Source organism: Cucurbita pepo, chromosome 19 (genome assembly GCF_057944985.1).
Source record: "Cucurbita pepo subsp. pepo isolate OVF chromosome 19, ASM5794498v1, whole genome shotgun sequence".
Lineage (NCBI taxonomy): Eukaryota > Viridiplantae > Streptophyta > Magnoliopsida > Cucurbitales > Cucurbitaceae > Cucurbita > Cucurbita pepo.
In genome coordinates this window covers 1280682-1388197 of record NC_141816.1, presented here as the reverse complement: position 1 = coordinate 1388197, position 107516 = coordinate 1280682, and the positions used below count along the sequence as shown (strand labels likewise).

Below are 107516 nucleotides of genomic sequence, written 5' to 3'. Positions count from 1 at the left end.
GAACGTTAAGGCTGTGATAAGAAATGATATGACCCCAAAGTGTTAACGATATGATATAATTATGATACGACATGTGAATGACGAATATATAGATATATATATATATATATATATATATATATATATATATATATATATATATATATATATATATATATATATATATATATAAAAGATATGTGATATGAAATATATATATATATTTCCTATAATATGAAATATGTTATGGTACAAGATATGTGATAAATTAACATATGATATGATATATTGTAATGCAATATGTTATGGTATGATATTCAAGTCACGTGCTACCTCTATTTTAAGTCAGGTTAAGGCAAAGCATTTTTGTACGACTGATAATGGCATCACAACTCGAAACCATGGCACATGCTTAGGATCTACTAATCATTCAATACAAAATAACTTCAACAGAAAATGGATTCATACTTAGCTGTTGTTAACATCAACGATTAAGCAAAACCCATAACTACAAAATGGTCTATAATAAGCTAACCATGATATAATAATAACACACAATAGATAAAACTGGAATATGTATATTACCTCAAAGACACTGTTGTAGCACTTCTTGTTCTTGCTGTTGCTGCTCGCCTTGCCAGGTCCATACAATATCCTTCAGAGCAGGTCTGATATCCTCTTTCATGATCTTATGATATTCCACAGTATCTCCGTTCGATTTCTTCATTTCGACTACATGGAATGATGGGGCAACCTCAAAAATCTCGGCGTCGATGCATACGGGTCCTTTTCGACCTTCCTTACACCCTTCGATCTTCAATACGCCTCTGTCTTTCTTCATTATTTTCACTTTCATGCACTTTGCGAGATCTTGCAGTTTTGAGATGATGGTGGACGCAGGCTTGTTTGATGTGAATCTTACTTCTTTCTTTTGATCAGTAGTCTCCTCGAACAAACCTGTCAAATCAAAACCTGCTGACAAGGAGATAATGTCAAAGGCATTCAAATTCGATGGCTTTTCCACTAATTGCTTCAGCTCTCTAACAGAATCTCTATCGTCCGTTGAAGACCCGAAAACTGCATCGACTTCTGAAGGATCGACTTCTTTCACTTCTTCTGCATTAATTCGGGGTTTCACATCCAACCCCCTCCTTGACCAAGAACTTCCCATTATTTTGGCAATAGATATCCTAGTATTTGGGTTAGGATCCAAAATCTTCGACAATAGCCTGCGCGCCTCTGGTGTAAACCAGTTGGGGAATTTAAATTCTCCTTTTCCGATCTTCTTATACATTTCCATTAGATTTGAATCATGAAATGGGAGATAACCAGCCAGTAGAACGAATAAGATCACTCCGCATGACCAAATATCAGCTTTGCATCCATCATAACCTCTCCTGTTAATGACTTCTGGAGCAACGTAAGCAGGTGTTCCACAGGTAGTATGGAGCAACCCATCTTGGCATTTAGATTCAACAAGAGCACTCAACCCAAAATCGGAAACCTTCAGATTACCATGTTCATCCAGTAGTAAATTTTCTGGTTTCAAATCTCGATGCCATACGCCTCTACTGTGGCAATAATCGATAGCACTGATCAGCTGCCAAAAGAATTTCCGTGCAGCACCTTCTTTAAGCTTCCCTTTGGATACCTTATTGAATAGCTCACCGCCTTTGACATATTCCATGACAAAGTAAATTTTAGTTTTGCTTGCCATAACCTCATAAAGTTCAACTACGTTCGGATGCTTAACTATTCTCATGACAGAGATCTCCCTCTTGATTTGATCAATCATCCCAACCTTCGAGATCTTCTCTTTGTCAATAACTTTAATAGCCACACACAAGCCAGTTTTAATGTCTCTGGCATAGTAAACCTTGGCAAAGGTTCCCTGCCCCAACAGCCTTCCTAATTCATAACGTTGCATCAAGATAGCCCCTTTCTTCTCCATGACAAATCTACTACCGCAGAAAAAAAATAGTCACAGCAACGGCCGCTGGACGGAATAATGAACTGCTAATATTTAAACACAAAACTCAACCATCTTCATTATCACTGTGCTTCGAGTATATATGTTCTTTTGCATTGCAAGCTGCAGTGGGTATTGGGCATCCCAATCTGTATGGTTGACGAATTAAATAACCAATTTCATGAAGTACGCAACAGGGCATCCTCGATGGATAAATGACCCCATCAACCTCAGAGAAGAAAGCCTTGACTTGCATGCACATGTTTCAGCATTCCCAGGTTCCTTTAATCAAACTACAGAACATGAAGCAAGTCAGAAAGAATTCCCCTTACAGGCTAAAATTAAAAAATGAGAATAGCAGACACTTCATTGAACATTTTAAGGATTATATTAGATATCTAATCGACATGGATATAACTGATCGCAAAGTTCAAGATAATCATGTAGAGTAAGACTGAAGAAGTCATCCAATTCCATATATTACAGTTAGTACATCTAAAGAACAGAGAGAAGCTTCTTAGAGTTCAATAATTGTAAGATAAAAGCTTTTTACTTTCACTCGCAATAGTTGCAAATATCACGGCTCATGACACAAACTAAACAATAAAGCCAACTCTTAGCAATTAGAGCGAAATACAGAAAAAAAAAATTGTGATTAGAAGCAAGCCGATGATGATATTAACCTAAAAAAATCTCGTCATTCAGAATTGAAGCTACACGGTCAATTTTTTTTTTCTCCAACTAATGATGGACAAAAAAAATGGACAAATTTCGGTAGAAACGAATCTCGGTAACAAAACAGGAATAGAAACATACACGACAAGAACAAGAAATATAAATGCCGATTCATAACTTCATCGTTACACACCGTTAATCAGAGTTTATCGTGTAGAAACAAAATTGACAGGGAGTAAACCGACAACGAAATCATATAATTACAGTGGTTCAAAAAATAAAAGAGGAAAAGGAAAAGGAAATTTCAATCGCTTACCAAGAAATTAAAGAGTCTCACTTCCTCCCTCACTCGATTAATCTCACAGAGTTACTTAAACAAATCTCTCTTCTACCTCTCTAGAGACCAATCGAGATCGAGACACAGAGAGGCAAATCAAGAAAATACAAAGCCTCTCATTCTACTAAACCAAACAGAATCGAACACAAACAAGAAATAGAAGTATCGATTCATAACCTCATCGTAACAAACCACAAATCAGAGTTAAATGCCTAGAAACAAAATTCACAAAGAGAAAATGGACAATAAAATCATCTAAGAGCGTAAAAAGAAATGAACATGAATTTTCAATGGCTTACCAGGAACCTGAAGAGGAATTGCGAAGAAACTGATGAAATTAGCTGTCAAAGAGCAAGAAGACTGAGAATGTACGCACGCTTCGATTTGGCCGCCTGATTTCCCCATTTTAATGAAAGATACCATAACGGCCGTATATCATTACGAAAATACCAAAATACCCTCCGACCTTCTTCAAATTACATATTCTGCTATGTCGTTCATTATTTGAATTGTGAGGCGGTGATATTAAGAAATAATAATATTCATAATTAAAAAATAATAATAAATAAGCTAAATTATATATTATTTGAATAAAAATAAAAATTACTGACATAAATCTTCTTTTTTATACTAGAGGAAAAGTCGTAGTTTTTTTTCTATATTTTAATAATTCAATAAAATATTAATTGAAGCATCTAAACACTCAAAAAATTATAATAAAATAATTTTAAACTTTTTTTAAAAAAATCAAAATGAAAAATATAGCATTTGTAAAAGCTTTAATTATTAAATATATTAAAAATAAATAATTGTATATTAAATAGTTAGTATTCTATCTTTTTCATCTAATTAAAGACGTACAATCACGTGGCCAACATTTTTTACAATTTATTTCTTAAAAATAAAAATAAATAAACTTGTTTTTCTTTTTTTTATTCACAAAATGAATTAAGACTTGGGGTGAAGCAAGCGGGGGGGGGGGGGGGGGGGAGGACACGTGTTTCGATTTTAACGGTGAATTGTACTCGCTTGAACAATCACTGTCTGTGACCTAATTATCTGACCTGCACCAATCAGCGAATGACAAGTAGGACTGTTGAGCATTCGGTAACAGACACTGCCACAGTTCCATTCCAGCCACACACGTTCTCTCTGGTTTCGGATTTCTCTGCGTTCAATCCCTTGGATTCTACTCTGTTTTTCTTTTGTCGTTTTGTATTACTGAATTTACTTAAATAGCCTTTGTGGGAAGGCCGCTTGGTTTGTTTACCCAATGAATGCGTGGACCAAATTATACTTTTTCTTTATATAGCTGATTAAACTGAAAAAAAATAAAAATAATTGTTGTTATTAGTGCTATGTTTGTTGTCATTAGTATTATGGGAGTAAAAACTCGTATGATGCTATTGGCACTTGCTAGATTAGTATTACGAATTTCTCTTTAGTAGACATGTTTCAAAATCGTGAGGCTAACGGCTATACGTAACAGGATAAAACAGACAATATCTACTAACGGTGGGTCAAAGTTATTACAAATAGTATCAGAATCAAGTTATCGGAGGACAGTGCGAGGCACTGGTCGGAGTAGGGCTATACCCTCCCTACAGTAGACGCGTTTAAAACCGTGAGGCTAACAATGATACGTAACGAACCAAAATGGACAATATCTACTAGCAATGAGATTTGGCTGTTACAAATCATTGACCTTCGAGAGGGTAACGAGATTAGGACTCTTCAGAACTCGAGGACTTGAGGTTAAAAGCAAAAGAACATAAGCGCCAATTCAAGCAAAGCATCATCAACAATTCAAATTGAATAGATACAGCAGACTGAAATGGACAATTCCAAGTTCCTTAATACTAACAATCGGCTCGAAATAGCAATAGCCAATGACATATATATCCACATATCAATGTAAATCATGTACATTACACAGACCATCCACGGACAAGGATTGTTATCATATTAGATTCATAAACAGACAGAGAAAGGCAAGGAAGATGTAATTTTCTTACCCATTTTCATTCAGACACGACGTGTAGATCCCTCCGTCGTGATTGTGTGCGCATTCAAGCGTAGGCGAGCGAAGACACAGTTCCAACAGATGATGTGGTGTTGTCACCACCAGCTACTGCTGGACAAGCATGTATAGCTTTGCAAATATTTGTTTGTTCTAGAACTTTCTCCGAATTGGCAAGGATCAGAGGCCCATATTCAAACACTAATTTCTTGCACTGCTCATGATGGAAAATGTCACGATATCAGAATAACATATTGAACACCGCCCAAAAGATTACTGAGGGCGGTCATTAACTTAATGTAAGGCGCTAGTCTAAAGCAACATAAGAGAAGAAGTTGGCAGAAAACAGTCACCCAAGACTGGATATTATAGAAAGGATAGATCACTTGGTCAACCTCAGCTAGTTACATTTTGGATATATTAAGGTGAAAGAGAGACTAATTGTTTTAGACAGACTTCAGGAATTGAAAGAAATAAAGATGGAAGAATCGACACGAGGACATGAATCATATTTTCTTTTCGCTATTCACGAACAACGAAATCAGAAAATATGTGGACAGGTAACTAAAAGCATTGATATCCAAGTTTTTTCGTACCTGTTTCACACGATACCCCAAGGAGTCACACATATTCAGAAGCGTCTGGAGTATCTCTATCTGATACACACAAAGAAAATAAGCCATATGCTCAGAAGGAAGGTTCAATACACGTCCACATTAAATGATAAAGTTTATTTCATATTCAAGAGAATGCGATAAGTTCACGAACATAAGAATTTTCTATGAAACTACCATCCTCGAGACCTCGAGAGAGATATACGTGTTTCTTAACAACTATAGAATTTGTGGTAAGTTTTGACACTATCAAAAAATACATATACGTATTCCTGCGACCTTCCAATCAACAGATATTCACAAAATAGTCATCCTGACAAAAGATCTGGCTGATGGCAAAGGATTGCACCAAAATTATCCTGTTTCACCATTCTCGAACTCTTAATCATTCCATTTCATACTGACCATACTATATTTCTTATGATATCATCTCATGCATCTTAGTTTTCAGATTTCTCCTACTTGCACGAATTTTGTTAATTCACCCACCCTAATCCATATTACAATTATTATTTACAATTTGCAGATCATCTCCATCTATATAGCTTTTCCCTATCTATGTAAATTTTATTTCCTCAATATAATTGTTCCATAGTTAGAAATTCCTGATAAGCATAACTAGCAGAGTGTGTAATATGAACCTGTGTGTCGGGATCTTTCAACTTATCCAATATTTTTGAAATAGTCTCTTGACAGAATCCACAGCTATTATCCTGAATCTGCGAGGAGATTATAGTAACTTGCTCACAGATGCGGGCTGATTGGCAGATGCTAGAAGGCTCAATTGAGGAAATCTCTGAGAAGAAGAGAGGAACATAGTTGTCCACCAAACTGACGCACTGAAAGTTGAAACAAAGATAAACATAATATTAACAACAGCAAGGTCTATAGTTATTTTCCTTCATTTCAGACAGTTACATATTGTTTCAAAAGCACACTCCTACAGATTCATGAAATAAAAAAGTTGTATAGGGACACTTAAGCTGTCATACCTCCTCCTTGAACACGCCCAATACAGCGCACGTTTGCTGGAGAATACCAGTGATCTCATTTTGGGTATTGTTATCTGCAAGGTATTCAACTGCCTGACTGACCAAGCTCTCACAAAGTTTACATATCTTGGGATTGCTGGAAGCTTCAGATGAAGCCTCCACGTCCTTCTCTAGCTTCAGGTAGCTTAACTCGTGATCTGAGAAGGCAGAAATTGTAACTTCTCTGATGAGATAAAATATCATTCAAATCAGAAGATTGAATGCCTTTTCAAAAATAAATAAAAATCATCTTCACACAACACTTGTATTTGTTGGAAGATTTAAAGACAAGTAATAGGGAAAGGACCGAAAATCAGGATACATAATCAGAACCATTGAATCTCTAACTTTTCAACCATTTTTCAATTTCATCTTTAATGTATTTATTTTTCTTCAATCAAATAGGGTTACGATCCATCAGACATCGTAACAAAAATATCCTTCATTTTCCTTATGTTGCACAACAATTTTCTTTTAAGAATTAGTGACGATGAGGACTTGATGCGATGAAATTGAAGTTTCTAAAAGATTAGAGCCGAAACTGAAGCAAGACACTTACGTCAATTCTAAACAACAACCAGAAACGTTGAACAAATTGCAAATTTGGTAGGAAGAAGGTAAGCAATAAAGAATTACCAGATGATGCCAATTTTCTAGCATCACAATCCCAAGCAGCACACACTACAAGAAGGAAAACAAGTCCAAATCTCAAATCCATTGCACCTGATGCCTGTAAAAGACAACGAAAAATCAACCGAGAAATGGAAGGGGGAAACGTATTATAACTACACGGCGATCTTTTTTAAGTCAACGTTTATCGATTCACTTAAGAATTTTAATCCAACCACAGCATGGACTCAATCAACGAACAACGAGGATAAAAACTACAAGATATTTGCGTATTACAGACGTCATTGAAATAAGAACAGATCACAAATAGAACAAACAACAGAGGAAAAATTGAAGAGAAGCAAAGAAGGTAAGGATCGAAAAGAACCCTAGAACATCAATTTGGCAACGAAGAAAACGAAGGAAAAAGATAACGATTCTCGGAAAATTGAACCATGGATGATCGTTAATTCTTCTTCCCGCGGTTTCTCAGCACGCAGGATTAAGAATTGAGGATTGGAAACAGAATCGAATTCAGATTGCAGAGAAATACAGACCTTCGATGAGAGGCTCAGACAGCCAGGCTCTGGTTCCGTTCTTCGGAGGGCGTACGAAAGAGAAGATGGAACTTGTTCGTGTCCTATTGGGTTGGAACTTAAATATTAATTAAATGGAATTTTTTCAATGCTTATCCATAAATTTTGGAGTTATTAATTATTATCAATTTTCACCTTAATTTTCCTCCACTAATTTTGGTTAAAACTTTTAATAATCCACAAATTAATTAGGGAATTATTTTAATAAAAACTCTCAAATTATAACAATTTTTTAATATTAATTTCATTTTTTTTCTTTAAAATCTTATCAGTTATTTATAATTTATAAAGTAATTTTATCAATTTTGTTTTAATTTTTAACTTTTTAAAATTATTTTATGATGGATGAATTTATGAAAATGTTTGAATTCTCACCCAAATTTCAAAAACAAAAGTGAAGTATTATTTATAATCTTAATTTGAAAAAATGATTATTTTAATTAAATTTAGTGAATTAAATATATTCGGAATATTCGTTAAGAAATTTTGGTTTTTAAAAACTAAAAAATTAAAGAGATTTGATGAAATATTAATAAATATAATATTTCATGTTACACGCTCATCTCATTTTTCTTTATGTATAATTTAAAAAAATTAAGGATATACGAAAAGATTGATATATTTTTTTAAGGTTCAATCATAATTTCTTATCTTAGACGGTGCAAATATGGAAGTGGGTATTCACGTCATTCCTCAACGATAGATATATTTAATTCTTTAACCAATTGAACTTTGTTCATACGAGCAATAATGTAAAGACATATACCTTCGACCTAATTTAAGGTTCAAATTCTCGATCGTCCCATGTTCTTGAATCTCTCAAAAATAGAAAATAAAACTTTACTTTTGCATATTTGGTTCGAGATGTCCCTCTCCATTTAAAACTGACACGAGTCAGCAAAGCCTTTCATTTGTTGAGAGCAAGTTATGTCTTTTACTCTACTCAACACAATCTAATGCTATTTGAGGCAATTGATGGTTGCCACAATGGAGAAACCTTCCACAATAACTCCTTCAAATGAAAGGATAAGCCTTAGGGGCATCAAAGATTCTATTTTTTGAGATGATAATCATTTTTTCTCCGCTTGTATAATGTTCGTAAACCTAAATTCAATCTTAACATAGTTAAAAGGGTTAGAACTATAAAGGCTAGAAACGGTTACGAGTTGGAGCAAGGACGGAGAAGATTTGTCCATCTCTGTCTCCGCCTCTTATTTCAAACTCATCCTTACAAGATTCTCCATTTATTTTTAAGGCGATCAAAGTCGAAATTTTCCACAGAAAATTCATGAGGATTAGGCTCTGAGTTATTATATATGTGAGGCGAGACGAGCCAAGACAGGGCAGGTATCCCCATCCCTGGCCCATTTAACTTACCGGAAAAAAAAAACCCTCTTGAATCCTTCCTCATCCTCTGTTTAAACAGAGTTTTGCACTCTATTCGAGGCATAGTTTGAATCCTGCGAATTAAATAGACATCTCGTCATTGCAGATGCGCGCAGACAAAATGTATAAGGCAAAGCTAATCTAGAAACTACGAACATCGTCCTAAAGTAAAGATTCTAACAAGGGGAGGGAAGATACAAAAGAAAGCACTAAGAAGCCAGCCTATAATATGAATGATAAAGAGATCAAAGTTAAAGCTAAGCTAACAGTAACAGGTTATTTCCTAAACACTGCAGGTTTCTTCTTCTTCTTCTTGTTTCGTTTCGCCAACAGCAGAGTAAACCGAGCGAATCCCGACTTCTTTCTTCTTCCAAAAGTCAGCTTCTGGCTACCATCTTTTTCAGCCATCTTTATAAAGGATACCTCATCATTTTGTTTGCTGAGCATCTGACCAAGTGACATCTTTCTTCCAACCGAGCTTTTCTCCGGTAGCGTGACCGATTCAAATTGTTCCGGAGGTAGTAGCTTCCTGCTTAGTATCTGCCCTATCGAAAGGGTTGGCTTCAAAACAGGCGTTGGTCCATCACTGACCATATTCACTCCATTTATGTCAAGTAGCCGAGAATCCTTTTTATAGTGAGAAGTGCAAGGATTCTTAAACTTGGTAGAGCTTTGAATGGTACGCCTGTTACGGTCGTGCTCCGACCTCCATTTGCAAAGCGCTTCTTCGACTGCTAGCTTTCCCTGATTTGCAGCATCCACCCTGCTCAGAGCTGCTTCCAATGCCCGTTTACTTGTTTCGAGTTCTTCAGAAGCATTCTCTGCCTGATTCAAGATCTCCATTTTTAACGTGTTTGCAGCATCAACTTGTTGCATGATGTCGATAACTCTCTTCGTACATCGTTCTTTAGCTTCACAAGCTTTACGAGTAAGAGTAGAATATTCCTCCGACGAAAGTGTTACACTTTCACTGCCATGAATTTGTGAAACATCACTAGATGCATTCTTATGCTTTGTCAAAATCATGATCTCAGATAGAGCAATAGCTTCTGCTGCTCGAGCAGCTACCTTCATTTTTCTGGCAGCAACCAATTTGACTTGAGCTGTTCTTAGCACGGCCTTGTTCTGTTCAATCTCGGATTCTCTTCTTGAAACTTCCAGTCCAATCGCTTCCCTCGTTTTCTTGAACTTTTCTGCCTCATAACTTAATTGTTGCAGCTCCTTGGACATCTCTAAAGGGTTATCTGGAAAACCTTTGGCCTCAGCATCTTTTACCATTTGTAACTTCAGTTTTGTTTGGTTTAGCTCTTCCTCGAGCGCCGATATATTAGACGAATTCTGGGCTAACCTCTCTCGAGTTTTCTCAAGTCCAGTTCTTTCTTTCTCTAGTTTCCTGTTAAAAGATTCAACAGAAGCTCGTATATCAGCAATATCGCTCGTGGTCCTGGTAAGATTTAACTTCGCCTGTTCCAGTTCCTTAAGAATTACACCAGGTGCTGGAGGGGAGATTTGCACATTCCGACCTCGGCTGTCGAGATTCATGTGGTTTTCCTTATCTGCTTCTTTAGGAGAAGCTGCATTCATATCATCTCTCTTCGTTTCCCGAATCATGCTGACTTCAGCTGTTTCTTTCTGCAGCTTAAATTTCAAATCTTCTACATTCCTCCTGTTTGCTTCCAGTTCTTTTAAGACCTCCAGGATCTTCCTTTCCTTGACAATCAATTCACTCTCCATGTCCATTGCCTTCTTTTCAAGTATTGCAACGTCAACCTCGATCGCGTTCTTATCATGCTAATGATGAGGAAAAGATTAAAAAAAGAAAGGACATAAGAGGTCAGAGGACATGGCACAAACTTAATTCTCAAATTAGTCTGCACTGGATGTCGAGGTAGGGCTACCTTGAAAATTTTCAAAGCCTCTCCCCAATAGTTTTGAAAAAAGTAGAGAGAATATAAACCAATTTGACATTAGTTATTTTCAGGAAAGAGAGTCACTAATGAATATCCAAAATTTCTGATCGTTTACTATATTAGCTGCTATTCTACAAGGTCACAATCGCACTCTTGTGGCAACGGGACATCAATGGTGTGACACTTGTTCTAACCCGGCAAACAAGTCAGCCATATGGAAACCGTAAGTCATGGACAATTCAGACATACGATCAAGTCTCTAAAACCAAATAAAATAACCACAACCTTGATAGTATATAACCCAGGTAGGAAGGATTAACGGCTAGTCACTGTTGAGGATTGTTGGGAAGGAGTCCCACATTTGCTAATTTAGAGGATGATCATGGGTTTATAAGCAAGGAACACTATCTCCATTGGTATGAGGCCTTTTGGGAAAACCAAAAGCAAAACCATGAGAGCTTAGGTTCAAAGTGGACAATATCGTACCGTTCTGGAGGTCGTGATTCCTAACAGTCACATCTCCTAAAGTATATTTTGGGGCATTTCTGTCCTGGTGGGTGTAAACATGATTTTGGTGAATAGTCATACACCCCGTATCGAGTACAGGAATGGTTAAAGACCTAAGTATACATGAAATCAAGTAAAAGAGGTTTGGAATGAGCATGCGGCCATGGACACCACGTCCTAGACAAACATGACCAAAGGATTTGACATGTAGCCACAGGCAACACGCCTCAGATAGACTATGATACAAAGCATGTCAAGAGCCAATGACAAATTGACTATATCTCGATCATTTGAAATGGAAAACAACTAAAACTTGAAATCAGACCTCTAGTTTTATCTTATCTACAAACTGGCCAATATGCATCTAAACATCTCAGATTAGTACCTCCAAAAGACAATAAAAACAAACCAACTACAAGAAAACAAGAACATTCCTTACGTATAAGGACACCAAAATCTGCAGAGATAATTATAAAACAATCTGCAATTATCGAAATCGTCCATTTAACTAGAATCTGAAAATTCTAAAATAAACAATCCACATTCAACAAAAGAGAGCGAGAGAAAGAGAGAAGGGTGGGCGGAAAGAACCTCAGGTTCAGATAGATGGCTGTGACTGTGACCATTACTGTTGGAGAGTTTCCAAAAGCCGCTTCCGCCAAACCTACTGACAGCCTCTTTCACCGACTCGAACGGCGCCGAAGTATCAATCTCCGCCCTGACGCCACCGCGCTTCTCCATATAAAGAAATTAGCAGCCGCTAACGAAAACTATTCGGTATTCTTTGAAAGGCTCCTAAAGGCCGCCTCCACCGGCTGTCCTCATTTCACTCACCGAACCGACAACCTCACGGCTCTCAAATCTCCATCACCAAATGAAACTCGGACTCCGAGTTTTTTCTCGTTGCATAAACTACCAGAACGGAAACATGCGACATTTTAGGGATTAAGTAAAAAATTTAAAAAAACGAACAAGAACTTACGAAGGAAAATTGAAACTCCATTAAAAGCAGACCTCGAAACTCTTCTTTCTTTGAGAAAAATTAGAGGAATCAATGGAGGTTGATGAATGGCAGAGGAACAACAATGGTGTCTAGTCTGGGTTTTTGGAGAAGATGGAAGCGAGAGCAGGAACAGAAGAAGGTACAGGGAAGAAAGCTCTTCGGTGCAGCGAGAGAGGGAAAATGAAATGGTCGATCTTTTTTGTAATTACAAATTTGGTCCAATAAATAGAATTTAGGGTATCTGATTTAATTATAATTAATTCCGAGATTTTTTCATAAATTCCAACCTTTTTATTTATTTATTTTAGGTTAAAATAATAAAACACATTTATTATTCATAAATTTTTAAAAATTCCAATAATAATTTTAATTTTTAAAAAAAAATTACAAATATTTTTACCATTAAATTTAATTTCCATTTCCGGACATTAATTCAGATTTTTATTTCTTGTTGTCGGGTAAATCATTCATTTCCATTGTTGATTACATACGAACATACGAATATATGTATCTATATGCCCTAAAGCCTTAACCCGTGAGCGTTGGACAATCAACGTTAAATTTACAGAGAAAAAATGGTTCAATGAAGTTGTGTCATTACCTACCGAAATTTTATGAAACAATTTCAAAATATTCCAGCTTCTTGCTAAATTAGCTCGGTTTGAAGCGTCTCATACAACTCTTTTGATTATCTTCAATCTCGAGTTTTATCGTGAATTAACAAATTTTCATATATACCCAAATATAAAATAATTTTAAAATATTGGTCAATTTCATAAAAACCATATTGCCACACCAATTTTAAAAATATTTATAAAAATATTTTTTACATTTTTTAAAAATGTAAAATTGAGTTTCCATTGTGATCCATTCAGAGCCCAATATGGCCCAGTTTATATCATGGAAGCTAGTGGGCCTATAGAAAAAAACTACTCGGCCCACTTTCAAAATATCTAGATTCCTTTAGATCTTGTCGGGAATTTTTTCCTCCATAATTCATAAAATCAGTATTTTTAAAAAATAAATATTAATTAAAGAATATATGTATTAAATAGTTATGAAACTAATTCTAAAAAATAGGGTCATAATAGACCACCATTTAGCTACATTGTGGCCCGTGTACACGAGTACCTGATTGGGGTACTACCTTAAAAAACACTCGATTCATATCAATGATTGGGTTCATATCGTCTATCGAGCACCCCTGAATCATTGGTCTTATAAAAGTTAGCTCATCTTAACTTATCACATTGATTGAGTTCATCTAGGTTCAGATAATCCACCTATATGAACTCAATCACAACTCTCTAGTAGTTCTCGATAGTCATAGTCATTTGGGATTGACCCTTATGTCTTCTAACTATCTTGATATTATGTGATATGTAACAGCCCAAGTCCATCGCTGGCAGATATTGTCATCTTTGGACCTTCCATTTCAAACTTCCCCTCAAAGTTTTTAAAAATTGTCTTCCCTCTCTAACCTGTGGGATCTCACAACCCACCTCCCTTGAGGACCAGCGTCCTCGCCGGCACACCGCTCTGTGTCTGCCTCTGATGCCATTTGTAACCATCCAAGTCCACCACTAGTAGATATTGTTCTTTTTAGGCTTTCCCTTTTCAAATTACCCCACAAGATTTTTAAAATGCATCTACTAGGGAGAGATTTTCACACTCTTATAAAGAATGTTTCATTCCCCTCTCCAACCGATGTGAGATCTCACAATTCACCTCCCTTGGGGGCACAAAGTCCTCGCTGGCACACTACCCAGTGTCTGACTCTGGTACCATTTGTAATACCTCAAGCCCACTGCTAACATATATGGTTCTCTATGGGCTTTTCCTTTCAAGCTTCCCCTAAAAGTTTTCAAAACAAATCTTGTAACGGCCAAGATTCGTCGCTAGTAGATATTGTCTTTTTTGGACTTTATCTTTCGGGCTTCCCCTCAACGTGGAATTGTGATGTCCCACATTGGTTGGGGAGGAGGAACAAACCACCATTTATCTCCTAGCTGTGGAGAAGCCCAAAGAGGACAATATCTCCTGTCATCTCCAGACAGTTGGGAATCTTCAAAAAAAAACTTTTATCCCCTTTTAAAAATGAATTAAAATATTTTAACGAACATGAACATAATTCAATTAATTTAAATATATAGATGTAAGATTTTCTATCCCATAATAAAATAATAATCCTAATGATTAATATTACACTAATAATTTTCAAATATTAAGAATAATCCAATAAATAAATAAATAAATAAAGCCCATAATTTACAGCCTAAAATTATTCAAATTATAATTATTTATTTAAAGTAATCCAAAAAAGAAAAAACCCTTTTTCCAAGGGGGGACAAAGGCCGTGCAGAGGCGCATTTATGAACAGTTTCAGGGACCCTAATCAATGGCCTTCGCACAGAGAGAGAGAGAGAGAGAGAGAGAGAGAGAGAGAGAGAGATTCGACGAACAATCAGAGATCGCAAATTCAGAGATTCCGTGTTCAGAAACTTACAATTATGCTCTGCGAAACCTCCGATAATCTCCACCAATCGCTTCAGATCAAGCACAACGACAAATTCTTCTCCAAGCTTCTAACCAGAGAAAGTTCCAGAGCCGATTACTCTTCCAGAGTCTACTATGCCGGATTGGCCGGCGCTGTTCCCTTCGGTTGGGAGTCTCAGCCAGGTACGCCTATTCACCGATTTTCCGATGACCTAACTCCTCCTCTCACTCCTCCTCCCTCTTACTTTTCCGATTCTGTTAAGAAACCGCCGAAGAAGCGATCCAAATCGCTCTCGCTTTTCCACATCTTCTTTAATCCGAAGAGGAAAATCGACGATCTGTTGTCGCCGCCATTTTCCAAATCGGCGTCATTGCCGTCTTCCGGATCGATGTTCGACTCGTCCGCCGGACGCCGTTTGGCGCGACGGTTACCGAGCGGAATCTCGCATTCGAAGGAGAAAGCGGCGGCGGCTGCGGCGGCCACCGGTTCGGTACTTTGTTTCGGCATCGGCAGATAATTGGCCGCTGTGGCTGTGAGATTGATAATCTTCATAGTTTCTGAATCGGAATCGGAATCGGAGAAGAAAGCTTTAGAATCATGGTTCTGTTCATTTGAAATAATTAAATTTGTAAAAAAAATTAATAATAATAATTAAACCTAAAGCATGTTTATGCTAGTTTAGCTATGCAATTTAATACATCTATATTCCTTGTCGCATTAAAACTCTTTTTTAGGAATAATTACCATTTTTTTTTTCATTGTTTCTATAAATCTAATTTTACCATTATAATTATATATAATATAAATAAAGCTTTTAATTTTTTATCTATTAATTTCCTAAATTTAAAAAACCATTTAAAAAATTAAAATCTATTAAACACAAAATTTAAAATTTTATTGGATATAAATTTAAAAGTTTAGCATTAAAAATTTATTAGTTATTAGTTAGGAGGATGTAATAGTCTCTGATACAAAAACATTAATTATCATTTCAAAGTATGTTTTGTAATTATTGAACTTTTTTTTTTTTTTTTATCTCAAATTGATTTATCAAAAGTATTACAAAAACCGAACATCAAAAATAAAAATTTAGGGACAAAAACACCCTCTAGATTGGGCTACTGATCAAGAGCACGGGTGTGAAAATATAAGGTTAAATTCTATAAGATAAGGTGATTATTGATAAATCTCAATTATAAATATACGAATTAACAATAAATTCTTGAAAACTTTGATTTATTTAAAAACTAAAATAAAATTTATTAAGAGGTAAGGGTCGAAGAATATAATTGAAATCTATCGTAAAATTTGGTCGTGTAGTTGACATGTAATAATTGAGTCGGGTCAATTTGATAGATATAAAACCGGGAAAAGGAAACAAACTTGTGATGTAGTAAGATTTTAGTACCCATTTGGTGCCCAACTAAACATTTGCACCCACAGGAAAGGAATGATTCTAATCATAAGAAAGAACAAGAATTTTATCCTTTGCATTTTACTAATATTATTACACAAATAGGTATCTGTTACCATCAACCTATTTAATTTTTCAATTCTGAATTTCCAAATTTTTAAGTATCAAATATTTCACTTTAATACTAACGGTCCAAGTACACGTACACTGATAGTAATTTTGATCTACTTTGACCAATTACATATCGTTGTCGGCTTTATGGGAGGTTTCCACACCCTTATAACAAATGTTTTGTTCTCCTCTCTAATTCATGTGGGATCTTACAATCCAATGTCCTTGTTGACACACCGCTTGATGTCTGACTCTAATACCATTTGTAACAACTCAATCCCATTGCTAGCAGATATTGTCTACTATTGCCCGTTACGTGTCGTCGTCAACCTCACGATTTTAAAATGCGTATACTAAGGATGTTTCCACACTCTCATAAGGAATATTTTGTTCACATCTCCAGACAATGTGAGATCTTACCTAGATTCTATTTCATAAGCTTATAACCATTATGTTGGTGGAAAAAAAGGAAGAGGCTAATATTTTAACTATCGTTCAATTAATTAAAACATAAATCATCGACCAGCCAATCAAAGATGCAAATTTAATGCAGCCTAATATAAAGTTTTAGAGGTACCTCACACGTCCATCCCTGTTCATATGTACCACCAAAATCTCTAGCCAGCAGTTCAATCTGCTCACAGTTTAAACCAGAATAGCAAACCATTCCGACCTGCATCTGTCACAATCTGTTGTTAGGATCGCACAACAACGAACATGCTCGATCTAGATGAACACAAAGAATGGGATAGAGAAAGTGCAAGGAGAACTCTGGCTAAAAGGATTTTTTCTTTATTGATGACTTCAGGTATGTATAGTAAGAGAGAATTACAGAGAATAGAAAGTTCATCTCAAAGCTCTACCGGACGGGATATATATATAGTTCAATTTACTATAGCTTTACCAGATTTAATCATCTACTATATATAGCTATTTACTATATATAGCTTTACCCGATTTAACCACTATATATAGCTATATTTACTTACCCGATTTAACCACTATATATAGCTATTTATCATATATAGCTTTACCGGATATAGCTTTACCAAATATAGTTTTACCATATTTACCGGATATAGCTTTACCAAATATAGTTTTACCATATTTAACCACTATATAGCTATTTACCTTTACCGGATATAGCTTTACCAAATATAGTTTTACCAGATATAACCGTTGACCAAGCTATAAATAAGCATCCGGCTCTATAACCTAACACATCAGCCTCACGATTTTAAAACACGTCTACTGGAGAGATTTCCATACCTTTATAAGAAATGTTTTGTTCTCTTCTCTAACTCATGTGGGATCTCACAATCCACTCCCCTTGGGGGCCCAGCGTCCTCACCCAGCGTCCTCATTGGGCACACCGTCCGTTGTCTGGCTCCGATATCATTTGTAACAACCTAAGCCCACCACTAACAAATATTGTTTGCTTTGACTCGTTACGTATCGTCGTCAGCCATAACCGTCCGTTGTCTGGCTCCGATATCATTTGTAACAACCTAAGCCCACCACTAACAAATATTGTTTGCTTTGACTCGTTACGTATCGTCGTCAGCCTCATGGTTATAAAACACGTCTACTAGGGAGTGGTTTCCAAATGTTTTATTCCCCTCTCCAACTAATATGGGATCTCACAATCCACCCCCTTGGGGGCCAGCATCCTCACTGGTGTCACAATTGCACTTTTAATGACAACGGATTTGCGATTGTGCGGCACTCACTTTCCAACGACAAGTGAGCTAAGCCAATTCGTTATTGCGTCGCCTACGGCCAAGCGACATATGCTCGAGCCTCTAGCCTCGATTTTTAAGAGAAAGTTTTAGAAAGCGAGGGCAGAGAGAGATTTTCGAAAGAGAGATTTTTTTTTAAAGAGACGTTATATAAGCAAGCAAGAGAGAAACAACAACGGCTTACAGTATATAACCTTGGGTAGGGAGAAGTTGACAACTAGTCGTATCCCCCTATAGTACATTCTGAGGCATTTCATGTCTGACAGGCCTAGACATGATATTTCTGAAACGTCATACTTCCTAGAAATATGAAAGTAAAACACTAGAATATGAAAAGACATAAAGGGTTGGGCTTGTCATGGGCATGCAGCCATGGGCAACACGCCTTGAACGAGCATGACCGTGACAACTGGCACACTGTCCGATGTTTGGCTCTGATACTATTTGTAACAGCCCAAGCTCACCACTAACAAATATTATCCGCTTTGACCCATTACGTATCGCCATCAGCCTCACGATTTTAAAACGCATCTACTAGGAATAGGTTTCCACACCATTATAAGGAATGCTTCGTTCCTCTCTCCAACTGATGTGGGATCTCACAATCCATCCTCCTTGAAGGCCAGCAGCGTACTCACTCTCACACTGTCTGGTGTCTAGTTTTGATACCATTTGTAACAGCTCAAACTCACTGTTAGCAGATATTGTCTGTTTTGACTCGTTACGTATTGCCGTCAGTCTCACAATTTTAAAACACGTCTATTAGGGCCACACTCTTATAAGGAATGCTTTGTTCCCCTCTCCAACTGACGTGGGATCTCACAATCTATATCCTCCAAGAAATCAAGAAGAGACTTTACAAAATATTCATCCATTACCTTCAGTTCTTCAATCCATTCAGGCTTCAGACGAATGGGAGGGCTGCTATACATTGCCCTGGCCAGTCACTGAAGCTGAGATCTTACTATCATGGCTTGCTGTTGATCTTTGCCAAGAACACTAGAAAATGGGGGAAAAGTTGAACAAATGGATGTAATGTCAGAATACAAGGCAGGCAAGAGGCCGAGATCAAGATTTAAAGTACTGCAACACAATCATAAAGTAAGAAAAATAAGACCATGCTGACCCCTGTCTAGTAACTAAGAAACCCAATTAAGATTTGAAGTACTGCAACACTTCGATTAAACGCAAGACAATTACTTCGCACTACACAATATTTCCCTATTGATAGCAATCTAGAGTTCAGCTAATAGATACTGACCTTAGACAACCAACCCTGTGTCCATATAAACCCATATTCTTCGCATATGATTGAGCACAACCTACCATATATCCATCTTCAAGAAACAGCCATATAACTTTGGCATCCCTTCAAGATCTCCACTCGCAAACCCTTGATACGCCATGTCAAACAAAGGGAAAGTGATGTTTCACCTGGAAGGAAAAGTTGGAGTTAAGTCACATCATTCTCTCCATAATCATGCAATGTTAATGTGTTGCATCAAATTATTTGAAACTACCATTAATTGATTCGAACTTTCTCGCCATTTTTCATGTGTCAGGTTGTGAACACAAGGATGGAGCAGAAAGAAAAAACATTCTGGGGAATTTTAAATCAAATAAGGACTAACGGTCGAAGATTGTTGGGAGCGAGTCCCACGTTGGCTAATTAAAAGAATGATCACGAGTTTATAAGTAAGAAACACATCTCCATTGGTATGAGCCATTTTGGGAAAACCAAAAGTAAAGCCATTAAATCTTATACTCAAAGTGAACAATCATCATACCATTATAGAGGTTCGTGGTTCCTATACTAGTATCAGAACAGAAAGTTTCACTAGCCATTGTAGGAAAAAACATTTATCAAGATCATATCCTTAGAACATTCTAAGAGGTTCGTGGTTCTTTGTCATTGATTTTAACAAATTATTTATAACAGTGATCTAAACTAGGTATGCGTTTTCTTTGTTACCCGAGTGTATGTTTACAAAAATACTTAAAGCAAGTGGAAACTTACTTAGACCAAGTTGGTTCGGGCAAGAACATTGGAACATCAGGATGGAGATCGCTCTGAAATTCAGCAACCAGTCGGCATGTTCCAGTCCCAGAAAGTGCCTGAACTCCAGAAAATCTCCTTTCCTTCGCAACATTTGAATCCTTTCCATAAATCAACTTAACACACTCATCCACAAATATTGAACTCACCGCAGCAGAAATTCACTCTCTAAAATTCGAAAGCATGGAATGCAAGACTCAGCAGGAAACTAAGCATTGGAACTTACAAGAACTCACTACCAGCAATCTTCGATTCAGCATCTCCAAGACATCGAAGCACAACCGGTTTCCCCTAATCGATCCGATAAGCTCCCTTCCAGAGTAATTAATTCAAAAACCAAAAACACGAAAACTTTCCACGAATTCAAAAGAAAGCAATAAAAAAAAAACAGAGTTTAATCATTACCACTCCAAGGTTGATTTTGTTCGTGCATGGATCGGCCATGAAAGCCTCCGTCGCACCGAAGATCGGATCCTTAGGAGCCGGTTTCACATGATCAAAACCATCCGTAACTCGAAGCCCTCGAAGTTGAAGTTTAAATTCATTGTTGGGCCGGTCTTTTGGACCGATCTAGTGGTTGCCGAATATTGAAGATATAATAAAATTAAATAAAAAACACTTTTTTTTTTTTTTTTAAGTTATGAAATTAATAATTTATTAACTAAATTTTTACTAATTCTTAAGGTATCGAACCTACTCTTATAACCTAAAAATGCATTTACTCTAATTAATTAATTTATTTATATATCTAAAAGAAAATTTATTAAATATCAATAATACTTTTACAATAAATATTAAAATTCAATAACTAAAATTAATACATACTAGAATTAAAATATTATAAACAATAATTTAAATACTTTTATATATATATATATATATATATATATATATATATATATATATATATATATTATAATCGATGGTATATTATTATTGAGCTATGCTCACATTAACGTCTATAAAGTAGTTTTGTATGTGACTTTAGAGACAATTACGTAATTAAGAACGATTATTTTTTAGTTAAACCCTAAACCCAAAAAAAATCATCGTGGATTGAAATCAATAATCGACTGCTCGAATGGCTTTCTTTAATACTTTTGGGTTTATGCTCTACTTTGAATCAACTTTGATCATTATGGACTAGCTTCAAGATCTGACCCTAGAAGGCAGACTTAATTTTAACAACGAGTATGGTAACAATGAAAACAACTCCTTCTTCGGGAAGATTATACGAACAAATATTTGAACTAAAATATTGTACAAATAAGATAATACTTACACTCAGAGAAAAAAAAATACTGGTAAGAAAATTGACATTTCGAGTGCGAATACATGAATAATTTGAACAATATTTCTTGACAAAATCTTACGTTTTTTAGTTACGTACGTTATGATATGTATATCATCGATTAGAGATCGTGCTTAGTAAAAACACAAACTCCGAATCGCGTCTAGAAGAAACACGAACTACGAGTAAAGTATACGTGAGTCATGTCTGCGCATTACTTTCACTCCATTCCTTGATTGCTTGCTTTACTGCTTTTTTCACCACTTGGGGCTTTACGATTTTTGTGTCTTCGTTCTGCCCAACAAAAAAAAGCGAATTTGAAGTTTTAATTGTTGGGTTATGTTCGTGTTAGTGAGCTTAAAATATGGAACTTGAACCTCTTCCCCGACTGCTTGAAGTTGGAAACAATCGGAACAAGACACGTTAGCATCGAGGACTTCGAGTCCCAATTTTTCGAAGGCTTCTAGAATCCGAACTAACAATCCGGGCGAATTCTTTTCCAAATATACGTTTATGAGGAATCCTCTCGCTAAACTCTCGACATTCACCACCTGCACGTTCGACAGAGTCAATCCGCCGATAGGTACAACCGAGCGTGGCGCTCGGGAAAAATAGTTGAAAATCTCGAGTAAAAAAAGCATCAAATTCAAAGGTAAAAGCTGAGTTATGAGAAAAGTACAGCACTAGAGCTTGTGGATGCATCAAATTCTGTGGGCTTCTCATGATTCATTGAGGAAGATGCTGCTGCTTTCTTTCGCTCTCTCGAACCCATTTCAGAGCCGCCGTCCGCCGTGTCTCCTCCACTCGCCGGCCACGCGCCACCAGAGGCTTTTGCTTTCTTTCTCTTGCAAAAAAAATGCAGACCACGAGTTCCTCCTCATTTATATTTGCATTTTCTATTTATTTTTATATATAAATTTTATTTTATTTTATTTTATTTCCTTTTGCACGAGTGTTTCTGTTTCACTTGGTAAATTCAATTTTTGTACTTACTTTGAAGATATTTACGTGATTGCCCTTTCTTTCGCTTTCCCAATCTAATTTCCCCCTCTAATTATTATTTTTTTTCTACTATTTTTTACTTTTTTAAAAAAAAAAAAAAAAAATCTTTGGGTTTAGTTGAATTTTTGGAAAATTGAAAATTCGTAGTCCACTAGTTAACAATTTTTTAGTTGGGTCAACCTGATCAACTAGACCAACTCGAAAATAATATTACAATTCACCTCAACCATACTCAAATTTTAAAATTATTATGAAGATTAAGAATATTTGGAGTTTGTTACTGTTGCTAGTGACTTGTGAAGATGTGATATTCCGGTTTTATAAGATTTTAGTTATTAATATAATGTAGGATGGATAAATATAATTTTTTTTAAATAATTATAAAAAAAATAACTCGAAAATATTATTATTATTATTATTATTATTATTATTATGGAAGTAATTTCAATAAAAATAAATTTATTAGACTAATTTTAAGATTTATTGAAAACATAAAATTAAAATTAAAATATTTTAAAAAATATTAATTTAACAAATTTTAAAATGATAAGGTGATTTGGAAGAATAGAGAGAGAAAATAGAAGAGAGAGAGGATTTTTGGTCAGTTTGGGCAGGGAGAGGTCGGGGGATTGACAGCTAAATACCATTTGAACAAACAAACGCCAAACTCCTCGTCACGTGCAGATTCCTCCACTGAACACCTTTCGCTTTGGCCCAAAATTCCAACTCTCCTCTAGCACGTGCCAATTTTCGTTAGAATTGCACTTTTCTTGTAAGCAGACTTTACGATTATACTTCACTCACTTCTAATATCGAGTGAATCAAGCTAATTTAGATTTGCTTGCCTACTATCAGTCAACTTATGCTCAAGCCTTTGAACTCATTTTGAGAAGAAAGTTTAAGAAAACAATGACATGTGGTCATAGGCAACACGCTCTATACGAGCATGACCATAATTCCCTTCACAGACGAGAAATTTGAAAATAACCATTTTCAAGTAATTTATAATGCTTTAACTATTGAGATATATTCATATTGTATCGACCCATAAGATCATGTTAAGGCTTCAAGGTGAGTTAGATATCCAATAGCATTTTCGTCAGTTGTTCTTCCACTGTCTGTATGTAGGGAGAGACGTTGAGATGAATCGGTCGTAGTCATTGCAGGGAATGAGCTAACTTCAGCTTCAGACGATTCTGACGATCCCCTTTGAGATGATCACACTATCTACTCCTCTCTTTTAAAAGTGAAGACTATCTCCACAGACCAACACGGTTCTTCCAGCATGTTTTGTCCTCACTCACATGCATCCTGAGAATATAGGTCACCCAACATACAATTGCTCCCAGCAAAGCACGTTTAGCTATAAAGTTCCTATGATTGAGCTACTCGAAAAAGGAAAAGAAAAAAAAAAATTACACCTTATTGGTATATGTACTAACTTTCTGTTCTTTTTAGGTATTTCTTAGTCATCCTATCCTTAGGATCGCCCTCATTTAGACGTAATCTCAGTTCATTCACGTATCATTATTTTACTCGAGTGTCACATCTGATGATTTTAATCGATATATTGTCGAACGTTTTTGGTAATTTTTAAAAAAATAAGAAATAATAAAATAACTCCAAACCCAGCTGTCTTGATAGCACACAAACAAACCGCATATGTACCCACCTATTCACGTGTAGTGTACCCATTAATCATCACAACCAAACAATTTCCCATCCCAAAACAAAATTTTGACTTACTCCCAAACTTATTTCTTTTTCCCTCCTCTCTATACACTCCCATACCCTACAACAAACCCCTACATCCTACTACTCTTAACCAATGGACTCTTTTGTCCCTCCACCTCAAAAATACATTCCGTCGGGTCCGGTCCTGTTGGATTGATTGTGAGAGATCAACGTATCGACTCGATTCCCTGATCCATATTCATCAACTGTGAATTGAATCCAAATAAATGAAAATGACGACCTTCAAGTAAGTCGATTAAATTCGTCATTTTGACTTCTTTCTAGCCATGTTCGACGAACCAAGGACACAGAAGTCTTTTCCGTCTCTATCCCCGTTACCCATTTCAATTTTCATCTTCGTAAATTTTTTTCCTTTTTTATATATTTGATAAAAAGTACTCATTTTTAATCGATAATTTCACACATAAAGCTTGGTATGGTGGGGACAGGGACAGACAATATAATCTACGTTCTCGGCCCCGCTTGAAATCTCTCCCTAGTCCTTCCTCTCCCGGTTAAATAGAGATTCTCTGTCAAGTTTAGAACAGGTGTCTTTGAGGGCTCTACCTCACAATTAAAAAGATATTTCTACGAGTTGATAGTCTTATTTTAACCTTTTTCTCTTCTTACCTTCCTCAAAATATATAATCTTCTATTCAACATAAGAATTAATTTGAATCAAAATTGAATAGTATAAGGGGCCAGGAAATAAATTAATATATTAACATTCTATTATATAATTAAAAGATTGAAACTATATAATAAAAATTGATAGCCATATAATATATAGTACAAAAATGTGGAGTAGGGCCAAATAATCGGTTTGAATTTTACAATAAGAACAAGATTTTGGTGTGTATTAGAGTTTGATTTATTTGTCTATGTTTCTTTATTTCCCCCTTCCTTCCATTCTCTTGTAGCTGGCCATTATGCACCATTCATAATTCCACCTAAAATCTTCTTTAATCATTGATTTAAAGCGAATTTCTATTAATCCACTCGTGAAATTAATAAATAAATAGAGGATTTCGGAGTAAATTGAATGTCGGAGTCATTTGTTCTTGTATTTCGAGTAGTATGTTCATCTCTCGGTATAGTTAATGTAGATTGACTAAGGCTCTATTCACGAGACACGGGGACGAGAAAGCCTTCTTCGTCCCCATCTTTGCTTCCTACTTCAATTCTCATCCTCATGAAACTCTCGTTTATTTTACGGAGATCGAAGCGGAGATTCTCCACATTAATTTACGAGGATCGGGTTCATGTGAGAAATTTTTTCCATCTTTCATATATATATATATATATATATATATATATATATATATATATATATATATAAAAGAAATATTAATATTAAAGATTTTTTTAATGAATAATTTTTAATTTTAAATATATTTTTATTAAAAAATATAAAAATATTCACTGTATATATATACACGCACACGTGGGGATTTAACAAGGACGGGATGGAGAATGTAATCCTCATCCCTTTCCCTGTTGGAAAAAAAAATCTTTTCCCGTCATTCTCTATTTAAACAGGGATTCTCCGCTCTGTTTCGAGACAGTTCTCACCGATTAAATAGGCATCTCTAAATTTTATTTTATTTATTTTTAATTCAATAATACATGGAAATGAATATTCAAATCTTTTTGCAGCGATACCGAGAGGACCAATTTTTGCAACGAGACCGAGAAAACGAGATCAAATAGGTCATTCTTGGTCGTAACTTATGCAGATTTACATCTCTTACCATCAAAATTGTTTTTTATTCTAAAAAAAATTTACTAATAAAATTTTGGGTAGAAAAGTCCATTAATTATATATTATATGATTTTCTTGTCGGTTAGAGAATGTTTTTTTTTTTTTTTTCATTAAAAAAGGAATTACCTTTTTTAAAGGGTTATTTAGAGTCAAAATTAAAATTTTAAATAAAAAAATTAGAGGGAGAAGAAAAAAAAACAAATTTGAAATTAATATAAATAATGTTTTAATTTTGGAAATATGTGTCGTGATATTCCTTTTATTCATAATTAAATATTATTATTCATTAAAACAATGGGAAAATTCTAAACAAATAATGCCTACACCTAAAAATCTTTGGACATTAATAAACTCCAAATTGATGGATATAAATATCTTAATTATTAAAAAATTATATTTTCATATTTTAATTTTTTTAAAAATAAAATGTCTATTTAATAAATTTTGAATTTTAGAAAGAAAGAAAACTATTTTCTAAAAAAATTAATTTATAATCCCTCTCAAATTTTCACGCTTTACAAAAATTACTAAAATACCCTCACACTACTTTGTTCGTCCGTGACTACCACGGATAATAACTGATTCAAGTCACACTGATAGATGTAAGTTACTTACAGGCGGCAACCGCTACGACAAAACCTACTAAACAAAATTGGTATTGGTTTGTGGGGATAGTTTTTACTCTTGGAACCGAGAAGTAAGTAATGTGACCATATCACAAGAGATATAATAACATGTCAGGGTTATCAGGTGTCGAATCCAGATTCTAAATTTTGATCTGAATCTTAAGCTGGACATGAATCGTTACGAGGTCATATGATTTTAAATATAAACTTGAACTTGTATGTTTATAGTGATTACCTCATTTTAGTATGATATAATATTCTTATATGTTCCGCCGACATAAAATTTATAACTCAATCCGACTCATATTTCAATTTTTAGCTTTGCTCAAGCTAACAACACGACCACAAGGCCTAATACTTTCCCCTATTCCAAATCTCTTTCAGTATTAAATTTTATTATAACACCTCAATTGAGTCTTATCGTATTTATGTTGATTCCTACGAATACACTCGATGAGAAATTTAAAATGGATAATTAAGAAAAAATTTGCTTGCTCGGTTCACCCGTTCCTCTGGCTTAAATTTCACAAAATTACACACTTGGGTCCTAAATCAAGTGAAAAAAAAAAAAAGAAATTTTGAAAATCGGACTTGAAATGCTAAAAAAGTGGCTCAAAACGATCGGGTTCAAGGCATCTGGTTCAGTTGAACCGACCACATAATCATCTTCTACCCTTGGACACAATAGAAACACGTGTGGTTGGCTCTGATTGTCAGATTTTGCTCTCGATTCACAAATTCTAGGTCTCCATTGAAGTTAGTTTCTACACCAAAATTCAAGATCTATTCAACTTGAACACGTTTGTACCAAAGTTAACAATTAACGTTAACTTGGCAAGGAAAAAACGACATTCCAAGTCACTAGTTCATCAAGCTTATCCAAAATTTCATCACTTTTACAAGTTGTTGGATTTTTCAACCAATCAACGGTCACCATCACATCAATCAACCACGGATCATGGACTAAAAATAATAATCAGACTTAGCTTTGAGTAACCCAAAACTCAAAATTTAGTTGATTAGGTTGGTGGTCCGAGTAATCCAAATAAAATTCACAACCCAACCCAACCGAACTCAACCCTCTATTTCTAGTTAGGTGGTCGGGTTGCTCTTTTTTTAAAAAATCTCATAAAATTCAAATATTAAACATTCACCGATCACAGCTCCCCACTAATATTAGTTACAAAATATTCTTAATATTCATACTAATCTTAAAAGTAAGGCAGGGTAGAATTGGATTGTAACCCTATTTTCGGGTTGGTCGTGTTGACCGGACAAAAAAAAAGTCAAACCGTAAACGAACTCATTTTTCTAAAAATTCAACTCAACTCAACCTTTAGTTTGAGTTGGATAATTCAGATGAGTCGAGTTCTGGAGTCATTTGAATATCTTTATTAATAATTTTATCAACGATTTTTTATAAATGTATTAATTTATATTCTATTAGATAAACCCTAATCATTTTAAGCTCTCAATTTAAAAAACATTCCGATATTAATTTAGAAATTTTATTTATTTATTTAATTTAATTTTTTTTCTAAGAAACAAATTTGAGTTCAATTCTTAAGAAAACGTTGAATATTTAAAATTCCGATTAGGAAGAGAATTTAGTGATCGAATCGACTTTCAATTGGAAACGCCGCAGTTCATCGCAGGAGATGGTCACTCGCAGCTTTGAAAATGGCGGAAATCATTACTCCTTCCACTTCCCGGTGCAGTCTCGTCGCCCAACTCGGCGTCCGCTGAAATTTGCGGATTAGTCTTACCAAATAAATTCTTCTCCGACTTTTGGAGTCGCTCTCAAAATTTTGAAACCTATAAGCATCTCTGTAGCATTCAATTTTGACGATGTCGTTGATCCGAACAGTCCCCGCCTCGCTACCACCGCGGTCGAATCTTCTTCGTCGGCTTTTGTTCGCCGAGTCTCGATTGCTTCAGTTTCAGCGGATGGATTCATTTGGCAGTTCGGTAAGTAAGCGAGTGAGTGTTTAAGTTGTAATAACTCAGTGTTGTGTTCTGTTCTGTTCTGTTAATAATCGAGGAAGTATTGAGCCTTTTAGTCGCTCCGATTTCTTTATGAATACGAATCTCTGGTTAATTGCATAGTTCAACTGTAATTCGAGACTGGTAATCTATTCAGAATCAACTTAAACACTTCTCTTTTAATCTCTTGTTTATTGTTTTGTTCCACCGTGTTTCTCGTTAATTGGATTTTGAATGCAAGTTGATTTCGTAATTCTTCAGGCGTTACCTGATTCATCATGTTATGGTAGTTCTTGTGGCGGCAATGAGGAATGTTTGCATAATAGAGATCATAATTCGAATGTGATAATGATAGGAGAGATTCCTGTGAATCTAAATCGTAAAGGAAATGAACAGGAATCCTTTTCTCGGTTGTCTGTTGGTAAATGTGATGATTTCAAGTTGAGAAGCGATCAAAAAGGGATTCCTGCTAATATACCGAGTTCATACCATGATGATGAGTTTCCTCCTGTTCCTAGACAAAATACCAAAAGGAGAAGCCGGATAGATTTAGGATCGGAAAGAAGGTTGAAGAACAGTACAAGCTCATCACAAATGGAGAGGAATGAACCATTTTGTTTCAATAAACATCGGTCTGCGGATATTGGTTCCAAAAATTCTCTTGCTACTGCCAATTTGCCTCCCATTGAATCTTTCGATATATGTTTTGCTGAAAGAAGAGGTAAATCATGTTGAGGATTATTGGGATTGGGAGTGTCCCACATTGGTTAATTTAGTGGAAGATCATGGGTTTATAAGTGAGGAATACTATCTCCATTGGTATGAGGCCTTTTGGGGAAGCCCAAAGCAAAGCCATGAGAGCTTATGCTCAAAGTGGACAATATCATACCATTGTGGAGAGTCGTGATTCCTAACATGGTATCAGAGCCATGCCCTAAACTTAACCATGCCAATAAAATCCTCAAATATCGAACAAAGAATGGCGAGCCTCGAAGGTGTAGTCAAAAGTGACTAAAGTGTCGAACAAATGGTGTACTTTGTTCGAGGGCTCCAGAGAAAGGAGTCGAGCCTCAATTAAGGGGAGGCTATTCGAGAGCTCCATAAGCCTCAGGGGAGGCTTATAGTGTGCTTTGTTCGAGGGGAGGATTGTTGAGGATTATTGGGATTGGGAGTGTCCCACATTGGTTAATTTAGTGGAAGATCATGGGTTTATAAGTGAGGAATACTATCTCCATTGGTATGAGGCCTTTTGGGGAAGCCCAAAGCAAAGCCATGAGAGCTTATGCTCAAAGTGGACAATATCATACCATTGTGGAGAGTCGTGATTCCTAACAAATCAAAACCCAGATATTCTTGGCAGTCTAAAGATAGGGACACTATGAAAGTAATGGAGCATGTTGATGAAGCTACAAATGGTATTGTGATGAGGCCTGGAATGGTTTTACTGAAGCATTACATTCCTCTACATGAACAGGTACTTTCATGCTTAAGTTGTAAGTAATTTTATGAACTAGAATCACACTGTTCTTATATAGATGGGAACAGGCATTTTGTTGCCTTAGATCATTGCAATTGTTGGTCTTCAACGAAGAACTCCTAGTAAGCGTGAGTCATCAGCTCGCGTTGACTATGTCCCTGCCCTTTGTACATACCGCCCATCGCTCCTACCGATTTAATGGTCTGGTGAAGTGTTTGGATCGCGGCGACGTGGGCTGTTCGCTGCCTGCGACGTTGCGAGAAGGCCACCGAACCTAATCATTTAGAGGAAAGGATTAGTCGTGAAGTCCCAAATTGATAATGGACATTTACCTGTCCTAATAATTCAAACAACTTGATTTCTCGTAATTATAAAATTTCCAATGTTATCCATTGTTAAGGAGATGCCCTGTAGTTTCATCTCTTTGCTGCCTTGTGTTCTTTATACTTTATGGTTTTCCATATGAGTGTTAGGGCTTGGTATCTAGGGTTTCGTTTTTCTTGTTGCAGGTTAATATTGTGAAAACTATTCAAAAACTTGGTCTTGGCCCAGGGGGATTTTACCAGCCTGGTTATAAAGATGGTGCAAAACTCCGGCTTCAGATGATGTGTCTTGGATTGGACTGGGATCCTCAGACGAGGAAATATGCTCGTAAACGGGTTGCTGATGGTAATAAACCTCCAGATTTACCTCCTGAATTTGCAATTCTGGTTGGGAAAGCACTTAACGATGCACATGCCTTGATTAAGAACAATGGCGACACGAATAACATAGAAGACATACTTCCAACAATGTCTCCTGACATATGCATTGTGAATTTCTACTCAACGAGTGGAAGACTGGGTCTGCATCAGGTATTTGCATGTCTTTACTATCACATATATATTCATATGTGTTTGAACGCAGCATGCTGGCTTTGTTTTTCGAGCATAATACTAATTCAATCTTCACATGTTCTATAGGCCTTTTTTTTTTTTTGTTAGGAATCACGAATCTCCACAATGATATCATATTGTCCACTTTGTGAATAAGCTCTCATTGTATTGCTTTTGGTTTCTCCAAAAAGGCCTCGTACCAATGAAGATGTATTCCTTATAAATCCATGATCAACCCCTTAATTAGCCGGTGTTGGACTCCTCTCCCAACAATCCCCCCCTCGAGCAGAGTACACCATAGAGCCTCCCCTAAGGCCTATGTTGCTCTGAAACAGCCTCCCCTTAATCAAGGCTGGACTCCTTCTCTGAAGCACTCGAACAAAGTACACCCTTTGTTTACTTTGTTCGACACTTGAGTCACTTTTGACTACACTTTCGAGGCTCACTTCTTCTTTGTTCAACATTTGAGGATTCTGTTGACATAGCTAAGTTAAGGGCATGACTCTAATACCATGTTTGTAATCACGAACCTACACAATGGTACGATATTGTCCAGTTTGAGCATAAGCTATCATGGTTTGCTTTTGGTTTCCCCAAAAGACCAATGAAGATGTATTCTTTACTTATAAGCCCATGATCAACCCCTTAATTAGCCGATGTGGGACCCTTCTTCCAACAATCCTCAACAATTTTTATTTCATATGATAAACTTTTTCTAACCAGTCTAATTCATGCAGGATCGTGATGAAAGCAGAGAGAGTCTCGTCAGCGGACTACCTGTTGTTTCCTTTTCTTTGGGCAATTCAGCAGAGTTCTTGTATGGAGATCAAAGAGATGTCGATAAAGCAGGGAAGATTATACTGGAATCAGGTGATGTTCTAATTTTTGGTGGAGAATCTAGGCATATATTTCATGGAGTATCTTCAATCATACCTAAATCGACGCCTAAGTTTCTGCTTGATCATACTGGTCTTCGTCCTGGGCGTCTAAATCTTACATTTAGAAAGTACTAAAACACAGCTGTTCCTTGTTTGTCCTGTACAAATGAATAGCTGTTTTATTTATTAATTAGATGATTATCTAAGTGGGATATTATAATTCTAGACTGTAACTATTCTTGGTTTCTGATTTGTCTTTAGGATACCTTTTCTGTCTTCCACAATGCCTTTCCCATGAACATCTTGTATTTCAGTCAAGAAGGATGAATGTAAAATTTTTTATTCTTTTAAAATGGAGTGATTATGGGGTATACATTTTTTTGTTCTTTTGAGTTCATTTGTAGGATGTTCTTGTAGATGGGTAGATTTACACTAAAAATGTTTGCATCATAACTTATAAAAATGGTTGGGACAACAAACATTCATCTTATTTATCTTTAGACCCATAGGTTTAGCGTTTTCGTGTGAACAGGTTTCATTTCCAGTCCCCTATTTTTGTCTACTCATCTTAACTTCTCGTTCTAGTCCCTTTAGGCTTATGAACATTTGTATTTCTTTGTAAAATGTTACTATACTCTAGGAATAGAAGATGTAATGATTAGTTGATGGCCGATCAAAGGTAGTTTGACCCTTTGCTTGTTGTCATCAATGGGAATCATTTAGTTATACAAGCGAGTATTTTTTACTTTCGTTAATGTTGTTTCAAGGGGTGTTGATTTGACCAATGGTAGACGGACAACGGTTTGGATTGAGTATAGAGATGCAATAAAAATGATTTGGGGGTGTGATCGGTTACTCGTTGATTAGGCCTCGGAGTCCTTTTATTCTCCAATTTACCTCTACAAATAATTAAAAGATTGAATGCATGTTGGTTTCACTACCTCCAACGAACCGGGCTCAACAGTTCACCTTGTTGATTGGTGCCAATTCAAGAGACAACAGAGCTAACGGGAAATTTTTTTCAATGGGTTCCTAATTGCCCAATTGAGAAGTCTTGTCTAAGTCTTCTAAAGTAACCTAACTTGAAGTCTTGTTTGATTTTGTTCTTCTCTTTCCTCTTTTCTTAATTAAGTCCAAGAAAGTACGTTATATAGCTTTATGACTAAACATAGAAATGCATAATTCAAGTTTGTAACAAGTACTTAGACTTTGTTTATGCAAGTTGTTATGTACCAAAATATATTATAAACCAAGACTCAACCCTATATTCTTAGAACTTATTGGCAAAATAGAGACGCTCGTTGCACCACACAAAACAAAGTTCAAAAACAAAGTTCAAAGAGATTGACTTAATAAATTTTTAGAAGTTCAATTTGTGATCGAATCTACTCCACGTGTAAAGGTCAAGGAAAAAGAAACATTAGATGCAGATCGAATCTATCCCAAAATGAAAAATTGTTAGATCATAAATTAAAGAAAAAGATAATTTTGGTAATTTCTCCTCCGACCAGAATAAAAGATCCCATTGAAGCTGCTAATCCCATGCATATTGTATGTATATCTATACCGATCTGCCTGTCCCCAATAATTAATTCTCGCTGATCAGATAGGAATCATCGCATCAATAGCAATAAGTCCTGTTTGAAGAGGCTCATATATGGAACGTCTCGAAATAATACCAGGAGCGGGAGATTCAATCAAACGATTTTTCAAACTTTTTTTAGAAGGTTAAGCGTATGAATGCTACTTTAAAAATTTAATAACATTTTTTAAATGTGATACTAACGGTTTCATTCATATACTAATCGTAAATATATTCTCGAGTTTTTTAAGTTCGACAATATGAATAAAACTTTTGAATGTTTAAGATTATTTTTGAACTTTTAACCAAATTTAAAATATTAATCAAAATTTTAAAAGTGTAAAGATATTATTGAAACAAATTACTAACTTTTTTTTTTTTCCCTAAAATTATAGTGTGTCATTTTTTAACGTTTTTCTAAAGTTATAGAGTATTTATTTAAATATTTTCTAAACAAAATACAAAGTTGGTCATATTTTTATTAATTTTGTCTTTTGTAGTTAAAACATTTGTCTGTGCATTTATTTTGAAGTTGGATTTGATTATGACGTTTTTTTCTATTAATTTCATCTAGATATCACTTATAACTCGAGTTTGTTCTCTTGTTCAAATTTATCAATAACATATTTAATTAAATCTTAAATATATTTATTTAGTAAATTCATAATTAACCTCTCCAAAAGAAAGAAGTTTATTTAAATGTTTTGTTTAAGATATTTGAAAATAAGATATCTAAAAATAAGATAGGAATACTGTATTGAATGCTGTGAAATTTTATATAAATAAATAATATTTTTGCATAAATTTTTTTGGTTTTTTGGTTAGTTATTTAAGATTTGAATGTTGAAGATTATTGGGAGTGAATCTCACCTCCGTTAATTTAGTGGAAGATCATGGGTATAGAAGTGAGGAATACTGTCTCCATTGAACCTTTTAGGGAAGCTATGCTTAAAGTGGACAATATCATATCATTGTTAAGAGTATTTAAAGTGAATTGTGGCAAAAAGAAAATGATTTATTAATTAATCCAGTATCAAACTAAGTGTCTCAAAATGGGCGTTACATCAAATTTATAAAAGAACTTGAAATATGCAAATGTTAAGGGATAATCACATCATTATAATCGTAAAAATTTGTTTATAAGAATCAAATGTTAGGGCAAGTGAATTGAATGCTAGTTCATGAACTACAATCATATTTGATGTAAAAAAGAAGAGAATATCGCTAACATGCAATTTAAATGATTCACTAATCACTAGTTCATGACAAATTCATGACATATTGTTGTAGGTCACATGATTTTCATTCCAATAATATTGTTATAGTTTAATTCTTAAAACTTCAAAAGAAGTAATCATCAAACTCAATTTGATAACTACTCCGTGTTGTTCCACGGTTCCATTTTCTTTGTTTTGATTTGAGAAACTGCTTTCGTTTTCAAAATTTGATTACAAATTTAAATGTTCAACTACGGAAAAATGAGTAGAAGAATTGTAAGAAAACACACCGAAAATGAACTAAAATGGAAGAAGATTTCAATTCATTGCCGAAAACGGACTTAAACTTGTTTCTGTTCATCTCTGATTCATGTGTCGACGCCAAACATTATTTCCGAAAATACAACACGAATCTGAAATTACTTCAACTTCCTAAATCGAAGTCACTTCAGAAAACCACAATCGATTCCATCAGATTACACACACCATTTCGACCTAACTTTCCATGGATTTCAAGAGACTGAGAAGGAGAGAGGCAAATAAACACAAAACAGCAAAGGAAAGAAAACGAAAATCCTCCTGAAATTTGTTGAAAGTTAAATCAAATCGAAATCATCGAGAAGAGAAAACGAAACAGAGTTGCTGATCATGATATTAATTAAGAATCAACGATTCTGACGAATGATCATCAATGACGTCGGAGAGTACCTATCGGCGACGGAAACGGAAACCTCAGGGGAAAGCGAGCGGGAAAATCGGATGGCGGAGGCGGCGAGGGCGATGAGATCGATTATGAAGAGCGAAACGTCACGGAACACGAGCGATGGCTTTCTGAGAGCCACACACATCAATATCGGGATCGTATTCCCAAATCTCGAAGACGACATTCCTCTTCTGCACCGCAACCCTACACTTCCACTTCCCTCTCTCTCTCTCTCTCTCTCTCTCTCTCTCTCTCTCAGATGTTTTTAACTTTTTCAAGTTCTTCTCTAATTCATTCTACTTGGCGTCAATTCCAGGTCCTCAAACCAGTGTTTAATTACCACTCTACCCTTCTCCATTTTTTTTTTCGATTTTCCAAATTTTTTTTAGAAGATAGATAAATTTAAATTAATGGTTGAATAATATTTTTTATAATTAACAAATTTTTATTATTTTTCGATATTTATAGGAGTGTTCGTATGATCGATTATCCGACTGATTCGTTCGAACTACCTTACTCAAACCATAAATGTTAGGTTGGGTGAGATTTTTTTCGCTTTGGATTAGGTTGGATTTTTAGAAATTATAAAATTCAACTTCCGTTTGCGGGTTGATATTCTTTTGGTCGGGTCAACCAATCAACATGAAAATAGAGTACAGTCCAACCCAACTCTACTAATTACTATGAAGATTAAAAATATTTAACGTATGTAACTAATGTTAGTGATACTTTGTGAATGTTTGATATTTTAGCTTTATGACATTGTTGATAAATAGTATTTTTTAAATGATTAAAAAAATAACCTGATGGCTCAACCGAGCTTGAAAATAGAGAATCGAGTTGTGAACTCGATCCAGGTTACTCGAGTCATCAACCCAAAATTTCATATTGGTCCTAAAGATTTTCTCAACGTAACCCGCGTATACATTTTAACTAGTTAATGTATTTATTTTAAAAAAAATCAATATTCGAGTTGAACTCAAAATGAAAATTTGAAAACGTTAAGGTTTATAGGAAAATTTGAATACGATTACATAGTCAATGATATGGGTCGAGAATAAACTAAGCTAAAGTTGACATTAGGAACGTGACACTTGTAATTGAATCTGTGACAAGCGGTCACCACATACTAATATTAGATAAAAACGCTTAAAACAACTATTAAATGACGATTACCTAAATAAATGAAATGAAAATATATAATTAAATTACGTTAACTTATTGTCGTGATTTTTTTTTTTAATTTTGATTTTATCATCGGACAAAATTTAAATTTAAATAATAAATTGAGAGGTACAAAATAATTTTAATTTCTAATTTGAAGCTCATAAGCAAAAAAAAAAAAAAAAAAAAATAGTAAAGGACAAGAAGGACATTGTTGTCATTTCACAAGGCCCGAAAATTTGTTTGTCCGCATTGACGAATGAGGACATTATGACCTCATCCTCATATAAAAACCTTATATTAAAAAATTATTTTCGCTTCCCATTTGAATCTTTAACTGAAAATGTCGACATTCTCAATAATAATTAATTGTTTTTGTACTCAAAATAATTAAAGTAATTAATTTCTTTTGTTTCTCTTTATCCCACCCCTCTAATGTTTTTAATTTCATTTTAATGACTATTTTTAAATTTTAATTTATTGACCCAAAATATTAAAATTAATTAATATAATATTAAAATATACTTCCCGTTAAATTATATATTTTTTATTTAGACTTTAAAATTTGTATTTTACCGATCATTATATCAAAATTCAAATTTATTAAATATAAAGTTTAGTTTAATTGTATTTTCTTTTTTAAACCGAAAATTATTAATGTAATATGTATTATTATTTTTTAAAATAATAATAAAAACTAACCATTTGATAACCCAACAGAAAAATAAGGGTTGTGATCGGCTGGGTTTAAGTTGGTGAACTCTATTCAAGTTGCTCAGTTCACCAATCCAACGAGCTGAAAATTTCAAATTGATTCAAAAGATTTTCTTAATCCAACTTAACCCAACACAACCCATGTACACCCGTAATTTGAAGGGAATAAAACTCACATCTTCATGGTCGAGCATTTTCTCTCCTTGTTATCTCGAGCAGTATCCAATTATACTTGTTTACCCATTGTTAATCTAGCACGTGTGGAACTTCACCTACTTTTCGTTTCTATGCCCGTCTATGATATCTATTTCGTTGTTCTTGTCTTTTGCTTCATTTACGGTTTCTTGCTTAGTTTTTGAACTTTGTTATATTGTTGGTGTCTCGACCTCAAGTTTGATTTCTTTTTTAACTAATAATAATTTAACGTGTATAGAGTAAATATTTTAATTTAATGGAATAGGTAAGAAATTCACTACAAAATTTTAAAGTGTATTCGTCTCAAATTTACTTAACGTTAAAAAAAATCGACCCATTAAAATATTAGTAGGGTTGTAATTGTTATAATTATAGAAAATGGAGTATAAATGTATTTTATGTCTTCAATATTGAAAAATTAAAAATCTATTTTAATTTAAATAATTATTTAATAATATTTCTAGTTATAAGTATCAATAGAATATAATTAATTAGTTTATGAATATGTTTTATATTGTATATTTTATATAATTATTGAATATCGCATAATTTAAATCATATTATACATGAATTGAGTTTTATAGCATGTTCAAACATAAAAATGTTGTTTATAAAATTTATATTATTTAAATCATAAAATTCGAACAAAATAAACAAAAACTAAATTATCTACTAGATAAAGACGAAGAAGCTTTCTCCGAAAAGGAGTTGGTTATTCGACGGGGCCCGAGTGGGTGGTACCATTAAGATTGTGGGTAATCTTCCTAACCACCCAAACGTAACACGTTGCAAGAGCATAGGTGGCAGCTACTCCTGTGGTCACCGTCAGTATTTGGGAGCTACCATAACTAGTAGATTTTCTATAAAAAGACTCGTTGTATTCGTGAGCTTATACTCAAAGAAAAAAATTAAGGGTATATACACGGGTTAAATTGAAAAAAAAATTCTGAACCACCCGAAATTTCAATTTTTCAAAACTTCAACCCTGCCAGAACCGGAGAAAAAAAACCTAACCTAACCCAATTTTTATAGCTTGAGTTTAGTGGTTTAGTTGGTCGAGCTACCGAGTCATATGAATACGTTAAAAACCAAACCCTATCAACCGGAATGGTTGAACCCAACATGGGTTTCCCTTGGTACACGTTTCGGGCCATTTTAATCGCTATTGGGCCTATTATCTCGTGAGACCCATAAAAACTTACGTGGTTGGGCCTATGTATCACAGGCCCATTAAGAATCTCTCTCTTTCTCTATCTGGCGGTATTCAAAAGTCACCGGATGCCAGCAAGAGTAAAGACGACAGACCAATAATTAAGCTGCACAATCCCAATGCATACACTGACAGCTATTTGTTGGCTGTCACGCAAAAAATCCACGCGATCTCTGTAACTTTAGCTCACAGCCTCACTGACGCTTTTCAAAAATTAAAAAAACATTAATGACCTGGAAATTACCCGACCAATAACCGACATTCTTAACAAATGAGGTGGGCCCCATTAGATGCCCACTGTTTGATCTCGCCGACATGTCGGCCCAACCCGTTGTCAGTATGGGCTGGAATGCTCATTATTTAGGCCCATCCATAATTGTTCTTAACATTTCATTTTCTTTAAAAGTTTCGACAATAAAACTAAATTGATTATTGGTCCTACAAATCAATTGATTAAGACTAGCTCTAACAACGTGTTAGATTTTTTCGATTTGGATTGGGTTAAATTTTTAAAAATCGATAGTTCGGATCAATTCGTGACCCGACCAACCTAAAAATAAGATCACGATCCAATCCAAACTATAAACATTGAATTGAGTTAGATTCTTTCGAAGTTGGATTTGGTTAAATTTTTAAAAAAATTAAAGTTCGGGTCAATTCACGAGTTAACATTTGAACCCGACCAATCCAAAAATAAGATCATGACCCAACCCAAACCATAAATATTGGATTGAGTTTGATTTTTTCGGAGTTTGATTGGGTTAAAATTTTAAAAATTCGAAAATTCGGGTCAATTTGTGAGTTAACTTTTTTTTTTTTGTCACGTCAACTCGACCAACTAGAATATGAATAACATTTTATATTTGTAATCGAAAATTAATTATTTAAATTCATCTAATAACAATTTGACTTCTTTTATTTATAAATTTATATTTATTTCTCCATATCTTTGATGTATATATTTTAAAAAATAAAAATAAAATCTTTAAATTGTTTTTTAAATTATAAAAATTTGGTTTAAATTATATGGTAGAAAACATGTAAATAAATGTAATTAAAAAAAATATATAAAATGGGCTCACAATGATGAATTAAAAAAAAAAAAAAAAAATTGGCAAAATTAAGGGGTAAAATAGTCAAACATGAGTGAACAAAGATCATAGGATACCAATCAAATCATAACTTATGATTAGTTTTGGTTAGGTGTAATATTGAAAGCACTGTATTAAATCTCCCTCGTGACCTGTGGAATTGGGTCACGTGCATGACTGGCCAGAGGGCTACACGGTAAATTTACATTAAATTTAGTTTCTAAATTAGGGTTTAAATTGACTAATTTCATTAATTATTTTTAAATAATAATTAACAAACATTATGTTACAAGTCTTTGTGATATTGTGTAAATTTTACATATAAATTCATTAATAATAAAATAAATATTTATATCTAAAGTTTTATAACGGTCTCGTATCCAAATATTTGAAATTCAAGTTCATCGCTGGCACTTGATGACCCCAACATTTCCCTCCGACATACTCACATTACTTATTTTTTTGTTTTAAGAGTAAAGTCTATATAAATTATTTCAGCATGTTTTGTTCTCACTCACGTGCTTTATAAGAAAATTCTCGTAATGTCTTTTTTAACCACTCATCCTCGTGATTGCTTTCATTATAATATGGTCTTAATTCATTTGCATACTCCTTATTTACTCGGGTGTCGTGAGTTCATTCAAAGCTATGGGTATTCAAAAAATCGATCAACATAACTCAACCTATGTAGTTTGGGTTAAATATTTTAGGGCCGAGTTAAGTATATCATTCAATAAAGATAGAACGTATCACTAACATCGGTTACAATATATCAAATATTCTTAATTTTCGTAATAACCTTAAAAGTTTTCGTAATAACCTTAAAAGCAAAAATGAGTTTGGTTGTACTGTAGCCTTGTGTTTGGGTTGGTGAGGTTGACCATACCAAAACAATTTCAATTTATGAACTGACCCGAATCTTTCGAATTTTCACAAATTAGTCCCAACCCAAACCGAAAAAAAGCTAGTCCAACCCAACTTTTATGATTTTGGTTAGGTAGTTTAAAATGACGTTTTTAGGTCATATGAACACTCCTTATATAACATGTTTTAATTTTGTTCAATCAAACAACTTATTAGGATATAAAAATAATTTTTATGTCTAATAAAACTTTAAAATTTTAATTAAGCGTCGATTAAAAATTTGTAAAATTAAAAAAAAAAAAGTTTATGACATTAGACACAAAATAAAATATTTAAGAACCAAATCGTAGTAAAGAACAATAGTGGGTATCACATGAATCATCGTGGTTCAATGAATTTAATACGATCGTCACAGTGGAGTTGTTCTTGACATATTAAAAAACCACATACTCGTTAATAGTTGAAGCTTCTTTCTCGTATATATTAAGAGATACAAATCCGTTAATGACCGTTTCAGATATTTTGTACGAGAAAAATATATTTAAAAACATGTAACTCATTTATTCTTATTAAAAACATGTATATATGATCAGAAAATTCTATTTTTTTTTAAATTTTATTTGTTTGGGTTGACTTGAATTTTATGAATAATTAAAAATTTCAAATTAGGCAATGGGTTGACTTTTTTTTATCCGGTCAACTTGACCATGGTGAAAATATAGTTACAATCAAACTAGACTTTTAAGATTATTATGAAGATTAAGAATATTTGACGTGAGAAGTTGCGACTCGCGAATATTTAAAATTTGAGTTTTTTAAAATTTTAATTATTAATGTAACGGGATAAGTATAATTATTAAAATAATTTAAAAAATAGAGTGATGGATTGAACCGTAAACTATATTCGAGTTGTTCGGGTCACAAACACGACCAACCCAAAATTTATGATTAGTCTAATTCATCGTAATAGTAAGTTAAAATTCTCGTTAATTTATACATAATTCAATTAGTTAAAAATAAAAATAAAATTATCGTATAAATATATTCCAATATTCGATTTTGATTATTTTAATAGTATTATATGACCATCAATAAGTGACATAAATAAGCTTTTGATTCCAAATGGAATTGTGCGTTATTCTATTGGTTCCTTTAATAGACCCACGTGGCTACTACAATACAATACAATGGGAGAAAAATAATTAATTTAGATTATTTAATTATTTATCTTTAAATTCTCGTTGGCTTTGCTTACGCAGCAAATCTGACCTCATTCTTCAAACCACAATCCCACCATTATATTTCTACCACACGCCATTTACATTAACCAATAATTCATCAAAGATATTATATTTATTAAACAATAATATATATATATATATATTTTAAAAATTAAATGTCATAAATTGTCGAAATCTCAATTTTATAACAATATCCATCTCGAATATTTATTTAAAATTATATCATAAATAAATATATATTTTTTTGTTGCTATTTTTTTTTTTGATAATATAATTTAAAATTTAATATTGTTTTAAAAATTACTAAAATTTTATTAACTCTTAAATATTAAACATTTACGAGTCCAGACATTTATTAGATATTTTTAAAATTTAAAATTTAAAATTAGAATAAAAAAATATTAAAAAAAAAAAGAGAGAAAAAATAAACCCACCAGAAAAGGCTTCTCTTTGCTTCTCAGTCTCTCTCTCTCTCTTGTGTTTGACAAAATGGTAATGCAAAAGAGGTGAGTTATTTATTTATTTATTTATTTTTATTTCCGTTGGTGCCGCCATTGTTCTGTGCGCCTCCATCTTCTTCTTCTCTTCTTCACCACCTAGGGTTATCCAGGCGATTTACAGAGAAGATTCATCTCTGAGTTTCGTTGGGTTTTACGAGCTGGATCCTCTCTCATTTCGCTGCTGAATCTCCACTCGCCGCTGGTCAAGCGGCTTCGTTGATTAGTTTCCAATTCGCTATTTTATTCTCCGGCGCCGAGTTTTACACAACGCACTTCTCTGTCGTTTCTCTTTACAACTTGATTTTTAACCGATCAAGAATCCGCGTTTTCAGGACTCTTTTGTGCTTTTCGTTATCCGGTTAAGAAGGGGTATGGTTGTAAGATTAGGGCAAGGGTGATTGGTTTTTGTGTTTGGAGGGTTTTGGATTTGGATGGCATTGGGGGATTTGATGGCCTCTCGGATTTCTCAATCTTCGCTGGAGGTAGTCTCGAATCACTTGGATGTCTGTGCTTCCAACCACGAGGACGATGGGGATTTGATTTCCTTAAGAAGGGATTCTGAGGCTGCGAGTAGTAGTTATGGCAATGCTGTTGTCACTACTGCTACAACCATGGTTTACTTGCCGCAGACTATGGTGCTATGTGAGCTTCGACACGATGCGTTTGAGGCTTGCGTGCCTGCCGGCCCATCTGATAGCGGATTGGTTTCGAAATGGAGACCGAAAGACCGAGTAAGCCGCTTATTTCTGTCTGAATTTCTTTTGTTGTTGTTTCCATTTCTTTACTGTTTTTGTCTATAATGACTGGATACACGCTCGATTATTTCAATTTTATTCATGGGGATTTCACTAGCTTATCATTCTCTAGAGTTTGTGCTCCATTGTTCAGTAATGCTACCTTTCGTAGACACCATTGTTGCAGTATGTAGAGTTATCTAAATTTCTTGTCGGGAAAAAAAGGGATTTATCTTAGTTTATTCGGAATATTAGCTGATAACACACGGGAAATTATATGAAATGATCGATTTGTGCATAGTAGATAGGAAGTTTAGCAATGGGGTCCTGTTAATAAGTATCTTAATTATTCGTTGTTCTGTAAATGCATATGGATATGTCTCGTATAACTGACATGAAATGAAGAATGCCATTGCTAATACGTCACCTATCCTCACTGAAGTATAACTTGTTTTTTGAATGTGGTGATCTTCTAGGGTGCTTATTCATTTGATCATGTATTAATTTGTCGATGTTGTGTTGTTGTTCGAAAATTCCAATTTAGTTTTGATTGTATAGAGATTCCAGAGCAATCATGATGTTTGTAGGCGCTTGAATGTCGAATGAGTCGTCTATACCTTATTATTCCAGCTTTGAGTCAGACTCTTGGAGGTCACAGTGAACAGTCCACCGCCGCCACCACCACCACCACACGCCACACTCATCCACTTAGCCACACTTTTTTGGACCATTTGGACAGTGAAGTTTTGTTTAAAACTTAATTCGAGCTTATGCACATGACACGTCTTTACTTCTTCTTCAGTGGCCTTTTATTTTTAACCTTGGTAAAAAAAAACTTGAAGATTAACAACATTGTCTGCGATGTTCAAGATTTAATTGTCTATTAATAGGATGAAACCAAAATTTGGAAGTTCTAAATGTAAAAACTTAATCAAATTAATTTGGAAGACAGCAAATTACTTAACTGTCGAAGAGGCAGTATTTATCTTTGTTTTGCTGATTCTACAATGAATGAAGTATACAAAGAAAACGAGATGGATACTCTGTTTTACTTTTTTTCTTTTGAGGTAGAAAAGATATGTACTAAATGTTTATTTGTATGGTATAGATATGTACAGGGATCTTTTTGGATGTAATGCCTAGGCGGTATAGTTTTTATCTGAATTTATGATCCACAAGTAGAAACCTGTGTCTCTTTTTTTATGTATGTGATTATAACTGTTAGGCTCTTTTGTAATATTCCATTACCCTGTGCCTCTAAGTTGTCTGTTCTCATCTTTTGTGGAATACCTATCTCCATTTCTTATAAAAAAATAATATATTTTTTTTCCTTGCATCTGCATCTTTATTTATGCGGCAATGTCTTTGAGGTGGCTTTTATTCTTCACTCCAATACTGGAAAATTTAATTTAGATTTATAGTCTACTCTTTATCGGGTCTTTCCGTTCCAGCATTTAAGTATGAAACGATTATTAATAAGTGGCAGGTTGGAGCTTTTATCTCAGTAGGAAATTGGAAGTATTGCTCGAGTCTTTGCAGCATATGTTTAATTGATACATTATTTAATGCAGATGAAGACAGGATGTGTAGCTCTAGTATTATGTTTAAACATCAGCGTTGATCCACCCGATGTAATTAAGATTTCTCCTTGTGCCAGAATGGAGTGCTGGATAGGTGCATATTTACATCATTACTGCTCTTCTTCTTTAATAAATGCTTCTATTTGAATTTCCTGTGATTCTGGTCTTTTATTTCTTAATAATAATTTTTTGTTTAATAAATCTGTTACTATAAATCACTTCAATTGTTGTGATCAGAAATATTGTCAAAAAGTCCATTCTGGTTAATTTTTTTTCTAGGCTTTCAAGGATGTAAAAAGATGTTTATGAATTTCTTTCACTGCTAGTTCATTTGTCTGGAATGTTTATGAGGTTTATCTAGTGTACATGAAGTGTAAAAGATGATGAAGCAATGGAGAAATATCATTTATTGAGGCTAGTATTTGGCATCAAATGTAAATTTGTATTCTTGACTATTTGATATATATGTATAAGACATATACAAACATATATGCATATTCATATATTTATCGTGTACACAGCTTTATTCATCATGTAATTCTGCATAATTCCTGTCTACACTGTTAGTACTGTAAATACATTTTCTTTTGGATATTTCATACTTTTTATTTGGTTGGAATTCTCTTAAATTTATTTTCACTCAAATAGTAGATGATGATGGCTGTCTTACTGTTTTGAAATCTGCACAATCCATTTCTACAGCTTGATGGAGACAGAAATTAGTACTTCGGAGTTTAAAACTAACGTTGTTTCTGAATTGGACCTTCTGTGGGTGGACCCTGGTGAATGAACATTGTGCATATTGTACATTAGGTTAGGCATCATGTTTCCATGTGAAATTGTTCACCCCAATTTCAGCTCAGCTCTGTTATTTTTCATGTTTACTACTGGTCTTAGGTCTGCCTTGCACTTTCTGTAGATGTTGTTTATGTGTTATTTCCATATCAATGCATTTGATTTCTTAGAAAGTAGAGATAAGATTGTGATAGGAGTCCGGATTCATATTTCTGTCTTGTTCCAGTTTAAAATTATCTTATGTCTGTTAATTTTTTTTTTCTTGTTGCAGATCCATTTTCTATGGCACCCCCTAAAGCACTTGAAACTATTGGAAAAACATTGAGTGTGCAGTATGAGAGGTGGCAACCCAGGGTGGAGACGATTAAGCCCAGCACTTTGTATGATTTCTTGTATTGCTATTCTATTTTCTAACTTGATGATACGTATGCAGGCTCGCTATAAAGTTCAGCTGGATCCCACCGTGGAAGAGGTAAAAAAACTTTGTAGTACATGTCGCAAGTATGCAAAGACTGAAAGGGTTCTCTTTCACTATAATGGGCATGGTGTTCCAAAGCCAACTGCTAGTGGTGAAATTTGGCTTTTCAACAAGGTCTATATCTTCATATATTCTAGTTTTTATGTTAATCCCTGTTATTGTCTTATTCTCATAGTTTTTCGTGGTGCAGAGTTATACCCAGTATATACCCTTACCTATTAGTGACCTGGACTCATGGTTGAAGACACCTTCAATTTATGTGTTCGACTGTTCTGCGGCTGGGATGATAGTCAATGCCTTCACTGAGGTACTTACTATCAACTATGTTTTCAGTCTTATTTATTGATCTGTTCTAATTTATCATCATCAGGAGCACTACTTTTCCCCCCCTTTTTTGACAAGATTCATGATGTTCATGTTCCACTCTTAATTTATTTAATATGTATTTTTTTTATAGCTTCACGATCCCTCTGGATCAAGGGATTGCATTCTGCTTGCAGCTTGTGAGTCACACGAAACTCTCCCACAAAGAGCTGAATTTCCAGCAGATGTTTTTACCTCTTGCCTTACAACACCAATTAAGATGGCTTTGAGATGGTGAACTTATTCTCTACTATTTATCTGTGATTAATACGCCTCTACATAATGTTCATAATTTTAGTGTCCAAGTTTATCTGCATTAGTTATGCCTACCAATTCTTCTTAACCGTATGGCTTTGAATTATAGACGTCGTAAAAAACAAGAGTGAAAGACCTACCCAACCCATCCTTTTACGTATGTGAATTAGGCCCTTGCTCTGGGTCGGGCAAGATTCCAGGTTGAGTAAAAAAACCCATGATGATATGATTCTAACTGTTCGTGGCATAGCGCCGCAGGACCTTTATTCTGATGGTGGTGGATTGTCGGAGGATATGAGGGATGGTATTAAAATGGAATAATTCCTCTTACAGGTGTTGGCTTACAAGACTAGGGCTCATAAACCCTTTCTTTCATTCATCAATAGGGTCCTGGTTGGTCACTTTTCTGAGGTGGGTTCAATAAGTGGAAGTCATAGAAAAAGAGATCTTTTGTAGCTGGTATCATTACTTTGTTTATGAAACATGGAAAATAGCCAAATATAAAATATACATTTCATAAAGAAATTCAAACTGGTTGATGTCAATTCAGATATAATAACTGAAGGATTTTGAAGAATCAGAAGAATACGAGGGATTTCATGTAGGAGGAGGCCGATTGGCAGGAGGTTTGCATCTGGTTAATTGGGAGGTGGGGAATTTGAGGAGATTTTGCTGAATCCTCTCTTCAGGGTGAAGGCAAAAAAATTCTTTGGCAGGCTTATTTTCTTTGCTATTGTATGGGAGATTTGGCTTGAGAGGAATCATATAATTTTTGGTGAGGGTGGTTGGTCTGAGTAGGAATTTATTAGGTTTTGGTGCCTCTGTTTGGGCTTTAGTGACTAAGGATTTTTGTAATTAGGTTTCACTCTTTTGTGTTGGAGACCCTTTTTGTTTATAACGTATTGGGCTTTTAATCGTTTTCTGGATGTTTACTTATTATGGAATATTTTCTCAGGTTCTGCAAACGTTCACTGCTCCGTGAGTCCCTTGATGATTTACTGATTGATAAAATACCTGGTCGGCAAACAGATCGGAAGACACTTCTTGGGGAATTGAATTGGATTTTCACAGCTGTCACTGATACAATTGCGTGGAATGTTCTGCCTCATGGTATTTTTCAGATTCACTCAACCAATGGTATCCTTTTTTTTTTCTTTCTTGTCGAAGCTAATGTATTATTTTGGTGCAGATCTATTTCAAAGGTTGTTCAGACAAGATTTGTTAGTTGCCAGTCTGTTCAGAAATTTTTTGCTTGCTGAGCGGATTATGCGATCTGCAAATTGTTCGCCTATTTCACATCCAATGTTGCCTTCAACCCATCAGCATCATATGTGGTAGAGTTTCAGAAATCCTTGATAGTTCGGTCTGTTAATGTTTATTGGTTCACTGATCCATTTGTGGACATTCTGCTTCTTTCAGGGATGCATGGGACATGGCTGCTGAGATTTGTCTTTCTCAACTTCCAGCATTGGTAGAAGATCCTAATTTGGAGTTTCAGGTCAGTCCGTAACAGATGTTTTTCTTATTTGGCCTGTTGAATCAACTTTTATTGGTTAGTGAAAGTTGCAATTCTAAATTAGCTGGCTGTTTTTCTTATTAATATTCACATAATAACGTATCCCATTTATTAGGGAGAAAGACTAACTAAATCTTAATCCCTAGATAATTTAAATAATCCAAATACCCCAAACAATAATCTAAATAAATCTAACAAGATAAATTAGAGAGGTCAACTATTTCCCTCGTTTAATGGAATTACGCAAATATCATTGACGCCCCCCTCAAGCTGAGTAATTGATATGATTCATTCTAAGCTTGGACTGGATAGGTTTATATGCTTGCATGACTTCAATGGTAGCTATGGAGGCTCCGAATAAATTTGTCAATAGTAGCTATGAAGGCTATGAATAAATGACCTAGGTGTGGGTCGATTGTTTTCTCAAGTAACTACATGTTGTATAGATCATTCAATTGCTAGTAATTACAAGTAGTATAGATCATAATTCCTTAGCAAGTCCAATCGTCTGTCTCAAGATCTGGTTCTTTTGAGGTTGTCAAGACACTGGAACTCGATGGTTTGTTGAGAGAGTTCAATTATATCCTCAATCTCTCAATCTCTTCGTTATTGAGTCTACTAGTCTCCAAAATTGGTGACTTTTGTTCTAATTTGGGTTCTTTTGTGTTGTCTTCCTTGTTCCCCAAACCATGCTTTTGTGAGCCTCCTCGATTATCCCATTCATGGTTGGGAGGTTTTCCATTCAACTTCCAACAACTCTCTTTCGTGTGTTGTGGTTTCTTTTAGTAGGTACACCATGAATTGTCTTTCTTACTCTTCATTGGTTGTCTCCTCCGTTGTGGTTATCTCTTCCATTGTTTCCATCTTTCTATATAGCAAAAACTTATACATTTAAATTGAATTGTTTATCAAGCATAAGGCTCCGTTTGCTATCTTTTGCTTGAATAAGAGAAATTGTTTCTTCTAGGGATGGTGATTCCTCTTTTCTGATGATTTGTACACGGTCTTGGTCAAACTCATTGGGCAGACTTACCGAAAAGTCATAAACATGATCTGCTTCAATAAATTTCTTCAGGATTAGGGCATCTGCAGTGTAATTCATCTTGAATACACGATAATAATCGAGTTCCTGCCAAAATGTTTGCAAGGCATTGACATATAGAGGGACAATTTTTTTCTTCTTGCTTCATGGCTCAAGTCTTGTCCTTACTTTCATACACCTGAGCAACATCTCTAGCTTTGGAGTAAGTGCGATGAATGGAATCCAATATGACTTGTGCATTTTGTAAAAACATACATGTATCACTAATGGATGATTCGATAGAATCACACGAGCCATGACATTATCATGGAGTCTTCCTCGTCCCATGCAGTAAATCTGGGATCTGTCTTTGCTTGTCTTGGTCTGAGGTGTTGGAGTTTTCCCTTTTCCTTAAGGCATGTCTACACGATTTCAGACCATTTGAGGAAGCTTTTTCTGTTAGTCGATATGATAATCGGATGGGTTGAAGGTCACCCTTCTTTTGGCCGGTAAGAACTTCCTTTGAGATTTTCAGTACTTCTTACATGATGAACTAGTGGATCTTAATCTAGAGAGAAATTAGTATGAAACAAAGTCACGACAAGAAGAATCCTGAAGTGGTGGGTTTGTGGAATAGTGATGGTTATGGTGCGTGATGTGACCATAGGCTTGTTGAAGTCATGAAATACCCGTTTAAGTTTAATATGGGCTTGTGGAAAGTTTGAAACGGAAGAGTAGAAATATGGAAACGTAGGCTTTGTATGGGCTAAACAAATTTGGAAACAGTAACAATGAAATGAAATGTGGAATGTTTGGAAAAAGTGTGAGATCCCACATTGGTAGGAGAGGAGAACGAAACATTCCTTATAAGGGTGTGGAAACCTCTCCCTGGTAGATGCGTTTTAAAACCTTGAGGGGAAGCCCAGAAGAGATAGCCAAAGAGGGCAGAGTATTCGCTAGCGGTGGAGCTGGGTTATTACAAATGGTATCAGAGTCAGACACCGAACGTCAGGGAGGACGTTGGGCCCCCAAGGGAGTGGTGTGAGATCCCACATTGGTTGGAGAGGAGAACGAAGCCTTCCTTTTAAGGCTATGGAAACCTCTCCTTGGTAGACGCATTTTAAAACCTTGAGTGAAGCCCAGAACGGAAAGCCCATAGAGAAAATATTTGCTAGTGGTGTGCTTAGGCTGTTATAGAAAAAGTTTGATGTGGATGTGGGTTTGCAGAAATCTGGAGACAATGGCTATGAAACAGTGGGTTTGCGGTAGAAACAGTGGGCTGATAGAAAGATTGCGGAAGAGTTGTTTATCGGAAATCTTCAATAAGAGTGAATCTGCGGAAAGTCTGCAGAAAATCTGGAAAGTCCTTTGGTGAAACTATAGATGATCATCAACAATGAACGCTTCACCAATTGAGTTAGAGTTTTTGGTTCTAGTGATTTTCTAGAAATGAAAGACTCTTGATATCATGTTACAATCCTAAATACGCTAGATATTGTGTAGCAATAATCTAAATAAATCCCTAAATGCTAGGTAACAATAATCTAAATAAATCTAACTCCAGCCATATAAATTAGAGAGTTCAACTATTTTTCTTATTTAATGGGATTATACAAATATCCTTCAACATAGGTTACAAAGGAAGGTAAAAAATTCCTTGTATTACGTATAAGGTCAAACTCTCCAATGGAACTTACAAAAATAGACCCCAATTTTAGTTAATTATGAAGGGAGTGCGTGTAGATGCTAAATTAGCTGTCAATATTTGTTAGCTGTGCAAATTTAAAAGGGAACATGAAAATTTGATGATTCCTATACTTCTTTTCATTTTTTTTCTGTTTATGGGGAGCATAGTTTGTTATTTCTTTCTTATCAAATGATCTTAAGTACTGATTTGATAGCATTCATTCATGCTCCTTTGATATTATCTTAAAAGGGTTGCTACATAACAATTGAAGTAAATTTCCATCCCAAAAGTAACCCACAAAAGTTAAAAAATTTGTGGCTTGCGGAAGTGTGCTTCAAATTTTGTTCCTAAAAAGGACATCACTCTGAAAAGGTGAAGTTCTTCAAAAGCCATTAGCACAAGCAAAAATCTTCAAAAGAAGATTGCCTTACATTATTCTTTCTCCAAATTGGTGTCCATTATGCAAGAAAGGAAACAAATCACAAAGTCACTTATTTATGCATGCATATACTCTCAGAACTTCTTGACAATGATTCTCAATATATTCGGATGACATCTCACATTTCCTATAGAGGTAAAAGGTCTATTGAACATGGACTTAACGTACCACCCATTCAAGAATGCAAAAACCCTAATACGGAAAAACCTCATCATTACTTTCTTTTGGAATTTGTGGAAAGAAAGAAATCAAAGAATATTCGTTTAAAAGACACAAACTTATACAAAACTCTTTGACGATTGTTTATCAAGCTATATCTTGGTGTAAGCTTTCTAATATTTTTACTTACTTTCCTCATTGTAAATTGGGAAGGTATTTTATAATCATCATAGATATTACATTCCTTTTGTAAATTTCAATCATTAGGAAAACTGTCTCTTATAAAAAAAGAAAATTGTTCCTGAATGAACAAAGGAAGAAAGACAAGCTGTTGTATAAAAAAGGAAAATTAGGATTCAAGGCGTACTCGAGGCATCCATTTTTTTTTTGTTGTATTTAGGTGACAAAGACAAGCTGTCTGAATGAAAACTTAATCCTTTCTAGGTCACTTTTGGTTTCAAGTTTATTTGATAAGTTCTTCTGCTAAGCTTCTTCCGATTAACTATGTAGACCAAACCTACCCTCCACTATGTTAACTTTTTCAAGTGGTAGTGAAATGGACCGATTAACTATGTTAATTTTGAGCCCATCAATTTAAAAGCTACAGCCTTGTAGACCAAACCTACCCTCCACTACTTCTAAATCAAGTTCAGAAAAAATCCGATTAACTGTGTTAATTTTTTCAAGTGGTAGTGAAATGGACCCAAAATAGGTCCCTCGTTTCCCGCATCTAAAGGTTGTTGTTTAAAATTATCCTCACACATATCTGTTTCACCATTACCAAATTCTATGACTAAAAAGTCATCCTTTAAATCAGTAATTAAAATTTCTTCTTTGTAATGTTCCAGCCAAGTCCATTTTTCACGGAACAGTTGAAAGCTTTTGAGGTATGGCTTGATCATGGATCCGAAAGTAAGAAACCCCCAGAACAGTTGCCTATTGTCCTTCAGGTACCAAAAGCCATCATCTTCTTTATTTATTTATTTCTTTTTTGGTATTTGTCTTTTCTGGATTATTGTTGTTGAATTTTGTTATTTTTTTGAATTGTGTGCATATGCCTTCTTTTAGTTACTTTTAGCTGCCATTACTTCAAAATGTTAGCATTGTGTCTAGAGAGCTGTTGTACGATATCCTATTCTCTAATGAAGTTCAGTTATTCATAAAAAAAAAAATCAGGTTCTCTATTCCATCATTGTGACTAAATCTTTCCTGCTCAACTCCTTTGTTGGACTTGGAACTGGTTTGATGAACAGCTATGCAACCTGTCAATGTGAACGGATACTGTCTTGGAGCTTATATTTGAAAAGTGTCTTTAACATTCCCACTCCTCATATTTAATCTTGTTAGCAATGTGTATGAAAAATGTTGTTTTACCATACTTTTCCATGCTTATTTTTTTACTGGGCTCTGGGACTTTCTACTTTTTTTGTTGGATGCTTGATTTTAGCACAAGACTATTGCCAAACTCTCTTTAAGTTATTGATCCTTAATTTTTGCTGGAAGGACTGCCAAACCAAACTTCTACTAAAAAAATGGAAGAAAACAAGAGCATGCAAAAGAAAAAAAAAAAGGGACTCCAATAATAAAGAACAAGACAATTTATCTTTTGCTGGAAGGAATAATCCTTAGGTCTAGACTTACCCATATCAAAATCTGTTATGTTCCTTCCTATGCTAGCTCTGTTTGTGTATTAATAATATGCATCATTATGGTCATTTTGCACTCGGATGGTGAAGCTGCCATCAATATTATGTGGCGAGATGCTTGTAGAAAAGACCGTTTTCTTTGTCATTGTGCACTTGATTTCCTTGATTTGATTTGTTCTCAATGTATGCTACAGCTATTGATTTCATCCGTCTCCATAGAGTAACCTCGTTTTCCATAGAGTGAACAATTTTTCTTTCTTTTGAATTTTTTCTGTATAATCACAGCAGAGTGACCTTTGTCATAGGTTTTACTCAGCCAAGGACATCGACTCAGGGCGCTGGTTCTTCTTGGTAAATTCCTTGATATGGGACCTTGGGCTGTAGATCTGGTAGTCTCACTCAAGATTTTGCCAATTATTACTGTGTTGTTTGTTTCTTCTCCTTTTTATACTTCCCTCTCGGGGACAACTATTGCTAGTTGCTAATAAATTCCTTGTTAGGCATTGTCTGTTGGAATATTCCCATATGTTCTGAAGCTTCTGCAGACAACAACACCGGAGCTGCGACAAATACTGGTTTTTATATGGACAAAGATTCTTGCCCTAGATAAGGTATAAACATATTTAGGTTGTTCTTTTGCAATTGTGACTTGAATTTTATGGGACAACTAAGATCCCTTTTTTTTAATAAGTAATTTTTTTGATACTGCTTCGTCTTGGAGGTGCTTAGTTAAGGAAATCTGTAATTACCCACTTTTTGTGGTGCCAACCAGCAAGTGTTTTTGCAATTTTGTTCGTTTGTTCTTGGGAGGGTACCTCAATTTTATCATCTCCGTGATCTTTAAATAATCTTTCTTTAGTGATATGGATTTTGTTCTCACTTAAATAGTTTTGCAAATGTAAGGATACATGTTATTTGTCCTATCCCTTATGTATGTGTGTCATAGTGCTTGCCTTGTACGTATCTGTGTTTTTCGCCCTTTCCTTTATGTGTGGAAATTTTAGTTTCATGTCTATGGTCTCTTACTTTATTTTCATTTTATTGATTCTCATATCTAATGTTTATGTTTCTCATTAAAAAAATCGTAGTATTATGTTTTGGAATAAAATAACTAATATCTAAATCTTCAATCTATTTATTTCTTTCTTGGTTCTTTCCGTAATTATACAGCCCTAATGTGTCATGGTTTGTGTAGATGTATAGAGTGGCTTTTTGAAAATTGTCTTTGAAGATTCATGATCAACATTTTATTTGGTATACCCGTTTGAGTAGGGTTTTCTTTCTAGACAAACCATCAACTGCATTCTTAGAAAAAAATTTCAAAGCTACTCATATAAAATGTGTAAAGTCAAATACTTCCCAGAATTTCCGTCTTTCCCAACATAATCATAGTTGTAGACAAACAGCCGAACAGTTAGAAATATGAATTAAAGGAGTAGTGGTAGGAATTTCAAAACATTCATGTCCAAAGTTATTTATGGAATAGCCATTTTGGTTTCTGAAATCAACAAATGACGAGGGTATATTTGAACAACGGCATACCACATGGCTTGTTTGAAAATAAACTCTTTTTAGAGGACAAATATGATAATTTTTAATAAAAGTATTTGTGTTTGAGTTGTCAATTTTCAGTTTCATAATACTCTTACCCTAGATTTTCTCTAAAGAATATGGAATCCTTCTTCTTGGTTCATATTGAGAAGTTGGTCTATTGGGCGACTTTTAGCTTTTCGAAAATTCTTTCATGCTGTTTTTTCCTTTTGAATCTCTCTCTCTCTCTTTCTCTCTCTATGCCATTCATTTTATTCTACCTTTGTTGTGGGCAAATTATTCTGTATGGTAACTATGACTCTTCTGGAATGGCAGTCTTGCCAGGTTGATTTAGTAAAAGATGGTGGCCATACATACTTCATCCGCTTTCTTGATACTTTGGAAGCTTACCCAGAACAGCGTGCAATGGCTGCATTTGTTTTAGCTGTAATTGTTGATGGACACAGGCGAGGCCAGGAAGCATGCATTGAAGCTAATTTAATCCATGTTTGTTTGAAGTATCTTCGGAATAAAACACCGATTGATGGACAAACTGAGCCCCTATTTCTTCAGTGGCTATGTCTTTGTCTGGGGAAACTGTGGGAAGATTATATAGATGCGCAAATAATAGGATTGCAGGCTGATGCCCCTGCTGTCTTCACTTCTTTGTTGGCCGAGCCCCAACCAGAGGTTCATAATTTATTCTGTCCTCTATACTTTTTGGATATTTTAGTATATATACCCTTAGGCCTAAAGTGTATATCTCAAATGTAGATTTCAATTTCAGGTTAGGGCTTCAGCTATTTTTGCACTTGGTACCCTACTTGATGTAGGGAGCGATTCATCTAGAGATGGCGTTGGTGATGATGATTGTGATGATGATGAAAAGATTAGGGCTGAAACCAGTATTGTTGGAAGTCTATTAAGTGTTGTTTCAGATGGAAGTCCACTTGTTAGGGCTGAGGTTGCTGTTGGTATGAGTTCATTCCCTCATTTTCTGCTTATATTTTTGCTGCCTCTGGGTGGTTAAGTCGAATTCTGTTGCTAGATCTGTTCAAATGAAAATTTGGCTGAAAAATTTGAAGGCCCTTTGTAATTTTCTTGGCATTTGGCCAGCTTTCTTCCCTTCTTTTTTGTGAATAGATCTTGAATAATTTTTTCTTATTTGACATAAAGTTGATTGGGTTGAACTGTGTGGTGACGTCTGGAAGTAGTAAGAATCAGCCACTGTACGTCATAGTTTTTGTGCTTTTTGAGGTTCGCAGTTGTTGAAGGATTGATGTTAGTCGGATACGATTAGGAGTTTATTATCCTATCATAGATTGTAATACAATCTGACTTTGATGTCTACGACTTTCCAGTATGCATTCAGTGGGCTTATTGTTGAGATCTTGTATGCTGTAACCTATGGGTTTCTGGTCTGAACTTTTATTGACGATGTATACTGTTTTAGAGAGCACACACTGCAACCTCCAAAATCAAGGCTGTGTATCGTTAGTTTTATTCTTTCACTAATAGGTTTTCTGTCTCCTGAAAATCAGTTTGGGTTTTTAGTTGGGTGCGCTGGATATGTGCTGTGTTTTGGCTCGTAATGATTTCAAAATGTTTGTGCTTTTACAGCCCTTGCTCGCTTTGCCTTTGTCCACAACAAGCACCTCAAGTCAATTGCTGCGACATATTGCAAGCCCCACTGTAATTCTTTATTAAGTTCTCTACCCTCCTTGGCTCACCTAAGAAGTACGGGGGCTGCTTATACTAATTCGAATCAACATGTGCCTCATGCAAGCATTGTTTCCTCTCAAATTGGCCCATTGTTGAGATTTGGAAATGAAAACTCACCTTTAGTTAGAGATGGAAGGGTCTCCACCAGTAGTCCTCTTGCTAATACTGGAGTGATGCATGGATCTCCACTTTCAGATGATTCATATCAGCATTCGGATTCTGGAGTTTTGCATGAAGATACAGTGAGCAATGGTGCCGTTAATCATTCAAGGCCCAAACCTCTAAATAATGCATTGTATTCACAATGTGTTTCGACTATGTGTACTTTAGCCAATGACCCATCTCCTCGTATTGCAAGCCTTGGTAGGCGGGTTTTGTCAATTATTGGTATTGAACAAGTTGTAACAAAACCTGTAAAATCCAATAGCAGCGGTCTTAAGCCTACTGATGGGACAGCAGCATCTCAGCCTCCTAGTTTTGCTGGATTAGCTCGTTCATCTTCATGGTTTGATATGAATGGAGGTATGGTTACTTTGGTTGACTCTGCATTATATACCATTGCAGATCAATTTTAAAAAAGTTGAGTCATTATTAGTGCTTATAATTGTGACTTCGTCTCCATTTTCTTCCTGATTTTGAAAATGTGGTTCTATGTTCAGGTCATTTGCCTTTAACTTTCCGTACTCCTCCAGTCAGCCCTCCCAGACCAAGTTACTTGACGGGCATGCGAAGAGTTTGCTCATTAGAGTTCCGTCCTCAGCTAATGAATTCTCCTGACTCGGGGTTAGCTGATCCACTATGGGGCTCAGGTGGAACTTCAGGAACATCTGAGCGCAGTTTTCTTCCACAATCAACCATCTATAACTGGAGTTGTGGCCATTTCTCAAAGCCTCTTCTCCCTGCTGCTGATGATGGTGAAGAAATATTTACTAGAAGAGAGGAGAGGGAGAAATTTGCACTGGAACGTATAGCAAAATGCCAACATTCTCGTAGGCCACTTGTTCAATTTTAATTTTATTCACTATATTCAGTTTTCTCGTCACTGAATTTAATAGAGGATCTGTCTTTTGTCTTCTCTTCTTTCTTTTTTTAAAATAAAATATTCATCAGCTGTTAGTAAGCTGAGCAACAATCCAATTGCTAGCTGGGATACAAAGTTCGAAATGGGCACAAAAAAATTATTGCTGCAACCATTCTCACCCATCGTTGTTGCTGCCGATGAGAAAGAACGAATTAGGTATGGGTTGCTTTCATTTATTTACTTCTTGCTGCAGAAGATTTCTAGTAGATTGTGTTGCTGACTCAAGATAGAAATAGATAACCTTTACATTTGCTCAATTTCCAAGTCACTTATGGCAAAACATTTAGTTTCTAGCTCTACCATTTGTCTATTGTCCTGATTACGTTTTGGAGACTACTACAAAATTGGAAGTCAGTTTTAGGTCACACATATCAAAATAAGTGTGGTTCATCAATTGTTCAAGGCTTTTCCCTAACCATTTTACAGGTTGTTACCCTCTAACTTTTTGGCATGTCTCCAGGGTCTGGAATTACGAAGAACCTGCCCTTCTCAACAGTTTTGACAACCATAATTTTCTTGACAAAGGGATTTCGAAACTCTGTCTTGTGAATGAGCTTGATGATAGTTTGCTATTGGCTGCTTCATGTAATGCTTTCTTTTTCCTGCAATTTTTTTTATTAATTTTCAGGGTCAGTCATATAATTTTTGAGTTTCATTAGTGTGCCTTCAACTTTTCTGATATTCCTCAGGCGATGGAAGTATTCGTATTTGGAAAGATTACACTCTGAAGGGAAAACAGAAGCTTGTAACTGCATTCTCCGCAATCCAGGGGCACAAACCTGGTGTTCGTAGTGTAAATGCTGTTGTGGATTGGCAACAACAATCTGGATATCTGGTATGTATTTAATTTAGATTCTATCACCCGCTGTTCCTAAAAAACGCAGAGAATATATATATATATATATATATATATATATATATATATATATATATATATATATATTTATTTATTTATTGTTTCTTGTTGGTATATTACCGAAGGTCTTTGTGTTTTGTTATCTGGTTTGCAGTATGCTGCTGGGGAGATATCGGCGTCTATTATGCTTTGGGACCTTGACAAGGAGCTGCTTGTTAAGCCTATTCCTTCATCATCAGATTGCAGCATCTCAGCATTGGTGAGTTTCACTGTTCACACTACTTTTTGGATATAGCAGGTTACTCCTCCTATTTTGAGTCATCTGAACTGCTTATAAACATGGCTTATTATCATACTTCTTATGCATTGCTTTGTGAATAATTGGGAATTGTTTTGAGAGTTGATAGTCGAATGGTTAGTCTTTGTTTGGTGATTTTTTTTCTTCTCCTCTTTGCCTTTAATATTTATACTTGCTAAGCTTGTTATATTTTGCTTTAGCTTTCGACATTGTTAGTTCTGTTTTAAATGCTTAGTTTTATGAAGCTTGTTATATATGCACATATATTTAAAGAACTCTTATTTTCATGCTTTTGCAGTGTGCTTCTCAAGTTCATGGGGGTCGGTTTGCAGCTGGTTTCTTAGATGGTTCTGTTAAGCTTTATGATGCTCGCACTCCTGAAATGTAAGCATATTTTCTCTTCTCGATGCATTTGTATGAATAGTCATCAATTGGTTAAGTTTTTCATGACTTGCTCGCACCCCTGAAATGTAAGCATTTTTTAATGTTTGTCATGAAATTAATCAGTGTTGTGTTTAAGGGGTCAAATAAGGAACTCAGTGGACTTATAGTTTTCTACCATTCACTGGGAGACGAGAATTGATAATATAAGAAAGACGTAGATGTATAAAATGAATTAAATGGTTCATTGTTCAATATGTTGTAGTCCTAATTTTTCTTATCATTTTTGTTTATGTTAAATTAAATATTTCTGAAAACGTCGTAATAAGAAAAATTGTCACAATAAGACTTGTAAAAATGTTGTGAAATTGTTACATTGAACCCAATGTTTGTTAATATTTTGCCAATCCGAACATAACTCAGTGGATATCACTTACTAACCCTCTTATCTTAATTCGTAGGCTTGTCTGCACAATGCGCCCACATATTCAAAAAGTAGAGAAGGTCGTCGGGATTGGCTTTCAGCCTGGACGCGATTCGTCAAAGGTGAACAAATTTCTTGGCTGTTGCTTCATTATCATTTGAAGTGTAAATTTTAATGCTTCTTTCAATGTGCCTTCCAGATTGTCAGTGCCTCTCAGGCCGGTGATATTCAGTTTCTGGATATCAGAAATCAGAGGGACAAATATCTAACCATCGATGCTCACCGAGGTTCACTTACAGCATTAGCCGTTCATAGACATGCTCCTATCTTAGCTAGTGGCTCGGCGAAACAGCTGATTAAGGTTTTCAGTCTAGATGGCGATCAACTAGGCACCATTAAATACCATCCTACCTTCATGCCCCAGAAGATTGGTTCTGTAAGCTGTCTTACCTTTCACCCGTACGAGGAGCTGCTCGCTGCTGGAGCATCAGATGCTTGTGTATCTATTTATGCAGATGACACCTCTCAAAGATGATGAGATCGATTTCTGAGTGTCAGGTTGGACACTGAAGTGGTATGTGCGCATCGATTTTATTATGGGTTGTTTATGCAGTTCCATATTGTCCTTGTCATTGTCGAGTGCGATTCGACGATATGTTGAGCTGCCCCATTCTTTGCTTTTAGCTCGTGGAAACCTCCATCATTGACAGTGTAAGCTATAAATTTATTGGCTTCTGATGTACAGGTTCACAGCTGATGAGGAACAAAAATCCATCATATTTATTGGGGCTTTGGCAAATAAATCTGTTGTATAGTTTAGGTGGGTGTAAATATTTCCATTGTTCATCCTCTCTTCTGGTGTGTTTGTCGTTCAATTTGTAAAAGGCTGTCGACTCTTTTTATCGTTTTCGTTGTCGTAGCATTGCATATGGACGTATCTCCTGAAATTCTGGAGTTCGTTGCGACCATATTCGATCGGTGTTGAATTATTGGTTTCACTTTGCCCCTTCATTAACCATTATGTAACTTGTAATTATGTTGCATAGTTTGATCTGCTTTTCTCTTGTTGATTTTGTGAATATATAATGCTTTTTCCCTTTTGAGTTTCTACTACAGATTGGATTCATTAGCCATTGCAAAGCTTAGTGATCAACGAGGTACTTGTACTCGTGAACGAGCTTAGGGTCTTATTTCAACGATCTCGAAAAATCTTTTGCGCGTAGGATTCCAGTCGGTTACGTCTCGTTTTATAACGTTTTGGTTTTGGTTTATGGTTCTTGTTTCTTATTTATTTTCATCAGTGATCCTTTAGTTATTATTATTTTTATTTAACTCTGATTTTCCCTCAATTTTGGTACATTTTAAACTTTTTTTTTATCAAGTAAATAATTTATTTAAATATTTCCCGTTTGCCTTTTATTTTCACTTTTTTATTCTCTCTTTTTAGATTGATTTCTGCAGACTTGGAAAACAATGAATTTTTAAGGGAAAAAAATAAAATAAATTTAAAGTTCATGAAATGTGAGTATGTTCGATTGTCTAACCTTCAATGAATTTCTCGTTACCAAGTTGACGTTAAAATATACATATCAACCACGATTGTGTCATAAATTAATGACGGGTGAGAGCTTTGAGCTTACAACTCATTGCTTTATTCTTCTCGATTACTTTGATGAGCTTTCATTCTCATCAAAGTCTTGCATGACAATTAAGGCTCGTGTCTTGTAAGTTACGTCAAATGCTTGTCTATTGTTTCTATAATCGCTTACCTTCATACCAATATGAACACAATTTTTACAAATAAACCATGATAGTTTCGAATAGGGAGCTTTTTTATATTTCATTATAGTGATCTCCAATAATATTTCCCCAATCCTGCACTTGTTTATGAAGTGAACAATCTAAAAAGAATTTCAACACAATTGAAACAAACCCTCTAACGGGAGAAAATCATTTTAAACTCACACAAACGACAGAACTCATCTCAAACTCACCTAACCTAAGTCATAGGATGTGAGATTTCACATCGGTTGGAGAAGGGAACGAAACATTCTTGATAAGGGTGTGGAAACTTCTCTCTACCAAAAGAAAAGTCCAAAGAAGACAACATCTGTTAGTTGAGACTGTTACATAGTTAAAAGCCAGAAACAGAGCTCGAAGAAACCCCAGAACCGAAACCCTAGAACCCAATGGCATAAAGTAAAAGAAAGTGAAGTATCTGACCTGAAGCTGAAGCAGAAGCAGAAGCCTAAGTGATTAAGGTGCAGAGGTCAAGATGGGGAAGAGGGGCACATGAAGAACCAACTCAAAAAGGCATCTTATTTTGTGATTTACATGAGCATTTTGGGTTGAGTCAGTACAGCACGTGCCCTGCTTCTCCATCTTGCTCTTCACACACCTTCTCAGATTCATAGCAGAAGTGGGTGTCTTTAGTTCTGCTGCTACAAATTAATTAAAGGCCTTACTTGGGACTGGGACCTCAAACCTTACCCACCTGCCCTTTCCACAACTTGGAACTTATAGGACCACTCCCTTATCTTCTTCTCTTATTTTCTATAACCTATACATTTTTTTTAGGATATTTTTGGGTTAAAATCACTTAAATTTAGTCTTTGCTGTTTTTAACGAGCCTTATAACAACTCAAGTCCACTCACATTGTCCTCTTTGAGCTTTCCCTTCAAGGTTTTTAAAACGCGTTTATAAAGAATACTTAGTTTCCCTCTCCAACTGATATGAGATCTCACGTAAAGGTAGTCTTCGTTCTTAATTTTTGGAGTAAATTTTTATTTAACTTAGAACAAAATTATAGTTTAAAGTGAATAGGTATATATATGTATGTATATAATACACGAAAGAATAGCTAAAACGAAAGAATATACGTCGATTATTGTATGTTATCAAATGAGTTGAGTAGAGTTTTTTTTAGTAAAACAAATATGAGATATGAAAGATTTGAACCTCTAATCTCAAATGAAAGAATATACATTGATAATTGGTGAGCTATATTATAACAACCCAGCCCACCACTAGCAGATATTGTTCTCTTTGTCCTTTTTGTTTCAGGCTTCCCCTTTAAGGTTTTTAAAATGGATTAAAAATATTGAGGGAAAGCCCAAAGAGGATAATATCTGTTAGCGGTGGACTTAAGCTGTTACATATACTCATGTTAACAACTATGCTCGAATCATGAACAAGTTTCTCTTTATGCTAAATAATATAATTCAACCTATGAATAGTTTTAACCGATTAGAAGTTTAAATTCTCGAACCTATATGTTATGAAAAAGATAGCGCTATACATTTGCCTATGTTTTTTGAGCTGCTTCTGACCACAGAACATGCAATTGTTTTAACCGATTAGAAGTTTAAATTCTCGAACCTATATGTTATGAAAAAGATAGCGCTATACATTTGCCTATGTTTTTTGAGCTGCTTCTGACCACAGAACATGCAATTGTTTATGTCTTTATCTTATGAAATGTTGCTGTCTCAAATCTCCCAATCTTCATTATTGTTTCTTTCTATAAATAATATCATACAATAATGAATAAAAAAGTCAAATCTAAGCTTATTCTCCATCACTATAAATGTCTCGATTACAAATTTTCGATCACGACTCTCTACAACGGTATGATATTATTCACTTTAAGCATAAACTCTTATGACTTTGCTCTGGGCTTCCCCGAAATGCCTCATATCAAGAGAGATAGTATTCCTCACTTATAAACCCACGATCTTCCACTAAATTAACCAATGTGGGACTCACTCTCAATAATCCTCAACAATCCTCCCTCGAACAAAGTACACTATAAGCCTTCCCTGAGGCTTATGGAGCTCTCGAATAGCCTCCCCTTAATCAAGACTCGACTCCTTTCTCCGGAGCCCTCGAACAAAGTAACACCCTTTGTTCGACACGTTAGTCACTTTTGACTACACCTTCGAGACTCACAATTCTGTTTGATATTTGAGAATTCTATTGACATGTCTAACTTTAGGGTATGGCTCTGATACCATGTTTAGTTGAATGACACTTTGACCTATATGGGTTACGACCGTATTTATAGATGAGTATAATGAGGTTGTGACCCATATAGGTTATAGTGCCTATATATATATATATACCAACAAGATATATATGTATTTTTTATGACTCAATCATAAATCTCAAATTTAAGCATGTTAGCTTAGAGCAATCTTATGTTAGGTAACGTTCGAAATTTTTTCTTAGGAAGCATGCGAGTAAAGATAAAACATACTGAAAGGACCCGTGTTAGTCTATGGAGATGATATTCACTCTAAGAAGTACTTTTAGACGAGTAGATAATGTAATTATGTTGTAGGAGAATATTGGGTCCATCAGATACCAAACTAGATTCCAAATCTAGGGTTGACTCCTGAAACACGAGGCATTACACCTATAAAGTTACATTGCAATGCGACCACGTAAAATTTTAGACCTATATAAGATGCTTTCTTAAACTCGGTTCATGGAGTCAATCTAATTTAAGTGTTCTAAAATCAGTCCGAAACAATGTTAAATATTATTAATTGTTCATAACAGTAGTTAACCTTTCATGATCTTGCGTACATTAGAAACGGTTTTGAGACCGTTTAAAATGGTCAAAACGAGCCAATCAAGCTAATTGAAGCTATACCGAGCCTATGCAAACCACACGTGGCCATGTTCTTGTATTTGGGTGTTTTCCTAGAAGGACCTTCTTCAGGTCCAATTCCTCTTAGCCCATGATGAATTCAATCAATCTTCATCAATGGGCTCATGAAAAAAATAGATTTTAATCTAAACTCGGGCCGGTGAGAGACTTAACCAAATAGAAAACAAAAAAACATAATATCACGAGATGAAATTCACTAATTTTAGTGTAAGTTGAGTAAGAACTTGAAGAATAGGGTCCACTCTCTCGGGGGCTTGACAGAGATTTGACTTATATAGTTAGATTCTATACAAATTGTTCATTAGATAATTAGTGATATTTAAGGTGTAACCTCGAGAATTTTAAAACTATAGATATGAAGCTGAAATTCTTACCACTATAGAACTATCCCGACCCTCGATAATTTAATTAACCTAAATTCGATGAGTGATTTGCAAATAAGCCCCTATACTTGTAGGTAATTGACTTCCTTTCTAACTATAATATCATGCTTGATATCAAGATTGGCATGAATAATTATTGATTCAAACTTTGTTTCATGCTCCAATTGAAGTTTTCTTCTAATGATTATCTTTGTTTTTTTGTTTCTGATTCAAAGTCAATACAATGGACGGTCGTGATGAACTGAGAACATGAACATACAATGGGATCGGAGTACCCGATAACTAACGGCAAAAAAAAAAAAAAAAAAAAAAAAAAAAAAAAAAAAAAACACGATCCGATACAGCCAGCACCAAATAAGCGGGACGATGTGTTTTCTAAGCTACGTCGTTTTTATTTTTTTATTTTATTTTATTTATTCCTCCTCCTATAAATTGGATTTTTTTATTGTTAAAAATCTATTTTTTTTTTTAATTGAGTTTTAACGAGAGACCTCCCGGAAAAACTTGAATTATACGATCCATCCATCGATCCAGGATGAAAGGGGCGATCTTGTAGCTTTTGGTCTATATAGATAAATTGTCAGGTGCTCTGTTTTATTTTTCCGTTGAAGTCGAGAAACTCGAAACTTAAACGAGTCACTCATCTCTCGTTTTGTCGGGTATACTACGAAAAATAACAAGGATCGTGACCCATTATACAAAATTTAGGGTATTGTAGAGTAGGATGAGGATTCCATACTGTTTGAGAGTATATTCGAATGTTTTGTAAGAAATACTCACACTTTTATTAAAACCAATCAAGAAGATGAAACTACTGAAAACTCGAGAGCTACTTTATCCTTTCTAACAACGACAACCGTGTCGATTGTGATTCTGTGAGGTCACTGACAAGTAGAGCGAATATCCTGTCTCAACGGTGAATCGATCATTTGATATTTTTTCTTACGAGAGGACAAAATAGAGAAAATGAGATTTTTTTTTTTTTTTTTTGCAACTCCTACCCGTTTATCTCTTCATAAGTCGTCGGCTCTAGTCTCGACTTTCCGAAACTTAATGATAATACTTCCCGTTGCAGAGTTATAATAATAGAAGAAAAACAAAAAAAAGAAACCTTTCCATATTAATTTGTTTATAACATGACAAAATAATATATGGACAACAATTCGACATATTCATGTGCATACAAACGTTGTCATTTTCAAAAGTACCAATTTTTGTGAAATAAAAGAATAATAAAAGTGTCATCTTTAGAAATCACAAAGTACCCACTACATTCTAGTACTTATTTTTAAAATAATGCAATACTTTAGAAATTAAAAAAAAAATTAAAGTCGAGAAGCTTATTTTTAATAGAAATAAATCGACCCCTAACCTATAAAAAAAATTCATTTTTTCGGTTTTGAACATCCGACATTGTCTTGTACGGTTCACTCCAAGCATCAACTTCTTATTGTGTGTAATAGTTCAAACCCACCGCTAGTAGATATTGTCCACCTTAGCCCAAGCCCATTACTTTAAAATACGTTTACTAGCAAAATGTTTCACACCCTTTATAAGGATGATTTGATTGTCTCTTCGACCAATGTACGATCTCACAATCTACCCCCTTGAAAGTCCAACGTCCTTACTAGCACATCGCTCAGTGTCTCGCTCTGATACTATTTGTAACAAGCCAAACTCACCGCTAACATATATTATCCGTTGTGGCTCGTTACATGTCGCCATCAACCTCATGATTTTAAAACGCGTCTACTGCAATTTTGATAACTAAAAAGAAAAAATAAGTATCATATTAACTTTCCGTGAAGTAATTAATGGAAATTTGACGGAGAGATTAAAAAAGAAAGCTTAGGAGAAAGAAGAGCCTGAAATGCAAATGAAGCAAAGTTGAAGGACCAAAGTGTAAAATTCTAAAAAATATATTTATAATAATTAATAAATATATTTTAAGTGTAAAAAATGATGCATATAATTGAGAAGAGAGGTGAGGGAACATTAAATATACTCTTTCCAAACAGTGGCCGAGACAACCGTATATTAATTCATCCCTTCACATCTTTAATCGATTCCCAATTAACTCACCTTTCTCTCTCTCTCTCTTCGGTGCTTTTCCGGTGAGAAATGTAGTGGCGAGCACCATCGGAGCCCGGCGGTGAATTTCAGAATCAGTTGGATTGCAGTGTCGAGCTTGGGGACGAGTACGAGGAGGAAGAAGAAATGCCGCTGAGTAGGTACCAAATTAGGAACGAGTACGGCTTGGCGGATCCTGAGCTGTACAAGGCCGCCGATAAAGATGATCCCGAAGCTCTTCTTGAAGGAGTTGCCATGGCTGGCCTCGTTGGAGTCTTGCGCCAACTCGGTGACCTTGCGGAGTGAGATTTTCTTTCTTTCTTTCTTTTCTTTTTCGTTTTCTTTTACTACTACTGTTTTTCTTTTCTTTTTTAGTGGATTGTTCTGATTCTTCTCAATTGTGGATGTTTGATAATGAATGAGTGTTTCTTCTTGGAATTGGGGATGGTTTGTGAGTTGAATGATTGGAATGAGCGTTGAATTGAGAGGTTTGTGTTGAATCAGAGTTTTAGGAGTAAATTGTAGAATCAGTTGACCTTGCCTTAATTAGGTTTTGGATTTAAATTAATGTGATGAGTGAAATGCTGAACGCGAGAGATTTTTGGTTTGTTTCTAGAATTATCGGCTTGAATTCTCCTTCTTTCAATCCATTTTGCTCTTTCTGATAATTTAGTTTCCAAGTTATGTTCTTAAGACTATTTGATAACGACTAGCGACTCGTATACGACTTGATTAATAGCTGATTAACTACTCCATAATTCCTAAAACTTTATACTAATCTTTGGTTTGCCGTTTACATATGGGTAAAATATTTGCATAGATTCTAATCTTTACCTTCTCAAATTTTCTGTAGTTTTAATTGTAATTTTGGTAATGTTGATTAACTTCAGCAGCTGAGCTTCTTAATATTTCTGTTGAGGACTCTGAAAAATAATTGGCATGAGTTAATAAGCTTGACTTAACCAAAAGAACTTATTAACCTAGAGCGATTTTAGAATAAAGACTTGACTTAGCAAAAAGAACTTATTAACATAAACTGATCTTAGGATAAAGATTTAGTAGTTATTAATTTGAAAGTTTAGGAGATCAAGGATTTATGATTAGAAAAACTGAGTAGTTATTGATTTGAAAGTTTAGGAGATAAATTAAGAAGATTTAGTAGTTATTAATTTGAAAGTTTAGGAGATTGATTATGAAATCTCCTATAACTCTAAATACTCAGAAGAGGTAGGTTATTTAAAAAAAAAAAAAAAAATAATAATAATAATTAATAAAGCACAAGTGCTTAAGGTTCCTCTATTCAAAAGCTCTTTTCCCTCAAGTTGTTCTTTAGATTCAGTTATTTGTTTCGACATATTTCGATCGTGGGCAATTTCCAACATTTGGTATAAGAGCTCGGATGTCGAAACAAATGTTGTCACCACACGAAGTTGCTGGAGGAGATGTGAAATAATAAGGAGCGGAAGGGAGGGGAGTGTAACGCTCTAGTACCCATTACTCACGAAGAGTAATTACGCAGCATGATCGATAAAGATGCGTGTTAACTTACAAGCTAGGGCATATGGGATGCCGTCGAGCATGGTACATATGTCTGAACAAGAGGTTAAAGAGTCTAAACTTCATGAAGTGCTCACAAGAACATAAGAAACGGTGGGGTTGAAACACTCATCGTTGGCGTGTACGTTGATGACCTGATCGTCACTGGCTGAAGTGTGGAAGGCGTCAAAGAGTTCAAGTAGCAAATGATGAAAGAATTTGAGATGACTGATCTCGAGTTACTCACATACTACCTCGGTATTGAAGTGGACCAAAGGAAAGATTGCATCACCCTAAAGTAATCGGCCTATGCTAAGAAGTTGTTGCCGCAATTTAAGATGACAGAATGCAACCCGACCAAGTATCCCATGGAAGCAAAGTTACAACTCAGGAAAGATGTTGAAGGAAGCTTGCTGAATTCCACTGAGTTTAGGCATGTCATCGGAAGTCTAAGGTACTTGACTCATACTTGTCCGGACCTTTCATACGCTGTTTGAATAATGAGTAGGTACATGGAAAAGCCCACTATGATGCATCAAGCGGTTAAGCACATTCTCCACTATGTGAAGGAAACCACAAGCTATGTGTTGAAGTATCAAAGAGGACGAGGTCCTGAAGAACTAGTCGGTTTTACTGATAGTGATTTAGTTGGAGACATTGACGATAGAAGAAGCACCGCACGAATGACGTTTTATCTCAACGGAAATTTGATCTCTTGGCAATCTAAGAAGCAACGAACTGTGACATTATCATTCTGTGAGACCGAGTTCATGGCAGCAACTGCTGCGTCATGCCAAGCATTATGGCTGAGAAATTTGTTGAGCGAAGGGACTAGAAGTGAACTAAAGCCAATAACTCTCTACATCGATAACAAATCCGCGATTGCACTGATGAAGAATCCAATATTTCACGGACGCAACAAACACATTGACACTTGCTTCCACTTCATGTGTGAGTGTATTGAGAAGAGACAAATCCTTGTGGAGTCCATATGCACTAGACAACAACGTGCAGATATTCTAACCGAGGCCCTAGCAAGGGTTAAGTATGTAGTGATGCAGGAATTGCTGGGAGTAAAAATTTCGAACAAAGTCAAGCTTATGGAGTAGAATGTGAGTTAATAAGCTTGACTTAGCAAAAGAAATTATTAACCTAGAGCGATTTTAGGATAAAGATCTAGTAGCTGTTAATTTGAAAGTTTAGGAGATCAATTAGGAAGATTTAGTAGTTATTGATTTGAAAGTTTAGGAGATCGATTAAGAAAGATTTGAAAGTTTAGGAGTTCGATTAGGAAGATTTAGTAGTTATTGATTTGAAAGTTTAGGAGATTGATTATGCAATCTCCCCTATATACTCTCTACTCATGAGATGTATGTTATTTAAAATAATAATAATAATAATAATAATAATAAAAAAGCATAACTGCTTAAGGTTCCTGTATTCCCCTCAAGTTGTTCTTCCGCTTCATTGTTTGTTTCGAAAGATTGTGAAAAATTGAAAGGATTTGTTTCAAATATTTTACTAGCGCTCTAGGACTCTTTTTCACCTCTATAGTATTTAAAGAGATTTCCCCCTTGAGATATGGCTTCATCTTTGTTTCTGTTTATTTGATAAAAGGTTTGCTGCTGAGGTATTCCACGACTTACATGAAGAGGTCATTTCAACGGCTGCACGAGGCCATGGTCTTATGATTCGTGTGCAGCAACTTGAGGCAGAAGTTCCTTCAATTGAGAAAGCATTTCTATCCCAAACAAATCATACATCTTTCTTCACTAGTGCAGGTTAGTCTATCGTATGTAATGTTATACTTTTACTAACAATCATGTCAATGTTGTAATTTTCGTTCTATATTTTCTATTATTTTAAAGAATGTGATGTAGGGACTTAGAAATTATTCCTCTTGATTTCAAACTACTTCTATAAACAAACAAACTCATGCTCACAGTCACTGCATCACTTCATGCAAAGGCAGCACTGAACTTTCATGTTCATTTTAAGATTTTGTAAAAATAGTCTTGCTATCTGGTTGTTGATTTATATACTTTAGTGCATATATGATCTGAATACTGATTTATGGTGTTAAAAACTTGCAACATATTGTTATTTGTTTCTTGAGGGCCGCATGCACCTTCATCATGATTAAGTAATTATATGTATTTTTCAAGTTCCGACGAATAATGCGAAGATTTTCTGAAAATGAGATATTGATTTATCACAGTTTGGTAGGAAGGTTGGAGCGAATATTGCAAGATCTAATTAACCTTTGTACTTAATGTTGGCTTTTTATGCATAGAAGGTTGCATGCATCTAGGCATGTTGAATGTGATTATTTATCCTATCGAATCTTTTTCATATTTAACCATTTTGATCTCACATTGGAATGACTCAAATTCTATTGTTTTTTTTTAGATAAGGGCTAGTATCATTAGATGAAACCATCCAACAAAATCTATTTTATGCTTATCTTGTTTGTTTGAAATGACTTCAGTTCATCTAAAATGAAATGAAGTTTGTATTTTGAGGGTTCAAACATCTTAAGGATAAACTCTTAAATCACAATCATGAATTATATTGCAGGACTTGACTGGCATCCTAATTTCCAGTCTGCACAAAATCTTGTTGCTCGTGGAGACTTGCCTCGGTTTGTCATGGATTCATATGAAGAATGCAGGGGCCCCCCACGTTTATTTCTTTTAGACAAGTATGTTAAACTTTTGTATAAATGTAAAAGAAATATGCCTCTAGGATTTAAAAAGAAATTCTTTGACTGTCTGCCTTTGGAATAGGTTTGATGTTGCAGGGGCTGGGGCATGTTTGAAGCGATACACTGACCCGTCAGTATTTAAAGTGGAATCCACGGCTTCTGAGAGATCAAATATGGTGCCTCAAAGGGAGAAGAAAATTCGTAAAGTGAAGGTATATTCAATATTGTAGTTAATTTAATGCAGCTCATCCATTGTCTCTCTCTTTCTCTTGCTCTTACTAATTTGACTGGTTGGGCACCTTTTTTTTAGGCTAATTTATTTGTTTATCTATTTGGTGACTGATTGTTTATTTAACAGATCAATATAGTCAACACGATACGTTGTAATTTTGTCAAATCATCCACGAGTCATTATTTTGTATGTCTTCTCTAAAGATTACTTTAATTGAATAATTATTAGTCACCTACAGAATATTTTTATTGAAAACTAAATTTGCATCTGGGTGGCTTATGTTTGAGCCTCTGCATGTGCAAGTTGCTTGTGTTGGATCTCTTAGAGAAGAGAAGTCGTGAAGTGTGAGTTAATAAGCTTGACTTAGCAAAAGAAGTTATTAACCTAGTGCGATTTTAGGATAAAGATTTAATAGTTATTAATTTGAAAGTTTAGGAGACCAATTAGAAAGATTTAGTAGTTATTGATTTGAAAGTTTAGTTGATCGATTACAAAGATTTAGTAGTTATTGATTTTAAAAGTTTAGGAGATCCATTAGGAAGATTTAGTAATTATTGATTTGAAAGTTTAGGAGATTGATTATGCAATCTCCACTATAAATACTCATGAGAGGTATGTTATTTACACAAAAACAAAAAAGAGAATTAATAAAGCATACATGCTTAAGGTTCCTCTATTCAAAAGCTCTCTCCCCTCAAGTTGTTCTTCCACTTCAGTTATCTGTTTCGACATATTTCGATCGTGGGCAATTTCCAACATAAAGTTTATTTACCCGTAGGGTTCTTAAATTCTTAGAGAAAATATGTTCATTTGGGCTCATCTTACCTATCAATTCTTGGACTGTCATTTATAGATGGTATACACACCCTTCCTGCTTAGTGAAACAACCATGCATGACAGTAATCTTTTTAGTTTTAAAATATGGCTGCTTTGCCTCCTAGCAGAAGAAAGGACCACGCTGGAGGAATGGAGGAACGCCAGAAATTGGACCAACATCCCATGCCAAGTAGGGTTTCTAATTCCTTTTTTCTTCAGGAAATTTTATCGACTTGTTCAACGACATATGCTCACTTATATATACTTAATTGCTAACGTCAAATTTTTCTATAGACTACATCAGTTGTTTTTGGAGGAGCGCATTGAAAGCTGTTTTAATGATCCTTCACGACTTGTAAAATTGAAGAAAAGGCAATTTAATGGATGTATTGACTCCAAAAATGGCAAAAGCTACATGGAAAAATTTTTGGAGACTCCTTCTCCAGAGCATAAGATGATTTATGAAGCATCTGTTGCTGCACCAACCTTGTATTCAATTTCAGATAATACCAATGAACTGGGGCTTAGAATACTTGATATCACTACGGTGAGTCCTGCAAGCAAGTCTCCTGGAAGGGTAAATACATGCTCATCATGTATAGCCCAAGAAGAAGAATTGAAAAGACCAATCAACGGTGATGTTTCTGGTGAGGAGATTTTGAAGGTGCCTGAATCAACTGCAGATGTTGAGATTGAGACAACTCCCAATCTACAAATGGTGGTGGTCGAAAACCATTTAGAATATGGAGAAGGAAAAATAGGGAGCAGTATAGATGGGTATCGTTCTGATGAGATAATCAGTGAAGTAGACAATTATGTAGATGCTCTTGCTACTATGGAGTCAGAAATGGAGACAGATAATGAACCTAGATCTAAAAATGTTAACCTTGAAAAACGGAGAAGTGAATCTGATGCAAATGCCGACCACCTAGAAACCCGAGCTCAAGTATCTGATTCACGATCCTTGATAAACTCATCAAGATCAGATGATGGTAACAGTTCATTCAAGAGAGAGCAATCCAGTTTTTCATGCTCTGATACAGTAAGTAGTTTGGCCGACAACACTCAGTATGATTCTGAAGGAACAGCTAAAGCATTACCTTCGATTTCTAAAGCATGTATGGTGGATGTTAAAAACATGCCATCTAATCGGGATTATACCTCTCATCCTTATGAAAGCAATGCTGATGAACTTGGAGTGCTTGATAACACCAGTGTTGATGAGAGAATCTCAAAATCTGAAGAAGTACTTGATGATTCATGTTGGGATCCAATTCCTCCTCAACCGCTGATAGACTCAGAATCATGCCCATCTCCATCCTTATTGGTGGAACCAAAGTTGTATAAAAAATCATCTACCAACCTTTTTGATGTTGATTCACAGACATCAAGTACGGAGACCGACCTAGGTTGTCATAAAGATAATCACCTTGATGTTTCCTCTGAGACTGTTAGTCGTGCTAACGACACAATGCTATCTGGAGATTATCATATTCGAGACAGGGAGGGCGTAGAAGTAGAGGCCACATCTGAAAATTCATTGCATCTTTCAAATGTCTTGGGGGAAGCTGTTGAGATTGAACCGGAAGGAAAGGTCAAGGATACAATGCTGCAAAAAGAATACCAGGATGATAGAGCTATTGACAAGCAAGCCTTGCCAGAAATTGGATCGTCTCCTATGTCTTTATTGCCCTCTGAGACTTTATATGTTTCTTCTACAAATGATTCTTCAGATGACAAATATAATGATGTTGTCCTGAAAGGCGATGATACCGTAGTGGTAGCTGAAGGAAAATATGATAACTTACCAGTAGATTTATCGCAGGATGACAACATTGAAGTAGCTGAAGCAAAACATGAAGACTTACAAACACGGGATTTGAAGGGTCAAGTGGAAAATGTAGCAGATGATGTTCTTCAAGTTGAACAAGGTTTGACAGAAACTGATGTAACATATTCTGTGAGAGACGCAAATAGCGTAGATATGACAACAGCAGCTGATGATACCTCGGATGAACCGCAACTCCGTTATCCAAATGATACAGTCCATGAGATGCATTTGGACACACGAGATTTTGTGACTGAAACGGTTCATTCAGAAGGTGTAACTTTGCCTACCACTTCTGTTTCCTCCCATGATGAACTTTCTTCGCCAGGTGATCTGGATCATGAGGATTCCATTAAGTACAGTAATTTTGCAACTGGAAAGGTTCAATCAGAGGAGTTGGTCGATTCGGTGAACTCTAGTGACGTTGTGACTGAAAAGGTTCTAGCAGATGCGGTGGTTAATACTGTAAACTTTGGCGACGTTGTGGCTGAAAAGGTACGAGAAGATGAGGTGATTGACTCTGTAAATTGTAGTGATGTTGCTTCTGGAAAGGATCGAGCAAAGGAGGTGGTCGATTTTATTAGCTGTAGTGATGTTACGACTGAAAAGATTCGAGCAGATGAGGTGGTTGATTCTGTAAACTGTAGCGATGTTGCGACTGTATGTGTTCAAGGGGATGGTGTGGTTTTGTCTACTTCAACTGTAGCTAAGACTGCTACTATATCTGAAGTCACACCCAAGAATTTAAATCATTTCAACCATGAAGAAAATGCAAGCATAGATAAACTTCCATCCGGAACATTTCAAGCAGATGAATTTGCGATTGTTAATGATGTGAATGAAGTTGTTAGCACGTCCTCGAATGGTCATTTATCCGTATCGGAGTATATGAAGAATGCTTTACCAGAAAATCATCCTGGCTTAGAGAATCCTTCTGCAAATCAAAATGAATTTAAAGATGCTTCAGATTGTTCTTTGGGATCATTAACTGGAAAGAAAGTAAATCCCTTAGAAGATGAATTGGTTTCTGGCTATCCAGGTTCAGGGATGAATGATGGCATTCATAATTTACCCGTGCCTATGCAAACCCGATGTACTTCAGTTATTAATGATCGTTCTTCTGGCCGAAAATCTTTGGAACTACAAAATTTGGAATCAGAATCCAATTCTTCCCATCAGGATGATCTTAAAGAGGGCAATGAATTTACATCACCAGATTTGCAAGCTAGACACAAGGAAACGGAACTTGTACAGGCAGATGTTGATGTTTCCAATTCTTCACACCTTGAACAGCGATCTTCAGGTCAATTAGATGAAGAAAAAGTTGAACTGGTAAAGTCTTCAAATCCTGTCCAACTGGTACAGCCTAAATGCAAAGCTAATGAAGCAACAAATCAAGCTGCACATGCTTTATCAGAGTTATATATACAACATCCTATTAGCGATCGCGATACGACTGATTCTACAATGGATACATTACAGCCCGTCTTACCTAGCTACGTCCTGCTGCCTGAGGTACCTCAAGTCGATGTGAATGAGATGCCACCACTGCCCCCTCTACCTCCAATGCAGTGGAGGTTAGGGAAGGTTCAACAAGTTTTTTCTGCCCCACCTAGAACTGAGGATCCATTTCACTTGATATTACCATCAAAAGCTGAAGAGACAGGTACATGTTTAGGATCGTCAAGTGCAGCGACTTTACAACCCGAGAGCCCTTTTCATGATAATAAGCTCACACATGAATCTGGTCATGTGGTACATACCGCAACACAACCTTCTCCATTCTCATTGCCCATGAGTAGCCAAGAAAACCTTGAATATAATTCTGCCACCATGGTGAAACAGTGTAACAGTCCGTTTTCATCATTACCGCCAATGTCCTCGGAAATTACGGAGCATGATTCTCTCAAGTCTGAAGGAGAAAAAGTACAGTCTGAATTGAAACTGCCTTCAGTAGGACGAACAAATGACGATTTAAATTGTAAAAGCGATAGTGGATCTTCAAATGGGCAGTCATTCCGACCGTTTAGTTACTCAGCATCAGAAAGCGTATTAAGGCCTGATATATCTCATCATTTATCACAGGATTTTGAAGGGGAACAAAGAAACTCCCATGCTATGATGGCGCCGATGTCATTCGTGAAGAACGATCAATCTCAGCACGATTTGCCAACTACAGAGGAAGAACTAGCTTCGTCTTCTAACACACCTCTTATGCCGTCAACCTCTGGGGTCAATATGCCGAATGGAAATCGACGTATTTCTAGTAAGCTACTTCGTCCACGAAGCCCTCTTATTGATGCTGTTGCTGCCCACGATAAAAGCAAGGTTCGATAATATTTCATTACGTATTTTGTGAACTTTTTTGGTGATGATGAGCTTGAATTAACTTTCTTAACCAATTTGCAGTTGAGAAAAGTTTCTGATCGGATACTTCCTGAAATTGGACCCAAGGTTGATGAAAGAGATTCACTGCTAGCACAGATTCGAACGAAGGTTGAAGCTGAACTTTTCTCTTGTTATCTTTGGCTTGTATTACTAAATACAAGTACTTATGTGAGATCCCACATCGCTTGGAGAAGAGAACGAAACATCCTTTATAAGGGTGTGGAAACCTCTCCCTAGCGGACACGTTTTAAAAATCTTGAGGGGAAGCCCGAAAGGAAAAGTCCAAAGAGGACAATATTTGTTAGTGGTGGACTTGGGCTGTTACGACTTAGCTAACAAAATATTCTGATTGTACTTTTCAGTCCTTCAGCTTGAAGCCCGCAGCCGTAACAAGACCGAGCGTGCAGGGTCCGAAAACCAATTTGAGGATGTCTGCTATCTTGGAGAAAGCAAACGCAATTCGCCAGGTATCTCTTTACCCCCGACCCCCAACCGTCTCTCTCTTTGAAATGGAACTTATTTGGAACTATTAAACAGGCATTGGCTGGAAGTGATGAAGATGATAGTGATAGTTGGAGTGATTCTGAATAAACTTAAGCTTCAATCCATAAATACTCCATCGCTGCTCTACCATGAACTGGGTTGAGATTTCTCTCATCAATGGTAATTTCAGTAGTTTAGTGTTCATCTTCTCTAAGCTTCATGTATGTAAAGCAGCCGTCACATGTCCTCACATGTTCATCGACAAAGCATTACACAACCCGCCACACGAACGGTATACAATGATGAGAATGAGATACGATACAAGGTAGGATCAACAAGAGCTGGACCAAGCAGTTTTTCATGGTATTTAGTAAAATCTTGGCAAATGTAAATGGTGTTGGAATGGCTTAGATTTTGGTTATGTTACATACTTTTTGTAGTAGAGCGTCTCATGCATATTTCTTTTCTGTCTCACCTTATACTTGTGTTGTGGCCCCATATATTATAATGGCCCTCCTTTCTTGGTACAGTGAAATTCTTTGGTTCTGGGACATTTATAACAGTATATATATATTAATGCTATACAGACAGTTTTTTTTTTTTTTTTTTAGCACGGTGACTCAAGTTACTCTCTCGAACTAGATAAACTGTCATGTAAATCTAAGCTAACACAAAACTTTATTCATCGTGAAAAGAAACTACCTAGAAGTAAACGTTGTCTCATGGCTTCCACAATAGAAGTCATCATCCGATTAGTGGTTCCTTGCTTTTATTTGAAAAATGTTAGGAAAAGAATGAGTGTTTAAAATTACTCAGTAAGTGATCTCTCAACTAGGGTCGGAAAAATGTTGACTTAAATTCATGACTGTCTTTAGATTCTATTTTCATTTTCGATTAGAGTTGAATGTGTAGTACTTCTCTTTACAATTTCATGTACTTGCACGTAGATTAATTAGGTGGGCTCATTAACGTTCACTCTAGACCTGACTATAAGCTAGCGCACACTTACGCTGTCGAACGTGGAGGAAAGGAAGGAACACCAATAATATTATGGGTGTACGTGCTCGTACAATACATAACTAGACAAGTAATTTATGATTACGTGAGCATACAACATGTATGAGGTTTCGTAATTTAAACCATAAGCTTAGTGATATGATGCATGTTGGTGTTGTCCTACATTTCATGACTCTATTCTTTCACAAGATGTACATTCATAATCATGGTATTTCCGTCATATGGTATAAATATTTATAGTTCATGGTGTCTTGAATAACTATACATAATTGTATTGATGGTGCCTCGTATAGCATACACATGTTCATATCGATAGTACCTCGTATAACGTATACATAATCATATAAAATTATAACCGATCAAACATAGAGGAACACATATTATACAAATCATAAACAATGATTCAATCCAATAACACATCAATTTAATCCAATTCATGCATCAAATAATCCAATTTTTCTACTATTATTACATTCATAAACTAATCGAATCATAAAATTATAAGTTCATAAAAAATAAAAAAAAAACTTCCTTCTAATTCTAAAAGATACACAAAGAAATTACGAGAAAAGCAACCACAACTTTTGAAAACAAAAATCTACAACCGAAAACATCTTCAAACAATGTTTAAAATACAAACGAATATCTAACGAAAACGAGCAAATACTCACTCAATGGAACAAGAAAAATTAGGGTATAACGATACGAAAATCAAATGAAAAAGTGAGCAAAGAGTTGATATCCAGAAATAAGAACAGATAGAGCTAATGTGAAGAAGGCCAAGAAAGCCATGCTAATGGAAGCTGAGGCCATGTCTACAAACTTCATCAACATGGAGTTATCAGAATTTTGTCTAGCATAGTTCGTCCTTGGAACTGCCGCTGATGCCGCCGATATCAACAAATATGCCAAAATCTGTCACCACCAACAACATAAAAACAATAACAATATGAACCCATTTGGTTGATTCATGTCTGTCTTAAAAATGAGGTACCTAACGATTTGAAATCGAGATCAAATACCTGATCGCCGATAAAGTCAATGGTGGCAAATACGGGTCGAGAAAACGTAGGTTTTCTATTAACAAGTTGGATGACTTCTCGAATTCCTTGGTAGACTGAATATACGCTCGAGATTATCGCAATTACCAGTAAGTAACTGCCATTTAGTGAGAATCGAGAAACTGAGTATATTTCAACTAGTCAGCATACTATATATTTTTTTTTTTTAAATATCCTTCATATTTCAATTTCACGTTAATACCCTAAACTTTTTTAAACCCGTTCAAAAATACTCTTAAACTTTTTTAAAAAGTTTTAAAAAACTCTTATCGTTAATATATGAACGGAATCGTTAGTACCACATTTTAAAAATACTTATAACTTTTAAAAGTAGCATTAATACTCTTAAATTATTAGAAATATGTTTTACAAGTTCTTATACCGATATAAATTGTTTATCAACGCTCCATAGATCATCTTTATTTGATATATTCTATCTTATTAGCTTCAATTTATGACTCAACCATTCTTCATTTCTCGTAATTTTCTCTCTCGCTCTTTTAATACCCTATTAATTCAAGGGGTGTGGTTCATTACTAGATATGGTGTCATAATATCATTTTAAATTATTGTTCAATCCAAAAACTCGATAGAAATAAAAGTATCTATACGGTACCTGTATTCTTCGTAGTCTTCAAAATTAAGACCCCTTCCATGTCTGTTGGAGGCCATGAGAACAAAAGCGAGAAACGAAAATATAAAACATAGCCATCTCAAAACCAAAGAGCTTTTCTTTAACGTGTCTTCTCTCTTTTTCCTCTTTATAATTGCAGCGGTTTCGACAACACCGATTGTTGGTGTACTCTTCTTTTCGACGTCTGGAGATGTACTCTTCTTTTCGACGTTTGGAGACGTACTCTTATTTTCAACGTCGGGAGGAGGAGGAGGAGCTGAGGAGATCGTTTCAAGGATTTCGGTGAACGATTTTTCATTAGGGTTCGACATTGTTTACAAGAGAACGGAAAATGCCCGAACACTACGATATACTTAAAGGCACTAAACTTACAAACATATATAATGTCTAGGGGTACTAAGTAATCAAGAGACAAAGAAAGTCAACGAGGAATAAGAAGTCAACGGGAGAGGGAATCACGATGAGAAGAGCAACAACTGTTTGACAGCTAAACCTTAATTTGGTCAACTCAAATTCGTGGCATCCAAATCACTTGGTCAACAAATTGTTGGGCCCAAAGTTTTGTCGAGCTAGCCATGTAAAGGCCCAGCCCAAGGTCAATTCAAAGGCCCATTTCAGAAAAATTAAAATTCTAAAATATTATTGATTTAATCTCTAGAATTTGATCATTGTGTGTATTTAATTATTATTATTTTTTTTAAGAAAATCAATTAATTTAAAAAATAGTGGTATATATTTAGTATTTTTTTTAATTGATTTCTCTTCGGTGGTCGAATTTACCACAATGATACTGTATTTTCGATTGTCTTTATTCGTAGTCCAAAAAGTTGTCTTTGTCAACACAACATAGTTGTCCTTTTTATTCTATGTTGACTCCGGCCTCAGAGGTAAGCTTTTTGGCCATTTCGAATTGTTTGTTGACATAAACAAAGTCAAAGAAAGTCGGGGACAGATAAGACCTTGTAAAGTAGTAGGAGACACTAAGCCCCGAGGCAAGTGGAACTTGTATGAAGGAGTCAGATGCTTCTTCTATTCTTTTTCTCTCGGTTCACCACAGTCAATAGAACTCAAGAACATCTAATTTTCTCAAATCTTTGTATGACTGAAACTCGGGTATGTTGGTCCGACTTAGTATCGTTCATCCCATACTTGACTTATAATCAAAATCATAGCAAATTCGTAGGTTAAATTACACAAAATATCCCTAAACTTTGGGTAAATTTCAGTTATATCTCTAGCCCTTGAAATTCATCGTTTTAATTCTTTAAAAAAAAATTCAAGAACTATTTTTTTTAGCCGTTTCAAAGTTTAAGGTTTAAATGAATTGTTTTTTTTGAAGTTTAGAGGATAATTGAAATCTCTTAAAAAAAATCGGGAAGGTCTTTGTATATTTTGACCTAATAATAAGAATGATAATAAAATAACGTCCATTCATTACAAACCGAAAGACAAAAGAAGTCCGACAAATGAGGTAGAAGAACGGGGCATAGTAGAGAGTGGGTCTTACTTATGACCTCTATGACCACCATGTTCAACCTTCCTCCTCCTTTGCATGACTCACACACGACTCCTCCTCTTTATGATCGCTCAGCTCAACTTATATTCTCCTTTGCATGGCTGACACACGACTCCTCCTCTTTATGACTGACATGTTCAACTTTTCTTCTCCTTTGCATGGCTGACACACGACACACGACTCCTCCTCTTTTAGATTAGATATATGGTAGGAAACATAAACACAGTTTAAAAATAAATTTATACGATCAATCTCGGCATGTCATTTTAAACCCTTAAGAATCAAATCATATTTAAAAAGAGAGGCATAAGGGGTAGGGTACCCTACAAAGATGTGAACCAAACTAAGGCAATTAGAGGACAATATTTTGAAGAACATGATATGAATAATGAGTGTTATCATACAAATGGGTCACCAACTATGGCCATGTCTGGTTTTGCACATGGCTGCCTTTGGTCTCGTTGAAGAAGAAGAAAGAAGATTACTTAGGAGTTGCCATACCACCAAAATCAAATACCTAGTCTTTTAAAGTCGAGACTTCAAAATTTATAGCTTCACAGTTTTAAAACGTGTAGTTGTTTCTTTGACCCGTTATGTATTGTCGTTAACCTCACGGTTTTAAAATGCATTGCTAGGGAGAGGGTTCCATACCATTATAAGAAATGTTTCGTTTTCGTCTCTAACCGATGTGGGTTCTCACATCATTTTGTTTTCAAAATCGCCCTCATTCAAATGTAGTTCTAGTTCATTTATATATTCGAGAGTGAGCCGGAAATGATGGGGTGATAGGGTTTGGTCCATTTGGGAGAGGACATGAGTATCATGAGGGGTTGAGAGCAGGTTAGAAGCGAAGAAATCAGGTAACGAAGCTATGTCCTATGTTTAGGATGGAGGGCCCTTTTTTTTTTGTTATGGTTCGAGACAAAAGTACTCTAAATTCTCTTATCAAATCATTTCAACATTTATAGGGGATTTAGCTGTGCCTTCTTCTAAAGGCTTCAAATGTTTTTTTTTTTTTTTTTGGGAAGAGTTTTAAAATAATGATGTTAATGAAAAATTTTAAACCTTTTTAAAGAAAATTAAAAGGGTATTTTCGGAACACTATTATAGTTCGAGAGTATTTTAATTTTTTTAAAAATAAAAATTAGAAGGGTATTTTTGGAACACTTTTTTTACAAAAGTTAGAAGGGTATTTTTGGAATTCGAGAGTATTTTAAATTTTTTTTAAAAAAATAAAAGGGTATTTTTGGAACACTATTGAAAGTTCGAGAGTATCTTAAATTTTTTTATAAAAATTAGAAGGGTATTTTTGGAACACTGTTGAAGTTCAATCGTATTTTAAATTAAAATAAAAATTAAAAGGATATTTTTGGAACACTATTTAGAGTCGAAGAGTATTTTTGAAATAAAAACTATCCTTTGCATCTAAAACGGATGGTAAAACTGATAATAAGGATATTTTTAAAAATTTAAAAATATTATTAAAAATTTTAAAATTTTATGGATAATTTTAATTTAGTCTTAATAAAAATATTTATAAACTTAGTATTCGTCTTAAAATACATTTAAACATTTAAAAGTTTTAATAAAAATGGTTAATACTTTATTTATATTTTTCTTATTTGGTGTACTTCAATAACAATAATAATAATAATAATAATAATAATAATAATAATAATAATAAATAAATAAATAAATAAATACAATTATTGGAGGTTATACCAAGAATTTTGTAAGGATGTGACAAAATGAGGGAATAATAATAGGGAAATTTTAATTGTTCTAAAGAAAAGTAAGGGCAAATATGTAATTTCATTCATGGATGACATCAGCAAAGAAATTATAATACTATTTTATTGCTTGGGGGGTAAGCTAGTTATTTAAGATAGGGACTAAAAGGGAATTCAATTTTAATTAATGGGACAAATAAATGGCTAACTAATCAATACCTAAACTTTATTTGGAGTTATTAATTTCATCTTTTTTTATTTTTTATTTTTTATGATTTAAATCCTAACTACTCTAATATTTATTTCATTTTAGGTCATCAACTTTTTTAATTTTTTTGTTTTAAGTCCTTCCATTATTTGCAATAAAACGCCCATTTTAGCCTTTACATTTATTCTACTTTTTAAAAATAAATGTTTCTAATACCCAAATAAATGAGAGGTATATGAATGAACAAAAACCACGTGAAAGTTATTACCTATATGAACAATGTAACAGCCCAAGCCCACCGCTAGTAAATATTGAATGCTTTAGCTGTTACGTACTGTCGTTAGCTTCACAGTTTTTAAATGTGTCTACTGTGGAGAGGTTTCCATATCCCTAGAGGGTCTGCTAGGGAGAGGTTTTCACACTCTTATAGGAATGATTCGTTCCCCTCTCTAACCAATGTGGGATCTCACAGTCCACCCCCTTGGGAGCTCAGCATCCTCGTTAGCAGATACATTAGCCCATTACGTACCGTCGTCAGCTTCATGATTTTAAAACGTATCAACTAGGCAGAGGTTTCCACACCTTTATAAGAAATGTTTCGTTCTCCTCTTCAACCGATATAGATCTCACAAACAAGGTGCACCTTTCTTTTGAGCACTTTTATAGGGATAGTCTTCACTCTTAGAAGCAAGAAGTAGTAACGTCATCCTATTGTAGGGTAATGTTGGGAGGCCATCAAGTGTTGAATTTAGATTCTGGACCTGAATTCGAATCGTGGGTATGGAGCAGTAACTAGAAAAGAAGAATCTAAAACCCTAAAAAATTTCGAGAACAACATAAGTCAGTTCCTTAAGGCTTGGCTTTGCAGGGATGTATGAAAGAACGAGGCATCTACGATGCCGAGACCCAATTGTGCTTGCTACCAACCGTGTAGGTAGGCGTTGCAGGTCGGGCTCGAGAAATTCAGGGACTAATACGTCGCCCTTGAACCCTAATTTGTAATGATTTTAGGGTTAAATCTTTTAAAATTATAATCTAACATTTTTGTAATTGGAAGTTTGGAATTTTGCATTATTAAAAGACGAAGGCAGCTTCACTTTCATGTTCCATTCTCATTCCATCAGCTTCCTATCCGTATGGTGACCGGCTGAACCGGTTGCTCACTGCCCTTTTATCTCCACCGTCGACTCTCTGATTCCATTTTCATCCCCACTTTCCCACAGCGAAGAGAAGAATCAGTATATCATCAGCACAGCCTCTTTCTTGCTGTAATTCCTTCAAATTTCTTCCCGCCGGCCATGATTTCCCCTTTCGCCCATTTCTTCTTCCTCCATTGTTCAATCGCCGCCGCCGCCGGAGCTTCAGCCAGAGCCCTTATTGGAGCTAACCACACCTCCTCCCGATTCTGCTCACGCTAAACCTTCGATTTCATTCTGACTTCCTTATCTTCTCCAATCCTTTTGTTTTCATGTTCTGTTTATTCTGTACAGGAAGAGATTAAAGGAGATTTATGGGATCAATGTCCGGGAACTTCGCCTCTCTTAGGTTCCTTCTGGTTCGAGTGCTTCTGTTCTCTATTCTTGTGATTCTTGGTCGATTCGCCTATGTTGTGACCATTGCAGGAGAATCCTGTAGCATCGGTGACTTCTGTTTCTTCTCTTTACCGGAAAATTTCAATTTCATGATCGCTGGCGGCGGCGGCGGCCGAGCCGGAAGTTCCGCTTTGTTAACGGAAAACGCAGATCCTCTCGTCATTGGATCTTCTCGTGCGGATCTGTATACGAGTGAAGATTGGATCAAAACCGTCCAGTTTTACTCCTCCGTTTTCCAAGATCTGATTACCGAGGGCTACGTATCGGCAAATTCGAAATCCTTGTGCATTGATACTCCAACAGGAGCGGACGTGTCGGCGTTAAAGGAGATCGGGGTTTCGGACTCGGTCGGGATTTTCAAGAAGGCGTTGAAGCCTCTCGTGATTAAAGGCGAGGCTCATCGGATTCCGTTCGAGGATAAGACCTTCGACTTCGTGTTCTCCGGCGGTGGCCGATTGGATATTTCGCGTCGGGCGTATGATTTTGCTTCGGAGATTGCTCGGATACTGAAACCCGAAGGGTTTGCGGTGGTCCATGTGAGTTCTAAAGATACGTATAGTTTCAATTCATTCGTTGATTTATTCAATTGCTGCAAGATAGTTAGATCAAAAGATATAGATGTTCTTCTTCCATCAATGCCTTTAATTCGTGAATATGTATTGAAAAAAGAGAACAAGATTCTTGAAAAGGGATTAGTGGATGGAGATTCTTACAAGAAGAATTGCTCTGTTCCTGGGTTTAAGCTATCTCTGGTTCGAAATGCTGAGCCTCTGATTCTAGAGGAGCCATTGAAGCCATGGTTAACCTTAAAGAGAAATATACAGAACATTAAGTATTTGCCTTCCATGGCTGAAATAAGCTTCAAACATAGGTATGTCTATGTGGATGTTGGAGCTAGAAGCTATGGCTCCAGTATTGGGAGTTGGTTCAAGAAGCAATATCCAAAGCAGAACAAAACCTTTGAAGTTTATGCCATTGAAGCTGATCAAACATTTCATGAACAGTATAGTTCAAAGAAAGGGGTGACATTGTTGCCTTATGCTGCTTGGGTAAGGAATGAGACATTATCCTTTGAGATCAACAAAGACCCAGGTAAGGAAAAGGAAGAGAAAGGGACCAGAGGAATGGGCAGGATTCAACCTGTCCGATCTTCGGGTCGTTTCGATGGAGAGGTTAATCAGATTCAAGGGTTTGATTTCGCCAACTGGTTGAAGAACACAGTATCAGAGAAGGATTTCGTGGTGGTGAAGATGGACGTGGAAGGAACCGAGTTCGAATTGATTCCGAAACTCTTCGAGACGGGAGCGATCTGTTTGATAGATGAGATGTTTCTTGAATGCCATTACAATAGATGGCAGAGGTGTTGCCCAGGACAAAGGAGTACAAAGTATGAGAAAACATATTCTGAATGCATAGAGTTGGTTTCTTCTCTCAGACAAAGTGGAGTTCTGGTTCATCAATGGTGGTAACAACAAACACAATACATTCTTTCTTTTTGAACAACATTCTTTTGAAACCATATCTGATTAACATGATTATTTCCTAGAATCACATTGTTTCTAAAAGTTGTGCTGATTTTACACATCTCCATGTTGATGTATAAACATTCTGTGTCTTCTATGAAACTGAAAATCATGTCTTCTTCTTCTGCTTCAGCTGTAGCCATTGAAATGGAGCTTGTTTGAAACAGGATACGTTTCATAGTTTATAGAATTGTTTTATTTTTGAGTTGGAAAGTCTGGCTGAGTATGAATGCTTGGATTAGTCCAATTCGAGCCAGGAATGATGATATCTCAAGTGCTTGGCCTGCATCTGTTGCCCATTATCTATTTATATTTCGAATGGAAAATTGGTTGTTTGGATATTTTTTTTTGACTTGTCAACTGATAAAACTAACATTGCAACAGGTAAGTATTAAGTATTGTTAAATGCCAGAGGACCAATTTCTAATGGCATGGATTCGCAGATAGTGATGTTCGAAGGGAAAGAAAGAAGTTATAGTTAGGCGAATTTACCAGATACTAACTAAACTTAAAGACTAAGTAGATTGACCTGATTCTCTTGTGAGTAGCATACCCATTTCAGGAATATGAAATTGGGTACTTGACAAGAGGTCGAGAAGACTTTTCACTTCTACCGAAACAAAATAAAGAGAAAAATCAGGAGCAAACTACTCAATCGATCATGGACCTAGTTATGGACCTAGTCACGTCCTTGAACTTTATGCAAAAATGAAAGTTTAGAAACTTTCATAAATTCATTAGATATAAAATTAATAATTTAGAAGTCTATTAGATATTTTGACTTTTTTTAAAAAAAAAAATCATAAGCTTATAGGTTTTTTTTTAACTAAAAAAAAGAAAAAAAAAAGTTTGCATATTTGGTATAAGGGAAGTCTAATTATAACATATTATATTATTCTCTTTGGATTTTCCCTTACGGGTGACTTTTAAAATGTCTCTGTTAAGGGAGGTTTCTACACTCCTTGCAAGGAGGGTTAAGGGAGGTTTCTACACTCCTTGCAAGGGAGGTTTCTGAAGTTTCTACACCCTTATAACGGAGGTTGGTTTCTGAGGTTTCTACCCCTTACAAAGGAGGTTTTTTTCTGAAGTTTCTGCGCCCTTATAAGGGAGAAACCTCCCTCTGAAGTTTCTACGCCCATATAAGGGAGGTTTCTGAGGTTTCTACACCATTATAAAGAATATTTCGTTTTCCTCCCAACCGATATAGGATCGTAGAGTTCCCTTATAAAGAATACTTCGTTTTCCTCCCAACCGATATAGGATCGTAGAGTTTTTATGGGAAAATTGTCACGACTTATAGACTTGAACCTAAGTGTCTATTCATGGAAAATTTGTCACGGCTTATAAACTCGAAGTTAAGTAGTCTATCTATGATCAAGATGCGAAACTAATTACAAGTCTGAACGGACTTAAAAATCATAAGGACGACTGTTACACTAATAATACCTACCTATTAATTACCGCTAAACTATCTCCCTTTGAATTCCTGTGGTAGTGGTGGGATGATAATGAGAAACACCATAATTTAAAATAATCCCATTATAACGAAGGAAGCGATAATATTATTTAAGCAACCATTAACCTTAAACTTGAACAATTAAACATATAGATAAATCAACTTAATAAGGTCAAGAATTGGAAGAAGAGCTAACCCACTAAACACAAATGTCAACAACACACCATCATCCATGATTTTCTAAATATAATTCTGTTTGTTCAATTTCATTCCACATTCTCATCTAAACAACATTTTCCACTTCATTATCTCTCTATCTCCTCCTCTCCTCTCCTCTCCTCTCCTCTCCTCTCCTCTCTGTTTCTGCTCCCTTTGGGTTCAGATTCAGAGAACCCTCCGATCTTTCCATGCTTTAATAATACAGATTCTTCCCCAGAAAATTTGTGGGTATTTGATCTCTTCTGGTGGCTCAAATTCCTTTTTGAGATTCCCCTGGTGGAGGGTGTCTAAAAAATGGGAGCCTGCTGCACAAAAGATTCAATCAATGGAGGAGGAGGAGGAGGAGAGTACATGACCCATGATAAGGATGAGAGGGATTCCAACCGGGGAGATGATGGAGCAGAGATTCGACGTGGCGACGACGGAGCCATCGTTCGACTCCATGGATCCTCTGCGTTCATATCAATGTATACTCAACGAGGAAGAAAAGGAATCAATCAAGATGCAATGACGGTTTGGGAGGTAAAAGCAAAATTTTGGAATGATCTTGTTTGGGATATGATTTTTGTGTTGAATGTATTCAAAGAGAGTTGAATCAGAAACTTACAGGATTTCTCAGGGGAGAAAGGTTTGGTGTTTTCTGGAGTTTTTGATGGCCATGGTCCGTTTGGTCATAGGGTTGCTCGCCATGCACGAGATATGCTGCCCTCCAAGCTCTCCAAGGCTATCAAAAAGCAGCAGCGGCCATCACATCTCCAAAATGGGGTTTCTAAAGCTTCTGTTCAACCAAACAACAAGGAAGGAAATCAACGAAATCCATTGGTTTCAAGATGGGAAGCTGCTTTTGAAGAAGCTTATACGGATTTTGATCGAGACCTCGGCTTTGATTCATCTATTGATTGTTTCTGCAGTGGAACAACAGCCATGTCCATTATCAAACAGGTGATTACTTCAAAACTTTCCCGGAAAATAACATCCTCTGTCTCAAATTTTCTAGGAAAATGAAAAGCCATTCTTCATTATCTTGACCCTTTTGATCATCAGGGAGAGCATTTGGTGGTTGCAAATGTGGGCGACTCCCGGGCGGTTCTATGCACCAGAGGAGACAACCATCAACATATTCCCATCCAATTAACAGCTGACCAGAAACCAAATGTTCCAAGTGGGTATTGTTTATGCAATAAGAACTCTATCTTATCAAATTTGAGACAAATGATGGCAAATAATTCATTCAGAAGATCACAAAGGAATGAACAATTTAGCAGATTTTTACGTTGGTATCCAACCTATTTGAATCTCTTATTAGGAACCACGGACCTCTACAATGGTATAATATTGTCTACTTTGAGCTCTCATGGTTTTACTTTTGGTTTTACCAAGAAACTTCATACCAAGATATATTTGTTACTTATAAACCTATGATCATTTCCTTAACTAGCTCCCAACCATTTTCAACGATCCTTCCCTTGAAGGAAGTACACCATAGAATCTCCACTGAGGTCTATGGAGCCCTCGAATAGCCTCCTCTTAATCGAGGCTCGACTCTTCTCTGGAGCCCTCGAACAAATTATACATTTTGTTTGACACTTCAGTCACTTTTGACAACACATTCAAGACTCACAACTTCTTTGTTCGACACTTAGGATTCTATTGACATTGCTAAGTTAAGGGCATGACTCTAATACCATGTTAGAAACTATGGACCTCCACAATGGTATGATATTGTCTACTTTGAGCATAAGCTCTCATGGTTGTGCGCCAAGCGGGACTTTCTCTCAACAATCCTCAACATCTACAAACTTTTAGTTGAAGATATAACGTGATAACCAATTGAATTATACTCGATCCATTGGGACAATTTCTTTTTGGTTCTAATAAGGTGTGAAAACTTGAACCTATGACCTTTTGGTATCTATCCATTAATCTTGAGTATTATGTTTTGAATGTGAAACAGGCGAAGCAGAAAGAATAAAGAAATGCCAGGGGAGAATCACAGCAGATAAAGAAGAACCAGATATTTTCAGAGTATGGGTACCAGATGCAGATTATCCTGGCCTCGCCATGTCAAGATCCTTTGGAGATTTTTGCCTCAAGGATTACGGCCTCATCCCAACCCCTGAAGTCGCCTACAGAAAACTCACAAGAAAAGACGAGTTCATCGTTCTAGCAACAGATGGAGTGAGTCAAAATTTAAAGACAAAATCAAAAGAAACCTATTCGGCATTGTTAAAGATAACGCTAATTTTTCAACTCTTACCACGAACTCGCAGATCTGGGATGTACTGACGAACAAGCAAGTAATCAACATAGTTGCTTCAGCAAAGAACCGATCCATGGCGGCGAAATTAGTAGTGAAACTAGCAGCACGAGAATGGAAACGCAAATTTATAGGGTTGACGATCGACGACTGTACAGTGATTTGCTTGTTCTTCAAGAATCCACCATTGCTGAGCAAATCAATGACGAACATAGGGCGGCGGAGCATGAGAAGCCATCCGGAACTGGCATTTTCAAGAAGCTGTAGATCCATGGGGATCGACAGAAAAATAGGAGAAGAAGAAGGTGAATCAGTGAATAGAGAATCAAAGGAAGATCGGAAGGGTGTAAAACGATTAAACAGAGTGAATTCAATGATTGGGATTTCACGAACCACTAGGAGTTTGAGCCACAATCAGAAAGCGCCCAAGTTTTTCTATGAAATTGAAGCTCGCGAAAGCGGCACTGCAATGGCGAAGGGCGAGAAGAAGAAGAACTAAGGATCTTATTTTCTTTTGTTGGTTTGTTCGTTTCAAATTTTTTTATAGAAAAATGTTGGTAAATTAATATAACCTTTAATATCATTCTTTTTATTTATTTTAAACACGATTAAGAGTTTTTAAGAACCGATTACTTTGATGATCAAGATACATTTCTAAACCAGTGATTTGAATTACTAAATTTTTTATCAATACCACTTGAATGACTCTGTAATCATACAAATTACAACCACAAGAATTTGTAGATTAAAAGCTTACCTCTCCACAAAGTTAAAATAGAAACTCTATTTTTTAATTCTAAAGGTTGGATGAATGAAATACTTTAGGAAATGATCATAGGTTTATAAGTGAGGAATACTAACTCCATTGTTACGAGGCCATGAGCGCTTATGCTCAAAGTGGACAATATCATACCATTGTGGAGAGTCGTGTTCGTCTAACATGGTATCAGAGTTATGCCCTAAATTTAGTCGTGCCAATAGATTGGTAAATCCTCAAATATCGAACAAAGAACTCCAAAAGAAGAGCCAAGCCTCCTCGAAGGCAGTAAAAAATGACTAAGACTTCAAAGGAGTCGAGCCTCGATTAAGGGGAGGCGCACTTTGTTCGAGGGGAGGTGCTGGATGATGGAAGTCCCACATCGGCTAATTTAGGGAATGATCATGCGTTTATAAGTGAGGAATACTAACTCCATTGGTATGAGAGTCTTTTATATAGTTTTTGACAACCTACTCTTAAGAATATTTAGTCTTTTATTACGGTTTACCATATGAATTAAAGTCTTAATTTATTAATGCATTTTCAAATAATTAACTATTTAAATTGTGTTTAATATTAAAGAAATATAAAATTATTCTCATTGACATTACTTTAAGCCTCCAAATAAATAGATGAGTGAATTAAAAATTCGAACTTTTTGGATTATATTTTTGTCTTATTTTTTGTTTTTTTTTTTTAAAGAAAAAAGAGAAACTTCTTTCAAATATTATAATAGAATTTAAATTATATATATATATATATATATATTTTCTTTTCTATTAAAAGTTTTGAATTTGTATAATTTTTTTGGATCGACTTAAAACCCGAGTTTACAACATTACTCAAACTTGAACATACAAGCCAACATCAAAAACCAATACTTCTTCTCGACTCGAGAAAACCACTACGTTATCAATATATCTATATCCTTGTAAATTCAGCTCAGACTTTGAAATATGACGGGACATTATTTAACTCAACCGAAGTATAAATTTTACCTTTTAATTAAAAATGCAATGTTTTTACTTATTGAGTTATTTTAAGTCGACACATTTTTAATGTTTGTGTCATACATATTCATGTTCATGTTATACCTTTTGTTTTATCAATTATTATTTGGTCGTTGAAAGACAAAAAACAACATCATTCTTCAATGACACTAATGCAGCTAACAATCAATGCAAGTAGTCGTAATGTCCCAACTTTTTTTTGAGTTCATCTCACGTGGTACAGTGTCAAATATTCGAATCCTTAGTCCTATGGTCGAGAGTGTAACCTCATTAGACAAATGTAGAATATACCTAATTATGTTAGACTCATATTGACACGGGTCTTACACTAAAACCATCGTTAGCATAAGAAATTCAAACCCTAGTTCTTCGATTGACCCTACAGAAATTCAAACTTCTGACCTCTTGACAAAAGTTGGTATGTGTCTTAGCCAACTAAACCGAAACCATCCTTGGCATAAAATATTCGAACCCGAAATCAGTTCGTCAGGTGTAGAGAAACTAAACTCTCTCCCGCTCTCTGTTTCTCTCTGCCTCTCTCTCTCTCTCTCCCGCTCTCTGTTTCTCTCTGCCTCTCTCTCTCTCTCTCCCGCTCTCTGTTTCTCTCTGCCTCTCTCTCTCTCTCTCCCTCTTTCTCCTGCTCTCTGTCTCTCTCTCTCTCTCTCCCTCTCTCTCCTGCTCTCTGTTTCTCTCTCTGTTTGTCTGTCTCTGTCACTCACTCTGTCTCTCTCTCTCTCTCTCTCTCTCCCCTTCAAATAGAAGGCCCATTTCTAGACGCTTTCCATTCTGACACTTACAAAAGCACTTCCCCACGCACCCCACCGCCATCGTCCCCACTGCCATATACCCTTTTTCTTTTCATCATCATTTGCTTCTTTCAAGAACAAACGAAACCCAACCATTTCTGTACAAAAACAACAACAAATCTGCAACAACAACTCCACATATGAAGAACAACCTTTCCCTTTTACTCATATATTAACAAACAGCTAAACATCACCTCAGTTCCCAGTTCTCAAAATCAGCACAAAACCCAACTAATAATTGTAATTAACTCATTCATTTTCAATCTCACCTAAAACAAAAACCCAATTCAGAGATAAACCATTACAGAATCAAATTACCCTTTCGCTGTTTAGATGGCTGTTGATTTCCGGACTACGTAACGGTAGGCGGCGACCTTTTTCCTCCGGGAGGCGGTGTTGTCGACGGAGATCACCATCTTTCCGGGTTCTTTTGTGGTGAATGAGTTGTGGATTGCTTCTTCATTGGCTGAAATTCTCCTTGGCTTCTCCACGGCAATGGTGTAGCTGCCGTCGGCGATTGGGATGAACTCGGCGCTGTATTCTAATTCCCAGCCTCCAACGACGATGTCCCACGTGATTGTGGCGCCTCCCTGTTGAATTTGAGTTTTAAGGGGTGAAATGGAAAGGGGTTTTGAGTGATTATGATGAGAAACAAACCTCAATCCCTTCTATTTGAATGTTCACTTTCTCTCCTCCTTTCACGGCGAACTCCGACGCCGGTTTTGGGGGTCCATTTTGCAAGTCGCTTGGGCGATTCAGGCCGCCGTATTGCACCGGAACGTCCTCCGGTCGAATGAACCTGTTTCGAAAATTGAAACGAAACCCATTTTTTATTGCAAGAAACAGAGAGATTTGGAAGAACGGGAGAGATTTTGATGAACGGACTAACTTGTAAAGGGTTTCGGCAACGTTGCCTTCTTTAGCGATGACGAATTTGCTCTTGGTTCGTTGAGTTAAAAAGGGGCTAAACATTGAATACAAAATACTGAAGTACCAAGGCACATTGATGAAAATCTAAACGCCCAGATCAACAAAAACGGGAAAAATCGGTTTAGATTTCTAATCATAACTCAAAAATCCAAATGGGTCAGAGAAATCAAGAGCTAAAAGTACCTTACGAGCAACCAATTCAGGGTAATTGTCTTGAAACAGCGAGAGAATTGAATTGGACGCTACTCGCAGCTCTCGTTTGGGCATGTTCTTAAGATCAGTGACTTGAATCAACGAATTAATCCCACCAGGCTTGAAATCGAGGAGATTAATCCCTCGTTCCAAAACTTGAACTCTCCATTTGAGAAATTTCTTAAGCTTTTCATCATCGCCGAAGATCTTTTCGTATATTTCCTTGTCCTTGAAAACCCCATAAGCGTTGTAACAAACGGGGTGTCCTTCTCTATCGTAGCCCTGCATATACGCGACGACTCCTTCAAGCTCCTTAAACCCTAGATCTTCATCGAGAATACCGTCGGCGCCAAATTCCAATCGCCATTGGAGGGATTTTTGAAGCATGGTAAGTGAATCGGGGACTTTGAAGTCTCTGGCACGGAGGAACTTGAGGAGGATAACGTCGGCGCGTTCGTCGTCGGATAAGAGGGGAATGCCCCACATGGAGGGAGAATCGGTGGTAGTGTTAGTGGTAGTGGCGGCGGAGAGGTTGTTTTTTAGGTCTTGGAGGGCTTTTCGTTCGGAGGATTTGAGATGGGAAATGAAATATGTGTCTTCTTTGAAGGAGGGAGAGCGGAGAGTGGCGACCTCCATTAGAGAAGAGACGAAGCTCTTCTTTGATGGAAATGGGGGTTTGGGAGTGGAAATGGGGGAGGCTGCTGCTGCTGGTGGTGGTGGCGGCGGTGGTTGTGTGGATTCCATGGCGGCGGTGGTTGAAGGAGAGCCAGAGATGGTGGGGCTGCTGGGTTTGGTTCAGTGTTGAGAATTGAGAAGAAGAAGAAGAAGATTATGGTTTGAAGTTTGAAAATGGAGGAGGTTAAAAATGGAGGAGGAGGCGGGAGAAAGAATAAAATCACGCGCCTGTGACATATATCCTGTGACTGTAAGATTCCTTTTGAAAATGAATGAACGTTTAGGGCTAGCTTCTTAGCCGCTGACTCCAAGCCGACCTGCGAGCCTCGACCTTGTACGGAAGGGATATTTTTATATATATATATTTTTTTTTAATTAATTTATGTTTAATATTCTATCAATTTTAAAAGAATTTTAAAATTTAAAAATTTCACTTTAAGCCGTTTGTTAATAGATATTATATGCTTTGGGCTTTACATGTATCGGGATTTTAAAATATGTCTGATAGGGACGTTTTCACAGGGTGGAAGTCCCACGTCGACTCATTTAGGGAATGTTCATGAGTTTATAATCAAAAAATACTCTCTCCTTTGTTACCGAACCTTTTGGGAAGCCGAGAGCAAAGCATGAGAGCTTATTCTGGAAGTGGACAATATCATAACATTGTGGAGATCCGTACTCGATTTTTCTATTATTTTAATGCAATAATTAAAAACAATTTCAAATTTGAATATTTTTCTATATTTTAATCTAGTAAATAATGGAATTCATTAATAGATTTATTTATATATTTTTAATTTCTAAATTGATTTGATTTAGAGCGTAGAGATAGGAGAGGGGCGATCGGCGATAATAATTGAAGCGGCGAGGAGAAAATCTAGTGGACTGGGCCACGGCCCACGGGTTTGAAAATTTTCTGTGGGACCCACCATCTCCCAACAAACAATCTCTCCCTCCTCTTTCTCTTTCTTACTTTTTTTATTTATTTTTTATTTTAATTTCTTTCAAAGCAAAATATATATATATATATATATATATATATATATATATATATATATAGTCATATTGGTTTAGATCACATTCTGGGTGTAGAAGGAAGAGGGTGAAAGGTCGAGCCCGAACCAGAAAGAGGGTGGAAGGTTAACTAGGCTCGACCAATCAAGAAAGTTCGACAAATATACATCTACGTTTGTTCAAATCAAAAAAACAAATCATGGTAGCATATTTCAAATAGGAATTAAAACGGAAAACGAGATCTTGAGGTCTACGTAAAAATTTTCTAGGAAGCATACGAGTGAGAGTAAAACATATTAAAAACACCCGTGTTGGTTTGTGGATAGTTTTCGCTCTTAAAAGCACGTGAAGAAAAATAGGTAATATGATTATGTTACAGGATATGAGTCAAATTAAATTCAAGATAATTAACCGACCATAACATACTTTTATTAATGATCGAGCCACTTTTTTGACCAAAGTTGAAAACATTATGTTATATATATATATATATATATATATAATTAAGTGGCAAGTCGGAGTATTATACCTATTTATATTGGAGAGGGGAACGGATGTAGAAATCTCTCTTTAACAGACATGTTTTAAAACGGTGAGACTGACAACAATATATTACGAGTCAAACTTGAACGTAAGTAACAATTTAATCTATAAAGTTTGGTGTAACATGTTACATTGGTATTCGGGAAAAGGTTAAAATGGTAAAAATTTACATTTCCAAAAAGTAATTTATTTTTTTATTAAATTATTTCTTTTGCTTTTTTTGGTTTGAATAAAAATCTTTGCTTTTGACTTTACTTCATTAGTTTTCCACTTTAATCATCACACATTTAAAAAATGTTTTATTTTAATTTGTTTATTTGATATATTATGAAAAAATAAAAGTTTATTTAAATATATTTGTCTAAATAAAAATAAAAATATATTTTATTTTATTTTTAATTTTTTTTAAAATAAAGTTTATGTCGTTTATTTACAATTGAGACCACTAAATTAATAAAAATAGTATTTTTTTTATATAAAATATTCCTAAACTTTTAAAAATATAGAGTTGGTGGCTCGAGCAACCCTAATAGAGTTCACGACTCAGCCTAACTCAACCCTCTATTTTCGTGTTAAGTTGTTCTTTTTTTAATTATTAAAAAAATTCAACTTATCCATAATATATATTATATTAATAACTAAAATCTTATAAAGTTCAAATATCAAACATTTACCGTCACAACATATAATTAACATCGGTTACAAATGTTAAATATTCTTAATATATGTAAAAGTAAGGTATGGTAGGGTAGGTTCGGGTTGAGTTGGGTTGTGACCCTATCTTCAGGTTGGTCTGGTTGTAGGATCATATAACTCGATCAATGCCTAGTATAAACGTACTTTGAACAAAATTTGATAGTCTCTGAAGTGAGGTTTTCTTATTGATGATAGTGACGATATGGATGATAGATGACTCTTATGGATTGGGTCACACACGTGCTATAATGACAAGTACAATGGGAAGAAAGGTTGTAAGGTGGAGTGAATCCGGAAAGACTGCCTCAGTCCGGATTGTTCTCTGCAACTCGAGAACATGAAGTTGGAATCACTAGTAATCGCTGATCACCATGTCGCGGTGAATATGTATCTGGGCCCTGTATACACCGACCGTCATACAATGAAAGAGATATCCTCACAAAATAGCTTGGAATCGAGCCGCAACTGAACTAACGTTGTTTCTTGCTTTTTGACGAGCTGAAATGAAGGCTGATGTCCTCCATAGAGAGAATGGTTTGACCACTCATACACATATCGATCTGTCGTTCTAGCTTCAACTTATTTGTCGTGTAACGGCTCAGATCCACCGCTAGCAGATATTGTCCTTTTCGGGATTATCCTCAAGGCTTTAAAACGCGTTTGCTAGAAGAAGATTTCCACACCCTTATAAAGGGTGGTTTGTTCTCCTCCCCCATCAATGTGGGACATCACAATCCAACCCCTTCGCGGCCCAGGGTCCTTACTGGCACACCGCCTCGTGTCTACCTCCCTTTGAGGAACAGCGAGAAGGCTGACACATCATCTGGTGTCTGGTTCTGATACCATTAGTAACAGCCCAGATCCACGGCTGGCAGATATTGTCCTCTTTGGGCTTTCCCTTTCGGGCTTCCCCTCAAAGCGTTAGAACACCTCTGCTTGAAGAAGGTTTCCACACCCTTATAAAGGGTCGTTTGTTCTCCTCCCCAACCAATGTGGGACATCACATGTCGATTTTCTTTAATTCAGTTTGCTCGTTTAGACTATTTTGAACCGTCTTGATATTGTTTCTGACATAATGAATGTTAGAAAATGTTAGTATAGCTACTATTTTAGACGATCAATAATATTTAGCACAGTTGGACACTGGTTTTAGAATAGCTGACTCAATGAAGAGGCTCTAAGCTCGGTTTTCTTAATGAGTGGAATATCATAGGTAAAATAGAATTTAGGTTTAACTGAACGTAGGAAAGATCAGCCAGGGTGAGTTTAGAAGCACCAAATTGAGTTTGAAACTGTACGGGAACTCATTGTTGGCACAACTATGATTTTTATGCAGAATCTCATGCGATTAATTATTCTCATACGTTAGTACAAATGTGTACTGACCCAACCAGAGGCTCACTTTAAAATCGCTACTACATGCATGACCTAACATTTATTTAATTTTTCGTTCGTGATCTCGAATATCACAAAAAATACTATGCATTCAAATCCACTCGGGAATGAAACATGAACCTAAGCCTAAAGAATTGATTTTAGGTCCCATAAAACACAAAACTATTATATTGCATGTGCTTGCATTTCTCGATCGTAGCAATGGGGTCACTTACAGAGTAGTTTTCATTAAGCAACGGTCTCATGTACGGGATGACGAGCATGTTGAGGAGGCCATGGAACAAAGCCATAAATAGAGGGTATCATTTTGGATGTCTGGTCGTGCTAAGGTGAGGTCGACTCGTTCTCAGCTCCTTATCAGCTAACTCCTCCGACGCTTGTCTCGCTATGGAGAGCCACGTGGCCGTAAAGAAGTGATAATAAATGTTGGAGGTCAGCCCTAGATTTTAAGGCAAATTTGAATGAGATCCCTCAGGTTGAAGCAATTATTTGTTGACCATTACTTGCACAGTCTAATCTAATGTGTGTGTCTAAAAGGACATCTCATGCTTTTATTGATGTCTTTTCCTTCTTCACTTGCTTCCAATTTCATCTGCACATACTTACATTTTCATTAATTTTGGTCAAAGTTTCGTGAATTCGACGTCGTATTCAAAGAAAAGTTGATGGAGTTTTTATAGTGTCGGGCGAACTGATGATGAATTATTTAATGTATCTGATGTAATGGTCACTTAAATATTGTTCGGTACATATATGTATATATATGTATATATGTACGAGCAAGCAAGGATTGTACTGTAATATTGAAATTTGAGTTTTTAGAAATTTTGTTGGACATCCTGGCATTTTTTGTTATAAAATATTGTTGAATTTATTACGATGTTTTACATGTTTTTTTAATAGAAATTATCCGTTAAAATTTTATTCGAGAGGAATATTTCTTAAAAATATATTAAAAATGAGAAAAAATTCTCAATTCTCGTGAATTCCTTGCAAGGATGGAGACGGAGGAGGCGTCCCGACCCTGTAGACATAAATGAGAATTTTTGTAGAAATGATAATTGAAATAAGAGGCAAGGATGGGTACAGGAAAGATGTCCCTACCGGACGGGGACACGGAAGGCATTCCCGCCATGTAGACATAATCCCCGGTCTGGTCCTCGCAAAAATAAATGAGAATTTTTGTAGAAATGATAATTGAAATAGGAGGCAAGGATGTGGACGGGGAAGATGTCCCTGCCCTGTAGACATAATTCCCGCTCCAGTCCTTACAAAAATAAATGAAAATTTTAGTGAAAATGATAATTGAAATAGGAGGCAGAGACCTGGAAGACATTTCCGCCCCCACTCTTATCCTTGAAAATTTTCGAGAAAATGATAATTGAAATAGGAGGCAGAGATGTGGACGGGAAGACATTCCCGCCTCGTAAACATAATCTTCACTTCGATCCTTGCAAAAAGAAATAAAAATTTTCGTGAAAATGATAATTAAAATAGGAGATAAATATGGGGACGAAAAAACGAGAGTCATCTCGAGTGAAGACAAAAATTATATTCTCCATTCCCGACCGTGCCGTTGTACGTCTTCATCTCCTACAAACTTTGGAGGAACATCAATGAGCAGAGTCGTCTTGTTCATAAGGCTCCACTGCACATTTCTCCACACTTCTGAGCTTGCAGCCGCCTTTAATGGCGTTCTGTCTTAATCACCATTCTATTTCTTCATGAATTTGGACTGTTCCCTCTTTTACCCATCTCATTCAAAGAGACTATAAGTTTGAAAATTCGATAAACGAAAAAGTAATTGACCAATATTGAATCGGAAATAAATATTTTTTTTTAGAACTCGATAGTCTTTGTTGAATACTTGTTAGACAACCTAGAAAGAAAAGAAAGTTTTGGTCGGACTTTCACGAGGTAGAAGTAAAAAACCGAACAATTATTCCATTTCTAGAGATATATATGATATACATCCCGTTCTCCGCCATTCAGACATCGAGATTGAGTTGCTGGTGTTGGAATTTATGCCTTTTAAAGTCTCATAATTAATTATTTAGTTTTTAACAGTATTTTTATTATTTCATTTGTAATTTAATTGTTATCTATGGTATAAAAATACAAGGTTATTAATGTAATTTTGAACAGTATGTGGTTGACATACAAGAGGATCGTGTTCAAGTAATAAGCTAAAGAGTCTGTAGTATATGAATAAGGTTGGGTGCCTTATCCTGGTAACACTCTTGATACGACCCACTTTGTAATCGTTGCAAATGATTTGATCCAAATCGTTCGTGTGGAGACATGTAAGTGAGGGTATCTATACAATGAGTTTGTATAAGACTGGACCAAGAAATATTTAATCTCTCTTTGTAAATCCTGTTGGATCGGTATGGCAACCCTAGAGGGGGGGTGAATAGGGTTTTAACGATAAAAGTGTTTAAACGTGATTAATTTTTCTAATGATGAAACTTTTTACAAATAAGTAGAAGATGATAATTACTATAACAAAGTAATTCAAGTCAAAACAATAATCAAGTAGAACATGCAATAAATCACAATAATAATTTTGAAATTAAATAGAAAAGAGTTAGAGAAAATGACACCGTAGTTTTATAGTGGTTCGGTCAAACTCGACCTACTCCACTCCCCAAGCGCCTCTTGGGAATTTGAATAAAGAACTTTCTCGACTCTTTCCACGGATCTGAGTCAAACCGCTACACTGCTCTTTTTACGAGTTCAAGAGCAAACTCAATCCTTTCCACGGCGCAGGATCAAACCGATACAAGTATTTGAGTTTGATAACAACACACCACAACTCTCTCAAAAGAGTAGATTTACAATTTGGGATACTCACAACTATTTCCTCACAATACAAAAATAATCCCTCTCAAGAATAAGATGAAAAGAAATAAACTTGTAAGCTTGGAGAGAGCAACAAACAATGGAGACTTTGAACAAATGAGGATTGAAGAATGTATGTAAGTTGTGTATTTTAAAATGTGGGGAAGATGAGTTTATATAGAGGAGAAAAGTGGCAAAATGTAGGATTAAATATTGACCATTGGATTGTGTTAGGAATAATGGAAGGTGGAGATTAAAAGTAAATAAATAAGAAAATTTTCTAAATTCATTTATTTCAAAATTTTAATATAATAGTAATATAATATAATAATAATAAAAAGTTATGTGAGTAACGGTCAAATGAAATTCAAAATTTATTATAAATATAATAATATAATAATAATAGAAACTATTGTCAGTAACCACCAAAATTTTAAAATATAATAATATAATAATATAATATAGTAATAATAAAAATCGATGTGAGTAACGGTTAGATTCAAATTTATATTTTGTAAAAATAACTTTATTTAAAAATATAGTAATAAGAAAAACTCCACCATTTCTTACTCTCCCAAAATTATAAATGTCATACTTTGATATATTTTGATTTGTCCATCATTTTGATTTTGCTGCCACATCATCACGTCGGGTATGTTGACTCGACTGTAATTTCTTCGTTTTAGCTCTGATTTGAGTAATTGAAAAGTCATTGAAATCGTTATTCCCGACCTTATACTGTGGACAGTTCAAAATACTGAAAATAGTTAATAATTAAAAAGTAGGTTTGTTATCATCAAAACATCAATTAATTGATTGAAATTAATTAAAGTGAGATCAAGGCCAAAAAGCCAACAAATCCGTTAATTGAGAAGATTAATATTTTACATGATGATCATATGCGACTCGATCTTAATCTTGAATGAGTTATGAACTAGTGCCTGTGAGAGCTTGTTCTTTAATTTACATGGGCGAGAATGACTCTTTTAGCTTATTCAATATGCCTACCATTTTGGGGACTTGACCAAATAGGGAGTTTGGAACATAATATCATGAGATGGAATTCACTCCTTTCCATATAAGGAAAGTAGATGAGCTGTTCTTTAAGTACTGATTTTAGGACTTGAACAATGGGGTCCCATCCTCTCATTGGCTCGAGAGGGACTTGGTTTATGATTGGATTATAAACAAATGGTTCATTACAGAATGAATGGTACTTAAGGTGGAAGATGTAATTACAGGGGTAAAACAGACTTTTGACTCAGCTGTAATTATGAACAGCTCGTGAAGGATCGACTTGTTTGTAATGATTATATCAATGGACATAACCTGTCCTATAGTGCATAAGAGTGCAACTCGAGGTCTATAGTGCAGTGACCTATAGTTAACGAACGAAAATTGATTAATTAAAGAGTTTAATTAATTAATTTTGTATCATTGGAACTTATAATCTATAGGTCTATAAGGTCTCTTTGCTAACTCATAGTAAAAGATTCAATTTATTTGAAAGAAAATTTGAAATATTCAAATTCTTATTTAATATATTAGATATATTAAATATATAGGAGAAAATAAATTTAATTTGAAATATCAAATTAATATTTAATATATTAGATGTATTAAATAAATAAAAAAAATATATTTAATTTGAAACGTTCAAATTAATATTTAATATATTAGATATATTAAATATAAATGGAGAAAAATATATTAATTTGAAGGGTTAAATTAATATTTAAAATATTAGATATATCAAACAAAAATATATTTATTGTATTTGATACAATTAAATATTAAATCAATTAATGTATTGTGATAAAAATACGATTCAAATCAGTTAAATATATATTATAATATATAAATATGATTTGTATGAGGTATAATATCCTAATATATTAAATATGTAAATATATTATTTGGCAAATATTCTTCGAGAGTCCCTATAAATACGACCCTCATGTCGAGCCAAAGACACGTCAATCTCTCTCACAGAATGAAATTAATCTCTAGAGAATTCTATAAACGCTTTCTTCTTCTCTAATTCTTTTTAGATTTTCTTACAAGAGGCTCCCACAAGCCTTGGCCTTGTGTTCGAGTCATAGCAAGGAATATCTTGTGGAATTCGAAGAACTTCTGCATGGTTGGAATATTCCGAGAAGTCTTGCAACCTAGGGTTTCTACAAAGTTAGAGTTCTTACTCTTCTATTTATTGTTTTGTTTTAATTCTTAATAAATTTCAAAACGGTTTCCAATGCTTCCGCTACGTGGATGAAGAGTTCATTCCCTTTAGTCGAAAAATCATTGAAGTGGAGCTTTTATAGTGTTTGAAGAGAGAAGAGAGTTCGGTGTTTGTAGCATTAAAACCTTAAAGAACCGAAGTAAGGTTTTTTCACCAAGCTGAGAGAAAGCTCAAAGAAAATAATATCTGGTATCAGTGGGCTTTTATATTACATCTTCAAAGGCTAGTCGTAGCTGTCGGGATCGCACCTCTTAAGAGTTTGAGATGTTAAAGCTTGTCAATCGTTATCATCAATTCAAGCAGGTTCTGATATTTAATATAATTTAGAGCATAACACCGTTTTTTTGTTTCACATTTATGTTTCTGAACTGTCGATCATTGAATAACTTTTTTGTCTCGTATATCTTAAATGTCCATTTTGGCAGTTATAAAATCTGTAGTACTGGTAAATTGTTGAATATCACAGCATGCATTTCTTGAAATCCCTCTCGGGTTGTTCTTCTTTTTCAAGTTGTGCTTTAGATTTGAAGTTTAATTGATTTATTGGATTAGTCTCGATCAAGCTAATTTTGGAGAGAGCCGTTCTAAGATCTAAGAGTGATCATCATAAGTTCAAAATTATTTGTTACGTTAGCTTTATTTGTGAAAGTTTACAAAGATCGTAGAAAAATCTCTAACTTGGTAAATCCAATACTGTTAGCAGTGATCCCCGTTCTTCATCCCCACCTGTTTCTCTTTTAAAAAAAAATAAAAAATAAAAAATATAAAAATATATTTTGTTATTATTATTATAATTATGTTACTATATGAATATATTTATTTTTTGTTATTATTATTATAATTATGTTAGTATATACATATATTTATTTTATTAGGTTAAATTTAATAATTATTATTTATTTTACAGCAACTTTTAAAAATAGTTTTTAACTATGTAAGTGGTAACTTTTTTTTTAATATATATTTTCAAATTAAGTTAAATTTTTTTAACTAAATATTTAAAAATAAACAAATAAATGTTTTAGGAACTTTTAGGAACTAACATTTTACTTGTGGCATATACGTGCGTCATAGCGTGGCGAGTATCTCAGAAGGATAGTATTAGATAGCACGGGTGTGCTGGTATTGCACCTCAGCTCGGAGGTTAGATTATGTACTTGCTATCTGAAACATACGTCGTAAATGGTATGAACATGGGAGAGTCCGATACTTGAAGGAATCCGGATCGATGGATATTCGAAATGTCCCGATGAGATGATGGGCACAAGGGTAAATTCCCAACGAATATGTTGAAACAAAATATACAAAATGTCCCAACTCAATGAACGAGCACCGTCAAAACCTATAATTTACTTTTCACATTTTATTTCCTTTCAATGAATTGTAGCAACGAAAACGTGTATTTACATTAACAAAAAAAAAAAAAAAAATGTAAATTTCACCTATAAAAAAAGCCTACTTTCTCAATTGATTTTCATTTTCAAATTAAACCTTCCTCCTCCCTTTAAACTCTCCGCCATGCCTTGCCTTTACGTCACTACCAATGTCAACTTGGCCGGAGTCGACACCGCCGCCATCTTCGCCGCCGCCACCACCGCCGTCTCCACCATCATCGGCAAACCCGAAAACGTAAATTTTAAATTTTTCTAGATAAATCAGGAAAAAGAAATTAGAATATTTATTTATTTATTTATTATTATTTGGGCAGTTTGTGATGGTGTTGCTAAAAGGGTCGGTGGCGATATCGTTTGGAGGCAGCGGAGAACCGGCGGCGTTCGCGGAGGTGGTGTCGATGGGAGGAATAAACTCCGCAGCGAAGAAGAAGCTAATCCACTCCATTGGAAGCATTTTAAATGAAAAGCTTTCGGTTCCGCCCGCGAGATTCTTTCTTAAAGTCCACGACACGACGGCCGGCCGCCCCGTTTCATCAAAACTATGACTCTCCGGCTCGGCGGCGACCAGTCCATGGCGGCTGCCTTCTTTACCGCTTCCCAATTTGGTTGTTTCTTAAGTAGTCTCATTTTGTGTCTGTTAACAGAAATATAATAATCAATTAATAATTTGGCGAATTTGGGGCGTGAAGACTCAGAATCTTATTTTACTCTCGTGAAATTCTCCATTTATTTTTTTAATCAATAATTTTCCTTTTGTAATATAAATTTTATTAAAAATAAAGTTAATATAAAATATAAAATATAAAATATAAAATTTAATATTATAGTATAATTTCCAATCTTTTTTATTTATCAAATTATTGAAATTAAAAAAAGTAATTAAGATGTATTATAATATATTATTGGCAACGAAGTCTTTAATATTCCATTTATTATCTTTCCTTATATGGAATTTATATAAAATTTAATACATTAAATTAACTCATTACTCAACCTTCCAATTTAAATCATAAAGATTAAACTAATTTATGTCTGATTTGGATTGAATTAAAATTTTAAAAAATAAAAAATTAATAATAATATTTTATATTTGTAACTTAGGTCATAACTACGTTGGGACTTCTAAATACTTGAAATTTGAACTATATAAGATTTTAGTTATTACAAAAACAACCCGATAACTCAATCTAACCCGAAAACAGAGGGTTGAGTTATGAATTTATATTTGGATTACTCGGGTCACCGATGGAATCAATCCAAAATAAAGTTACAAATATATATTTGATTATTTTTTAAAGCTTCTTTTGCGAAGTAATAATAACGTTGTAGAAAATAAATAAAGTAATTTAGCCTAATATTAGTTGTCTCTAGACATGTCCGAAAAATTGGACCTGTAACGAGGAGGAAAAGAAAGAAAAACATGACAACTTTTTTAAAAAATAATATTTTTATATTTTATTTTTTTTTTCAAAATTATTTTAAAATAGAAAATGTGTGGGTTTTGCTATTTTATTGAAATTAAATTAATAAAAATATCCATCGTCTTTATATTTTATCTAAAAAATTTTTTTAAATATTTTTAAAAAAAATTTTAAAATATCCTAAATTGGTAAAAATTTCATTAATATTTTTATAAATTAAAATGTTTTGATATATGGACAAAAACATCTATTTACATTTTATAAATTATTTTCGAACTTTTTAATATTATTTTAAAAAATTATTGCGTATTATTTAAACGTGTTACTAACCTTTTGTTCTTTAATTTTTTTTAAAAAATTAAAAGTATTTTTGAAGTTTTTTTTTTTAAATTAAAGAATATTAATTTTTTTTTACCCTATTTTTAAAATAAATTATTAATGTTTTTTTTTTTAATAGAAAATTTAAAAGCATTAGCTCATTTTTATTAATTTGGCTCTTTTATTAATTATATTTTTTATTAAATATTTTAAAGATTTAAAATTAATCTCCTTAAAAACCCTTTTTTGTGTGGATATTTCGGTTTTTTTTTAATGAAATAAATATATTTTTAATAAATTTGAAATTCTAGAAAATTAAATAGATAATATTATTATGTTACACATTTATAAATGGAATCTCCACTACCCTCTTCCACATGCTCCAAAAATTCCATTAATTTCCTTGTCTCCTCTTTAATATTGCTTAGGGTTCTTTAATGTTGCTCAGTTTGAACCGACTTTTGGAACTATGATCTAAAACTTTGCTGAAGAGAACGATTTGATCGGAGCTAAAATCTAAAGATATGAAAAAGAGAAAATGGAAAGAAATCTGATTGGGAATCGTTATTCATCTTTAAGAGGAGAGAGAAATGGCTCCAACGAGTGGTACTGTGGACACACGATAGGCATTGGGTGGAGCCAAGCGTCGAACACCGCATGGAGCATTACGACTCCACTCGATCTACGACATGCTGCCTCTACGCTTGATCCGACTCGCAAACCCACGTACCTACCTACGACCCGTCCACTCAACCGTGCTTGACCCACGACTGCAGATAAACGACCCGCACATGGGACTTACGACTAGCCTCCTTCCCGACACGTGGAGGCTCGTGTAAGTCAGATTCTGGCCCGTTCGTCTTCTATTTGCTCAATTTTCATCCTAATTCCAATTCTAACCATTTTTCAAAAGGTGAAACAAGACCTAATTGAAGAATATCAGTATTCTTGGACACCCTAATTGTGTAGAAACGCTAAACGAAGGGCACGAGTCAATCAAGTAAGTGATCTCACTATCGAATAAATTAGACGACTTGTTTGATGTATGACGACACATGCCGAATGAGCTTTTTATTTTATTTTATTTAAATTTGAAAATAAAAATCAATTAATAATTTTTATGTTATATTATCGTGTAATAAAGCGATAAAGATGAGAAGTCTTTTCAGTTCCCGTCCCCCCTCTTATTTTACTTTACATTCTCGTGAAATTATTACATTTATCAAATTATTGAAATTAAAAAAATAATTAAGATGTATTATAATATATTAGTTGTAACCAAGTCTTTAATATTCCATTTATTATCTTTCTTTATATGGAATTTATATAGAGTTTAATACTCCCATTTAAATCATAAAAAATTTTAAAAAATAAAAAATTATATTTTTTTATTGAACTATAAATAAGATTACAACCGAACGCAACCCTATCC

General features: G+C 35.2%; 11 protein-coding genes, 2 long non-coding RNA genes and 1 pseudogene across 19 annotated transcripts; 7 read left to right on the top strand and 7 right to left on the bottom strand.

Moving 5' to 3' along the window:
- Positions 1-420: 420 nt before the first annotated feature.
- On the bottom strand, positions 421-3412 carry LOC111781560 (CBL-interacting protein kinase 2). Of its 2 annotated transcripts, none has more exons than XM_023662227.2 (2): positions 3260-3412; positions 421-2241 (listed from the first exon to the last, which is right to left on the bottom strand). In XM_023662227.2, exon 2 carries the CDS (start codon positions 1928-1930, stop codon positions 566-568), a length of 1365 nt encoding a protein of 454 aa, XP_023517995.2. In that variant the 5' UTR covers positions 1931-2241; positions 3260-3412; the 3' UTR covers positions 421-565. The 2 variants fall into 2 exon arrangements, with proteins under 2 accessions (XP_023517995.2, XP_086976236.1); XM_087120110.1 differs by lacking the exon at positions 3260-3412 and adding an exon at positions 2940-3234.
- A 1330-nt stretch (positions 3413-4742) lies between these two features.
- On the bottom strand, positions 4743-7937 carry LOC111781936 (uncharacterized). The gene is made up of 6 exons (XM_023662678.2): positions 7792-7937; positions 7262-7355; positions 6587-6783; positions 6236-6433; positions 5577-5636; positions 4743-5194 (listed from the first exon to the last, which is right to left on the bottom strand). The coding sequence occupies exons 2-6, from the start codon at positions 7341-7343 to the stop codon at positions 5030-5032; spliced, it is 702 nt and encodes a 233-aa protein (XP_023518446.2). The 5' UTR covers positions 7344-7355; positions 7792-7937; the 3' UTR covers positions 4743-5029.
- A 1274-nt stretch (positions 7938-9211) lies between these two features.
- LOC111781133 (WEB family protein At2g38370) lies at positions 9212-12822 on the bottom strand. Its single transcript, XM_023661578.2, has 3 exons — positions 12648-12822; positions 12225-12545; positions 9212-11007 (listed from the first exon to the last, which is right to left on the bottom strand). The coding sequence occupies exons 2-3, from the start codon at positions 12372-12374 to the stop codon at positions 9493-9495; spliced, it is 1665 nt and encodes a 554-aa protein (XP_023517346.2). The 5' UTR covers positions 12375-12545; positions 12648-12822; the 3' UTR covers positions 9212-9492.
- A 2167-nt stretch (positions 12823-14989) lies between these two features.
- Positions 14990-15830, top strand: LOC111781828 (uncharacterized). Its single transcript, XM_023662540.2, has one exon. The coding sequence runs from the start codon at positions 15009-15011 to the stop codon at positions 15648-15650; it is 642 nt and encodes a 213-aa protein (XP_023518308.2). The 5' UTR covers positions 14990-15008; the 3' UTR covers positions 15651-15830.
- Positions 15831-17134: 1304 nt separating this feature from the next.
- Positions 17135-21001, bottom strand: LOC111781914 (uncharacterized). The gene is made up of 6 exons (XR_002813037.2): positions 20859-21001; positions 20680-20765; positions 20415-20554; positions 19659-19831; positions 19276-19396; positions 17135-17337 (listed from the first exon to the last, which is right to left on the bottom strand). It is a non-coding gene; the product is annotated as an uncharacterized LOC111781914 (long non-coding RNA).
- A 7426-nt stretch (positions 21002-28427) lies between these two features.
- LOC111781040 (2-oxoglutarate-dependent dioxygenase family protein) lies at positions 28428-32460 on the top strand. The gene is made up of 5 exons (XM_023661437.2): positions 28428-28836; positions 29113-29580; positions 30191-30325; positions 30838-31182; positions 31941-32460. Exons 1-5 carry the CDS (start codon positions 28717-28719, stop codon positions 32214-32216), a joined length of 1344 nt encoding a protein of 447 aa, XP_023517205.2. The 5' UTR covers positions 28428-28716; the 3' UTR covers positions 32217-32460.
- Positions 32461-42543: 10083 nt separating this feature from the next.
- Positions 42544-60627, top strand: LOC111781257 (regulatory-associated protein of TOR 1). 6 transcript variants are annotated; one of them, XM_023661751.2, is made up of 24 exons: positions 42546-43293; positions 44868-44970; positions 45943-46025; positions 46105-46263; positions 46340-46456; positions 46607-46746; positions 47723-47877; positions 47957-48101; positions 48187-48265; positions 52438-52539; positions 53541-53624; positions 53736-53846; positions 55102-55455; positions 55553-55739; positions 56386-57009; positions 57147-57476; positions 57598-57724; positions 58029-58153; positions 58258-58403; positions 58579-58683; positions 59021-59106; positions 59565-59649; positions 59727-60101; positions 60273-60627. In XM_023661751.2, the coding sequence occupies exons 1-23, from the start codon at positions 42994-42996 to the stop codon at positions 60060-60062; spliced, it is 4083 nt and encodes a 1360-aa protein (XP_023517519.2). In that variant the 5' UTR covers positions 42546-42993; the 3' UTR covers positions 60063-60101; positions 60273-60627. The 6 variants fall into 6 exon arrangements, with proteins under 6 accessions (XP_086976147.1, XP_023517519.2, XP_023517518.2 ...); XM_023661750.2 differs by having other exon boundaries at positions 59727-60627; XM_087120020.1 differs by having other exon boundaries at positions 53524-53586; positions 59727-60627.
- A 711-nt stretch (positions 60628-61338) lies between these two features.
- Positions 61339-61993, bottom strand: LOC111782191 (uncharacterized). The gene is made up of 2 exons (XR_002813066.2): positions 61751-61993; positions 61339-61605 (listed from the first exon to the last, which is right to left on the bottom strand). It is a non-coding gene; the product is annotated as an uncharacterized LOC111782191 (long non-coding RNA).
- Positions 61994-66611: 4618 nt separating this feature from the next.
- Positions 66612-77239, top strand: LOC111781291 (protein SCAR2). The gene is made up of 9 exons (XM_023661802.2): positions 66612-66955; positions 69807-69970; positions 70767-70890; positions 70976-71105; positions 72070-72131; positions 72236-76097; positions 76179-76265; positions 76520-76624; positions 76695-77239. The coding sequence occupies exons 1-9, from the start codon at positions 66801-66803 to the stop codon at positions 76746-76748; spliced, it is 4743 nt and encodes a 1580-aa protein (XP_023517570.2). The 5' UTR covers positions 66612-66800; the 3' UTR covers positions 76749-77239.
- A 1111-nt stretch (positions 77240-78350) lies between these two features.
- LOC111781597 (CASP-like protein 4B1 pseudogene) lies at positions 78351-79663 on the bottom strand (annotated as a pseudogene).
- Positions 79664-83913: 4250 nt separating this feature from the next.
- LOC111782122 (uncharacterized) lies at positions 83914-86262 on the top strand. The gene has a single exon (XM_023662920.2). The coding sequence runs from the start codon at positions 84317-84319 to the stop codon at positions 85865-85867; it is 1551 nt and encodes a 516-aa protein (XP_023518688.2). The 5' UTR covers positions 83914-84316; the 3' UTR covers positions 85868-86262.
- A 1147-nt stretch (positions 86263-87409) lies between these two features.
- LOC111780962 (putative protein phosphatase 2C 65) lies at positions 87410-90456 on the top strand. Its single transcript, XM_023661338.2, has 5 exons — positions 87410-88118; positions 88206-88538; positions 88641-88758; positions 89551-89774; positions 89867-90456. The coding sequence occupies exons 1-5, from the start codon at positions 87891-87893 to the stop codon at positions 90350-90352; spliced, it is 1389 nt and encodes a 462-aa protein (XP_023517106.2). The 5' UTR covers positions 87410-87890; the 3' UTR covers positions 90353-90456.
- A 2111-nt stretch (positions 90457-92567) lies between these two features.
- Positions 92568-94423, bottom strand: LOC111781140 (patellin-6). The gene is made up of 4 exons (XM_023661588.2): positions 93540-94423; positions 93316-93440; positions 93084-93225; positions 92568-93016 (listed from the first exon to the last, which is right to left on the bottom strand). The coding sequence occupies exons 1-4, from the start codon at positions 94290-94292 to the stop codon at positions 92756-92758; spliced, it is 1281 nt and encodes a 426-aa protein (XP_023517356.2). The 5' UTR covers positions 94293-94423; the 3' UTR covers positions 92568-92755.
- A 10024-nt stretch (positions 94424-104447) lies between these two features.
- Positions 104448-105012, top strand: LOC111782212 (uncharacterized). The gene is made up of 2 exons (XM_023663037.2): positions 104448-104580; positions 104660-105012. The coding sequence occupies exons 1-2, from the start codon at positions 104470-104472 to the stop codon at positions 104888-104890; spliced, it is 342 nt and encodes a 113-aa protein (XP_023518805.2). The 5' UTR covers positions 104448-104469; the 3' UTR covers positions 104891-105012.
- Positions 105013-107516: the final 2504 nt, after the last annotated feature.

Bases quoted from the DNA above. Each gene is read 5' to 3' on its own strand.
- LOC111781560 (XM_023662227.2), bottom strand. From the start codon at position 1,930: ATGGAGAAGAAAGGGGCTATCTTGATGCAACGTTATGAATTAGGAAGG.
- LOC111781936 (XM_023662678.2), bottom strand. From the start codon at position 7,343: ATGGATTTGAGATTTGGACTTGTTTTCCTTCTTGTAGTGTGTGCTGCT. The intron at 6,434-6,586 runs GTATGACAGCTT...TTCAACTTTCAG, and splicing joins TGGGCGTGTTCAAGGAGGAG to TGCGTCAGTTTGGTGGACAA. The intron at 5,195-5,576 runs GTACGAAAAAAC...CATCATGAGCAG, and splicing joins TGGGGTATCGTGTGAAACAG to TGCAAGAAATTAGTGTTTGA.
- LOC111781133 (XM_023661578.2), bottom strand. From the start codon at position 12,374: ATGGAGAAGCGCGGTGGCGTCAGGGCGGAGATTGATACTTCGGCGCCG. The intron at 11,008-12,224 runs GTTCTTTCCGCC...CCTCATCATTAG, and splicing joins GCCATCTATCTGAACCTGAG to CATGATAAGAACGCGATCGA.
- LOC111781828 (XM_023662540.2), top strand. From the start codon at position 15,009: ATGAACAGTTTCAGGGACCCTAATCAATGGCCTTCGCACAGAGAGAGA.
- LOC111781040 (XM_023661437.2), top strand. From the start codon at position 28,717: ATGTCGTTGATCCGAACAGTCCCCGCCTCGCTACCACCGCGGTCGAAT. The intron at 28,837-29,112 runs GTAAGTAAGCGA...GTAATTCTTCAG, and splicing joins TGGATTCATTTGGCAGTTCG to GCGTTACCTGATTCATCATG. The intron at 30,326-30,837 runs GTACTTTCATGC...TTCTTGTTGCAG, and splicing joins ACATTCCTCTACATGAACAG to GTTAATATTGTGAAAACTAT.
- LOC111781257 (XM_023661751.2), top strand. From the start codon at position 42,994: ATGGCATTGGGGGATTTGATGGCCTCTCGGATTTCTCAATCTTCGCTG. The intron at 46,026-46,104 runs GTGGAGACGATT...ATACGTATGCAG, and splicing joins ATGAGAGGTGGCAACCCAGG to GCTCGCTATAAAGTTCAGCT. The intron at 55,740-56,385 runs GTATGAGTTCAT...GTGCTTTTACAG, and splicing joins TAGGGCTGAGGTTGCTGTTG to CCCTTGCTCGCTTTGCCTTT.
- LOC111781291 (XM_023661802.2), top strand. From the start codon at position 66,801: ATGCCGCTGAGTAGGTACCAAATTAGGAACGAGTACGGCTTGGCGGAT. The intron at 69,971-70,766 runs GTTAGTCTATCG...ATTATATTGCAG, and splicing joins ATCTTTCTTCACTAGTGCAG to GACTTGACTGGCATCCTAAT. The intron at 76,098-76,178 runs GTTCGATAATAT...ACCAATTTGCAG, and splicing joins CTGCCCACGATAAAAGCAAG to TTGAGAAAAGTTTCTGATCG.
- LOC111782122 (XM_023662920.2), top strand. From the start codon at position 84,317: ATGGGATCAATGTCCGGGAACTTCGCCTCTCTTAGGTTCCTTCTGGTT.
- LOC111780962 (XM_023661338.2), top strand. From the start codon at position 87,891: ATGGGAGCCTGCTGCACAAAAGATTCAATCAATGGAGGAGGAGGAGGA. The intron at 88,119-88,205 runs GTAAAAGCAAAA...AGAAACTTACAG, and splicing joins ATGCAATGACGGTTTGGGAG to GATTTCTCAGGGGAGAAAGG. The intron at 89,775-89,866 runs GTGAGTCAAAAT...ACGAACTCGCAG, and splicing joins TCGTTCTAGCAACAGATGGA to ATCTGGGATGTACTGACGAA.
- LOC111781140 (XM_023661588.2), bottom strand. From the start codon at position 94,292: ATGGAATCCACACAACCACCGCCGCCACCACCACCAGCAGCAGCAGCC. The intron at 93,441-93,539 runs GTACTTTTAGCT...CTGGGCGTTTAG, and splicing joins CTGAATTGGTTGCTCGTAAG to ATTTTCATCAATGTGCCTTG. The intron at 93,017-93,083 runs GTTTGTTTCTCA...CAAATTCAACAG, and splicing joins TTCAAATAGAAGGGATTGAG to GGAGGCGCCACAATCACGTG.
- LOC111782212 (XM_023663037.2), top strand. From the start codon at position 104,470: ATGCCTTGCCTTTACGTCACTACCAATGTCAACTTGGCCGGAGTCGAC. The intron at 104,581-104,659 runs GTAAATTTTAAA...TTATTTGGGCAG, and splicing joins TCATCGGCAAACCCGAAAAC to TTTGTGATGGTGTTGCTAAA.